General features: G+C 37.3%; 1 protein-coding gene across 2 annotated transcripts in view; it reads left to right on the forward strand.

Moving 5' to 3' along the window:
* LOC308649597 (E3 ubiquitin-protein ligase TRIM58-like) overlaps positions 1-8,451 on the forward strand; it is a 13,789-nt gene extending 5,338 nt beyond the window's left edge. Inside the window, exons 3-6 of one of the 2 annotated variants that reach the window (XM_081295260.1) lie at positions 522-752; positions 2,706-2,728; positions 2,822-2,922; positions 7,136-8,450. In XM_081295260.1, coding sequence (XP_081151386.1) covers positions 522-752; positions 2,706-2,728; positions 2,822-2,922; positions 7,136-7,722 — 942 coding nt within the window. In that variant the 3' untranslated portion in view covers positions 7,723-8,450. Of the gene's footprint in view, positions 1-521; positions 753-2,705; positions 2,729-2,821; positions 2,923-7,135 lie in introns of both variants that reach the window. The other variant, XM_081295261.1, reaches the window with a different exon arrangement.
* The last annotated feature ends 135,728 nt before the right edge of the window (positions 8,452-144,179 follow it).

Here is a 144,179-nt window from a genome sequence, read left to right on the forward strand (position 1 = left end):
GGCAGTTAGTTCTTCTGGGCTCTGCAGAGGACACGGCCTTGTGCTGGTTTCTTGCTTCTCCTGGGACAAGAGAACATCTGTGTGTTCTCCTGTCACGTTGTCCCTCACAGCCCAGGCCTTCTGCTCTTCCTGGCCACCCATCCAGCAGCAGAGCCAGCCCTCTGCTGTGGGGCCACACAGGCTCACGGAGGTGCCCAGATGATCCCCATGCTTCTCTTTCTGCTGCATTTGACTCGTGATATTGAAATCCACGTGTCGAAGGCCTTGCCTCCGGCCCTGCAGCACAAGGGGGCCCACAGCCACAGTCTTCCCAGACTCTGAGCTTGAAAACCCCACCGGCCACCTCTCCTGTTCCCAGCCTCCAGTTTCTGAGGTCCTCCCCAGAAGTGCAGAGTGTGTGGGGGGGTGGGTTCAGGGGTGGGAGGTGATGCGGGACGTCCCTTCTCTCTCTGCCCATCCCACACTTAAGGCAGGTCCCGCACACCTTGCCCCAGCCCTGATGGGGTCTCCTGTTGCTCCAGGAGAAGGTGGAGATGCAGAGGCAGCGCTTCAGGTTGGAGTTTGAGAAGCATCGCGGCTTTCTGGCCCTTGAAGAGCAGCTGCAGCTGCGGAGGCTGGAGGAGGAGGAGAGAGTCACCCTGCAGAGACTGCGGGACAGTAAGGACCAGCTGGCCCAGCACAGCAAGGCCCTCAAGGAGCTGGCAGAGGAGCTGGAGGAGAGGTGCCAGCGCCCAGCCCTGGGGCTGCTGGAGGTGAGGCGGCCTCAGGAGGCCAGGCCCACAGAGGCTGAGGGGATGGGGACAAGCCTTGGCATGGGACACGAAGGCACCCAGCTCTCTAGGACAGAGCTCAGCAGTGCTTCCTTAGAAGGCATCTTACGACCGAATACTGGGCCCTGAGTCAGGAGGCACCCAGAGGACCATTTAGCTCATGCAAAAGACAAAAACTTCAATAGGTGATGAGATAAAATTAATTATTTATGGAATCGTGAACAGCTGGGGCAAGGACAAGCTGCACCATTCTGGCTGAGAAACCGTCTTTTATCAAAGATGATATTGCTGATTTTCATGAATGTTCAACCCCCAAAGCCTCTGGCAGCCCATTTCATGGAAAATAGCCAGAAGTATGAGCAGTGCTTCACCTAGTCCAGCTTGAAATTCCTGTGTTAAGTCCTAAGGGGAGTGTATGGTGGGAGTGTATGGACTCCCATGCAGATTTCTCAATCTTTTGGGACTTCAGAGCAGCCTTTTAAAAGTTTTAATTGGAGACAGGGTCTCACTCAGAGGCCCAGGCTGGCCTTGAACCACCCCCTCCTGCCCCAGCCTCCCCAGGGTCTGGGGTCACAGACACAGCTGTTCCGCCCCACAGGTGTTGTTCACAGGGCCGCCTGCAAGAGAAAGTCATTCACCTGGTACTTTTCTCTGTACCTTGCCCCAGTGACAGACAAGGATTCTAACCTAAAAGAGAGTGCAGATCCCCACTGAGCAGCTGGCCCACAGTGTCCCAACTGACTAGCCTCTGGACACTGCAAGTTCCAGGCACATAAACCCAGTCGCTGTCCTGGGACATTTGCAAACACAGTTGTCAATATTGTGTCATCTGATGGGGAATCATTAAGTAACTGCATGAAACGCTTTTATCTACCAAGCACTTTATTTAATCTGCCCATTCTATCTTCATTCCCATTACTAATGTCTTGGCTGTGCTCATTTCCTAATGAGTAAACAGAGAGCCAGAAAGAAATTAATTTTTCAAGTATAGGTGGCAAGTAAGCACAGGAACGTTGGCATTTTCAAAAATAATATTCACTGCATTATCTCAGATAAATCTCATTTAAAATGAGTATTTCTTTGCACCATATAAATGTTAAAATGATTTATAGTACAAATCATAGTAAGAATAGACTCTTACATAATTTTTGTCTGTGTCCTCTCTCTTTCTTCTCTGATACCAATGATCTTCATTTTACCCCACTGGCCAAGACCCAGGCCGATCACGTCCATAAAGGACAAGTCAAATGGTTTCCCTGCATTCATGCCTTGTTGAAATTTGTCCGACTGTTGACCACTTTTAGGGAAGAAGACAAGTGTGTTGGAGGTGACCTTTTTGTTACCCGCTTTGAGATACACTGTTGCTGGATAGTAGTGACTTCCTTTCTTATCTCCTTAGACAGTTAGTAGCTTTGTCTGTTGGTTCAGAAAATTCGAATTTGAGGATGACTTTTTCTGGAGTACTGGGACAGAACACAGGGCCCTGTTCAAGTCAGGCAAGCCCTCGACCATGAGCGATATGCCCAGTCCCAGGATCTATGCCATACTTATATAAGTTCCTTGAGTAAATTCCGAAAACATGTAGGATTTTTACCCTAATCCCATCTGTATAAAGTGCAGAATGTAACTGTTAAAATAGCCCAACAACCAGAGCTATCAGTTGACAATCCATAGTTGATGGATAGGTTTCATGGGAATTAATATAAACTTTGTGTAGTCTGACTCAGTTCTAATTATATGCCTGATTTTTAAATTTGAGAGTCATGTGAGAATTCAATTGTAGCCTTTTTTGCCTTTAATTAACAGAGATTCACTGTCGCCTGCAGTCTTATGTTGCTTGTTAATTATTTCCAGTACATTTTAAAGACATTTTCGTGGTGTGTCCCCAGTCAACTGTGGGAAGCACTTACACCTGCTTGTGTCTCTTACTTCCAGGGTGTGCAAGGAGCCCTGAGCCGGTAAGTGTACTTTCCGCTCCAGTGAGGGAGCGGGGGAGGCGGAGAGGGCTGGTGTGGCCATGCTGACATTTCCGGGTTCTCTGCTCTTCTCAGAAGTAAGGCTGTCATGCCTCTGGAACCAGAAACCATCCCCATGGAGCTGAAGACCCCATGTCGCATCCCTGGCATGCGGGAAATGTTGAGGAGATTCCAAGGTGGGTGGAGCCCCCGAGCCTGGGAACTGATGCTGAGAGTGTGGGGCTTATTGCTGCCCTTACTGCCCTGGCCTTGGCCACAGCAGAGCAGCCACAGCAGAGCCTCAGGTCTCTGAGACTCACTGTGTGAGTGTGCTTTCATATGCGAGTGAGCTCTCAGGTTGTTGCCTTGTCGCGGCCTCTCACCTGGGGCCCAGCCTGGCAGACCTCCAGCTCCTTCCTGGGGCACAGTGCGTCAGCCCTGCCCAGCAGAATATGTGGGTGTCTCCCTCGAGGAGTCGGTCAGTTCTCTGGGGTTGCCCCGCTGGCTCCCACTCACTCTATTCTGACACTGTCCACCTGCAGACATCATCGAATCCCACAGGTTGAGGGCCTGGTCCCACAAGGCTGTGCCCTGCTTCAGGAGCAAGGAACAAGCAGGCTGTGGCTTGTGCCTCTGACCAGCCAACTGCAAAGCAGCTTTCCCGGGACCCGCTCTATGAGCGTGGTTTGTTTGCTAGAGCAGCCCCCAGAACTCAGACCCTACTCACACTTGGTCAGTTATTGTACAGGATGTTGCAGAGGATGGGGACCAGCAGCCGGGTGGAGGAAACCAACAGGGTTGGTGTGGGGAGGGGCAACACGCCCTCTCTGGGTGCTCCTTGCAGGATCTCCTTGTGTGCTGCCACTGGCAAGCTCCGTCTTTGGGTTTATGGAGGCTTCATTCAGCAGGCATGACCAAAGACACCACTGGCCACTGCTGGCCCCTGGAGCTTCAGCCCCCACTCTCTTCCCAGAGGTAGGGGGATGTTGGACTGAAGGTTCTATCCCTTTAATCCCAAGGGGATTCTCTGGAAACCAGTCCCCATCCTGAGGTCATCTAGGCCACCAAGCACCAGCCATCTCACTAGCATGCAAAAGAGTCCCTTGTCTCAGGACTTTTGGGAACTGGTGTGTCAGGACCTGGGACATAGACCAAAAATACACTGCACTCTCTCACCATGACTCATGCACTGCCCTTGGCCTTCCTGAGAATTTCAGTGTCAGGCTGTGAAGGGGTGGAGCAGTGCACCTGCCTGCAGGAAGGGGGAGGGGACATTTGTGCACAATCCGAGCGGATGCCAGTCAGGGACACCCAGAGGGTCTGCACGAAATGGCTTTGTTCACCCAATCATGTTGTTCTTTAAAATGGTGATGATTCAATATTTTTACTATTTCCTTTTAAAATTTACTTTGCACCACATAATACAAACTGTGGCTTCCCAGGGACAGTCTTGTCCTGTAATGAGAAAACCTACCTCAGTTGTAGCACCCAGTGACCCCCCTGTTTGGTGGATAGGTGAACATACACTAGCCATGTGACTTGGTGAGGGCCTTCGAAGCACACCCCCAGACTCTGTCATCTCCTATGCTTTTCCTTTTTACTGAATGAAATAGTTAGTGAATGAATCCAGCCCATGCTGCCTAGTTTATGCTGCCCTTTCTACTAGTGGAGTGAATCATTGAAGAACAAAAGCAAATCAAATGTGCTATGACCCATGATTCACGGTGCAAATACTGACTTCAGTCACTCAGGCACACGGCTGTGTGGAGAGGACACGGGCTTCTGTAGAGTGTGATGAGGGTGGCCAGAGGCTCCAAGTTTGAACTAGATGAGGGGAAACAGTGACGTCCACTAATTTCTACAATTGATGCATGTTAATAATTATAATAATAGAAAGAAAAAGCTGCCCGACAGGGAGAGGAGCAGAGCGTCAGGCAGCAGGAAGTGCGGCAGGTGTGCTGGGACTGTGAGGACAGGATGGTGAGGGCAGCCCAGGGGGAGGGCGAGGAGGACAAGGCAGCAGGGCTGGAGAGGTGGGCTTGCTTCTGTGAGCAGCACTCAGTGGGAGAGCACAGGGTGTTCCTGGGCAGGACTGGCCTTGTGTGCACATCATCCAGGTGCTTTATTGTGATGAATTAAAGATGCCAAGACAGCAGCTGGTGTCCTTTGTCACTGTTCATTGACAGCTGAGTGTAGGTGACCCCCAGTGTTGGTATGAAAGGTGCCAGATGGCCACATCCTTGGCCAGCCATGGAGGCGGAGCTGCCAGATCTGCTCCTGGATGAGCTGTGTTTTGTGGTGAGAGGAGAGTGAGGAGGACCCATGGTCTTGGACCCCAAGAACTGCCACACAAAACAGCTGGTTGTGCTGATGGCCATGCTGCAGGCAAAGCCCAAGAAGGGCGACTGGTTTGGGGGCAGGTTGGCAGATACTTAGCATCCAAAACTGGCCAGGGAGGCAGATGAATTCACAATAAGGACCTTCAGGGGAGAGGCCAGGTTGGCAACATGCACTGCAGTCCGTAGCAGAGGACTGGATTTGACTGGAGAGTTGAGTGAGCCAACCTAGAACCACAGGGCATGGACTGAGAAAGAAGTCCCCAACTTGGCACTGCAACTTTGACCTGGGGCAGTGACGGAGGAGAGGGGAGACCAAGATGGAGGGAAGCATGGGTGCTGGTGAGTCTGGAAAAGAGCAGGAGTCTCTCCAGGACAGTCAGGTCCTCATGGTGCCAACTGACACAGATGTCCCTTCACCACCCTGGTGGCTGCTGGGAAGGTATTACCCTTGACAGCTGGGTTTAGGAGAAAGGAGCAGAGAGAACTAGCCAAAGCTCTTTCACAGATTTCTTTGGCTAACAATGGAGCTGAGCATTGTGCATGTTAAATGAGCCCCACAGTCCCCCCCCCCCACACCGCAGCCACATTCCAGGCTGGTATTTGCTTCCTGTGGAGTTGGGAAATCAGGTACAGTCTTTGAATCTCCTCATCAATATTGTGAGGTGGTAGTAACCACATTAAGGAAGGCTTCCTAGCCGGGTTTGATGGCACATGCCTATAATCCCAGCAGCTGGGGAGGCTGAGGCAGGAGGATCATGAGTTCAAAGCCAGCTTCAGCAATGGCAAGGTGCTAAGCAACTCAGTGAGACCCTGTCTCTAAATAAAATACAAAATAGGACTGGGGATGTGACTGAGCAGTTGAGTGCCCTGAGTTCAAGCCCTGATACCAAAAAAAAAAAAAAAAAAAAAATTAAGAAGAAGGTGGCTTCCTGATTTAACATAGGTCATGAACACACAGAGCCTAGTGATGTGGCCAGTCAGGTTTAGATATCCATAGAAGTTCATGACGTGTGGCTTGAAGATGAATTGGACTAGTACGAGTAGTAACTGTTTTTGCCATGACCTTAAGGTCTATTAATGAATTTACTACCTTTGAGTGCTTATAAGGAAGTACTCTGGTTTTGATGTAGATGCGTTTGCCTACTATGTATGTGAATCAATCCTGCATCAGTCTTGCTGGGACTCCACAGTACATGTTAGATGGTCCTCCTGTTGTGGAATCAATGACTACAAACAGCCACTTTAGACCACACCCACTAGTAAGCTCACAGGTCCAAAGATCAGACTTGCAGGTGGGAGTAGCTGGCTCCTTTGCTTGGGTTAGGGTTTCTGAAGGCCAAAACCAAGGGACTGAGCCTCTCTGAGGAGTCTGGGGAAGGACTTTCCAGCTGGAGTTCCCTGCAGCTGCAAGGCCACGGTCCTTGTTTTTCCTGCAAGCCATTATTTGGGGCCAGTCTGCTTCAGAGTGCTCTCACCTTCCCCTCGTGACCCTTCCCACCTTCCACCCTGGCAAGGCTGTATCAGAGCAAAGTCTTAAGACTCTCTTCTGCCACCATCCTGATAGCTAGAGGACTTTCTAGTTTTAAAGGGCTTGTGGGATTAGATCAGACCCTCCCAGATAGCCTCTGTTGTCCTAGAATGTCATATAATCATGAAGGTAATAACACCAGGGTGTGGAGTCAGGGCATCTAGTGTACAATTCCCCCACCACAGTTACACCATTTTGAAAGTAGTGGATTTCATATTAATGAAATTATCCTATAGGTTTTGAGAAAAACAGTTTATAAATTTCATGCCAAGCTCAGATGATCCTAAGTGCACCCAAGAGCTCTGGGTGCAAATACAAAGTTGCCTTGGACTGGGCGTTTGGCTTCCCAGCAAGCTGACAGCGCTACTGTCCTAATGGCCTGGTTAAGGCCGCCCTGGGCGCCCCAGTAGATCAAAGACGTGCTCAGACCCTGGAGAAAGGCCTATTTCTTGGGGCAGTCTGAGAGAGGGCGTTGCGGATGCTCACCCCCCGGGGCATCTAGTCCTTCCCGTGCATTCACGTGTCCCATCACTCTGTGTGCAGTGGACGTGAAGCTGGACCCCTCCACGGCGCACCCCAGTCTCCTGCTGACAGCCGACCTGCGCAGCGTGCAGGACGGGGAGCTGTGGAGGGACGTGCCCCGCAACCCCGAGCGATTCGACACCTGGCCCTGCATCCTGGGCTTGCAGAGCTTCTCATCAGGGAGACACTACTGGGAGGTGGTGGTGGGAGTGCGGGCCGAGTGGGGCCTGGGCGTCTGTCAGGACTCAGTGCAGAGGAAGGGGGAAGCCACGCCGTCCCCGGAGAATGGCGTCTGGGCCCTGTGGCTGCTGCGCGGCTGCGAGTACATGGTGCTGGCCTCCCCGTCCGTGCCCCTGCTGCAGCTAGAGAGGCCGCGCCGCATCGGGGTCTTCCTGGACTACGAGGCCGGCGAGGTGTCCTTCTACAACATCACGGACGGGTCCTACATCTACAGCTTCAGCCAGGTGTCATCGGGTATCCTCCGGCCCTACTTCTTCGTCTGCGACGAGGCGCCGCTTATCTTGCCACCGATGGCAGAAGCAGAGGCAGAGAACTGGGCGTCCGGGGGCCACCCTGACCCTCCTCTCGTGGGCGACCTTCAGTCCTGAAGTGCTGTGCTCAGGGTCCTCCCGCAGCCAGTCCAAAGGCCCTGGAGAGCGGCGGAGGACCGACATACAGCTTCACCAAGTGCCCAGCTCAGGGCAGCCTCTTACTCGGGCCTGGGGAGGTTCCTTGAAATCCAAGCAGACAGGAGAAGCTGTGTATGCGGGAACGTTGGACCTGGAGGGTCTCCTCAAACTTTTCCCGAATGGCCCCCCACTTACTCGATGGCTTTTCTTTCAAATTAATAGTCTCGTATTAAAGAGTTCTGTATGGTCCTTATAATTTCCATTCTCTTCAGTATCTTCCCATCCCAAGCTGAATCTGGAGGCTGAGAGATGGAAATCCTGCAGGGGGCCCGAGCAGGCTGAGGCTGCTCCCTCCTGGACCCTCCCTCACCTTCCTGGCGGGCTCCTCCTCTGTCTCATTCCTTGCCCTCCCCCCCCTTTTTCTCTGGATACCTCTGGTTGTTTAAAGTTTCATTTCCTTTTACATCAACATATTCAAAATCATCCTTCACAAGTGTGTGTTTCCAGTCACAGTCTTCACTTGCTTTCTGTCTTTATTCTGGGAACAGTTTTTGAGGATCGTGAAATTCATTGCTCCAACCATAACATGGATTTCGATCTTCTCTCTTTATCTCTGCATATGTTTGTAAAAGTAGGAATGCCCTAGAAATTTGATTCAGCTGGTTTTCTTCAGGGTCAGGAGGGACTAAGGAAGGTTTGCACAAGCTTGCCAAAGGGCTGCGCCCATTCATGGGACCAGGGGATAGCTCTTTCCTCCTGCCTGCTCAAGGGACTGGTCCCAGGACCGCAGCAGGGGGTCCTTCACTTGGGGTCTCCTGTGCCTGGAACAATTTACTGCCCTCACAGTATTAGGGTAGGTATTTAAGGTCATGATTGATGTGACTAGTTTAAATTAACTGTGTTTTTTAAATAAAATGGTGATGTTGAAAATGAAATGATAAAAATAACTTATTTTTGAAGTATATTCTGTACCTTTCCAACAAAATCCTTTAAAAGTCATGGAAGACCCCCTATTCTGCCACCTTTGTCTTCATTTTTATCTAATATGTAATTGCTAAACAAATATTGTAATATTCTAATGCTAAATGCTTAAATGCTGAACAAATATAATTTATGAGAAAATTTAAGTAATGTTATCTTGATAATCTACCGAAAGTGTATTCTTCCTTTTTAACTCCATCTCAAAGTTCAAGATGCTTTTTTCTTCTGGGATATTTCTGCGACTGTCCTTCCCTGGCCTTGCAATCATGTGAATGACAACTTTCTTTTCAGATTCTTAATTGTCTGATGACAAGCAAATGCTTGCCCTCTCTGCCTCTCATTTGCAAACAGAAGAGGTAGAAAGATGTTGTAGAAACCAAGCTGTCTCTGATGTGCAAGCAGTGCAGGGGACAGTTCTGCAGTGCAGCCTTCTGCACCGGGATGACAAAGGCTCTCTGGGGTGAAACCTCCAGGGACCTGGCCATTCTCTGGGACAGGAAGCCTTCTCTGTGGGAAGTGGCAAGTCTACAAGCCTCTGCTCTCTCTACAGGGTGAAGGGAGCCTCAGGAACACCCCCTGCCTGCCCTGGAACCTGACAGCCTTGTCTCAACAGTGGCCTTGAGACTTGTCACCTCCTGGATTTTATTTTGATTTCTCTGGGCCACTAAATGTCAGTCCTTCTCAGCTCCAGTGTGCTAAGCTTCAGGGATCTCCACAGTTCCTATTGCAAACTCTTCTTCATTCCTTCCAATTCCTAAAAGGTTCCCACCATTCCCCTGGGATTCTGGCTCATTACCTGCCAGATCCTCTAAATCCATATCTAATTCCTGACCTTCTTCATTCTTTCTCCTGAGCCTTAGCTTTTCACAGTCAAGTGCCATCTGTCATCAAAATAGATATTCTAGGGGCTGGGGACATAGCTTGGTTGGTAGAATGCTTGCTTTGCATGCACAAGGCCCTGGGTTCAATCCCCAACACCAAAAAAAAAAAAAAAAAAAAAAGAAAAAAGAAAGAAAAAAAGATATTCTAAGCTCTATATGCCTAAATCTTAACCACAAATATCTCCAGGTCTCCCTGAATGATAAAAAGATATATTAAAGCCTCCCCTTCTGAAGGGAGGCCTGCTCATTTCTTTGTCAGGTAGCCCAAACACCTTAGTGACTCCTTTCTGCATTTCACTCCAGCTCCCCGTCCCTCAGCCGTAACACCCTGTTGGCTCCCATGGACCAGAGTCCAGTCAGCCCTTCCCCACCCCCATCCTGGTAGTCTGAGCTTCCCCTCCCTTGAGATCACTGGGTTCATCTCACAGTGGTCCCTTCACCTCTGAATGTAGCCCTCATTGCTCTTAGGTTTATTAAATTTTTTTTTTCCTCTCTTCTCCCCTCTCCCCCTCCCTAACAAGATTTGGAAGACAGTGTCATCTTTTCTTCCCCTAGTTAACTGCCCTGGAACACCTGCTACAGGAAGAGGGTGCCTGCTGAGGATCTGGGAAGTGAGGATCTCCAAAATGTGAATCCTAATAGGCCATCAGGGCAACTTGAAGGCCCCCTCCTGGAATGTAACCCTTGAAAAAAAAATTTTTATCTCCTTTGCTAGCAAAGCAATGAAGCTTCTCTTTCCTTTTCCTCAAAACCTTGGCCTTATTATCAAATTGGCATTGGAGAAAGGGACCGAGCTTTTGGTTACAAATCTTGGCACCCCAGATGGGACCCAAGAAGAAGCCCTGGCTTTGGGTTTCTTAGACAGTCCTGGCACCCCATGAACTGCATTTCTATGCTGAAGATATAGGATGAACTTTTGGAGAACTCCTGGAAAGTCAAGGGTGAGTGGGCCTCGGCTGGAACTGAACCAGAGGAGCTATTCCTGTAAGTAAAGGGAGGGACAGAGGGACTCCCAGCAGCTGCTGAAGCCCCTGAGCTCCGGGGGACTCCCGCCTTCCTTCCCTGCACTGTAAGGATCTCTCCATCTTGGTCTACTGAGAGAAAAAGGAACCTGAATGCAGTAAAGTTTCCGCACCTTGGCCACCTGGTAAGCTGCCCAGTGCACATTGAGACCTTTGATTCTACACTTCTGGTCCCCTTTGTGGGAGCATCTGGTTCCCCACCCCTATGGGAACATCTGAGGTGCCACTGATGTAGGAGTCACAGTTAAGCGGGAGTTGGGAACTTGGGGAGATTTTCCCACTATCTAGTCTGTTTTAAAGGTCCCCATCTGTCTGCCATGGTTTGGGGATCCTCTCTGTTTCTCTGTCATTATGTTTCTTTGTTGTATTGAAAGGGTAAAGATTCTAAGCTGGAAACCTTGAATTAAAATGTAAAAGATTAGGTACTATTAAGTCCCTCTGTTACACCCAGATTCCTGAGATAGTTAAGACAACGCCCTACTGGCCAAACTGCACAGGGCCCGAACCAATCAGTTTGAATGTGTACCCAGTTTAGAAGTGACCAATCACCCCTGCCCAGCCTGTTCCCGCCAATGAATGGACTAATCATGTATCAGACTTGTTGTTCAATTTTCCCGCGCCTCATGATGATTTGTTCTGATGTATGCAAAGCCCCCCACCCTCTCCAAAAAGTGTACTTAAGCTCTGCTTGACCTCTGCTCTGGGCTCTGGGCTGCTCTCCCTTCTTGAGTGAGCACGGAGCCCCAGTGCGCTGGAATGGATCCCCAATAAATCCCCCTTGCCATTGCATGAAGCTAGTCTCTTTCTCCGACGTTTCGCTGGACACTTACAGTATCTGTTTCTGCCCTTTAAGACACGGGCAATAAGGTGTTGATCCTATAGATTGTTTCTTGGGAAAGATCTTGACTAAATGGGCCACCTATAGATGTAAATGTGACTAAGAAAAAATGTGACAATCTGGTCTTTGAATGGTTTTCTAAATTATTGTGCAGTTGGGAGTTGGTCTGTCAGAGATAAAATAAGTATTCTGTATATACAGACATGTAGGCCATTACATAATAAGAAGTCTTAACAGTCAAAACTAAGTTGGATGCAAAAGGTGCTGCCCTAATGTGTGAGCAGCAGGACACCAAAGGAGGATTGAAAAAAAAAAAAAAAAAGTTTTTTCCTTTCAACCCAGTGCTGACAGTGTGAGCACCTTCTCAGCCTGGCCCCAGGCAACTGCAAATCATCCTGCTGTGGGTCGGGATCACCAGTTCTGGGATCAAAGAATAAATAAATAAATGAATACAACTCAAGAAAGCTGCCTGGTCTGTAGAGAAATGGGCGAACAGGATCTGCCCTCTACTCTGCTTTTTAGCCATTCTTTGCCCAAGGATAAAAGTTTGAGAACAGGGCTCAGTTTGCTGCCTCTGAAGACAAATGAAATGTATGCGGGCTGTAGGTCTCACCGATTTTCTTTCTGTGTTTTTGTCTCATGGGTTCAAAGGATGAAATCCATGGATGATGGCAGAGGATAAAAAATTTTTAAATTATTTTTGAGTGAGGAAAAAGAAATGAAATTCCCCGTCATGTGAGGAAGAAAGTGGCCGAAAGCTTATCCACTTGAGTACACTAGTCTGGGAAGTTAAGGCTGCTGGATAAAGGCTCTGATCAGAGTCCATGCTGAACAGACATTAAAAGCGTTTGAACAAATTGTTGGAATCTATGCTGTAGGATGTTGGGAAGGGATGAAAGTTATTGGCTTGGCTGTGACTTTCTATTTGGCTGAATGCCTTTAGCCCTGAAGTCTGAATTTTTTTTGCAACCTCTATTTGGGTCCACCCCCATTTCCATTTTCCTGCCACCCTGGGGACAAAGGAGTGGATTGGAATGCTGGACCTCACTGGGTTTACTTTACATTTGGAAAAATTAAACAAATAAATAAATAGCCTTATCTGGAGCCCATTACACTCATTGTCTTATGATTAACTAGCCTATCTTAATGGGGGGGGTAAAAAAAAAAAGCTGCCAGTCACTAGGAAAGGGGCAATGGTCTCCAGTACTCTTCAATAAAACAATAACCTGGGGAGAAGATAGTCTCCCCTTTCTAAGCTCTGAAAGCATGTCCTATTTGGCCAGAGGTCACTTCTGGGTGCAGCCCTACCTGTTGTCCAAAAAGCTAAAATCCAAGGGCCTAAGCACCTATGTCTCGGCACTGCTGATTTCTGCAGAGAGAGGTCCTAACAGTCTTTGTATGGTCAATGTGAACTTACAGAATTCCCTAGGTACATACATACATACATATGTAGAGAGAATCTCTGGGTACAATTGACAGTGGGGAACTCACTTAAAGTTGATGGCATTATGATGATGATAAGGGAGACTGGTCAAACAACAACAACCTGTGCTCCAACCTCTTGAGCACAAACTGGAAGGGAAAAAGATTAAAGCATAGTTTTTTGTTTTTAACTATTCCAGCCTGATCCCTCTCCTGGGATAAAATTTGTTATAAAAATTAAATGTACAGATAATATGCTCATGCAAAGAGTAACAACTTCATTTGCAAGTGCCTTCCTGCTCTGCTGGAAGTCTCCTAGAAAAGAAGGAGGCTTTTCAGACCAGAAGGACCCCAAGAAAGTGATCAATGTTTTCTCAACCACAATTTTATTTTAGGAGGAAATAACTTGCCCTTGAGTAGGAGGGTATAACCCCTTAAGAGATAGACATTAATGGGGATTCATCTTCTTCTGGATGGTTGTTGGAAATGTGACTTGAGTCAGCATTGCCAGATCTCCTACTCTGCCTATGCTGCCTGTTAAAAAACTCCACACTAATGAGTAACAGTTTGTGCAAGGCCTGAGCTCTAAAATATTAAAGTGCAATGCCCATTACTTTTAGGATTTTTCTTTGTTAGAGAAACAGATAACTTATAATTTTGGCCAGGCTTGATTTTTTTTTCATGAATAATCTGAATATATGTCCCTAGATATATGTATACATCTGAAACTAAATATGTTTGTCTGAGCCTTATTTAAATGTTCTGTAAAAGTTTATAAAATGAAAGTTCATATAGGTTTAACCAACAAGCGCTATCTTTTATATATTGCATCTGACATAAAAGAGCCACACTGCCAATTGAGAAACTGATATAAATCTGTCTGCTTTAACTAAGTCTAGTTCTGACCATTAACACTGTTCTCTAAATGCATAAGAGATTTAAGGCTATCCTTTGATTTTTGGTAGTGCTGCTAAACTCTGCAAACCTGTAAGGATCTATGAATTCTGAATTTTACTGTAAAAAAATTAAACCTGATTAATATAAGGACATCTGTGTAATCATAATGCTAACTACTAGTTCTTTGCATTTTAAGTATACTCATGTTCTTCTAATATACAATTTTTAAAATATAAAGCTTGGAAAAGCACTTTACCAAGCTAATGTTCTCCAAACTAAATTTGTCTGAAATGGTGATTTTAAACTTAAAGAAATAGAAATTTAATTAGAGATTTCTTTATGTCATTTAATGTTCTGTAACAGGACCTGTTATCAATAATATATATAATTTTGTTACTTTAAAAAATATATTTATTTATTTATTTTTAGTTTTTTTTTTCCAGGTGAACACAATATCTTTATTTTTATTTTTATGTGGTGCTGAAGGTCAAACTCCATGCCTCAGGCATGCCAGGTGAGCACTCTATGGCTGAGCTACAACCACAACCCTTATGTTACTTTTTATACTGGGGTAAATGTATTTTTAAAAGATAATAAGTGCCTGATCCTTTTAAAGGTTGATATTGTAAAACATGAAAACATTTTACCACTGTCCACAAAAAGGGTTAAAAGCTCTCTAAGCTTTTCTTTCATTCATATTTTCTTTCATTCATATTTCAGATATATGAAGAACCCCACCCTACCTTAGATAAGGCTCTGGCTCTCACTTCAGCCCTTGGCCAGCATAGGCTTCATAGGTGAAGGTTCAATACCTGGGAATCCAAAGGGAGTTTGAATTAAAGAGACAGATTCTAATTACCTTTAAACCAGCTCCAGGATGGCTTCCGGCACCCCAAGCCTCTAGCTACCTATTAGAGTAGTGAGCTTTACTGAAGAGGTGAGAGAGAGAGAGAGAGAGAGAGAGAGAGAGAGAGAGAGAGAGAGAAAACATGCTAGGGAGTGGACTTTTATTGGGGAACAAAAAATTCTGGGGAAAATCCCATCCAATGAAGATTAAGGGGGGCAGTGTCCCAAGGTCAGGTGAGACCTTGGGTCTTTAGGGGCTGTGGTCAGGCACGCCTCCACATGGACAAGCCCTCAACCTGAGAAGGGTGGGGAAAGCTCTGAACACAAAAATGTGTCTAAGTGCCTCTCACCCAGCCAGGGAGGATGGCCTCCCACATCCCACCTTATTCCATGTTAGAATGGCTCCAAAAGAAGCTAGACTTCTGTGTTCAAAAGATTGATTTTTGTTGTAAAGATTACTGTGATCTCAAACAGGGGATAGAATGTATAACTATGTAAAGGTTCAAGATTATAAGTCATTTTTCTTGATTCATAACTACTACACAAACTGAATATGTTTTTGCTCTGTTAATTTCATTTTTTTAAGAGAGAGAGAAAGAGAGAATTTTTAATATTTATTTTTTAGTTTTCAGTGGACACAACATCTTTATTTTATTTTTATGTGGTGCTGAGGATGGAACCCAGTGCCCTGCGCATGCCAGGCGAGTGCACTACCGCTTGAGCCACATCCCAGCCCTCCATTTTTTAATTTTCCTTGTAAACTTTATAAGTGTTGCCTGTTTGTGTTTTGCAGAGGTACTGCTTCTAAAAGAAAAAGGAAAAAACAAAAAAAAAAAAAAACCCTTGGGTTAATTTGGGAGAATATGCCATCACCTACAGGACAAATAGTATAAAATGCTGATTTGCAGTACTAATACTAACCCAATTAAGTGAAAGGGTTAACTGTAAACTTACAGATATTAATGCTATAACCTGTTACTCTCTCTTTAAGACTGGTGCAATTGGCTTGAAGGGTGTTTAAAACCAAAAATTTGGAGACCAAAGTCAAGGAAGTAAAAGGGCAAAGGAAAAAGCAGCCAATATTTGGCCCTTGCCCTCTAAGGTCAGCCAGCACACAGAGAATCATGGGACCCTCTAAGGGCTCTGAAACCCTGGTGAGTCACCTGATCTGCCATAAGGGAGATGGAGAGGACCCTAGAGAACAGAAAGCCAACTGGTGGTGCATATTCTGCAAAGAGGAGGGTCACTGGAGAGTGAAATGCATGAAGCTTCCAAGAGAAGCCACATGTGTGGTCATCAAGACCCTGACCTGACCCAGCCTGGCCCATGGCACCACTGATAGAGAAAATCTAAAGGAGCCAGGAGGCTTCAGCCATGTCCCCAAGAGTGATTGCTGATGAATCTCAGCTGACTCTTAAGAATAGATGGGAACAAGGTCAGTTTTGACCAAGTTGGTCTTGAACACCTGGCAGAGCACAGTCCTACAGGGACATTTACAAAAATACTATATATATATATATATATATATATATATATATATATATATATATATATATATATATTTAATACAACTTAAGATGTACACTTGTGTCAGTCCTAACCAAAATTAAGGAAAGCTGGAGGCTGTAAAGGAAGGGTACTTAGGAAAGTGCCTAATATTTAACCATCACGGAGGACTCCAGAGACACAGGCTGTCCTGCACTCCAGAGACTGGCTGAAATACCGATTGTTTTCATTGTACTTGTTTGCCAAAAAAAGTAAAGCTTTCTGTCATGTTTATTGTTGTCCTGGCATAAACCTTGCCTATGGATACCTTGTCCAGTCACCTGCCAGCTGCCACCATGGACCTCTGGACTGCTGTGCTGTTGAACACTCTTAACACTATGCCCCACCTCACAGAAAACAAGGACTTTGGTCATTTTCCCCCAACTTGGCCCTCCCTCAGCTCAAAGTAGCTTGGACATGTGGAAGTAGCCCCTTTTCCATAGAAATGGAAGGTAGAAATTGACAGTGGGGAAATGTAACAGTGGTCCCTTCACCTTCTGGATGTAGCCCACATTGCTCTCTCTCTTCTCCCCTCCCCCTCCCTAATAAGACTGGGGAGACAGTGTCATCTTTTTTCCCCAGTTAACTGCCCTGAACACACCCACTGGAGGCCTGCTGAGGATCTGGGAAGTGAGGATCTCCCAAATTAACATGTGAATCCTAACAGTTTCAGTCCTGGTGGTCCCTGTCCCTCCCATTCATTCTCAGCTCCAGTGGATGAACTGACCCTGACCCTTCCCAGACCGTGTGTGTGTGTGTGTGTGTGTGTGTGTGTGTGTGTGTGTGTGTGTGTTTGTGTTTGTATGGGGGAGGGGGCTGCTCCTTCCATTTAGAGACAAAGATCCCTGGTAGCCTCACTTCTTGCCCAGGGCCTTGCCCAACTCTTTCTGCTTCACAGTCCCCTTCCTTAGGCCTCTGGGACTCCCTTTCTTCCCCCCTTCGGGCTACTCTAATCCTGTTCCCGGGAAGCAGGAGGGAGCAGCTGCAGGAGGGAACAGCTGCAGGAGGGAGCAGCTGTGCTCACCCACAGCCCCTGGGCTCCCCTCCTGGAAGGCCCCAGGGCACTGGGGCTCTTTCCTTTCCAACAAACTGCACAAGTCAGCTTCTATTGTTCCCTTATATATTGTTTTAGAATTAATTTATTAGTTTATTCATTTGGCAGATGCAAGGACCAAGAGGGAGAGGTGTTCAATCTAGGGACAACATAAGTCTTGGACACATTCCCAGCGCCTCAAACATGTTTGAGTGGTCAGCACTGAATGCTCTTACTTGTTGAATGAATGAATAAATGTTTGACTTTGTGGAGAGCAGAATTAAATTATGGATCTGAAAATGTTTTGTGAAATGTAATAAGTCCTTATGATATCATTAGTAATAATAGTAACCACTGTCCAATAAAGGGTTTAAGTTATTTATTTATTTATTTATTTGTTTAATTTTTTTGTCAGTACTGGGGATTGAACCCAGTAGCTTCTTGGCACTGAACTACATGTCCATCCTTTTTTTAATTCTTATCTTTCAAGATAGGACCTTGCTAACATGCTGAGGCTGGCTTTGACCTTGAGAACCTCCTGTCCCAGCCTCCCAAGTTGCTGGGATCATAGGCCTGCCTCACAAGCTCAGTACCAGGGGCTCAATGGCAATGTCAGTGTTTAGGTACAGAGACAGTGTGACAGAGCCCTGCTGGAAAGTGCCTGAGTCCACCACACAGGAGCTCCGAATCCTAGGCAAGTCACGGAGCCTCCTGCAGTTCCAGCTCCCTGTGATTTCACAGAGACACCCTTGCATTAGGCACCCCTCATGCTCCATAGCCATCCCTCAAGAAGCTACTCTGGCTAGGAAGCTGGAGACCCGCTCTAAATGCCTATGGATTAAACCTTCATGGAGAGTGGGTTCCTAGGTCCTCTGTGGGACTCTTTCTGAATGTCAGGGCAGAGTGCTCGCTCCAGAAACAAAACTTCTGGGTCTTCCCTGCTCCCCACAGGCTCCCTCCACTGCCCTTCCCTTTCCTTGCTGTATGTTGAGCTTCTTCCTAGCTTACATCACTTTGGCTTTCTTCTCTCTGACAAATCCTTAAATGCAGCCCTAATAAATATCAAATTCCCTAAAAGACTTGGGTCCAATTCCCAGCTATAAAATACAATAAGACAAAATAAGATGAAAAAGATAAAATACGATAAAATACAATACAATAAAATGAATAAAATGAAATACAATACAATACAATAAACTAAAATACAATACACTAATATGCAATAAAAGGCAATACAAGGCAATGGAAGACAATGGAAGGCAAAGCAAGACAATACAAGACAACACAAGGCAATACAATGCAGTAAAATAAAATAAATAAAATACAGTAAAATTCAATACAATACAATAAAATGCAATACAATAAATGAAATAAAATAAAATACAAAAAAATACAATGAAATAAAATAAGATAAGATACAATTCAATATAATAAATTAATATACAATACAATACAATAAAGTAAAATACAATACAATAAAATGCAATACAAAGCAGTACAATGCAAAAAAATAAAATTAAATAAATAAAATAAGTAAAATAAAATACAATAAAATAAAGTAAAATACAATACAATAAAATGCAATAAAAGGCAATACAAGGCAATGGAAGGCGATGCAAAGCAATAAAATAAAAGGAAATAAAGTAAGATACAATAGAATACAATACAATAAAATAAAACACAATACCATAAAATGAAATAAAATAAATACAATACAACAAAGTATAATAAAGTAAAATACAATACAGAAAAATACAATACAATACAAGGCAATACAATGCAATAAAATTAAGTAAAATAAATAAAATAAAATAAAATATGATACAATACAATAAAGTAAAATACCATGAAATAATATAAAATACAATAAATAAATAAAAGACAATAAAATAAAATAAAATATAATGCAATAAAATAAAACACAATAAAGTAAAATAAAATAAAATAAGGTAAAATGCAATACAATAAAATTAAAAAATTAAAAAAACAAATAAACAAATTAAAAAATTAAAAAATAATATATAAAAATTTAAAAATTAAGAACTTTAAAAAATTTAAAAAATAAAAAGTAAAATAAAATAAAAAATAAGTAAAATAAATTTTAAAAATTAAAATAAGATAAATTAAAAATTAGAAAATGAAATGAAATGAAATACAAAATAAAATATAAAACAAAATAAGAAATTAAAACAAAACAAAATAAAATAAAATAAATAAAATAATAGAATAAAATAAAAAATAGTAAAGTAAAAAATAATACAATAAAATAAAATAATAAAATTTAAAAATTTAAAAAATTTAAAAATAATACAAATAAAATAAAAAAATAAAAAAAAAATTAAAAAAATGAAATGAAATGTAAAATATAAAACAAAACAATATAAAATAAACAATAAAATAAATAAAATAATACAAATAAAATAAAATAAAAAATACAAAAAATAAAATAAAATAATAAAATTTTAAAAATTAAAAATGAAATGAAATAAAATGAAATATAAAATAAAACATAAAACAATACAAAATAAAACAAAACAAAATAAAATAAAATAAAAATAATACAAATATAATAAAATAAAAAATAAAAAAATTCAAAAATTTAAAAATGAAATGAAATGAAATGAAATAAATAAATAAAAAATAAAATAAATAAAATAATAAAATTTTAAAAATACAAATAAAACAAAATAATAAAAAAAATTAAAATGAAAATAAATGAAATACAATGAAATGAAATATAAAATAAAATATAAAACAAAACAAAATAAAATAAATAAATATAAAATTAAAAACAAAATAAAATAATTAAATAAAACAATACAATACAATAAAAATAATACAAATAAAATAAAATAATAAAATAAAAACATAAAAAAATAAAATAATGAAATGAAATGAAATATAAAATAAAATATAAAACAAAACAAAACAAAATAAAATAAAATAAAAAATAATACGAATAAAATAAAATAGAATGAAATCCTCCATGTTAGATCCTGGCGCTCACTTTCCCTGTAGGGCTCCACAGCCAGGCCACAGTCTGTGTTCCCAGAAGCCTGGGTTCATCACTCACGTCACTAATTTGACAGGTAAGCTCTCTTCTCAGGTCCCTCTCTAGTGAACAGGTGGCAGGTCGGTGGAGAGAACTAGCTAAGCGGCCATTTCGGGGCAGTGGGGACGGCCTGAGAGAAGGCAGCTGGGCGGTGGTCCCCTGGGGCTGGTGGGACAAGAGGTGAACAGCCCCTCAGTCGCCGAGGAGGGACTGGTTTAAACTCCCAGCTCCCGGAGGGCAGAGGAGTCGGCGCCGCGGGACTGGTTACACCGCCCGCTCTGGGCACCAGCCTCCCACTGAAGGATTTCCACGGAAGACTCGGGCTTGCTGCTGGACCCCGCTGGGTCGGTCCTGTTGCCCAGGGGAGGCGGAGGGAGGCTGCTCGGTGCAGAGCCCAGCTCCGCCGACGCAAGCTGCTTGCTGCCCTCGTGGAGTGGTCTCTTCGCCCCTCTCCACCACCTCTACCAAAGTACCTGAGCAGCATTTTGATTGACCGCTTCGTCACCCAGGACATCAATTAGCTGGCTCTGTCTCTGACACTGCCTTGCTGATTGCAGGGTCTCAGTTTCTCTTCATTTGATTACTTTTAGCCTGTGACATCGTTTTTTGCCTCTACAAGAGCATCATCAACATGGGCACATTTGCGCAGTCTAAGGAATCAGTCACAAGGTGTTCGATGTCCTTCTGGTTAGTTTGAAATTAAAATATAAGCCGGCATAGGCTGACACCCCCCTTTCATATCCAAAAGTAAGAAGAAGTAAACGTAAGTGAAACAAGCTTTTTGTTCATCCGGGCACCTCTGGAGTTCTTTCAGTAGGTGGACAATGGGTGTTTTTCTTTTTCATAGATAAAATTGTTAGCCAGAAGATGTGAAAATACATTTGCCCTGTTTTTAATAGATCCAAAACTTTGGTTGCTTCTTGGCATGCAATACTTCTGGGGAGCGGGGGAGGGAAGTAAATGGCCCTGGGATTTATGTCCTCTGAGCAACCCTGGATGGAGAACTCCAGTTTTACTTGTGTGAGGTATTAATTCCTTCTGATCTTGAGGGACAAATTCTCATGGTCCTCATTTTTTGCCTGAACCCTATGGGAGGCTGGAACATTTGAGGTGATGCTTGCTGAGCCTGGTGGTTTCAGAAGTTTCCCAGAGCTTGGGGAGGCTGATGCACCTGGATCACCCTCAGGTCCCTCTGAGATATTTCCTCCGGGGAGCTGCATCGACCCGCAATTGCCATAAACCCCTCTGCACTCACGTGTGGCCCATTGGATAGAGGAAGGGGCTGAGCCTGAGGGCGCCCCCAGTTCCTCCCGTGCCTGGCACTGTGCATCAGGGGGGAGCAAATGGCCAGATGGCAACCGACCTTCTGCATCCTGATTGGCTGTGGCCCCTAGAAGTGCCCAGTGTGCAAGGAGAAATGGTGAGTGGGTTTCTAATTGAGAGGCTCATTTTGGAGATGTGCTCTTCCAGGTTGGTTTGCTGAAGAAAGAAGCTGAGCTGGGGTTTGGCTCAGCTGGGGTTTGCCCTGGGTTCCATCCCCGGTAATGGGAAAAAAAATCCCAAGGCTGCCTCAAAGGTGTGGAAGGAAAGAGAATGAAGAGCTTCCTCTTGAAGAGTTTATGGACTATGACAGACACACCAAAGACAGGTGCACATAGGAACATGCATATCCAACCCAAGTTACTTAAGTAGAAGAAGCAGTAAATTTTTCAACGTGAAATTATGTTAAAGGATTAGGAATAAAATTGCTTAGAAGGTAACTCGTGAAAAACATTTTTTTTTAACTGTTGGAACTGGAGTTTGTTGGGGAAAAAAGAACTGAGATTTGACAGGCAGAACTAAGAAAATGGAATCTCTGACATGAATGTTATTGAAAACAAAACAAAACAATGGAAAGGGCGTGGTCCTCAGGCTCCAGTGGGGTTGAGGAGCCTGCAGCCTGTGCCCGGGTGAGGGGGCCTGTGCCCTTCTCTGAAAACAAGATCTCACTCTCCATCATCTGTCATTGCATTCATAATTTCTGTCAATTTTGAGTTCTTTAATCTTCAATGCTACAAAGTAAAATTATTCTTAAAATTCAAACAAAAATAATTTAGTTTTAATTTCATTTTTTTTTTTAATTTTAAGATTAACTAGAAATACTCAACCACATAACTACCTCCTCGCTCCAGGAACTGAAAAGGGCACTTCTTGGACTTGTGGCTTGCGAATGGCCCTTTCTGAGACAGACAGTGAGTACTTCTGGGAAGTTTTCCCGCTGCGTGACCAGCCTGCAGCCCCCCGGGCCTCAGGACCAGCGAGTGGCCCGCAGGACCTAAGAGTGGCCTGGCCCCCAACCCTCGCCCACAGCGGAGCAAGTGCGTTCCTAACGCCAGGCCTCCTGCCTCAGGAGGCGCCCCACTCTCTGCGGGCTCAGCGGGGCGCTCTGTCTGGCAAACCCGTGTTTGCAGCCGGTTCTTGGCCTCTCCACTATCACCGTGGTGGGCACCTGGCGGGGAGCACTCACCAGTTTTCTGATATTCTACTTTATTTGGGTAGCCCTACACATTTCAAAATGTGAAAAAAATAAGAATCTTTAACTTACAAGACGTGCATTCAAGACCATATTCATGTATGTATAATATTTATTCATCCTATTCAATGTCAAATTTTCTAGAGGCTGTTCACAGTTCTTGGACATGTCCGCAAGTACCTCTAGAAAATGCTGCATTGAAAGAACACAGCATTGCATGTATGATATTCCTTCTCTAATGGCATAATCTGATTCCACTCATGAGGGAATATCATGTGATTCTGAACTAAAGGAAAATCTACAGAGGTACTGAAGTACACCATTAAAAAACTTATGTGCCATAAAGAGCCCAGAAAGACTAAAGAAATATCCCAGATTAAAGGAGGGGAAAGAAACAGGACGAATAAAGGATTCTGAAATTTTCCAAGACTGAATTTTATTTTGGTTATAAATAACATTGCTGAAATAATTGGCAAATTCTGAATCATATTTGTAGATTAGATATTTATAATGAACCATTTTAAAAATTTTGGTCTTTACACTGTATGTAAGGTAACTCCTTGCTTTTAGGAATACAAATATTCAGTAATGAAAAACAACATGCCTGCAACTTACAAATGGTTCAGAAAAAAGAAACTTTGTTATATACCTATAATTATATTTACTAGAAAGAGAGAAAGAAAAGAGATAAAGTAGAGAAAGAGAAGAGATAAAGAAGAGAAAGAGAAGATCAACATTTTATTAAAGTTGATAAAATGTTAACATTTGGGTTAACATTTCTCTGTACTTCAATATATTAAACTTTTATTAATCTAAAATTGTCAAAACACAATATTTCTGAAAGAAATATTTTTATAATAATATTAACAAACAACAGTATACTCAGTTAAATAAATCATGGATCTGTATAGGTACAAGTAAATGAATAAATTGAAAGTTGGATGAATAATATTTATATAGTCTCCAAGTACTTCCCCACAAAACTAAATAATTAAAGGGAAAATATGATATAACACAAGATATATCTAGGAGATAAGACCTTTAGTAATTAATGTTATTATCAGCAATGATGGAGAAATTAAAATATAGGTCTTCATCTTGGGATTTAAAGAGAATAATCACAGAATAACTTTTGTGATACTCTTGCCCAAAATATGTAACCTTGTCTGAATCATAAAGAAAAATCCATCTTAGGCACATTCTACAAGTATTATTCTTGAAAAGATTCAAGGCCATGAAAGTCAAGGAAAGATTAAGGAATGTTTGAATCTAAAGGTGTCTACAAAATACAATATTAAGTTCATTTCATGGATCTGAATGGAATTATTTTGTTATAAAGGACAACGTGAGCCAAGTTGCAAAACATGAAAAAAAAAATAGATTTCAGTTGTAGAAGGTATTTGATAGAATGTATTAGTATTTCCTTACAAACAAGAAAAAAAAACTTATTTAAATTTATATGATTGTAGTATAAAGCACTAAGTTATAATATTTCATGATGAGAAATACATTTGCTTAAGACATTTTGCCTTTTTTCTTTGTTTATTCTTTCTTGAAAAATAATAGTCTAGCTACAACTTCTAGCATAAAGTACATTTTTCCCACGGAATAATTTTAGAGTAAATGGCTGTCATATGCCATCATTCATGACTTCTTTAATATTACCTAAAAGTCAGAACATGCTGCATAACTGCAATGCAACCTTCATAATGAAAGAGTCATGTTCTGACTTTTAGGTAATATTAAAGAAGTCATGAATGATGGCATATGACAGCCATTTACTCTAAAATTATTCCGTGGGAAAAATGTACTTTATGCTAGAAGTTGTAGCTAGACTATTATTTTTCAAGAAAGAATAAACAAAGAAAAAAGGCAAAATGTCTTAAGCAAATGTATTTCTCATCATGAAATATTATAACTTAGTGCTTTATACTACAATCATATAAATTTAAATAAGTTTTTTTTTTCTTGTTTGTAAGGAATATAAGTTTGATGGCACTATAATTGTAATACATTAAAACATGTGATGTTTAGTTCTACCAAGGTAGTAGTATTGACTACATTGGGTAATGTTTAAATGCAACAATTTACATAGTTTGGATACATAGAACTCAATAAAAACTGGTATGCACTTGCACTTCAAATTTTGTTATAGATGCAAAGAAATAGTCTCATATTTTGAGAATTTTACACATGAATAATACAAACATATTTTCTTCAATAAAGTTTTTAAAATAACATGGCGATAGTTTGAAATATGCAATACTGTCGTTCATATCTATTTTTCTTTAAAAATATTGATGGTATCCTTTTGATGCTTCCACAAATAGATCTTGTCTTGGCTTTTTAGTAAATCTTATGGAAGAAACTCCCATTAGTCTAGATTCAAATTCTGTAGCAAATAGAGAGAAAAATAATTATATTTTTATCTCAAAGGTTTCATAAGCATCAATCAGTAAACAAAAAGTTGAAAAATTATCATTTTTCATAAAATGAATTTTTTTTACATTTGTACGACCACAATACAAAGTTACTAGGAAATAGTTTGCCCATAGTTTTGTGCAAAATTGTCACTGTGAATGAGTATCAGGGTTTCAGATTTTCCATCCCTCTTCATGAATATAACAATCATGTACTAAGGTACTATGGCAAGCACTGGGATGACAAGATGGAGATGATAAAGGCCACTCCTCAACAATCATAATTTTCATACAGATTAACAGGCACTATGACATGTATAGAACAAGGTACTACTGAACACAGAGAAGGGATTTCTGTTCCAATTTTGTGGCAGTGTTAGAAGTCCTTCCATGAAGGTGCTACATGAGTTGACACCTGAAGGATACAGGGAAATTATGACAGAGAGGGAAAGGATGCATAGAGTCAATGAGATATGAGAAAAAAACATTTGTGGAACTGTAAGTGGTCCTGTGTGACTAGAAGCTACAGCAAAGTGACAGTAGTGTGAGTGGGAAGAGATAAGATTGAACACCTTGACAAGAAACTCTTTGGTTTGGGTATTTTCACTTCTTGCTTAGAAATTTCAAACTTTTCTTGAGAGCAACAGGTAAACCAATGACAAAGTCATGAGCAGGGTGGTGTTTTAAATGCTTGACTAAGTTTTGCTAGACGAGTCTGGGCTAACTGCCATAAACCACAGAAAATGGGTGATGCCTTTCTTTTTTCAAGAATACTTTCAGTGTATAGGCTGACAGTTTCAAAGTAGGGCAAAAGTGTAAAAAGAGGCAGTTTCAAATCTAAGAACTCTGATTTGTTCATTTCTCAGATTTGGAAACAATATATAGCTCTTTCATTTTAATTGATTTTTACTCATAAGGGTAGGAGCAACATTTTTGGAACATGCAGTTCAATAGTTTATGTACTTGATTAAAAATATGTGGAAATACTTCCAACTATTTGTTAAGTGTGGCCATCTAGTTTTTTTTGTTTGTTTGTTTGTTTTTGTGCGTTTTTTTTTTTTTGTATAAAATCAATTATCTTGCTAATTCTACAAACAGGGTCTAAAGTAGATTAATGAACATAATAAGTACTATTTTGTGATAATAATGATGTGATGTTTAATGACTTTACATTTTTTTTACATGTGAAGGTAAATGATTTTGATAGATTTCTGGTCTTATCCTTCTTCTTCTTTTTTTTTTTTTTAAATCTATGTAAGCAGCAAAGAGGCATTTATTGAGAGCTAGCTTGGTCCTCTTCGCACACAGCAACTGGTGACACTGAAGGCCATCCTTCTTTTTTAAGTGAAAGTATTTTAAAATTCTTACTGTAGTATAACTATACACAGAAGTGGTATTAATTATGAACTATTAAAAGATGCACATAAAATAATTTGATCTCTCTTCCTCCCCAGTTCCATTTTCCTCTCCTGCCTTCACCTTTGGAGGCATTCTGCAGCGATTAAGGAGAGGTGCCTCTATCTTGATAGAGGAGTGCTTTGTAAAGCCTCTCATTAAGGTTAGCATGATTTGAAAAATTAATCCTCCACAGGGAAATCTACAGACTACCAGATTGAATTTCAAATAAACTAGCCTATAAGGAAGTAAATAACAAACATAACTTTCTCTACAAAAAAAATAGTTGATCCCCCTAAAATCTTCCTTTGCATTGTATCTGCATTTACACATTCATTCATGATTGTCTTGTAAAACAATTACATGATTTTTCTGGTAAGAACTGATTAGGATACCTTATATTTGCATTGTGCTTAATAAATCACAGAAATATTTAACTTTTATTCTCTTTTTGTACACAGTCATCCAATTTTATGACTCTGAAGCAATTCAGGCCCATTTCTCCCAAGTTTTCCAGAAAAAGTATGCATATAATCTAAGAAACAGTTAAAAAATACATATCACCTACTTTGACCTTTAATTTATGTATTCAATGTTCCCTTTTTAAGTATTCTACTGCAATGGTGTCTTATATAACTTAGATGAGCTGTTTCTTTATCAGGAGTCTGCTAGTATTACCCTCCTCTAGGCTCTTTTTGATTCCTATAATTTTTTTTTTTTTTAACTCAAAGCCAAACAAAAAGTGAGGCCTCTTTTTAACATAGGAGTTAAGATCATCAAAATACCATTGAAGCTCTAAAACAAGGTGTGATAAAATTGATATTTTAACAACAATGACTCATAATGAAAACAAGATGCTATCTTTTATTTATATGATTTTCTAAGAGATATCTCACTGTTGTAAGAGTCCCCCTAATAAAAAATGGTCAAACATTATAGAAATATCTTAAAATGGGTCCAACATAGTTGAACATTGTTTTTCTTATTAACTCTTAAATAGAGCTCATCATTTTTGGAATAATATTTAAATCTTGCAAAAAGTATTAGGAAATCACATGGTGGGACTGCAAGGTTCCTGTTATAACTCCAGGAAGATGGGATCAGTGCTCAATGTACATAAGATGAAAGAAAGATTATAATTGACTCTGTTTTATAGTGGTTGCTTTTCAAAGACTCTTGATATCACTGCCACCTTAGACTGCTTCCAGTCATCAAAATTCTTAGATACATAAAAATGGTCTTAGTATAGCACTGCTATACTGCCCATTAACCTGTATGAAAATTACTAGTATATGATTGTTGAGGAATAGCCTTTATCATCTCCATCTTGTCATCCCAGTGCTTGCCATAGTACCTTAGTAAATGATTATTGTATTCAAAAAGAGGGATGGAAAATCTGAAGCCCTAATACTCATTCACAGTGACAGCTCTGTATGAAACTATGGGCTCCTTGTTTTACAAATTTAAATAAATGCTTAATTAAACTAGTTTAAATATATTATAATAGCAGTAACAGTGAAGCAATAAACATATTTTACAAGAACTATGATAAAGATTATGTTAGTAAAAACAACTAAGGATATATTTTTATTAAAAAACTGTCAAAACAATTTAGGAAAAGCAGAAATCAAATAATTTTAGTGTCACAAGCTTATTTAATTTATAAAATTATTTAATAATCCTTTACATTAAAAACATCCATATTGGTGAAATTCTTGAGTATCAATCATGCACTTTTGATTGAGTGGAAACCTTGGGGTTGGTGCTGGATAAACAAAAGTGTTAAAAGCACTGACAAACTAAAATCACACAGAAGCGATGTCAATCACTTCAATATTTCTTTTCAATTATGGACAGTGATATTTATTTTAAAAATTAATTTAAGGAAAGTTCAAATTATAAGTTCAGTTAAATACAGTTAAGAATACAGTTAAGAAGTAACTGTCTAGTGGATCCAACATGGTGGCGGGCACGGAGAGATCAAGTCTCTGACCTCTTCAGCTGCGCGGGCATAGGGAGTTGTAAACTGTCTAAATGCTGTTTGCTCAGGATCACTAGGCAATGCTGAGCTGACGTGGATCTGGGGCGAACAGTCTGGGCCTCTCAGAACACACACCAAGCCCGGATCAGCTTAATTCAAGCTCCCGTTCACCTGCTTCTCACAGAAAAACTGCTGTGACTCAGCACTAAACGATCCCACTGGAACAACTGGTCGGCCCTTCTGATCATATGGAGGTTAATGCCAACAGAGCCTTCATAGGCAGTAGCCACAGGATTTAAATGGGGCTTGGGAGAGACAGTCAGGACCCACCTGTTGCATTGGTCACTGGCAAAGGGAATGAACTGTCGCCATTTGCATGGGATACCACCATGGCAGAGAACTGACGTCACCAGAATGTGGCAGAGGAGATAACTTCATTGAAACCAGTGGCGACAGGTGTGTAATCCCCTAGCCTTCCCTCTCCACATAGCGGGGAAACCTTAAGGGCCCCTCCCAGCTCTCCCATGAGCTCGATAACCAGACCAAGGGAATCAGGAGTGGCGTGGGACCTGCAGCGGGGAACTCCCAGCTACCACTCCCACCAGTGCTGACATCTGAAGTCTCTTGCACCAGCTACCGTGGCTGTGGCTACCAGAGGGCAAGCAAAATTCGCTGAAGGTTCTAAGCCTCAATCTCTACAAACTTAGGGTCTGAGGGAATGGCAAACAGGGAGAGTATGCCCAGACATTCATGAAAATAGGGCTCCTGGGAGCAGCAGACCTGGCATGTAGCAAGTATTGTGTTGAGCATCACCGGTGAGCAGGGCCTGGCTTGAGGAAAACTGGGGAAGTGACTAGACACAAGAGGAGGCCCTAGGCACTCAGGATTAGAGACCCGCCCAGTCTGGGAGGAGGAGCTGCTGCACAGTGATTGGTTTCTGCTTATTGAGAGGAGAAGCTTGGCCCGGTGGGCACAGCTCTACCTACTGGAAGAGAAGTTAATCAAACTCTAAGACTGCATTTATTAATTTTTTAAATTTGTTTTTTTTTTCATTTTCATTTTTTGGTTGTTTTTTAAATTTTTTTTAAAAAAAATTTTTGTTATTTTTTTAATTTTAATGTTAATTTTTTATTATTTTTTAAATTTTTTTCTTTTTTTCTTTTCTATTTTTTTTCTTTTGTCTTTTCATTTCTTTTCAACTTTCTTATTCCCCATTCCTTGAATTCTACCTGCTTACTCTCATTCTCTTTAGTGACTTCTTCCCTTCCCTTCTAATACCTTTCCTCCAAAGCATCAAATAAATTTATAGGAGTAAACAGTAACTCAGCAGTCAAACAGAACAAGAAGTAACATGAGCAGCATGAAAAAGCAAGGAAAAAAAGGAGTACAAACAATGCAGGACAGCCTAAATATTCAGGAGGACCTAGAGACATCAGAAAAATGGTCAAATAAAGAACTCAAGGAATACCTTAGACAGATGGAATGGAACCTTAAAGAGGATATGAGACAGCAAATTCAAACAGTGAAAGAACACATTGAAAATGAATTACATAAACAGATAAAAGAAGAAATTAAGCATCTTTATCAGGAGATAGAGATTATAAAAAAATCGAAAAATAATTCTAGAAATGAAGGAAACTATAAACCAAATTAAAAATTCAAATGAGAGTATCACTAACAGAGTGGAGCAAGTAGAAGCCAGAACGTCAGATAATGAAGACAAACTATATCATCTTGAAAAGAGTCTAGCCAACACAGAAAGTCTGGTAAAAAATCATGAGAAAAACATCCAAGAGATATGGGATGACATAAAAAAAGCAAACTTAAGAGTCATCAGGATAGAGGAAGGTATAGAGGTCTGAATCAAGGGAATGAGCAACCTGCTGAATGAAATAATTACAGAAAACTTTCCAGAAATAAAAAAGGAAATGGACATACAAATTGTAGATGCATACAGGACACCAAGCATACAAAATCACAGTAGACCAATGCCAAGACACATTGTTATGAAGATATCCAATATACAGAACAAAGAGAAAATATTAAAAGCTACAAGAGAAACTAGGCAGGTTACATTCAGGGGTAAACCAATAAGGTTAATAACGGATTTCTGATCACAGACTCTGAAAGCGAGAAGATCCTGGAACAACGTATTTCAAACACTGAAAGACAATGGATGCCAACCAAGAATTTTGTATCCAGCAAAATTAAGCTTCAGGTATGACAACAAAATAAAAATCTTTCATGATAAGCAAAAGTTAAAAGAATTTGCAGCCAGAAAACCAGCATTGCAAAGCATCTTGAGCAAAACACTACACGAGGAAGAAATGAAAAACAATAACCAAAACCAACAGTGGGAAGTGCCTCAGTAAAGTCAGAGGGTGGGGAGAAAGCTAATCATGGAGAAACAAACTAAATTTAAAAAAAAGATAAATAATCGAATATGGCTGGAAGTACAAACCATATATCAATAGTAACTCTAAACGTTAATGGTTTAAACTCTCCAATAAAGCGACATAGGCTGTTACCATGGATTAAAAAAACAAATCCAATAATATGCTCCCTCCAGAAGACATATCTGATTGGAAAAGACATACACAGGCAGAAGGTGAAAGGTTGGGAAAAATATACCACGCACACAGTCCTCGTAAGCAAGCAGGGGTGGCCATCCTCATATCGAATAAAATCGACTTCAAGACTAAGTTAATCAAAAGGGATAAGGAAGGACATTATATACTGTTAAAAGGAACCATTCACCAACAAGACATAACAATTATCAATATGTATGCACCAAATAATGGTGCTGCAACATTCATAAAACAAATTCTCCTGAAGTTCAAGAATCAAATAGACACAACACAATAATTATGGGTGACTTCAACACAGCTCTCTCACCATTGGACAGATCCTCCAAACAAAATTAAAGAAACTATAGAAATCAATATCACCCTCAATAACCTAGACTTAACTGACATATATAGAATATATCAACCATCATCAACTGGATATACTTTTTTCTCAGCAGCACATGGATCATTCTCAAAAATAGACCATATATTATGCCATAGGGCAACCCTCAGTAAATATAAAGGGGTGGAGATAATACCATGCATTTTATCTGATCATAATGTAATGAAACTGGAAATCAATGATAAAAGAAGGAAGGAAAAATCTTACATCATCTGGAAAATGCACAATATGTTACTGAATGATCAATGGGTTACAGAAGACATAAAGGAGGAAATCAAAAAATTCTTAGAGATAAATGAAAATACAGACACAACATATTGGAATCTATGGGACAAAATGAAAGCAGTTTTAAGAGGGAAATTCATTCCTCTGTACTACAGAGCAATAGTAACAAAAACAGCATGGTACTGGTACCAAAACAGCAGGTGGACAAATCGTACAGAATAGAGGACACAGAGACCAATCCACAAAATTACAACTTTCTTATATTTGATAAAGGGGCTAACAGCATGCAATGGAGGAAGGATAGCATCTTCAACAAATGGTGCTGGGAAAAATGGAAATCCATATGCAACAAAATGAAGCTGAACCCCTTTCTCTCGCCATGAACAAAAGTTAACTCAAAATGGATCAAAGAGCTTGATATAAAATCAGAGACTCTGAGCCTGATAGATAAAAAAGTTGGCTTCCATCTACATATAGTGGGGGTCGGGCTCCAAATTCCTTAATAGGACACCCTTTGCACAAGAGTTAATAACAAGAATAAACAATTGGGACTTACTCAAACTAAAAGTTTTTTCTCAGCAAGAGAAACAATAAGAGAGGTAAATAGGGAGCCTACATCCTGGGAACAAATTTTTACCCCTCACACTTCAGATAGAGCCCTAATATCCAGAATATACAAAGAACTCAAAAAATTAAACAATAAGATAACAAATAACCCAATCAACAAATGGGCCAATGACCTGAACAGACACTTCTCAGAGGAGGACATACAATCAATCAACAAGTACATGAAAAAATGCTCACCATCTCTAGCCGTCAGAGAAATGCAAATCAAAACCATCCTAAGATACCATCTTACTCCAGTAAAATTGGCAGCCATTATGAAGTCAAACAACAATAATTGCTGATGAGGATGTGGGGAAAAGGGTACACTTGTACATTGCTGGTGGGACTGCAAATTGTTGCGGCCAATTTGAAAAGCAGTATGGAGATTCCTGGGAAAGCTGGGAATGGAACTACCATTTGACCCAGCTATAAAAGAGTGTACTATAGGGATACTGCCACATCAATGATAATAGTAGCACAATTCACAATAGCTAGACTGTGGAACCAACCTAGATGCCCTTCAATAGATGAATGGATTAAAAAATGTGGCATTCATACACAATGGATTATTACTTTGCAATAAAAAATGACAAAATCATGGAATTTTCAGGGAAATGTATCTCATTAGAGCAGATTATGCTAAGTGAAGCTAGCCAATCCTTAAAAACACAAATGCCAAATGTCTTTTTAGATATAAGGAGAGCAACTAAGAACAGAGCAGGGAGGAAGAGCATGAGGAAAAGATTAACATTGAACAGAGAAGAGTGGGGGGAGGGAAAGGGAGAGAGAAGGGAAATTGTATGGAAATGGAAGGAGACCCTCAATGTTACACAAAATTACATATAAGAGGTTGTGAGGGGAAGGGGGGGAACCAAGGGAGAGAATTGATCAACAGCAGATGAGATAGAGAGGGAAGATGGGAGAGGAGTGGAGGGGGGATAGTAGGGGACAGGAAAGGTAGCAGAATACTGCAGTCACTAATATGGCATTATGTAAAAATATGAATGAGTAACCAGATTCTACAATTTGTATGGAGAAAAACTGAAAAATGGGAGTTCATAACCCACTTGAATCAAATGTATGAAAGATGATATGTCATGAGCTTTGTAATGTTTTGAACCACCAATAAAAAATAAATAAAAATAAATAAATTTGAGGTAAAAAAAAAAGAAAATGAGACCTCCAGTGATTTTTAAAAAAATATGTAAGATATTGTTTTTAATATAGTTTAACATGACCTTTACTTAACATTCATAACTTAACAACTCAGTATTTCACCAAAACAGAACAAGATTACCAGAAATCAAATCTTAAACCCCAAAGAGAAATATAATGTAACTAATCTCAGCAGTTACTTCTCAATGCTTTGACATGAAGCTACACAGTTTTGGTAGGATTCACTACATTTTCTCTTTGTATAAAATTTTTGTGAGGTAACCAATTATATGTAATCCAATGGTACATTGGGAAAGAACTTTTTCACAGAGGACAATATGCCATTTGGCACTGCTGTTTCTCCATCAGGAATCTGTTAGTATTATATTACCCTTCTGTAGGCTCTTTTTGATTCTTTGAGGATTACACAAGCCAATTATTTAGTATTTCAATCTTTTCCTAAATGACATGCATTTTTTTAAAAAAATCTCATTTGTCCTCATACTTTTCCTGCTGTACCTGAATCCTGCCATCCTCATAGTCTAGAAATGGAGATTCAGTTTCAAATTAATGAATCATAGATGAGTACAACTATCTTTGTACTGGATGAGTCTATATCCTTTTCATGATAGCAATTGAGTTATGAAGAATAGTCTGATCAAGATATTGTGGACATAATCAATAAATTACAGATTTAATCAACCATTGTTTTGCTGCAATTTATCACATTTGTCTCAATTTATGATCATGAGAATTAGATGCTTTTAAATAGTTGAGAGGTCATGAAGATAAATGAAATCTAGACAGCTATTTTTTATTTAAATCAATTTGACATGAATACAATTAAATCTACCAACTAGAAATATATAACATTTAGTGAAGGAAATATATAATGAAATAGAGCATCTGCATTTCAGTTCGGCTGGGAAATCTGTAATGAAATGTTCATTGCAATTAGGTATAAGCATTTCCATTTATCTATTTTCTCATGGTATTAAAGTATGGCAATAGGAAGACATGGGGATGGTGTGTATTCCAGTGGTAGATCCTGTGATTACCATGTGCAAAGCTTTGGAGTTTCAATTATCAGCAACAAATATAAATATTGTTTCAACATTATTGAGAATATATTATGAATGTCAGCATATATAGCTACTAAAAATCTATAATTCAACCTCTTAAAACTTTACAATTCTTTACTCAAAATGAAGCATCTACTAGGTCCAAGGTTTTCAATATTTTTTCTTTCTTAAATTTTAAAATCAGTTCTATGTAACTCTAAGTCTTCTATGTTTAATTGGCTTATAACTGTACACATTTATGAGGTAGAGTGTTATTTCAAAATGGGCACACACTGTATAACAATCAAATCAGGGAAATTGGAAGACTTATCACTTCAATGAGGTCTAAGTTGTATTTGCTGGAAATCAGTTATGTTTCTGTGTTGAGACAGAAAATGTGTTTATAATATTTGAATTTTTACATTCACCTAGATGCAACATTTAGCCATACACAAATATCACTTTGAGTGCTCCTTCAAAGACAATTCAAATAGTTTACTTGCTTGATACTTACTTCATTTTCTGCTTTCTCTTTTCATACTGCTATCTTTTTGTGAAAGACTATTTTCATGGATTAACCTCATATTTCTGCTCTCCAGAAAGAGACGGTATCTTTCATTCTCAGCTTGCAATCGTCTTATAGTGTCATAAGATTTGTTTTGGTTATGAGTGAATGTATCGATTTGATTTTCAACTTTGTTTTTAATGTCATGAAATTCCTGTTGAAGCTGTGTAATTTCACTTTGGAGTCTACATATTCTCCTCTCTCTGATAGATTCCTGCTTTCCGATGTGTTCTTTCATTTCCCTTTGTTCATTTTCATATGTATGTCTTTTTTCTTGTTCTGAAACCAAAGTCCTTACTCTGAGATTATCACTTTTCTGACCAATCTCATTTTCTAGGTCACTGGTTGTCATTTCCAACTGTGAAACCTGTTCAGAAGGAAGATCAGGATACCAGTTATGATATGAGATTTGCACACATTAATAAATGATAGAACTAGGGTCAGCACTTAGAATATGTATGTTTATCAATAAACACAGTTCTGGAAATCAGGGTGGGGCCAAAAATACAGGCAAGTAGTGATATTTTTTTAATACCTTTATCTATCTATTTGTTTACTTATGTGGTGCTGAGGAGCAAACCTAGGGCCTCACCTGTGCTAGGTGAGCACTCTATTTCTGAGCCACAACCCCAGCCCCAAGATGTGAGATTTTATCCAAGCCTTCCACCTCTGCTTCTAGTGCCCATTCACCATTCTGTCCTGTGAATGTATAAACATCAGAGAAGGCTTGTGTTGCAAGATACTAATGGCAAAAAAAAAAAAAAAAATAAGTTGCTGCTCAGTATTATTTATGTCTCCTTAGTGAAGTTTGAAACATAGTAAGTGTGAAATAGAGAAAATAAACTGACACAGTTTATTCTTATACCAGTAAGTTATCACTGTGTACATATCATGGTATATCATTATTTACCAAAGTGTTCTATATAAAATAGGAGATTACTTGATGCAAAGTATTTCTCTTGTCAAAAGTGAGGAAATGATATCCAAAAACCAGGATCTCTGCTAGCCACACTTTTCCTTCTTACTTAAAAGTGGTATAGTAAAAAGCACATCTTCACATTAACACACCAAGGGAGAAAAATCACTTCCCCAAACCAGAAGATCTATTGTTAGAATCGAGGTTTTTGAGATCCTAGAAAAATCATCAAATCCTGTGAAAAATATTAAATAAGTCTTTTCTCTGAAACAGGACACTGTGAAAACCACCACTGGAGTGCTGCAGACAAACGGAATTAAATAATAACATTACTTAATCCAGTGGGACAAAAATGCCCATACCCTCACTCCCTAAATATGCACCTTATGGTTATACATTTATGTTTTTCATAATGGATACAGTTACTACACACACACACACACACACACACACACCCTTGAAAACAACAGAGAAAAACAATTGATTTTAGTTTTGGCCATATTTATCACTTTTTGTTTCCAAAGATGTTTTGCTGGAATCCCATCTTGTAAATTCGGGCAAACTGTTCTAAAGAAAGTTACCTATAGGTGTCATTTTGTTCTGATGAGACCTAGAGATTTTTCAGTAGGTTTTGTCCTTATCTCAGTAGGGAGTAGAAAGTCTAAAAGCTTAATTAACAGTGGTATCTTCAAAATAAATAACCATTCAAAAGAAGTAGATTATTAAAGCACATAAATCTTTATCACACATGAATTACTCAAATTTAAACTGCATAAATGACAGAAAAAAAAATCCTCAAAGAGTAAAGATATTTATTAAATACAGGTATAAATGCAATTGTGAACTTTTTTTTAAACAAAATATTTAACTAGTTTCAAATCTATTTACTCTCTACCTTAACATTTAAAAAAATCTCTTTATTATCTTAGTTTACTTTTTCTTTTAATTTGTCCTTATTTTGTTCAAAAAACAAAGAATCATTTATTCTATTCTCCTCTTTTTTAAAAAAAAACTTTATTTTTTTTGTAGTTGTAGATGGAAATAATGCCTTTATTTTTTCTGTTTATTTATTTATTTTATTTATTTTTTTTTTTTGTGGTGCTGAGGATTGAACCCAGTACCTCACACATGATAGGCAAGCGCTCTGACACTGAGCTATAGCCAAAGCCCCTCCTTTTTTAAGGCACATCTGCAGTAAAATTGATAATCATGTCAGTGATTAAACTCAACTCTTTCACTCAGGAAACAAATATGGAGCATCTACTAGATACCAAGATTTGCAATAATTAATCTTGCAACAAATGTCATCAATTAATTTTAGGGTGAGATAAAATTTTGTTTTAAACCAAAATAATAGTGTCACACTCCACATACCAATGATTTGTGAGAATATACACTGCATGTACAATGGAGATCCTGGAAGATTATTTATTCTGTATTGTGGTAGATGTCTGAAGTTTGTGCAAGTACACACTTATGATGATTGTATGTTGGTACAATTGCCAAACAGCATATTTTTCAGATAATATACCCTTCATGAAGTGAAACATGGCTGGATATAGTATGTTAAAGGGATAGTATAAATAAGTTTGTTGAAATAAAATAAAAAATTTAAAATGTACTGAAAGTTCATTTACCTGATTAAATTCATCTGCTGTAATATTTAATTCTGTATCAAATTTTCTGACAGATGTTTCAGGTTTCTTTTTAATTTCTTTATTATCTTCATTTGTTATTTCTTTTAACTTGTCCCTATTTGGTTCAAGAAATAGAGAATCATTTCTTGTATTCTCTTCCTTTTTTAAAGGCACATCTGCAGTAAAATATATTTATCTTAAAACTGATTTTTCCTGAGAAAAAATAACTTTATTCTACCTTTTATGTTTCTCTTATGGTAGCACTTACCTTGTTAATCATTCTGTATTTTGTAAACAAGTCAAAATCCCCTTTGGAACAAGACTAAATCTAATATTTAATCCAATAATTAAGAGTATGGGTCTTTTTGACAAAGACATAAGAAGAAATTTTACTTATAAACCAGAGTTAATTTGAATAAAATAATCAGTAATCACTTTCCATTTCATTTTTAAATAAATTTTAATATTAAAACTGTAGCTGAGGGTCTAGTTCAGTACTAGCATATTTACTTAGTTGAACTAACACCTGGGTTTGATCCTATATATCAGAAGAAAAAGTATAAATGTTTTAAAATGTTTTTGAACATTGAAAAATGCCCATTTTATTATCTTTGGGAGAATTATAAGTAACATAAACTTTCTTGAGAGGAATTTAGAAATCTATCAAATACCTTTTTAAAACGTACCTCTAATCAAATAATTCTACATTGAAAATGTGTTCAGAGTATATTAAACAAATAGAGAAAATTGGTTTTCTAAATTTCATTCCTTGAAACATTGATTGTACTCCAAAAGGCAAAAATATAGATATAAAACCACCGAAATTTCTATTTGTTATATAAATAGATTCCTATTCAGGTGTGGTGGTACATGCCTTTAATCTCAGTAACTAGGGCAGGAGTATCTGAAGATCAATGCTGACTTCAGCAACTTAACAAGGACCTAAGAAACTAGCTACCATACCTCACAATTTGAAGTTCTTGTTTCCATGCTACATTTTCCTTTTTAAGCTCTGATGTTACTCTTTTTTCTTCAATATATTTCTTTTCAAGTTCATAAAGGTCATTTTCCAGTTTTTCAATTTTTTTTAGTAAACACTGTGAGCAGTAACTTTTTTTATGTTTTATTATGTGATGTGAAGAACCTGCATTCAAATGTTTTAATTGGATAACAGAATTTGTATCAGGAAAAGAACAAAATAGAAATAATAAGTGAGTAATTTTCATAAGTGAATGACTGTATATTTTCACATGCAGTATTCATACACTATACAAATGTAGAGTACCTAAAACATGTGTGTACTATGTTCTATGGGATAAAACCTCTTTTGTTGTTTAGCTTAAAGTCTAGTGGATGTGCTCCACTGTGCCCAATAAATCTTGTCTTCTTTAGGAAGTATTTCTGATTATCCAAACAGAGTCTTTTGCTTGACAAGTATTTCTTTGTGGAGAAAGTGAATGTCACCAGGTTGAATGCAAATAAATATCTCAAAGATTCATCCACAAATCCACCTACTCAGTATAAATGTACCAAGTCTTAGAAACAAACTTTTAAAATAGATAAAAATCAGAAATTCACATTGCTCACTATTTTTTACCTCAAAAAAAAATTTTTTATGCAACTCCTGTTCATCATTAATGGCTTCCAAAGTGAGTGATAATTTTTACACTTTTATCTGTGACCACCCTGTTCCTTATCTGAAATGTTTTATCTGAAATTGTGACAATATTATTTGCTACTCTAAAGACACAGTGTGCTTCATGCACTTACAGTTGATTTGCACTCTAGTTATCACAGTAAAATTGTTTCTTTACTCAAGCCAACATTAGTACTTTATCAATTTTTTCCACTATATCCCTTTAACTTAAACAGTAAATTATTTATTTAGTTGACAGTCCCTTTTGCTTGTGAAGAGGAGATAATCTTTCCAGTCATCTCTGTGAAAATAGTGTCTATTTATTTGACTCATTAATTATTTTTCAGTTTCTGGTAAGTGCTAATATAGATAAATGGTATCAGAGATAATGTCTAGCAATAATGCCTGAGCAGGGATATAAAAACTGATATTATCAGCCAGCTTAAGGGAAAGGATAAGAGCTTGATAAGCAGTAGCAACTGAGGAAGATGACTATTACATGGGATCTGTATTTGTCTAAATATGTAGGGATCCATGAAGAGTAATACCAGAGGAAAGGGTAGAGGGAGAAAAGAGAAAGATAGTTAGGCAAAAATCATATTATGAAAGATTTATAAGTAAATGTAAAATGTTTTGATATTCTTGTTCTAAAGAATGATTCATGTCATATTTGCATTGGAAATAGAATGTGGGCAGGTGAACATGAGGTGCATAAGAATGAATGGAGAACAATAGTTAGAAGGCATCAGTGCAAAATAAAGATGAGACAGGCCTGAATGGAGGGAATGTTTCTGAGATTTGGGATACAATATTTTCACTAACTCAGTAAAGAATAAAGTGTTATTAAATTTAAGAAGTAAAAGAAAAATTCTGAGTCTCTGTGAAGTGAGACTCTGTCCAAAACAAAAACAGAAGGTGTCAAAGATGTAAAATTAAGCACCTGAACTCTTTAAGTTGCTTGTCTGTATCATGTGATTTTTTTTTAATTAACATCTTCCTATTTCAAGTGAAAGAATTTGTGTATTTTCTCTGAACTATTCAAATAAAAAGATTTTACAGGATCATCAACTTTAAAGAGAAGGCTGGCAGCCAGTCTCAATTGTAGAGTAACTTCTCAGCATATTAAAAGGCCTTGTTTCAATTATTCCCTCCATGGAAAACAAAACAAAACAAAACAAAACAACAACAACAAAAACTGTTACCTAAAGTACAGCATATGTTCATTGCAATTACTCAATAATTTGGATCATGTACTGGAAATAAACTAATAAATTATTTAAAGATATGTCTCTCTTATATTTCCTAAACTGAACCCTACCCTCCTGGCTCAAGTAAATTTGTGCCTCAATCTTTTAGGAAGATGGGAATATAGTTTTGCCCCACTGCCTATCTTTGCCATAAGAATTTTAAAACTATATTATTTTAAAAAGATTACATTCTGATAATTTACCTTTGAGAATCCATAAATGGTGAAGGGATTACATTAAGGAACTTGAGACATAGTAAAATTTGAGAAACAGTTCAAATTGTAAAAATCTTTTTCATATGCAGGAATATATCATTTAAGAAAACTTGAATACCAATATTGAGATTGATATTTTTGAGGATAAATCCTCTCATTAAATTTCAGAAAAAAATAGGAACAGAAAAATTGCCAGCATTTCCAATGGTTTCCAGGTAACTTTACAGAAAAATTGTACTGCAAAATTTACCTGATTTCTGTGTCCTTCTTTCTTGCTTCTGTTTTGACTTATATAGAAGAGAATCTTTGATTATGATGGCAGGCTTCATGTTCTTAGAGACAAAGACATCATATAAATAGTGTGTATTTAATCCAGTACCCAGTTAATACAATGAAATAATCATAGAAGATCAATTACCTTGCCAGAAGCATGTGTGTTCTGAGATACTGAAAAGGAAAGAAAATATATTCTCAAAAACCCCCCTGAATATAAAGAGAACTACCCTCATAATCTTACACAATGAATATGAACCCAAGTCCCAATGGTTATGTATCATAAACATGATTTTAACTTTGGGGTGTCTGCTTGTTTGGGACTTTTTTTGAATACAGCCACATGTCTAAAATATGCTAAATCAAAATTGGGAATATAGCTTTTGTAAAACTTGCAATTAATGTTCCAATTTTGAGGTCATATTTGCCATGACCATAAATACATAATCAAAGGGTATATGTACCAATGAAAAGATACAGAATGCTGGTGAGCACAGTGATCTGTATTCAGAGGAAAATAGAAGGATCTGAAAATTTCAACATGAAAGCTGAAGGAAAAACACAGCTACACATATCTTCCACGAAACTGATCAGAATTACAAGTACAGAACCTCTTTTCATTTGCCCTACAATTTAGTAAGTCCAAATTTGTGATGGGATTCTAGGAGAAGGTTTACTTAATTTCTCCTCAGAGAGTTTTTTGAACTAATTAGCTCAGACATATGCTTTTAGAAAAGCAGCTAATACACATGTCCTTGTTTTTCATACTCATGTGGAGCACTAGTGATTTTTTTCCCCTGTAGCCTCTGATTTAACCAATGTCATTTTTCTTTTTCCATTCTTGCACAAAGATACATGCCCCACAAAGAAAAAATGTAGGATAAGGCATAAAGAATTGAGATATGGCAATCCAATAAAAGAGATCTAAAAACTGCCAGAATTATCAGACATTAATAAACCTTTGCATTTTAGTCATTGGAATATAACTAAGATGAACAGTTCTGTTAGTCAAAGAATAAAGTTCATGAAAACTATGAGTTACAAATGAATCTGATGTGGTATATCTTGACAGATTATCAAGTTGTTTAAAAAAGGGGCTGGCTGATCAAAAAATTAGGTATCTATCAATGAGAAATTTGCTTAGTAGTAAAGTGAATTAATGGCATGCTCAAGTTTCATTCCAAATCATCAATAAAATAAAAATGGTAAAATAATGATAATAATAATAATTAAGTAAATAGCTGTCTTGAAAACAAACAATGTTTCAGGAATGCTAAAATTCTCATATGAATGACTCAAATGGATGCCACATACATCATGGAAGCTGGTAGGAGTGGAGAAGAGAAATTTAATTTGAGGTTGATACACTGAAAAGAGATGAATTGCATTATCCCAGTATTCTCATTGTTTTATCCAAAATTACCTAGATAATTCTTTGGTTTCTCTCTAATATTGCCTCCCACTAAGCTTTAATCAAGAAACCTCTAGAGCTGGAGATTTGATTATTTCCATTCTTATTTACTTTCCATGTATTACTCCATCATGTTGTCTTGAGAAATTTCCATAATTATGCCTGATATTCATGACATAAACTGTTTTTTCTTTCACTGGGGCTGCCTCATACATTTTACAGCTTCCAAACTAGGTAATAAGCATGTGACTTATAAATTATTCCTTTTTCTGTCTACTCCATCAATTCCTTGACTTAAAGAGGCCACTTTTGCATCACATTGTAATCAACAGCTTTGTTTATTCCACCCACAATTGAGTTTGTGGTAAGATCTTGAGAAGAAAACAGGTGCCAGAGATGATTTATTTTCTAGAGATGGAAATAATGGAGACTTCAAAAGAGAGGTTATGTGCCAGAGGCTAGAAATGCTGAGCATGAAATGCTGTACATAGAGAAACAGGGTTTAAAAGGGAACATGAATGAATGAATGAATGAATGAATGAATGAATGAATAAATAGAACATGTTTTTATGGAGATATAGTGATTTGTAAGAGAAGAATCAGAGGACATTGCAATCAGAGAAGGGAATCAATATACACAGTGAGGAAAATTTTGTATTATGAACGATTCCTAGGAAAGTTAAGGTGCTTGGACATCCATGATCTAAAGAGGGCTGATAGTCATATGCACAGTATATGCATAAATAACAGGACCATCCTCAGTGCTCTAGCAGGTTAACATGAAGGACCTGTGCACGAATGGAGATACATAATGAGAAGGCCACAGTGCACTGGAAGTTGATGCCAGCGTGAATGGAGGGAATGTTTCTGGAAATACAGAGGATAGAACAATTTAATTGAACTGTGTAAAATGAAGACTAATTACAGAAACAAAGAAAGAAGCTGGGCCACAGGAATGTGTGATTCTGCTCCTGACTATAACTCCAGGATTCAAATAATATGTGTAGTAAATGCAGCTACTGTGAATGTTGCTTTCCTTTATCATGTAGTTTCTTCATGGCAATATCTTTCTATGTTGAGGAAACTACTTCAACAGGAGGGTGGGAAATTTTGTGAACCTTGAAAATACAATTATTTTATCCATTTTATTATAAGTATGCTTCCCATCAGAGAATCAGAGTCATCTATGGGAGAGCTTCAGTGGGAGATGAAAATAATGCTCTCCAGCCAATAATGGATTCATTTTACAAGAAAGGAGTAAAATAAATTCATATGATCATACATTGTATCATTTCTTGCTACAGACTGACCACATCATTGGTGAATGTCAAAAACCATAAAACAAATCACAGATACAATGGAATAAGTTCATATAAAAGGAGTCATAATAGAGTTTACATTATCTTGTAGATGAGTTTCTTTCTGTTTCACAAACTGTTCTTGACCTCCTGGGTTCAATCTCATACCATATCCTCATTCTTCTAGGTTTCTCAACTGTAGCAGTGCCCCAACATAAGCTTTTTTAAAATTAGGGTGAAAGAAAATCAGCCTCATAATCCAACTAACTACTATAATGGATCCAATGTGGAAACATAATTTTAGAGACATCTATTATAAGTTATTTTTAAGTATAATTTTCTCGTGATTTTATAGAAATATTTTGAAAAGCGATGTAAGCATCAACATCCACATATTGCTGCAAATGCTTCCTACACACTGTGGGAAAATAACGCACATGAGGTGTGAAGATTTGCTATCATTTCAAAGTTTCTCTATATGTTTTCCAGAGAGGTCATACCACAAAAGTTACCTGTTTTGACTTTGCATGTTACTATCTTCAATTTTGGTCTTTGTTGAAGCAAATCCTCTTTCATAGGCTTGATGTTCTTGGAGAGAAGATATTATATAAACATTTTAAATTTCATCCCATCCAGCATGCACTTAATAATTTAAAATAAACAGAAGATGAATTACCTTGAAGGAAGCACATGAATCCTGACATCCTGAAAAGAGATTGAGATGTATGCTCAACAAAACCTGAATATCTAAAAACTACAATCATGGTTCTACTGAATGAATATGGGACCCTAGTTCTGCTAGTTAGCATTGATTAAGACTATTTTAGGTTTAAGTATCTTCTTTCATTTGGGGACTTCATGTTGAGTGAGAAATCAGCATTAGGAATATAGGATTAGGAAAATTTTCAGTTGAGTTTTCCAACAGCAAAGTCATTTTTGCAATGACCGTTAATAGAAACACATTGGGATATATACCAATGTCAAGATAAAGAATGCTGGAGAGCACAGTGATCTGTTTTCAGAGGAGGAAAGATTGACCCTGAGAAGTTCAATGTTGAAGCAGAATTAAAAAGGTGGCAGCAAATATCTTGGGTAAATCCTATCAGAATTATTTAACCCATTTTATTATAAGTATGCTTTCTGTCCCTCATTTGCCTTATAATTAATATACCCAAATTTGTGATAAGATTTCAGAGGAGGGTACACTTGTTTGCTCATCATAGAGAGTTCTCTGGGTCAGTTAGCTCTGACACATGTGTTTAGAGTCACAGTTAAGGGTCTTTGCTCATATTCATGTAAAAAACTGGTGTGATCTTCTTTTCCCAGAAACTCTGGTTTAACCAATACCAACTTTCTTTTGGCACTCTTGTGCAAAGATAGTGGTCCCACATCTATGCAATAAATCTATGGTAAAGCATAAAGAGCTCAGACAAGGCAATCCAAAAGGAAAAGTATTCTGAATTCTTGCAGAATTATCACATACCAATAATCTAATGTGTTTCAAAAAAGTTGGTAAATACATGGAGAGTAACAATGTTGGTGTTTGAGGAGCAAACTTTATAAAGTTTTCTGGTTAAAAAACGAGTCTGGTGAGGCTTATGTAGACAGATTTTGAAGTAATTGAACGAAAGTCCCAGATGATCACAACATTTGCTATCTAGACTTCAGAATTTATCTCAATACTATGATGTACTACTGGCATGTCCAGGAACTTTGTTTCTCACAAAATTCCAGTAAAATAATGAAATACATACATTAAGGATGGTAATAGGAATAGTATGATTGGAATTATCAGCTTCTTTATAGCAATGAATGCTTCAAAAATGCATGGATCCTCATCTGAAGGACACAAATGGATGCCTCAAGCACTGTGATGCCTCTTGGATATAGAAGCAGGAAATGGGTGGCTGTAGATTATCCTAATTCTGCCAGTTGCCACTGGTTCTTACAATCTCTGCACAAGACTTCAACTTGAAGAAAGGAAAGCTAAGAGAGCTGACTGGAATTCTCCTATTTACTCATTTTTTTTTCCTTTTAAATTGTATGTTTTCTCCCTCACTTTCTCTTCCCTTTAACCTTTCCAAAGAAACTCATAAAAGTGGGAGCTTGTCTTTTTCCATTTCCATCCTTCATATGGATCTTTGCCACTCTTGTTGCCTGCCAATGTGACAGAGTTATCTTAGAAATATCATTTCTTCCTCTTAGTCCTTTGTGTTCTTCCCACATCTCAAGAGACATGCTCAGAATGAAAGTGAGATTGATGCTTGCACTTAATCTGGTTGTGTCTTGAAGTGCAGGAAGCAGCTGTGGTTCTTGCATATTTCCCCAAAGGATACCCAATGAACAGCTCAAAATCATGTTGTCTACAGACCAGGATCATTGGAGTCAGCTTAGAATGTAATGGACATGTAGAGGCAAAGACCTGATGAGTCAGAACAAGAGTTTGAACATGATCTTTAAGGGATGATTCCTTAAAGTTCCAGAGTTCCAGTATGAAATTTGTCAGCTTCTATTCTTCTATGGCAATTTGAATGTAGCTTTGGATTCCTCCCAAAAATGTTCCATCAAACTAAAGTTTGGAAAGATCTGTAATCTCTCCACTGTTAATTTTAGATACCTGTAGTTTTGGAAAATGCTCAATTACTTCCTTCTACTTTTACATGTGCTTTTTCTGCCCTGTAATTTGCCTTAGGGTGTAGCAACAAGTTTCAAGTCATTTCATTATATACATGCCTAATCATTTAGGGTAACTGAACTTAGTTCTGTGGAAACAGATCTTCAGTCCTCAATTTATTCCTAATCGTGTATAAGTGAGGAAGGGTGGGGAAGTTTTATTCTCTCTTTCATAAAACTTTTAAACTGGAAACACGTAAATATTTTCCAGATTTTGAAAATCCTTTTCTTTTTCTTTGAACAGAAATATAGTTTAATGAGTTAATATAATGTATTCCCTCTTTTTTTCCTAAGAAATTTTGTTTTTTCTTTTTTTAATGGTTTTATTAAATGGCAGTGGAATGCATCACAATTCATATTACACATACAGAGCACAATTTTTCGTATCTATGTTTGTATACAAAGTATATTCACACCAATTCATGTCTTAATACATGTACTTTGGATATAGTGATGTTCATCACATTCCACCATCATTTCTAACACCCTGTCCCTTCCCTTCCTCTCCCACCCCTCTGCCTATCAGTAGTTCTTGTATTTCTCTCAGGCTACCCCTCCCTACTCCAGTATGAATCAGCCTCCTTACATCAGAGAAAACATTCAGCATTTGTTTCTTTGGGATTGGCTAACTTTACTTAGCATTGTTTTCTCCAACACCATCCATTCAACTGCAAATGCCATGATTTTATTCTCTTTTATTGCTAAGTAATATTCCATTGTGTATTTATGCCACATTTTTTTATCCAATCACCTACTGAAGGGCATCTAGGTTGATTCTACAGTTAAGCTATTGTGAATTGTGCTGCTATAAACATTGATGTGGCTGTATCCCAGCAGTATGCTGTTTTAAGTGTTTGTTTATTGACCAAGGAGAGGGATAGCAGGTCAAATGGTGGTTCTATTCCCAGTTTTCCATGGATTCTCTCTACTGCTTTCCATATTGGCTGTACCAATTTGCAGTCCCACCAGCAATATATGAGTGTACCTTTTCCCCCCACATCATCGCCAACACTATTGTTGTTTATCTTTATAATAGCTGCCATTCTGACAGGAGTGAGATGGAATCTTAAGAGTAGGTTTGATTTGCATTTCTCTAATTGCTAGAGATAATGAACAATTTTTATATATTTGTTGATTGATTTTACATCCTCTTTTGAGATATGTCTGTTTAGGTCCTTGACCCATTTATTGATTAGGTTACCTAGAAAACCCTCTTCTGTTCCATTCTCATCTGTAGGTGGAATTTCCCACCCTCTCCTGACTACCACTGATTCTTTTCTATTTGTTTTTGAATGTGTGTACTCACTGCCTTTGTCAGTCTTCATTCCCTCTTCTTCCATCCTTTTCCTTATTTCAAATTTACCTGTGAGAGAAGCATGTGTCAAATGCAACTAACAATACAATTTCTTTAGCAAATACACTAAATTCAACCTGTGGCTGAAACCCAATGAGATACACTAGTTCTTACATTTGTTTGTCCCTACTAGTTATTTAATAGGCACATTCCTTGAAGAAGTACTGTATACCAGTGCTCCTATTTTTTGGCCATTCTCTTTCCAATACAGTTTGTATCCTGTGTTTCTTACCTTCTCCATGTCCATTTATTGTCTTTGTGCTTGGATCGAACTTACTGGATACACCAGCAGCACACTCCTCTCGAAGTTGCTCAGAATCACTCTGGTAAAAATAATGACAATAATGAGTTTTATATAGATTTCTGCTCCTCTCTTTGAAAATCATTCTATTTATAGTTATGATGTCACTGCAATTGCAGATTAGACCATTACATTTTCTGCATTGATATTTCCACATGAGACACAATTTCACATGCAGTCTAGGTGAAACTAAATTCTGCTCTTTATCTGGCTACTGATGGGGAAAATCAGGAAGAAAGAAAGAGGAAATTTGTTCCCTTACAACAAACTAACTGATATGCATATATCCAAAACAACTAACACCAGTGCTTAATTAGTAAACTCTGCATTCTCCCACAAAATAAATATAAAATTTGTTTAAAGTGTTTTCTTGAATTAGATTTGATGTTATAGAGATACAACATTTTGAACAATGAAAGGCCAATTGTTTGTTTGCTTAAATATGATACTTGATATGATAAGAGACTTTCAAATGGGTCATCTTGAATAGGAAGAAAATATTCTTGCACTTGTTTCATTTGAGTCTCCAGAGCCTTCCAAATATGCATCTCATTGAGCAAAATATTCACATAGTCAAAATTTCATTTTAAAAGAACAGTGATTCAGTAAGAAGATGTGTCTGTATTTTATGCACACCAATGAGCACACTCTATTTTTTTTTTTAGCAAATGAACACATTTCATTGCAGAAAAAACTAAAAGGAATTTCAAAGAAGTAAGACAGTAGCACAGCATCATGCAATGTTTCTTGACTAACTACTCTCAGAGTTTGGACCCAGAGGTATAAGATACAGGTGTATGGCTGCATAATGAATAAGTCAGGCTGTGTGCAAACACTGGAAAGCCACGACAGAGAACCAGTGACCACTTGAAACATAGAAATCATGGCTTTTAAAACAAAATATGCATTCCTAGAAGAAATAGTCTGCAGCTGTGCCAGTGAAACTAGCAGAGTGTAAGCAGAAGCTCCTCCTCTCCTATTTTGTCTCTCTTTAGTCCCATCACTTTCACTCAACTTCCTTTTAAAAATACATTCCAAAATTGTATTATGACCAAGGCATCTTTTTTTTTTTTTTTTTTTGGTGGTTAACCTTGTTATTTCCTACTCCATCTCTTCATTTAGCTATGTTCTAGAGATAATTTAAAACATACATTTCATGTACAGTTAATACATGTTTGTTTGTTTGTTTTTTTTTTAATGCTGTGATGGTTGTTGGAATTTACTCTCTCCTGACAGGAACAAACCATAAACTTTACAAGAATCAAATAGACATAGAAGCCACTGGGTAGAAAAAGTCTGGTATCTGGGAATTTCCATCAGCAATCTTGCTGGTTTGAGACTGCCCCCTATGTGTGACTTCTTACACAGCTCCATCAGGTTCAGCACTGCACTGGAGATGGGTTGACCAGGTGAAGCCACACAGCCACACAGCCAGATTTGGGTGTGGCCACTATGCTAATCAACCTCTTTGCTGCAAGACACCTACCACACCAAAAAGAACATTCCTCCTGTTTCCATGTGCAGTGGTGCATGCCTGTAATTCCAGTGGCACAGGAGGCTGAGCAGGGGGATCATGAGTGCAAAGCCACTCTCAGCAAAGAGTGAGGTGCTAAGCAACTCAGTGAGACCCTGTCTCTAAATCAAATAGAAAATAGGGTGGGGGATGTGGCTTAGTGGTCTTTCGGCCCTGAGTTCAATCCCTAGTTCTCTCTCTCTCTCTCTCTCTCTCTCTCTCTCTCTCTCTCTCTCCTTCTCCCTTAATTGAAGAACTGGAGACATTTTCTAGTTGCTCAGCTGCAGCTCCACTGAAATTGGGGATCCATTTAAGAGCCTGCTTCACCTTTCAAACTTAATTTCTGGCTCCAGCTCTTATTTCTTTACTATTTATTTCAGACCTTCTTTTTCTCAGATGGCTTTTACCCTCTGAGCAGAAACTACCCTTGCAGTGAGATGGAGGCTCTGTGATACTCTCCCCTTACAGTGATACTTGTAAGTGTAAGTAGCATGTAAAATATGCTCATTTTTCAGCTGTGATACTTAGATATAAATCTGGCCCAGGAAACATCCCAAAGAGAAACTTGCACACTAAAAGTACCCACATGAGACTGTGGAGTAGAAATCCATTCAAACACTTGGGAATTAACCACCTACTAACACAGACAACAGGAAACTAGAGGAAAAAGTTACCTCCAAACTTTCATGATTTCCCCCAAATTGCATACAATGAATTAGGTCTAACAACTAGATAGATAAGGTAAATATGATTAATAGTTGCATTGAGTTCTTGAAGGATAAGGACATGAAATAGATAGATATTGTTTGCATAAACAGAAAAGTTCCCATCCTGAATTATTCTGATTCCATTAATAGGTAGTTTTGTGTCTCATTTGAGTCTGGTATCTGTCTCAGTAAAGACACTGGAATCCATGGAGAATGACATCTCTAACCTTGGCATGGATGACAGCTAATGTAAAATTAAATGTTTTCACATTAAATGGGAATGAAGCTGTTTTTACATGAATGGTTTCAGTGGTCATTCCATTTATGCATGTTTCTAGATTCAACTGATTATTCAAAATTCTCCAATTTATTAATCACCAGTTAAGGATGTCACACAGATGAAAATGCAAATGTTTTTGGAAAATATTAATGCAATTGCTTGCATAAAGTTTGTCTGGCATCCACCTTGATTGCTAAAGCTATTTTGATATTGATGACCAGTTAACTTCTCTGTACTTAAATATTCAATTACTATGTTTGGATTCCCAAAGAGTATTGTAGTAAGTCACTTCAATTGGCCTAGTTTAATGTCTGGAAGCAAGAAAAAAAATGATCAGGAATTAAATTGACATATGTGCCTACCTTTTGCTGGTTATATGCAGTATCATCCATATCATGAAGCCTCTTATGTTCTACGTTGGATGATCTGCCCACATGTGACTCTGCTGACAAATGCACAGATAAACTACTTAAAAAATTCATGTGAAAGACAAATTATCTAAATAAAAAGGAAGAGTACTAATAATCATATAATTTTATTTGCCCAGTTATATTTTTATTGAAGTTTTACTTTAGGAGAATGTATGTCATGTGTGAAACTTTTATTGCTGTTTGTGTGTGGGCCTGTGTATTTTACCCAGAAAATTATGTATCCTTGGCAAATACTATAATGCTTACTTTAGATCCCAAGTCTTTATATTAGGAGACAGGGTGTCTGTAAAATCCATGGTTTGCTGGAAACCCTGCAGGAGTTTGCCTCAGCCTATCAAGTACCTGCAATTATGGATGTATGCCTCTGAACCCCATGCATACTGACATCATTGAAGAATACTTTTACTGGTCCAATACCTCAGAAAACCACTTAGGGAGACAATAGGTATTCACCATGTATGATACCTATAATAACTCACAACTTGATCCATTCAACTTGAATAAAATTTTACAGGAAAAAAAAACAAATTTCCATGTAAACAAAAGTCATCACACTGTTTTCTCTTTGCTCAATTATTAAATTTTAAAACTCTATTGTACTTCATTGTGTCCCAAATAAATGATCACATTTACACCTTAATAAAATGAATTCCATATTATTTTTCTATTTTACTTTCCCTTTCTTTTCATATTTTTTCTCTTAAAATTGTGTCTGTCTTGCAAAACATCCATGATTATAGATTATACCTGTTATTCCCAACATAAACTTGGGACTACCTAGGACATATTTCAGTTTTTGTATGGGATAATAAACACGTGAGCTGTAAAGTATTCATTTTCCTAGCCAGTTCATCAGTTATTGGATATGAGGGGACTGCTTTTATATCATGTTACTCTCAACAGTTTTATTTATTTCCACCTGTAATTGAATTTGTGGTAAGAGCTAGAGGAGAAAACAGGGGCAAGGGATAAAGACTTCTAGAGATAGAGATGAATGGAGACTTCAAAAGTGAGGTTATCTGCCAGAGGGAGGAAAAGCTGAGATAATTAAAGGCTGTACATAGACACAGGGTTTAAATGGAACATGCTTGTCTGACTATATAGGGATTGGCAAGGAGAATGGTCAGAGGATATTGCAGGCAGAGACAGGGATCAAATACACAGTGAGGAAAAATTTGTATTATGAAAGATTCCTGAAAAAGTTAAGATGCTTGGACATCCATGTTTTAAAGAGGGCTGATGGTCATATATGCAGTATATGCATAAATAGCAGAACCAACCTCAATGCAACATGCAGGTGAGTGAATGGAGATGAATAATGGCATGTGAGTGAATGGAGATGAATAATGAGAAGGCAGTAGTTTACTAGGAAATTGATGCAGGCCTGACTGGATGGCATTTTTCTCAAAATATAGAAAGTAGAAAAATTTCAGTGAGATGTATAGAATCATTTTTAATTAAATGAACAAAGAAAGAAGAGATTCTGTTACTCATGTTTACAAATGAGATGCATAATACAGTGCAGGAACTGTGAATGTTGCTTCCATTTAGCATGTAGTTTCTCCTGAAGCAATGTCTTCCTGTTTTGAGAGAACTCATTTAGGAGCTTGGTGTAAAATTTTCTGAAATCTGATTTACAAACCCACATGACCATTATAAATGTCTGTGGGAGAGGATCAGTGAGAGATCAACTGCCCAGCATGGAAAAGAATCCAGTTCAGTGCCAAGCATTGAGAAGAATATAACAAACCATATCATAGGAATATGGGCAATCTCTTGCTGCTATGTGCAAGTTTATTTTTGATTTAGATCATTTAGTCCAAATTCCTGGAAAGAAGTTTCTCCAGCAATAATGGATTCATTTTATAGGAAAGGAGTAAAATAAATTACATATGATCATACATTGCATCCTTTCTTGCTATAGACTGATCACATCAGTGGTGAAGGGCATGAACAAAAGTAAAGCATGAAACATGTAATTAGTCCAAATATGAGTTGTCATAGTAGAGTTGACATTCTCTTTTCCATGGATTTGTTCTGTGTCACAGACTGATACTGACCTCCTGGATTCAGAAGAAACAATTGAAAAAAAAATTGAGAAAACAAAAAGTCAGTTGTTTGAAAACATAAATAAAATTGACAGACCCTTAGCTATGCTAATGAAGAGAAGGAGAGAAAAAACTCAAATTATCAGCACATGTGATGAAAAGGGTAATATCACAACAGACACTACAGAAATACAAAGATAATTAGAAATTATTTTGTAAATGTATACTCCAATAAAATAGAAGACATTGAATGCATTGTCAAATTTCTTAAGTTATATGATTTGTCCAGATTGAATCAGGAAGATAAAGACAAGTTAAACAGAACAATATCAAGTGAGGAAATAGAAGATGCCATCAGAAGATTACCAAGCAAGAAAAGCCCAGGACCACAGGGATACACAGCAAAGTTCTACAAGATCGTTAAAGAAGAATGAATACCAATGCTCTTAAATTTATTTCAGAAAATAGAAAAAGAGGCAGCACTTCCAAACTCATTCTATGAGGCCAATATCACCCTGATTCTAAAACCAGGCAAAGATACATCAAAGAAAAAAAACTTTAGACCAATATCTCTAATAAATATGGATGCAAAAATTCTCAATAAAATCCTGGCAAATTGAATACAAAAATATATCAAAAAAATCCTGCACCATGATAAAGTGGGATTCATCCAGGGATGCAAGGTTGGTTCAACATATAGAAATCAATAAATAATAAATAAATCAATAGACTCAAAGATAAGAAGCATATGATCATCTCAATAGATGCAGAAAAAACATTTGACAAAATACAGGACCTCTTTATGTTCAAAACACTAGAAAACTCTGGGTATAATGGAAACCTATCTCAACATCATAAAGGCTATTTATTCTAAGTCTCAGGCCAACATCATTCTAAATGGAGAAAAATTAAAGGCATTCCCTCTGAAAACTAGAATAAGACAGGTATGCCCTCTTTCACCATTTCTATTTAAATAGTTCTTGAAACACTGGCCAGAGCAATCAGACAGATGAAAGAAATTAAAGGGATATGTATACTTAGATGACCCAAAAAACTCCACAGAAAACTTCTAGAACTAGTAAATGAATTCAGCAAAGTAGCAGGATATAAACTCAACACCCCAAAATCAAAGGCATTTCTGTGTATCACTTAGAAATCCTCTGAGAAGGAAATGAGGAAAATGACTCCATTTACAATAACCTCAAAAAAAAAAAGATACTTGGGAATCAATTTAATGAAAGAGGTGAAAGATCTATACAATGAAAACTACAGAACCCTAAAGAAAGAGATCAAAAAAGACCTTAGAAGATGGAAAGATATACCTTGGCTTCGATAGGCAGAATTAATATTATCAAAATGACCATACTATCTAAAACAAATACCATATCTTCATTCTCTCAGGCATATCAGTTCTACTTCTGCCCCTTTAAGCTCTTTTGAAATTTAGAGAGGAAAGAAAATCAGCCTCACATTCCAACTAACCACTGTAATGACTCCAATCTGGGACACATAATTTTAGCACTTTTAAATATATTTTCCTCATGAATTTACAAAAGTATTTTGAAAAATGGATGCAAGCATCAACATCCACATGTTGTGGCAATCCTCCCAACACATTGTGGAATATCTATATATATCATGTGTGATTAGTTTGTTATCCTTTCAAAAGTTTCAATATATGTTTTCTAGAGAAGTTGTACCAAAAAAGTTACCTAATTTGAAGTTCCATGTTTCCATCGTCAATTTTGCTCTTATTGGAAGAGAATCTTCTATTTTGTTCATATGCTTGATGAGCATGGAGAAAAGATATGATATATATATTTTAGATTTGATCCCATCCAGCATGCATTTAATAATGTAACATAAATATAGAAGATGAATTTTACCTTGAAGTATTCACATAAACCCCGATGAACTGAAAAGAGATTGAGATATATGCTCAAATAAGTCTGAATATGCAAAGGGGAAGGAAGGGAGGATATGTGGAGGCAGGAAAGATGGTGGAATAGATGGACATCATTACCCTAGGTACTGTATATATGGTGTGACACTACACTGTGTATAACCATAGAAATGTGAAGTTGTGCTGCAACTGCATAGAATGCATAAAAATGTATTCTGCTATCATGTATATGCCTAATTAAAATTAATTACTTTCAAAAAATCTGAATATAACAAAACTATTCTCATTACACACTAAATGAATATGGACCCTAGTCCTGGTAGTTAGCATTGGTGAAGACTACTTTAGCTTTAGGAATCCTCTTTCATTTGGGGGATTTATGTTGAGCAATGACAGAAGACTCAAATGTACTAAATCAGAATCAGGAATATAAGTTTCAGAAAATTTGCAGTTAAGTTTCCAGGGGTAAAATCACTTTTGCAATGGCCCTTAATAGAATGCTGGAGATGCAGTATGCTGGAGAGCATAGTGATCTGTTTTCAAAAGAGGAAAAAAAGATTCTGAGAAGTGCAATAAGGAAACTGAGTTTAAAATGTGACAGGACATATCTCCAGTGAATCCTATCAGAATCATGTAATACACTTTAGTATAAGTATGCTTCCTGTTCCCTCATCTGCCTCATAATTATCAAATCCAATGTTGCTATGATTTTTGGGGGGGAAGGTATAAATGTGTGCACATCAGAGAGAGTTTTCTGAACCAATTAGCCCAGATATGTGTGTTTAGAATAAAAGGTAATACACATATTGCACATATTCATGTGAAAACTGGTGTACCTTCTTTTCCCAGAATCCCTTGTTTAATCAATAATTACTTTCTTTTTTTGCCCTCTCCTGGGAAGACAGTGGTTCCTCATTCATGAAAAAAAAATATATACAGTAAAGCTACAGTGTTCAGACTAGACAATATGAGGCACTTTTCCAAAAATAAAAGTGTTCTGAAAGTTTGTAGAATTATCAGATATCAATAGACTAGTGTGTTTCAAAGAAATTGGTTGAGGGCTGGGATTGTGGCTCAGTGGTAGAGCACTCACCTAGCATGGGCGGGACCCAGGTTCGATCCTCAGCACCACACAAAAATAAAGGCATTGTGTTGTGTCCATCTAGTAAAAAAAAAAAAAAGATTCTCTCTCTCTCTCTCTCTCTCTCTCTCTCTCTCTCTCTCTCTCTCAAAAAAAAAAACAAATTGGTTGATACACAAAGAGTACTATATTGGTGTTTGAGGAGCAAACTTCATAAAAGATTTCTGATTAAAAAATGAGTCTGATGTGGCTGATCTTGACAGCTTTTCAAGTAATTGCACGAAAGTCCCAGATGAGCACAACATTTGCTTTTTAGAGTTCAGAATATATCTCAGCAATATGGTGCATTCCTGGCATGTCCAGGGACATGGTTTCTCATAAATCACCAATAAAATTATGAAATCAAGAATATTAAGGATGATAATAAGAATAACAAGTATGGAAATATTAGTGTCCTTTAAAGCAATGAATGCTTCAAAAATGCAACACGGCTCATCTGAATGACACATATGGATTCTTTACACACGGTGATGCCACTGGATACAGATGGGAGAAATGGGTAGCTGCAGGTTACTCAGATTCTTCCAGTTGTAACTTATTCTTATCATCACTGCTTGGGATATTGAGTTGAAACAGACAAACTGAAAAGAACTGATGAGAATTCTCTCACATTCCTCATACTTCCTTGCTAAATTCTATGTTACCTTCATCACATTCCCATCCCTTTAGCTTTTCCAAAGGAACCCACGGAAGTGGGAGCTTGTCTCCTTACATTTTCCATTTTATGTGTGGCTCTTTGCCATGCCTTGTGGCCTGTCAATGATACAGATTTATCTTAGAAATATCTACTCTTCACCTTAGTCTTTGGGTCCCTCCCATATCTAAAGAGACATGCTCAGAATGAAAAGCAAGATTTGTGCTTGCACTTGATCTTGGTTGTGTCTTGAAATGTAGGAACTGATAGTGTTTCTTGCACAGTTCCCAAAAGGATATCCAATGCACAGCTCCAATTCATTTTTTCTACAGATCAGGATCATTTGAATCACCTTAGACTATAATGAACATATAGAAGCTACGACCTGCTCAGTCAGAACAAGATCTTGAACATGGTCGCCAAGAGATGATTCCTAACAGTTGCAGAGTGTCAGTGTGAAATTTGTCCTCTTCTAATTCCTCTAGGTTAATTTGAATGTATCTCTGGATTCTTCCCTCAAAATAAAGTTTATAAGAATCTTTAAGCTTTCCAAAGTTAATTTTAGATACCTGTGGATTTGGAAAGTGCTCAATAATAATTACTAGTCCTTTCAACTAATCAATTTGCTGTTTCTGCTCTAAAATTTTGCCCTAATGAGTAGCAACATGTTGCATGTCATTAACTTGTACACCTGCCTAATCATTTAGGGTAAGTGAACTTATCTCTGTGAGAATAGGTCTTCACTGCTCAATTCATTCCCAACTGTGAGTAAGTCAGGAAGGGTGTAAAAATTGTACCCTCTCCATCATTCAACTTTGGAACAGGAAACTCACAAATTCTTCTCAAACCTTAAAAACCCTGTTCTTTTCCCTTCTTACATGTTGTTGGAATTTCCTACGCTCTCCTGAGTACCACTGGTTCTTTTTTGTTTTTATTCTTTTTGACAATGTGTACTCACTACCTTCATCAGTCTTCATTCCCTCTTTTTAATGTCCTTTTCCTTATTTAAATTTACCTGTGATAAAAGCATGTCTCAACTGCAACTCACAGTTCAGTACCTTTAGCTATCCACCCAATTTAACCTGTGGCTGAAACCTAATGAGATACTCTACTTCTTACCTTTTTTTTCTTAATCTTTACTACTTATTTAATAGGCACATGTCTTGCACAATTAGTATATACCAGCGCTCATATTTCTTGGCCAGTTTTCTTTCCAATGTACTTTGTATCCTATGTGGTTCTTACCTTGTCTAAGTTCACGTATTCCCTTTTTTGTGCTTGCATTGATCTCAACAGATTGAGAAGCAGCACACATCTCCTGATATTGCTCAGAATCACTCTGGTAATGACAAAAATGAGTTACATATAGATATTATCATCACTCTTTGTACATCCCCATATTTACAGTTGTGCAATCTTTGGAGTTGGAGATTAGATCACTACATTTAGTGAAATAATATTTACTTATAAGACTCGATCTTATGCACTCCAGATGAAGCTGAGCTCTTCTCTTCATCTAGCTACCCATGGGGCAAAACCAAGAAAAAATGAAAGAGGAAATGTGTTCTCTGACAACAAGCACTGATATACATATATTCAAAGCATCTCACATCAGTGCTTAACTAGCAACGTGTGTATTCCTCCAACAAAACTCTTTTGAGACTGGAACTTGATGTTATATAGATTTGACATTTTAAACATAGGAGGGTAAAATTTTTTAAATTTCTTTTTTGCTTGTGTTTGGACATGATTCACTTATTTGATTGATTGATTTTTATGTGATGCTGAATCAAACCCAGGTTTCACACATGTGAGGCAAACACTCATCCCTGAGCCACAACCTTAGCCTGGGAGAGTTAAATATTTAATGTTAAAATATGATATTTGATGTGATAGAGATTTTAAATGTATCACAGCAAGTAGGAAGAAAATACTCTTGGAATTGTTTAATTTGATTTACCAGAGTCTTCTAAAAATTAATATATTTCAGCGAAGTACTTACTTCATCAAAATTTGAGTTTCAAGGAAGAGAAATTTGGAACAAAAATGTGTCCACAATTAATGTGGACAAAGAAAAACACTGCATTTGGGTAGAGTATGGAAACATCTTCACTGAAGAAAGTCTTGGGATTCCATGGAAGGAAGGCTCTATTTAATGATGAGTATTTTCAGAGATTGGAGCCAGAAAAACTGGTGTATGGCTGCATAATGAATAAGTCAGGCTGTTTGGAAATGCTAGAAAGCCATGACAAGAACCAGTGACCAGATGAAGCACAGAATCCATGGCTTTTAAAAAAAATGCATTCATTGAAGGAATAGACTGCAGCATTGCCAGGAAAAGCTAGCAGAGTGCAAGTAATAAATCTCTCCTCTCAAAGGCTGAGGAGAATCTCACTAACACAAGTAAAAAATGGGAAAAGCAAGAGATACACAGTTCTTAAATCATTAATTACAAAATGCCCACTAGAAGTCAAGGAAATATCATTCAAAACTGCATTGGCATTTCATATGCCCCCAGTCAGAATGACATATTTCAAGTATTCATATAATAAGTGCAGTGCAGGATGTGGCAGGAAAACTAATCGTAGACTGCCAGACTGAAAATTAAGACCTCCACACTGCAAAGCATTATGGAGATTCCTTTAGATTCTAGGAATATGGTCCAGCTTTCCCACTCCTTCCAATTAACCCCAATGTATGAATCAGAATGCACATGTGATATATGAACTTCAATATTTTATAGTACAAGTCACATTTATAGAATTATGGAACTAACTGATACCCATCAACAAAAGAATGGATTAAAGAAAACACACGGAATATTCAGCACTGATTTTCAGCAAATTAGTTATTCTTGATAAACCACTATGGCAAAATGATTTCACATATTATGTATTTAAATACTGCCTTAAATGTCTTTCAAACATATAAAAGTTAGAGCAGCAAAGTCTTATTAATTGTGTAAAAATTATTTTAGAGAGAAAATAAGAAACTAATAGAGATTCCTCTGAACACAAACACAACATTTTCAGCAGAGGAGAGACTTGGATTTTTGCATGGATATCAAGCAAATTTCAAAATACTGCCCAAAATCCTGGGCAGAGTTAGACTGTGAGTGCAGGATCCTTTTATCCCTGGTTACCTCACAGAGGCTTTTTTCCTGGGATAACTGAAACAACATACATTCCTATTTCAACTTCTAAAATCAGATCAAACCATGGTACAAAACAATGGTTGGGAGGCACCCAAAGGAAGAATTAGGGTGGGTTCTAATCTGAGACCAGAATCCAAGACCAGATCTGCTGAGAGGCTTCAGTAGCTGGATCTTGGACCCGTGGTCTGCCAAAGATTAAAAAGTCATGGTACTTTCATTGAAATATGTTGTTTGAAGGTCTCTGATAGCAAGTGCCAGGGCAATGGCTGGTAGGAAACTGGATGCATGCAGAAAACACACATGACGATCCACACCAGGGATGGTAAACAAACTCAGCTGAGAGGCATTTAGAAATTTGTTGGCTTTTCCAACACACTGGCTTTTGTAGACACCCTTCTGGTGATTACAATGAAATTCTCAGAGTAAACACCTTGGAGAAGAGTTTCATTGTGTAGTAACTCTGTTTGCTGGATCAGAAACCACTGCAGGTATTGCAACTCCTGAATGCATAGCCAACTCTCCTTGCAGAAAGGTGAAAGTTTACCCTGATCCATTGATGTCAGGATAGTGATAATCAGGAATGGGATGGAAACTCTCATCAGGAATACATGTGTTTTGCCTGTTGGACAGTTATTTGAGTAGAGGTCCATAGAACACTACCTCTTTAAATGGTTGGTGAGAACAATGACAGTGAAGGAGACTATTTGAGAAATCAAGTGTTGGAAGTGCTGGGAATTGTTAGGTACAATGGCATTTTCCTACAGTTCCCAGAAGAAATTGCAGATTCTCCAAGCAGGTCATGACTGCCATGCTCCAATAGCTTGTAAGAAAACCCCTCAGATATATGGACTCTTGCCCACCTCTACATCACTGATTATAGGAGCCCATCTTTAGAGTCTGCATTGCTCACTAGAGTGTTTGTCAGTAAGTATCCATGTTAGATGGGCCCACATCCCTGTGTACATAAACAAGTACTAAGGGTGAGGATTTTCTCCAAATTGTGAATTTCTCTCATTTCTCTGGGTGAGGTGGGGGCCATTTAGTATCTGAGGTCAGCTTATTCATGGCAATAGCAGGTTAGGACATTTGCAGCTAAAGCAAACAAAGAAAGAGGGTTTCTAAAATTAGAAGTCCTGCACAGAAATATCTCCTAACATTAGTATAAGGGAAATCTTAAGCTTTTTTAATTGGTGTTCTTGATGTGTTTTTGTCTGTTATTGGAATGGGGTTTTCACATTATTTCATTTTTCACCTACAATCTTATTTTTTTTTTTGAGAATTTCATTGCTCTGTGTGTGTGTGTATGTGTGTGTGTTTGTGGGTTTGTGTGTTCACTATGAAGTGACCAGTTTACCTATCATTTTAAATTTTTTCTTTCCAATTTGAGTTCATTTCCCCTCATCTCCTCTTTGGCCTTCTTTATTCCCACCTCTTTCCTTCTATTTTAAAACAAGCCCTAATAATTATATTAAAACCAAGGCCTCTTTTGATTTTCCAGGTAAACATTGATATTTCCTTTTTCATCTCTTCTTTTTGTAGTGTTATATTCTATTACAGGTGACAAGTGTTTTGCTATAAACCGTGATCATTTGTGTAGTTCATTCTGTGACCTCAGAGAAATATTGGTGAGTGAAATTGGCATGTGCAACATGCTGGTGTTCACTCCTGATACTCAGATATAAACCATACCCAGGACACAACCAAAGACAAATCTGTACACTACAAGGACCCTTGTGTAATAGTGTAAGAGAACCCATGCAAACGCATGCGAATCCTTTACATACTAACACAGATCATATGAGATCAGGAGGCATATTCTCATATTATCTATGTTAGATCATATGAGATCTAAATTTCATAATTTAGATTATTTCATAATTTAGATCTTCAAAATTTCATAATTTCCCCAAAATGATATCCAAAATCTTTAGTCTAACCTCACATAAAGAGGTAAGGTAAATATGTTTCATAATTTTATTGATTTCTCACAGATAATGGATCGGAAATATATATTATTTGCACATTAGCAGAAAAGTACCCATCCTGGAGTGTTTTGATACAACATGAAATTTTGTGCCTGATTTGAGCCTGCTCCCTCCCTCCATGCAGATGCTGAAATCCATGGAAAATGAAATCTTTAACTTTGGCACAGATGACAGGTAATGTGAAATTAAATGTTGATCCCTTGGGAATGAAGTTGTTTTTACATGAATGGGTTCAGTGGTTATCGCATTTATGTATGTTCATGATTTCAGCTGCTTATTTCTAAGTCTCTGACTTATTGCTTCCAATTTATGGATGTCACACAGAGGAAAACACAAACATTCTCAAAAATATAGGCACAATGCTAACACAAAGCATATGTGTAATCCACTTTGATCTCTAAAATTAATTTTTATTATTATATATTAATTAATATAACATTTCATGTCTTAACATCTTTTTTTTAAGAAGAGAGAGAGAGAGAGAGAGAGAGAGAGAGAGAGAGAATTTTTAATATTTATTTTTTAGTTTTCGGTGGACATAACATCTTTGTTTGTATGTGGTGCTGAGGATCGAACCCAGGCCGCACGCATGCCAGGCGAGCGCGCTACCACTTGAGCCACATCCCCAGCCCCAATGTCTTAACATCTTTATACTTAAATATTAAATTATGATGTTTGAATTCCCAAAGAATGTTCTATGAGTTCAATTCACTTGGCCGAATTGACCTTCTATAAAGAAGAAAAATAAAAGTAATTGTGAATTTGACATGTGCATACCTGTAGCTGACTGTATTTAGTGTCTTCAAGACTCTGTTGGTCTTCTCGTGACAACTTGCCCAAATGGGACTCTGTTGACAAATGTACAGATTTACTTAAACTACTTCAAAATAATGTGAATGTCAATTAATCCAAGTAAAAATGAACAGTAGTAATAATCCTATAATTTTAATTTCTTCAAGTACCGTTTCCATCAAGCTAAATTTAAGGTGAATATATCTTATTTTTGGAATGTTTATTGCTGTTTGCATGTGGGCCTGAGTATTTTATACAGGGACATGTATGTCCTTAGTAGAACTATGGCGTTCATATCAAATTCCCTGTCTTAATATTTAGAGACAGGGCATCTGTAAATACTAATGTTGGCTTGAAACCTGACAGGGATTTATCATCAGCCTTTCAAGTACCTGCAATTACACATGTATCCCTCTGAAGCCAGTAAATACTGACATCAATTAGTAGTAATTTTAGTGATCAATGCATCAGAACACCTACAATTGGGGTGTCACCATATACAATGCTAAAATAATTTTCCGGTTGATCTATTTTTGGTGAAACTGAATTTTACAAAAAAAGATTTATATTTCTATGGAAAAAGGAGGCATCAGAGTTTTTACTGTTTCTTCTTTCAAATATCATAGAAAAAATCCATTGTTCATCATTTGTCATGTCCCCCCAAACTGATTACATTTACACATTGATCAGCAAATTCCATGTTGTTTTTTAATTTACTTCCCCCCCCCCCCTTTTTTTTTTTGGTTGTTGCTATTGTTCATTCTTTACATTAGGAATCACTCTGCCTTGAGAAATATCCATGATTATGCCTGTTGTTCATTGCATAAACTGCCCCCCCAATGGGGTTACTTCATTTCTGAAATGTGTATTAAACATGTTACCTGTAAAGTCCTGTTTTTCCTATCTAGTCTATCAGTTCTTAGACTTGAGGGGACTATTTTTACATCAAGTTGTAGTCAACAGTATTTTTTGTTTATTCCACCCACAATTGTGTTTGTGGTAAGATCTTGAGGAGAAAATAGGAAATATATATTATTTGTACATTAGCAGAAAAGTACCCATGGTTTCTTTTCTGGAGATGGAGATGAGCAGAGACATCAAAAGTGAGGTTATGTCCAGAGGGTGGAAATGCTGGGCATGAAAGGCTGTACATTGAGAAATAGGGCTTAAAAGGGAACATGTTTTTATGGAGATATAGTGATTTGTAAGAGGAATTTCAGAGGACATTGCAGGCAGAGAGAGGGACCAATATACACAGTGAGGAAAATTTGTATTATGAAAGATTCCTAGGACAGTTAAGGTGCTTGGACATCCATGATCTAAAGAGGGCTGATAGTCATATGTGCAGTATATGCATAAATAACAGGACCATCCTCAGTGCTCTAGCAGGTTAACATGAAAAACCTGTGCACAAATGGAGATACATAATGAGAAGGCCACAGTGCACTGGAAGTTGATGCCAGAGTAAATGGAGGGAATGTTTCTGGAAATACAGAGGATAGAACAATTTAATTGAACTGTGTAAAATGAAGACTACATACAGAAACAAAGAAAGAAGCTGGGCCACAGGAATGTGTGATTCTGATCCTGACTATAACTCAAGGATTCAAATAACGTGTGTAGTAAGTGCAGCTACTGTAAATGTTGCTTTCCTTTATCATGTAGTTTCTTCATGGCAATATCTTTCTATGTTGAGGAAACTACTTCAACAGGAGGGTGGGAAATTTTGTGAACCTTGAAAATACAATTATTTTATCCATTTTATTATAAGTATGCTTCCCATCAGAGAATCAGAGTCATCTATGGGAGAGCTTCAGTGGGAGATGAAAATAATGCTCTCTAGCCAATAATGGATTCATTTTACAAGAAAGGAGTAAAATAAATTCATATGATCATACATTGTATCATTTCTTGCTACAGACTGACCACATCATTGGTGAATGTCAAAAACCATAAAACAAATCACAGATACAATGGAATAAGTTCATATAAAAGGAGTCATAATAGAGTTTACATTATCTTGTAGATGAGTTTCTTTCTGTTTCACAAACTGTTCTTGACCTCCTGGGTTCAATCCCATACCATATCCTCATTCTCCTAGGTTTCTCAACTGTAGCAGTGCCCCAACATAAGCTTTTTTAAAATTAGGGTGAAAGAAAATCAGTCTCATAATCCAACTAACTACTATAATGGATCCAATGTGGAAACATAATTTTAGAGACATCTATTATAAGTTATTTTTAAGTATAATTTTCTCGTGATTTTATAGAAATATTTTGAAAAGCGATGTAAGCATCAACATCCACATATTGCTGCAAATGCTTCCTACACACTGTGGGAAAATAACGCACATGAGGTGTGAAGATTTGCTATCATTTCAAAGTTTCTCTATATGTTTTCCAGAGAGGTCATACCACAAAAGTTACCTGTTTTGACTTTGCATGTTACTATCTTCAATTTTGGTCTTTGTTGAAGCAAATCCTCTTTCATAGGCTTGATGTTCTTGGAGAGAAGATATTATATAAACATTTTAAATTTCATCCCATCCAGCATGCACTTAATAATTTAAAATAAACAGAAGATGAATTACCTTGAAGGAAGCACATGAATCCTGACATCCTGAAAAGAGATTGAGATGTATGCTCAACAAAACCTGAATATCTAAAAACTACAATCATGGTTCTACTGAATGAATATGGGACCCTAGTTCTGCTAGTTAGCATTGATTAAGACTATTTTAGGTTTAAGTATCTTCTTTCATTTGGGGACTTCATGTTGAGTGAGAAATCAGCATTAGGAATATAGGATTAGGAAAATTTTCAGTTGAGTTTTCCAACAGCAAAGTCATTTTTGCAATGACCGTTAATAGAAACACATTGGGATATATACCAATGTCAAGATAAAGAATGCTGGAGAGCACAGTGATCTGTTTTCAGAGGAGGAAAGATTGACCCTGAGAAGTTCAATGTTGAAGCAGAATTAAAAAGGTGGCAGCAAATATCTTGGGTAAATCCTATCAGAATTATTTAACCCATTTTATTATAAGTATGCTTTCTGTCCCTCATTTGCCTTATAATTAATATACCCAAATCTGTGATAAGATTTCAGAGGAGGGTACACTTGTTTGCTCATCATAGAGAGTTCTCTGGGTCAGTTAGCTCTGACACATGTGTTTAGAGTCACAGTTAAGGGTCTTTGCTCATATTCATGTAAAAAACTGGTGTGATCTTCTTTTCCCAGAAACTCTGGTTTAACCAATACCAACTTTCTTTTGGCACTCTTGTGCAAAGATAGTGGTCCCACATCTATGCAATAAATCTATGGTAAAGCATAAAGAGCTCAGACAAGGCAATCCAAAAGGAAAAGTATTCTGAATTCTTGCAGAATTATCACATACCAATAATCTAATGCGTTTCAAAAAAGTTGGTAAATACATGGAGAGTAACAATGTTGGTGTTTGAGGAGCAAACTTTATAAAGTTTTCTGGTTAAAAAACGAGTCTGGTGAGGCTTATGTAGACAGATTTTGAAGTAATTGCACAAAAGTCCCAGATGATCACAACATTTGCTTTCTAGACTTCAGAATTTATCTCAATACTATGATGTACTCCTGGCACGTCCAGGAACTTTGTTTCTCACAAAATTCCAGTAAAATAATGAAATACATACATTAAGGATGGTAATAGGAATAGTATGATTGGAATTATCAGCTTCTTTATAGCAATGAATGCTTCAAAAATGCATGGATCCTCATCTGAAGGACACAAATGGATGCCTCAAGCACTGTGATGCCTCTTGGATATAGAAGCAGGAAATGGGTGGCTGTAGATTATCCTAATTCTGCCAGTTGCCACTGGTTCTTACAATCTCTGCACCAGACTTCAACTTGAAGAAAGGAAAGCTAAGAGAGCTGACTGGAATTCTCCTATTTACTCATTTTTTTTCCTTTTAAATTGTATGTTTTCTCCCTCACTTTCTCTTCCTTTCAACCTTTCCAAAGAAACTCATAAAAGTGGGAGCTTGTCTTTTTCCATTTCCATCCTTCATATGGATCTTTGCCACTCTTGTTGCCTGCCAATGTGACAGAGTTATCTTAGAAATATCATTTCTTCCTCTTAGTCCTTTGTGTTCTTCCCACATCTCAAGAGACATGCTCAGAATGAAAGTGAGATTGATGCTTGCACTTAATCTGGTTGTGTCTTGAAGTGCAGGAAGCAGCTGTGGTTCTTGCATATTTCCCCAAAGGATACCCAATGAACAGCTCAAAATCATGTTGTCTACAGACTAGGATCATTGGAGTCAGCTTAGAATGTAATGGACATGTAGAGGCAAAGACCTGATGAGTCAGAACAAGAGTTTGAACATGATCTTTAAGGGATGATTCCTTAAAGTTCCAGAGTTCCAGTATGAAATTTGTCAGCTTCTATTACTCTATGGCAATTTGAATGTACCTTTGGATTCCTCCCAAAAATGTTCCATCAAACTAAAGTTTGGAAAGATCTGTAATCTCTCCACTGTTAATTTTAGATACCTGTAGTTTTGGAAAATGCTCAATTACCACTCATATTTCCTTCTACTTTTACATGTGCTTTTTCTGCCCTATAATTTCCCTTAGGGTGTAGCAACAAGTTCCAAGTCATTTCATTATATACATGCCTAATCATTTAGGGTAACTGAACTTAGTTCTGTGGAAACAGATCTTCAGTCCTCAATTTATTCCTAATCGTGTATAAGTGAGGAAGGGTGGGGAAGTTTTATTCTCTCTTTCATTCAACTTTTATACTGGAAGCACATAAATATTTTCCAGATTTTGAAAATCCTTTTCTTTTTCTTTGAACAGTAATATAGTTTAATGAGTTAATATAATGTATTCCCTCTTCTTTTTTCTAAGAAATTTTGTTTTTTCTTTTTTTAATGGTTTTATTAAATGGCAGTGGAATGCATCACAATTCATATTACACATACAGAGCACAATTTTTCGTATCTATGTTTGTATACAAAGTATATTCACACCAATTCATGTCTTAATACATGTACTTTGGATATAGTGATGTTCATCACATTCCACCATCATTTCTAACACCCTGTCCCTTCCCTTCCTCTCCCACCCCTCTGCCTATCAGTAGTTCTTGTATTTCTCTCAGGCTACCCCTCCCTACTCCAGTATGAATCAGCCTCCTTACATCAGAGAAAACATTCAGCATTTGTTTCTTTGGGATTGGCTAACTTTACTTAGCATTGTTTTCTCCAACACCATCCATTTAACTGCAAATGCCATGATTTTATTCTCTTTTATTGCTAAGTAATATTCCATTGTGTATTTATGCCACATTTTTATCCAATCACCTACTGAAGGGCATCTAGGTTGATTCTACAGTTAAGCTATTGTGAATTGTGCTGCTATAAACATTGATGTGGCTGTATCCCAGCAGTATGCTGTTTTAAGTGTTTGTCTATTGACCAAGGAGAGGGATAGCAGGTCAAATGGTGGTTCTATTCCCAGTTTTCCATGGATTCTCTCTACTGCTTTCCATATTGGCTGTACCAATTTACAGTCCCACCAGCAATATATGAGTGTACCTTTTTCTCCCACATCATCACCAACACTATTGTTGTTTATCTTTATAATAGCTGCCATTCTGACAGGAGTGAGATGGAATCTTAAGAGTAGGTTTGATTTGCATTTCTCTAATTGCTAGAGATAATGAACAATTTTTATATATTTGTTGATTGATTTTACATCCTCTTTTGAGATATGTCTGTTTAGGTCCTTGACCCATTTATTGATTAGGTTACCTAGAAAACCCTCTTCTGTTCCATTCTCATCTGTAGGTGGAATTTCCCACCCTCTCCTGACTACCACTGATTCTTTTCTATTTGTTTTTGAATGTGTGTACTCACTGCCTTTGTCAGTCTTCATTCCCTCTTCTTCCATCCTTTTCCTTATTTCAAATTTACCTGTGAGAGAAGCATGTGTCAAATGCAACTAACAATACAATTTCTTTAGCAAATACACTAAATTCAACCTGTGGCTGAAACCCAATGAGATACACTAGTTCTTACATTTGTTTGTCCCTACTAGTTATTTAATAGGCACATTCCTTGAAGAAGTACTGTATACCAGTGCTCCTATTTTTTGGCCATTCTCTTTCCAATACAGTTTGTATCCTGTGTTTCTTACCTTCTCCATGTCCATTTATTGTCTTTGTGCTTGGATCGAACTTACTGGATACACCAGCAGCACACTCCTCTCGAAGTTGCTCAGAATCACTCTGGTAAAAATAATGACAATAATGAGTTTTATATAGATTTCTGCTCCTCTCTTTGAAAATCATTCTATTTATAGTTATGATGTCACTGCAATTGCAGATTAGACCATTACATTTTCTGCATTGATATTTCCACATGAGACACAATTTCACATGCAGTCTAGGTGAAACTAAATTCTGCTCTTTATCTGGCTACTGATGGGGAAAATCAGGAAGAAAGAAAGAGGAAATTTGTTCCCTTACAACAAACTAACTGATATGCATATATCCAAAACAACTAACACCAGTGCTTAATTAGTAAACTCTGCATTCTCCCACAAAATAAATATAAAATTTGTTTAAAGTGTTTTCTTGAATTAGATTTGATGTTATAGAGATACAACATTTTGAACAATGAAAGGCCAATTGTTTGTTTGCTTAAATATGATACTTGATATGATAAGAGACTTTCAAATGGGTCATCTTGAATAGGAAGAAAATATTCTTGCACTTGTTTCATTTGAGTCTCCAGAGCCTTCCAAATATGCATCTCATTGAGCAAAATATTCACATAGTCAAAATTTCATTTTAAAAGAACAGCAATTCAGTACGAAAATGTGTCTGTATTTTATGCACACCAATGAGCCCACTCTATTTGTTTAGAGAATGAAAACTCTTCATTGCAGAAAGAACTAAAAGGAATTTCAAAGAAGTAAGACAGTAGCACAGCATCACGCTGTGTTTCCTGTCTAATTACTTTCAGAGTTTGGACCCAGAGAAACTGGTGTACAGCTGCATAATAATGAATAAATCAGGCTGTGTGGAATCAATGGAAAGCCACGACAGAGAACTAGTGACCACATGAAACACAGAAATCATGGCTTTTAAAACAAAATATGCATTCCTAGAAGAAATAGACTGCAGCTGTGCCAGCAAAACTAGCATAGGGCAAGCAACAAATCTCCCCTCTGGAGGGCAGAGGAGAATCTCACCAATCCAATTTAAAAAATGGCAAAAAGCAAGAGATAGACATATTTCAAATCAGGAACTACAACTTGCCCATAGCCATATAAACATTAGTCACCATCACTAGCACCCAAGGAAATAGCATTCAAAACAGCATTGACATTTCAGATGTCCCCAGTCAGAATGACATTTATCAAGTTCTCAAATAATAAGTGAAGTGCAGGGAGTGGGAGAAAAGTATAATCTTACACATCCAGACTGAAAATTAAGATTTTCACACTGAAAAGCAATATGTAGAATCCTCTGGATTCTAGGAATATAACTGCCATATGACCCAGTTTTTCCACTTCTTGTTTTGAAAGTCAATGTACCAAAACCAGCATGTACATGTGACTTTTAAATGTCAACCTTTTAGCACTGTAATCACAATTATAAAGTTATGGAACTATAATATCCATAAAGGAGAAAATGTATATAAAAAACATACTTGTCACTGATTTTGAGCAGATTAGTTTTTTATAAATCCCAATATTTAAAATAAATAAATAAATAAATCCCAATATTTTATATGAATTCAGTGCCCTAAATGTTCTAACATAAAAGTTGCAACAGCAAAATCTCCTTAATTATACAAAGGAAAATACTTTAGTGAAAAAAGGAAACTAATGTATAATCCTCTCAATTCAAATACAACATTTTAAGCAAAGAAGATATTTGAATTTTCTCAGAGATATCAACCAGAATTCAAAGTACTGCCAAATTGCATAGGCAGAATGGCACTGCAAGATTTCAGAAAAAAAAACCTTCATTCTTATTTTAACTTTTATAAGATGGAACTCTTTCATAAACTGTGGTTATTGAGGCACCCACAACAAGTATTAAGGTAGGTGTAAAAGAGAACTGAGACAGATCTGCTGATGGCTCTGGGCAGTTAGACTTTGGTCCTGTGGTCTGCCTAAGGATGAAGAGTTCTTGGCATTTTCATTAAACGATGTTGTTTGAAGATTTGTGAAAGCAAGTGCCAAGGTTATTTCTGGTAGAAAAATTGTCCCCCTACAGAACAACACACTTGTGCAGACACACATGTGCAGATAGGGTCAAGCCAGTCAGCTGGCTTGAGAGGCATTTCAAGTTCTTGTCTGTTACCACCATGCTTATACTTGTAGACACCCTGCTGGGTATTACAATAAAATCCTGAGAGCAGACACCTTTGACAAGGATCCCCTTGTAGCAATTCTGTGGGTGAGATCAGAAACCACTGCTGTTCTTGAACTTCCCAGATGCATAGCCAACTCTCCACACAGAATGGTGGAGGTTCACCCTCATCATATGTTCTCAGGATAGTGATAGTCAGAAATGGGCTGAAAATTCTCATCAGCAATACATGTGTAATGCTTGTTGTACAGTTACATGAGTAGAAGTCCACAGAGCACTGCCTCTTTAAATAAGTATTTAGAATAATGATAGTGAAGGAGAGTGCTTTTTGAGAATTCAAGTGACAGAAGAATCCAGCAGTGCTGGGGCATTGTTAGGTGCAATGATATTTTCCTTCAGTTTCTAAAAGATTCTGCAAGCAGACCATGACTGCCATGCTCCAATAGTTTGCCAGGAAACTACTCAGAGACATGGAATCTTGCCCATCTCTAGACCACTGGCTACAGGAATCCATCAGGTGGTCTGCATTACATACTAGTCCCTAGGCTCCATGAACCAGAGTGTTTGTCAGGAAGTTCCCAAATTAGATAGACCCACTTGTCTGAGTCATAAACAAGTACTGAGGGTAAGGGTTTTCTTGAAATTGCTAAATTTCCTCAGTATTCTCTGGGTGTGGTGAGAGACGAAGGAGCAGAGGGCCTCAGCTTATTCAAACAAATATCAGGTTAGGCCTTTTGCAGCTAGAGCAAATAAAGATAGTGTTGGATAATATTTGTTTCCCAGAAACCCCCAAAGTTATTTGTGGCCATATTTAGAAATCCTGGACAAAAATATCTTCTTTTCTATTGTGTTAACATTGGGGAGTTTCAAACTCTTGCTGTTATTGTTCATTATTTTTTGGTCTGCTATTTGTATTGGTTTTCCATGTTATTTCATTTTTCTCTCTCTTTTTTTTAATGAGAGTTTCATTCTATTTTGAAGGGGTTGGTACCCAGAGACAATTTTTATTCTCACTATAAATCCTTTCATTTCTAATTTTTATTGCATTTTCTCTTCTTCTCCTATTCTGTCTCTCTTTAGTCCCATCACTTTCACTCTACTTCATATTAAAAATATATTCCAATAATTGTATTATAACCAAGGCAGGTGTTTTTGGAGGTCAACCTTGTTATTTTCTACTTCATTTCTTTATTTATTGCTGTTCTAGAGATAATTTAAAACATACATTTTGTGTACAGTGAATACATGTTTTTCTTTATGCTGTGATGGTTGTTGGAGTTTACTCTCTTCTGACTTTATGAGAATCAAATAGACATAGAAGCCATTGGGTAGAAGAAGTCTGGTATCTGGGAATTTCCATCAGCAATCTTGCTGGTTTGAGAGACTGGCCCCTACATGTGACTTCTTACACAGCTCCATCAGGTTCAGCACTGCCCTGGAGATGGGTTGACCAGGTGAAGCCACACAGCCACACAGCCAGAGTTGGGTGTGGCCACTATGCTAATCAACCTCTTTGCTGCAAGACACCTACCACACCAAAAAGAACATTCCTCCTGTTTCCATGTGCAGTGGTGCATGCCTGTAATTCCAGTAGCACAGGAGGCTGAGCAGGAGGATCATGAGTGCAAAGCCAGTCTCAGCAAAGAGTGAGGTGCTAAGCAAATCAGTGAGACCCTGTCTCTAAATCAAATAGAAAATAGGGTGGGGGATGTGGCTTAGTGGTCTTGTGGCCCTGAGTTCAATCCCTAGTACACACACACACACACACACACACACACATTTCCTTTTTCTGAAAACTTATCCCTGCCTTTGATACACTCTCCCTTAAATGAAGAACTGGAGACATTTTCTAGTTGCTCAGCTGCAGCTCCACTGAAATTGGGGACCCATTTAAGAGCTCTGCTTCTCCTTTCAAACTTAATTTCTATCTCTGGCTCTTATTTCTTTACTATTTATTTCAGACCTTCTTTTTCTCAGATGGCTTACACCTTATGAGCAGGGTGGTGGTGGCCTCATGATACTCTCCCCTTACAGTGATACTTGTGAGTGAAAGTAGTGCATAAAATATGCTCATTTTCAGCTGTGATACTCAGAAATAAATATTGCCCAGGAAACATCCCAAAGAGAAACTTGCACACTACAAGTACCCACATGAGTCTGTGGAATAGAAATCCATTCAAGTACATGGAAATGAACCACCTACTAACACAGACAACAGGAAAACAGAGGAAAAGACCTCCAAAATTTCATGATTTCCCCAAAATTGCATCCAAAGAATTAGGTCTAACCACAACTAAATAGATAAGGTAAATATAATTAATAGTTCCATTGATTTCTTTAAAAAAATTTTTTAGTTGGAGCTGACCAGTTAATTTCTCTGTACTTAAATATTTAATAATTACTATGTTTGGATTCCCAAAGAGTATTGTAGTAGGTCATTTCAATTGGCCTAGTTTAATGTCTGGAAGCAAAAAAAAAAAAAAAAAGAAGAAATGACCAGGAATTTAAATCGACACATGTGCCTACCTTTTGCTGGCGATGTACAGTATCATCGATATCATGAAAAGTCTTCTGTTCTGCCTCGGATGATCTGTCCAAATATGGCTCTGTTGACAAATGCACAGATAAACTACTTAAAAAATTCATGCGAAAGACAAATTATCCAAATAAAAAGGAAGAGTACTAATAATCATATAATTTTATTTGCCCAGTTATATTTTTATTGAAGTTTTACTTTAGGAGAATGTATGTCATGTGTGAAATTTTTATTGCTGTTTGTGTGTGGGCCTGTGTATTTTACCCCAAAACATGTGTATTCTTGGCAAATACTATAATGCTTACTTTATATCTCAAGTCTTATATTGGGACACAGAGTGTCTGTAATGTCCAAGGTTTACTGGAAACCCTGCAGGGGCCTGCCTCAGTCTCTCAAGTACCTGCAATTATGGATGTATGCCCCTGAACCCCATTTATACTGACATCATTGAAGAGTAATTTTACTGGTCCAATAACTAAGAAAACCACTGGGGAAGACACTAGGTATTCACCATGTATGATGCCTATAATAACTCACAACTTGATCCATTCAACTTGAATAAAAATTTTATAGGAAAAAATTAAATTTCCATGTAAACAAAAATCATCACACTGTTTACTCTTTGCTCAATTTTTAAATTTTAAAAATCCTTTGTACTTAATTGTGTCCCAGATAAATGATCACATTTACACCTTAATAAAATGAATTCCATATTATTTTTCTTTTTAATTTCCCTTTCTTTTCATATTTTTTCTATTAAAATTGCATCTGTCATGCAAAACGTCCATGATTGTACATCTTATTCCTGGCATAAACTGTTTTTGCTTTTCCTTGGGACTACTTTAGACATATTACAACTTTTTTATGGGTAATAAACACGTGATCTGTAAAGTATTCAGTTTCCTAGCCAGTTCATCAGTTACTGAACTTGAGGGAACTGCATTTATATCATGTTACTGTTAACAGGTTTATTTATTTCTACCTATAGTTGAATTTGTGATAAGAGCTAGAGGTGAAACTAGGGACCAGGGGTAAATACTTTTCTAGAGATAAAGATGAAAGGAGACTTCAAAAGTGAGGATATTTGCTAGATGGAGGAAATGCTGAAAGAATGGAAGGCTATACATTGACACAAGGTTTAAATGGGACATGCTTGTCTGACTATATAGGGATCGGCAAGGAGAATGGCCAGAGGATATTGCAGGCAGAGAGAGGGATAAAATATGCAGTGAGGAAAAATTTGTATTATGAAAGATTCCTGGGGAAGTTAAGATGCTTGGACGTCCTTGTATTAAAGTGGGCCGATGGTCATATATGCGGTATATGCATAAATAGCAGAACCAACTTCAATGCAATATGCAGGTGACCTTGAGTGGCATGTGCATGAAATGGAGATGAATAATGAGAAGGCAACAGTGCACTAGAAAATTGATGCATCCTGATTGGATGGCATTTTTCTCAAAATATAGAGAGTAGAAAAATTTCAGTGAGATGTATAGAATCAATTTTAATTAAATGAACAAAGACAGAAGGTGGGTCTGAGAAATTGAGATTCTGTTATTCATGTTCACAAATGAGATGCTTATACAGTGCAGGAACTGTGAATGTTGCTTTCATTTAGCATGTAGTTTCTCCTGTAGCAAAATCTTCCTGTGTTGAGAGAACTCATTTAAAAGCTTGGTGTGAAATTTTCTAAAATTGTATTTACAAATCCCACAGAACTATCAGAAAAGTCTGTGGGAGAGGATCAATGGGAGATCAACGGCCCAGCATGCAAAAGAATCCAGTTCAATGCCAAGCATTGAGAACAACATAAACAAACCATGTCGTAGGAATATGAGCAATCTCTTATTGCTATGTGCAAGTTTATTTTTGATTTAGATCATTTAGTCCAAATTCCTGAAAAGAAGTTTCTCCAGCAATAATGGATTCATTTTATAGGAAAGAAGTAAAATAAATTACATATGATCATACATTGCATCCTTTCTTGCTATAGACTGATCATATCAATGGTGAAGGGCATGAACAAAAGTAAAGCATAAAACAAAACACAAGGTCATGGAATTAGTCCATACACAAGTTGTCATAGTAGAGTTGACATTCTCTTTTCAATGGGTTTCTCCTATGTCACAGGCTGATACTGACCTCCTAGATTCAAGCAAAAACCATATCTTCATTCTCTCAGGCATCTCAGTTCTAGCTCTGCCCCTTTAAGTTCTTTTTAAATTTAGGGAAGAAAGAAAATCAGCCTCATGTTTCAACTAAGCACTAAAATGACTCTAGTCTGGGAAACATAATTTTAGAGATAAGTATGATATAAGCACTTGTTAATATATTTTCCTCATGAATTTACAAAAATATTTTGAAAAATGGATCAAGCATCAACATCCACATGTTGTGGCAATAATCACAACCCATTATGGAATATATATATCATGTGTGAATAGTTTGTTATCCTTTAAAAGGTTTCTTTATATGGTTTCTAGAAAAATTGTACCACAAAAGTTACCTATATTGAAGTTCCATGTTTCCATCGTCAATTTTACCCCCTTTTCTTTGATTTTGTTCATAGGCTTGATGTTCTTGGATAAAAGATAGAATATATATTTTAGATTTGATCCCATCCAGCATGCACTTAATAATGTAAAATAAACATAGAAGATGAATTTTACCTTGAAGGAATCACATAAATCCCGACGAACTGAAAAGAGATTGAGATGATGCTCAAATAAATCTGAATATGCAAAGGGGAGGGGGGAGGGTATGTGGGGGCAGGAAAGATGGTGGAATAGATGGACATCATTACCCTAGGTACTGTATATATATGGTGACACTACACTGTGTACAACCATAGAAATGTGAAGCTGTGCTGCAATTGCGGAGAATGCATCAAAATGCATTCTGCTGTCATGTATATACCTAATTAAAATTAATTAATTAAAAAAATCTGAATATAACAAAACTATTCTCATTTCACACTAAATGAATATGGACCCTAGTCCTGGTAGTTAGCATTGGTGAAGACTATTTTAGCTTTAGGAATCCTCTTTCATATGGGGGATTTATGTTGAGCAATGACAGAAGACTCAAATGTACTAAATCAGAATCAGGAATATAGGTCTCAGAAAACTTGCAGTTAAGTTTCCAGTAGTAAAATCACTTTTGCAACAGTCTTTAATAGAATGCTAAAGATGCAGAATGCTGAAGAGCACAATGATCTGTTTTCAGAAGAGGAAAAAAGGACCCTGAGAAGTGCAATAAGGAAACTGTGTTTAAAATGTGGCAGGACATATCTCGAGTGAACCCTATCAGAATCATTTAATCCATTTTATTATAAGTATGCTTCCTGTCCCTCATTTGCCTCATAATTAACAAATCCATTTTTGTGATGAGTTTTCAGGAGAAGGTATACTTATGTGCACATCAGAGAGAGTTTTCTGAGCTAATTAGCCCAGATATGTGTTTTTAGAATAAAAAGTAATACACATATTGCTCAAACTTATGTGAAAAACTGATTCTTTTCCCAGAATCCCTTGTTTAATCAATAATTACTTTCCTTTTGCACTCTCCTGGGAAGACAGTGGTTCCTCATCCATTGAAAAAAAATATACAGTAAAGCTAAAGTGTGCAGACTAGGAAATACTAGGCATTTTTCCAAAAAGAAAAGTGTTCTGAAAGGTTTCAGAATTATCAGATATCAATAGACTAGTGTGTTTCAAAGAAATTTGTTGATACAAAAAGGGTATTGTATTGGTGTTGGAGGAGAAAACTTCATAAAAGTTTTCTGGTCAAAAAATGAGTCTGGTGTGGCTTATCTTGACAGCTTTTCAAGTAATTACACATAAGTTCCACATGATCACAACATTTACTTTCTAGAGTTCAGAATTTACCTCAGCAATATGGTACATTCCTGGAATGTCCAGGGACAAGGTTTCTCACAAAGCACCAATAAAATAATGAAATCAACAATATTAAGGATGATAATGAGAATAGTAAGTATGGAAATATTGGCGTCCTTTAAAGCAATGAATGCTTCAAAAATGCAACAGTGCTCATATGAATGACACATGGATGCCTCACACACTGTGATGCCTCTGGATGTAGATGGGGGAAATGGGTAGCTGCAGGTTACTCCGATTCTTCTAGTTGTAACTGATTCCTATCATGGCTGCTTGGGATTTTGAGTTGAAACAGACAAACTGAAAAGAACTGATGATAATTCTCTCCTGCTCCTCATATTTCCTTGCTAAATTCTATGTTACCTTCCTCACATTCCCATCCCTTTAGCTTTTCCAAAGAAACCCATGGAAGTGGGAGCTTGTCTCCTTACATTTTCCATTTTATGTGTGGCTCTTTGCCACACCTTGCTGCCTGTCAATGTGACAGATTTATCTTAGAAATATCTTCTCTTCACCTTAGTCTTTGGGTCCCTCCCACATCTCAAGAGACATGCTCAGAGTGAAAAGCAAGATTTGTGCTTGCACTTGAGCTGGTTGTGTCCTGAAATGTAGGAACTGATAGTGTTTCTTGCACAGTTCCCAAAAGGATATCCAATGCACAGCTCCAAATCATTTTTTTCTACAGACCAGGATCATTTGAATCACCATAGACTATAATGAACATATAGAAGCTACGCCCTGCTCAGTCAGAACAAGATTTTGAACATGGTCACTAAGAGATGATTCCTAAAAGTTGCAGAGTGACAGTGTGAAATTTGTCAGCTTCTAATTCCTCTAGGTTAATTTGAATGTAGCTCTGGATTCCTCCCTCAAAATAAAGTTTACAAGAATCTGTAAGCTTTCCAAAGTTAATTTTGGATACCTGTGGATTTGGAAAATGCCCAATAACAATTCCTAATTTTTTCAACTAATCCATTTGCTGTTTCTGCCCTAAAATTTTGCCCTAGTGAGTAGCAACATGTTGCATGTCATTAACTTGTACACCTGCCTAATCATTAGGGTAAGTGAACTTTGCTCTGTGGAAACAGGTCTTCACTTCTCAATTCATTCCCAACTGTGAGTAAGTCAGAAGAGTGGAAAAGTTAAATCCTCTCCATCATTCAGCTTTGGAACTGGAAACACACAAATTCTTTCCACATTTTGAAAACCCTGTTCTTTTCCCTTCTCACATGTTGTTGGGATTTCCTACCCTCTCCTGAGTACCACTGGTTCTTTTTTACTTTTATTCTTTTTGATGATGTGTACTCACTACCTTCATCAGTCTTAATTCCCTCTTTTTTATGACCTTTTCCTTATTTAAATTTCCCTGTGATAAAAGCATGTCTCAATGCAACTCACAGTTCAGTACCTTTATCTATACATCCAATTTAACCTGTGGCTGAAACCTAATGAGATACTCCACTTCTTACATTTTTTTCTTAAACTTTACTACTTATTTAATATGCACATGTCTTGCACAATTAGTATTTACCAGTGCTCATATTTCTTGGCCATATTCTTTCCAATGTATTCAATCTTCTATGTGGTTCTTACCTTTTCCAAGTTCACTTATTCCCTTTTTTGTGCTTGCATTGATCTCAACAGATTCAGAAGCAGCACACATCTCCTGATGTTGCTTAGAATCACTCTGGTAATAATAATGACAAAAATGAGTTACATATAGATAATATCATCACTCTTTGCACATCCCCATATTTACATTTGTACAGTCTTTGAATTGATGATTAGACCATTACACTTAGTGAAACAATATTTCCTTATGAGGCATGATCTTATGCAGCCCCAATGAAGCTGAGCTCTTGTCTTCATCTAGTTACCCACAGGATAAAACTAGGAAAAATGAAAGAGGAAATGTGTTCTCTGACAACAATCACTGATACGCATATATTCAAAACATCTCACATCAGTGCTTAACTAGCAATGTGTGCATTCTCCCAACAAAACTAAGAACACAGTAGAAAACAATCAAAAAAAACTCTTTTGAGGCTGCAACTTGATGTTATATAGATTTGAAATTTTAGACATAGGAGGGTTAAATTTAATTTTTTTTTAAATTTTGCTTGTGGTTGGGCATGATTCATTCATTTGATTGATTTATTTTTATGTGATGCTGAATCAAATCCTGGGTTTCACACATGCAAGGCAAACAGTCTTATCACTAAGCCACAACTGCAGCCTGGGAGGGTTAAATACTTAATGTCAAAATGTGATATTTCATGTGATAGAGACTTTCAAATGTGTCACGTCAAGTAGGAAGAAAATATGCTTGGAATTGTTTGATTTGAGTCATAGAATCTTCCAAAAATTAATATGTTTCAGCAAAGTATTTACTTCATGAAAATTTCATTTTCAAGGAAGAGAAATTTGGCATGAAAATATGTCTACAATAAATGTGGACAAAAGAAAACACTGCATTTGGGTAGAGTATGCAAACATCTTCACTGAAGAAAGTCTTGGAATTCCATGGAAGGAAGGCATTATTTAATGACTGAGTATTTTCAGAGATTTGAGCCAGAAAAACTGTTGTATGGCTGCATAATGAATAAGTCAGGCTGTGTGGAAATGCTGGAAAGCCAAAACAGAGAACCAGTGATGAGATGAAATACAGAATCCATGGATTTTTTTTTAAAAGAAATGCATTAATTGAAGAAATACACTGCAGAATTGCCAGGAAAAAGTAGCAGAGCACAAGTAATGATTCTCTCCTTTTGAAGGCTGAGGAGAATCTCACTAACCCAATTAAAAAATGGGAAAAGCAAGAGATACACAGTTCTTAAATCGGGAATTACAAAATGCCCACTAGAATTCAAGGAAATTCCATTCCAAAATTCATTGGCATTTCACATGCCCCCAGTCAGAATGACATTTTTCAAGTATTCAAATAATAAGTGCAGTTCAGGATGTGGCAGGAAAGTCCAATCCTAGACTGCCAGACTGAAAATTAAGACCTTCACATTGGAAAGCATTATGAAGATTCCTTTAGATTCTAGGAATACAATCCAGCTTTCCCACTCCTTCCAATTAATCCCAATGTATGAATCAGAATGCACACGTGATATATGAACTTCAATTTTAGCATTGCAAGTCACGTCTATAGAGTTATAGAACTAATTGATACCCACCAACAAAGAATGGATTACAGAAAACACATGGAATATTCAGCACTGATTTTTTAATATTTATTTTTGGTAGTTGTACACAATAACTTTTATTTATTTATTTATTTTTATCTGGTGTTGAGGATTGAACCCAGGGCCTTGCACTTGTGAGGTGAGTGCTCTACCACTGAGCCATAACCCCAGCCTCTTTAGCACTGATTTTTAGCAATTTAGTTATTCTTGATAAATCATTATGGCAAAATGATTCCTCATATAGTGCATTAAAATACTGCCTTAAATCTTTCAAACATATAAAAGTTATAGCTGCAAGATCTTCTTAAATGTATAAAAATTATTTTAGAGAGAAAATAGGAAGCTAATATAGATTCCTTTCAACTCAAATACAACATTTTGAGCAAAGGAGAGACTTGGATTTTTGCATGGTTTTCAAACAAAGTTAAAAATACTGCCCAAAATCCTAGGCAGAATTAGACGGTGAGTGCAGGATCTTTTTCACGCTGGTTACCTCACAGAGGTTTTTTTCCTGGGATAACTGAAAAAACATACATTCCTATTTCAATTTCTATCAGATGAAACCATGGCACAAAACAATGGTTAGGAGGCACCCAAAAGAAGAATTAAAATTGGTTTTAAAAAGAATCTGAGACCAGATCTGCTGAGACCTCTGCATAGCTGCAGCTTGGACCTGTGGTCTGACAAAGATTAAAAAGTCATGGTACTTTCATTGAAATGTGTTGTTTGAAGCTCTAAGAATGCTGCCTTCTAAAAGCACAAATCAACAGCCACACCAGGGATGGTAAACAATCTCAGCTGAGAGGCATTTGGAGATTTGTTCATATTTCCAACATACTGGTGCTTCTAGAAAGTCTCCTGGGGATTACAGTAAAATACTCAGGGCACACACCCTGGAGAAGAGTCCCATTGTAGTGACCCTGTGTGCTGGATGAGAAACCACTGCAGGTATTGCAACTTCAAAACACAGAATCTAGTCTCCTTACAGAATGGTAGAAGTTTACCCTGATCAAATGGTGTCAGGATAGTGATAATTACAGTGGGATGGAATCTCTCACCAGGAATACATGTGTTGTGCCTGTTGGATAGTTATTTTGAGTAGAGGTCCACAGAACACTATCTCTTGAAATGGTTGTTTAGAATAATGACAGTGAAGGAGAAGTGCTTTTTGAAAATTCAAGTGACAGAAGAATACAGCAGTGCTGGGGCATTATAAGGTGTAATGGTGTTTGCCTTCAGTTCCCCAAAGAAATCACAGATTCTGCAAGCAGGTCATGATTGCTGTGCTGCAAGAGGTTTTAAGAAAACCCCTCAGAGATATGGACTCTTGCCCACCTCTACATCACTGACTATAGGAGTCCATCCTTGGAGTCTGCGTTACTGAGTAGTTCCCAGGGTTCAAGGACCAGAGTGTTTGTCAGTTTCCATGTTAGATGGGTCCACAGCCCTGTGTATATGAACAAGTACTAAGGGTGAGGATTTTCTTCAAATTGTAGAGTTCCCTCATTTCTCTGGGTGAGGTGGGGGACCAACAAGCCTATGAGCTCAGCTTATTCATGCCAATAGCAGGTTAGGCCTCTTGGGGCTAGAGCAAAAAAATGAAAGAGCTGGATTATTTTTGTTTCCCAGAAACCTGCCAAAGTAGTTTTCTAAAATTAGAAATCCTGGAAAAACTATCTTCTATAATGTTAGTATAAGGGAAATCTGAAGCTTTTGCTGTTGTTGTTCTTGATGTGTTTTTGTCTGCTATTGGTATAGAGTTTTCACCTTATTTCGTTTTTCACCTTCAATCTTATTTTTTTTCTTAAAATTTCATTCCATTACTTTTTGTGTGTTATGTGTGTGTGTGTGTGTGTGTGTGTGTGTGTGTGTGTGTTTAGGCAGGGGGCTGTGCATTCACTATGAAGTGGCCAGTTTAGTTCTCATTTTAATTTTTCTTTTGAGAGAGAGAGAGAGAGAGAGAGAGAGAGAGAGAGAGAGAGAGAGTTTTAATATTTATTTTTTAGTTTTTGGTGGACACAACATCTGTTTGTATGTGGTGCTGAGGATCGAACCTGGGCCACACACATTCCAGGCAAGCGTGCTACCGCTTGAGCCACATCCCCAGCCCAACTTTCCTTCATTTTTAACAGAAGTCCTAATAATTGTATTATAGCCAAGGCCCTTTTGATTTGCCAGGTAAACATTGTTATTTCCTACTTTATCTCTTCCTTTTGTGGTGTTCTAGAGATGATTTTAAAAATACATTATATTTACAGTTGTGTTTTTCTATAAACTGTAATCATTGTTGGGAGTTTATTGTCTACTCTCACAGAAATACTTTTGAGTGAAACTGGCATGTGGAAAATGCTGGTTTTCAAACCTGATACTCAGATATAATTTCTGCTAAGGACACATCCCAAAGAGAATCTTGAACACTACAAGGACCCTCGTGTAATAGTGAATGAGAACCCATGCAAATGCATGTAAGTCCTTTACATAGTAACACAGATCATATGAGAACAGGAGGCAAACAACCCTTCAGAATTTCATAATTTCCCAAAAAATAGCATCCAAAATTTTTGGTCTAACCTCACATAAAGAGGTAAACATTTTCATAATTTTATTGATTTCTTGCAGACAATGGATAGGAAACAAGTATTGTTTGTACATTAGCAGAACAATACCCATCCTGGGTTGTTCTCATTCCATAAGGAGAGAGTTTTGTTTCTGATTGGAGCCTGTTCCCTTCCTCAATGGAGACACTGGAAACCTTGGCATAGATGACAGGTAATGTTAAATTAAATGTTGAGCCTTTGGGAATGAAGCTGTTTTTCCATGAATGGATTCAGTGAATCATTACCTTTCATGTGTTCCTAGTTTCAACTGGTTATTTCTAAGCCTCCAAGTTATCACTCTCCACTTATGGATGGTGCACAGATGCAAACACAAACATTCTTCAAAAATATAGAAACAATGCTAACATAAAGCTTACCTGTAATCACCTTGATTTCTAAAGCTATTTTTATATTAATAATCTGTTAACATCTTTACACTTAAATATTAAATTGTGATGTTTGGATCCCCAAAGAGTGTTCTATGAGTTCAATTCACTTGGCCTAATTGATCTTCTGAGAATGAGAAGAATAGAAGTAATTGGGAATTTTACAAATGTGCATACCTGTTTTTTGCTGTGCCCAGGGCCTTCAAGTCTCTGTTGTTCTAATTGAGACGACTTGCTCAAATGGGACTCTGCTGACAAATGCACAGATCTATTAAACTACTTAGAAAATAATGTAAATGGCAATTAATCCAAGTAAAAAGGAACAGTAGTAATAATCCTATCATTTTACTTTCCTCAAAATACAGTTTCAATCAAGCTTAATTTTAGGTGAATATATCTCATGTTTGAAATTTTTATTTTGTTGCATGTAGACCTGGGTATTTTATCCAGGAACATGTATGTCCTTGGCAAGAACTATTGCATTTATATCAAATTCCCTGTCTTAATATTTGGAGACAGGGTGTCTGTAAGTACCAAAGTTTGCTTGAAACCTGACAGGGATCTGTCCTCAGCCTTTTAAGTACCTGCAATTATAGACGTGTCCCTCTGAAGCTAGTACATATTGATATCAATTAGTAGTAATTTTAGTGACCAATGCATGAGAGCACCAATTGGGGTGATACCCTGTGTCACTATGTACAATGCTAAAATAACTCACAGATTGATCTACTTTAGGTGAAAGTGAATTTCACAGAGAAAAAAAAAATATTTCTATGGAAATAGGAGGCATCAGAATTTTTACTATCTCTTCTTTTACACATTACATTTAAAGATGTCCATTGTACATCATTTGTAATATCTTGCAAAAGTGATCACATTTACATCTTTATCAACAAATTTCATAGTTTTTAAAAATTTGTTTTGTTTCTTTTCTTTTTTACTATTAGGAATCAGTCTGACTTGTGAAGCATCTATGATTATTGCTGTTATTCCTGATGTAAAGTCTTTTTTCTTTTGCTGGGATTTCAACAGACATTTTATAGCTTCCAAACTGGGTAATAAACATGTGACATGTAAAGAATTCATTTTCCTGTCTACTTCCTCATTTCCTGGACTTGAGTGGACTACTTTTATATTATGTAGCAGTCAACATTTTTATTAATTTCCACCACAGTTGAGTTTGTGATAAGAGCCTTAGAAAACAGGTGCTAGTGATGATTTATATTCTAGAGATGGAGATAGTGGAGACTTCAGAAGTGAGATTACCCACCAGAGGCTAGAAATACTCAGAGCTGAAAGGCTGTACATAGAGACAAGGTTTAAATAGTAACATGTTTTATGATGATTTAGGGATTGGTGAGAGAAGAGCAAGAGGACAGTGCAGGCAGATAGAGGGAAAAAGATAGAGACTGAGGCAAAATTTACATTATAAAAGATTCCTAGGAAAGTTAAGATGCTTGGACATTCATGTTCTAAAGAAGGATAATGGTCATATGTGCAGTGTATGCATAAATAACAGGACCATCCTCAGTGCTATGAGCAGGTGATGATGAAGAAGGACCTGTGCATGAATGGAGATGAATAATGAGATGGCAATAACTGCATTAGCAAGTTGATGCCAGCTGAATGGAGGGAATATTTCCAGAAATACAGAGGATAGAAAATTGTCGGTGACCTTTTTAGAATGAAGACTAATGACATGAACAAAGAAAAAAGGTAGGCCACAAGAATGTATGGTTTTGTACCTCACTGTTACAAAGATTTCAAATAAGAAGTGCAGTAAAGTACAGCTAATGTGAACGTTGCTTTTCTTTACCAAGTAGTTTTTCTTATGGTAACATCTTCCTATGTTCAGGAAACTCCTTTAGGAAGAAGGTGGGCAATTTTCTGAATCTTGGATATATGAAACACACCAGAAAATGAGAGAGGTCTGTGGGGGAGGTTCAGTGGGAGATCACTGCTTAGCATGTAAAAGGATCCTGTTCAGTTCCCAGCACTGAGAAGAATAGGAACAAACAAACGATGTCAAAGAAATGTGAGCAAATGTTTCTTTGGTATATGCAAGTATATATTTGATTTACAACTCTTACTCAAAATTTCTGGAAAACTGTACTCCAACAAATGGACATCTATGTGCAAAAAAGGGCCAATAAAATCAGTAAAATGAATTAAATATGTGTGTTGAATAAAGCCACAAGACTCAAAGTACTAAAATAAAATCAGGAATATGGGCTCAGTAATATTTACACAGTTGAGTTTTAAAGGAAAAATCATTTTTGGAATGACCAATTATAGAAAGACATAGGTATATATACCAGTGTCAAGATGCAGAATGATCTGTAGTCAGAGGAGGAAAGAAGAAGCCTGAGAAATTCAGTGTCAAAGCTGAGTTATAAATGTGGCAGTGCAAATCTTTAGTGAATCTTATCAGAATAATTTAATACATTTTATTGTGTTTTCTAATCCTCATTTGCATTATAATTAATAATTCCAAAATTGTTATGAAATTTCCACACAAGATATAATTGTTTGTTCATCATGGAGAGTTTTCTGAGCTAATTAGCTCAGATATATGTGCTGAGAGCATCAGCTAACACCATCTCAACGTTTGTTCATACCCATGTGGGAAACTGGTGTGTCATCTTTTCCTTTATCCACTCGTTTAACCACCATCAGTTTTACATTTTCTCTCTTGTGTGAAGAAACTGATGTAACATCTATGAAAAAAAAAGATGTATGATAAGGCTCAAAGGATTCAGACAAGGCCAACCCAAAGAAAAATTGTTTTGAAAACTTGAAGAGTTATCAGATATCAATAAACCATTGTGTTTTCAAGAAATTGGTAAATACATTAAGAGTAATAGTGTTAGTGTTTGAGGAGTAAACTGAATAAAAGTTTCTGGTTAAAATTTGAGTCTGGTGTGGCATATATAGACAGCTTTTTAAGGAATTGCACACAAGTCCCAGATCATCCCAACATCTATCTTCTTTCTAGAGTTCAGAATTTTTCTCAGTAGTACGGTGCATTCCTGGCATGTCCTGGAACATGGTTTCTCACAAAAATCAATAAAATAATGATAAAAGCAAAATATTAAGGATGTTAATAAGAAATGTATAGATGATAATGTTAGACTTCTTTAAAGTAAAGAATCCTTAAAAAATGCAATGTTGCTAATCTGAATGACACATACAAATACCTCACACAATGTGGCGCCTACTAAATAAGAAGGGGAGAAATTGGTAGCTGTAGGGTACCCTGATTCTTCCAGCAGCTACTCGTTCTTATCATCTTAGCACCAGATTTTGACTTGAAAGCAGACAAACTGAAGAGAGCTGACTAGAATTCTCTCCATTTACTTTTATTTTCTACCTAAATGCTATTTCATCCCTCACTTTCCCTTTAGTTTTTCCAAAAAATCCATAAAGTGGGAGCTTCCCTTTTTTCATTTTACACCCTTTATATGGATCTTTGCCACTATTTGTTGCCTGCCAAAGTAACAGATTTATCTTAGAAATATCATGTCTTCATCTTAGTCCTATGTCCTTTGCACATCTCAAGAGACATGCTCAGAATGAAAGCAAGATTTATGATTGCACTTGATCTGCTTATGTCCTCAAACTGTAGGAATCAATAGCAGTTCTTGCATATTTCCCAAAAGGAGATACAATGCACAGATCCAAATCATGTTGTTTATACATCAGAATCATTGGAATCACCTTAGATTCTAATGGACAATTAGAAGCAAGAGTTTCAAGATGGTGCCCAAAGGATGATTCCTTATAGTTGCAGAGTTCCAGTGTGAAATTTGTCATCTTCAAATTCATCTAAGTTGATTTCAATGTATCTGTGGATTCTCCCTAAAATGTCCCCACAAATTGAAATTCATAAAGATGTGTAATATCTTCATTGATAATTTTTCATTATTAATTTTAGAGTAACTCTAGATATCTGTGGATTTTGGACATGCTTAATTACCATTCATACTTCTTTCTACTTTTACATTCGGTGTTTCTGCACTATCATTTTGCCCTAGGCTATATCAACATATTGTATGTCATTAAATCATTTGGGGTAACTGAACTTAGCTCTGTGGCAACAGGTCTTCACTCCTCAATTTATTCCCAACTGTGAATAAGTCAAAAAGGATGGGAAAGTTTTACTTTCCCCTTCACTCAACTTTGGGAATGGAAACATGCAAATTCTTCCCACATTTTGAAAACCCTGTTCTTTTCCCTTTTTAAGTGTTGTTGAAATTTCCTACCCTATCCTGACTACCATTTACTCTTTCTATTTTTTTTACTATATGTACTTACTGCCTTTCTCAGTCTTCACTCCCCCTTCTTCTGTTGTTTTCCTTATTTCAGATTTACCTGTTTAATATGGTATTATGTAAAAATGTGGATGTGTAACTGATGTAATTCTGCAACTTGTATTTGGGGTAAAAAATGGGAGTTCATAACCCACTTGAATCAAATGTATGGAAGATGATATGTCATGAGTTATGTAATGTTTTGAACAACCAATAAAAAATTTTTTAAAAAATGCAATTCACAATGCAATTCCTTAAGCAATACATTCAATTCAACCTGTGGCTGAAAAGTAATGAAATACACCATTTCTTATATTTATTTAACCCTACTATTTATTTTAATAGACATATTTCTTGAACAAATACTATATACCAGTGCTCATATTTTTTGACAATGCCCTTTACAATGTATTTTGTATTCTATATGGTTCTTACCTTGTCCATGTCCATTTATTGTCTTTGTGCTTGGTTCAAACATCCTGGACCCACAAACAGCACACACCTTTTGATGTTTCTCAGAATCACTCTGGTAAAAATAATGACAATAATAAGTTTCATTTAGCTTTCTGCATCCCTCTCTGACCATCGTTATATTTATAGTTAGGAAGACATTGAAATTGCAGATTACACCATTACATTTTCTGCAACAATATTTCCATGTGAGACACAATTTCACATGCTGTCCTGATAAAGCTGAGCTCCTTTCTTCATCTGGCTACTGATGGGGAACATCAGGAAGAATGAAAGAGGAAATGTATTCTCTTACACCAAACTCACTGATATGCATATACCCAAAACAACTAACATCAGTGTTTAATTAGTAAGCTCTGCATTCTTACTCAAATCTAAAAAGAGTTGAAAAATTACTTAAAATGCTTTTGTGAATTAGATTTCATGTTTTACAGATTCAATATTTCTAACAATGAAGGGCCAATTGTTTTATTGATTTATATGATACTTGTTATGATAAGACCCTTCCAATGGGTCACCTCCAGTAGGAAGAAAATACTCTTGGACTTGTTTCATTTGAGTCTCCAGAGACTTCCAAATATTTACCTCATTGAGTACTAAAAGAAGAGTCAATAAGAGAATGTATCTATTTTGTATTCTAACTTGTTACATATGACAGCAGAATGATTACAATTCATATTACACATAAAGAGCAAAATTTTTCATATCCCTGGTTGTATATATAGTGCATATTTTATGTGAACAAAGAAACACACTCAATTTGGTTAGAGTATGCAATACTTTTCATTGAAGAAGGAACTAAAAGGAATTTCAAAACAGTAAGGCAGTAGCATAGCATCACACTGAGTTTCTTGACTGACTACTTTCAAAGTTTCGAACCAGAAAAACCGATGAATCTGTATAATGAATAAGATAGCCTGTGTGGAAATACTGGGGACTCTCAACAGGAATCAGTGACCAGATGAACACACATGTGCCTACACACCATGTAGGGTCAAGCCACTCAGCTGACAGGCATTTCAAGTTCTTGTCCATATTATCACCACACTGATATTGTAGACACCATCCTGGAAATTACAATAAAATCCTGAGTGCAAACACCTTTGAGAAGTGTTCCATTGTAATACCTCTGTGGGCAACACAGAAATCATGGCTTTTAAAACAAGAGGTGCATTCATAGAAGAAATAGATGGCAACAGTGCCAGGGAAAACTAGTGATGTGCAAGCAATGAATTCCCCCTCTAGAGGGTTGAGGAGAGTCTCACAAACCCAATTAGGCAATGGCAAAAAGCAAGAAACAGGATGTTCTCAAATCAGGAATTACAAATTGTTCACAGATATATCACATTTGGTCAACATCGTGCCATGACTTTATTATCTTTTATTGCTGAGTAAAATTGCATTGTGTATATATGCCACATTTTTTTTCCATTCATCTACTAAGGTCATCTAGATTGGCTTCACAATTTAGCTATTGTGAATTGTGCTGCTATAGGAGGGGGAGTAAGGGAGGAATAGATGAACTCTAGATAAGGCAGAGGGATGAGAGGGAAAAGAAGGGTGCAGGGAGTTAGTAAGGATGGTGGACAGTGATAGACATCATTATCCAAAGTACATGTATGAAGACATGTATGAATTGGTGTCAACATACATTATATACAACCAGAAATATGAAAAATTGTGCTGTACATGTGTATTAACAGTTTTAATGCATCCCACTGTAATTCATTTTTTAATCAATGAAAAAGAAATATCATTTAAATCTGAATTGATATTTCAGATGTCCCCAGTAAGAATGACATTTATCAAGTAGTCAAAAAATACATGCAGTGCAGGATGTAGCAGGTAAGTCCAATCCTATACTGCCAGACTGAAAATTAAGACTTCCACACTAGAAAGCATTTTGGAGATTTCTCAGGATTCTAAGAATACGACTGCCATATGACCCAACTTTTCTACTTTTCGATCAGAACCCCAGTGTACCAAAACCAGAATGCACATGTGATTTATGAATGTTGCTGTTTTAGCACTGCAAGTCAAGATTATAAAGTTATGGAACTAACTCTGATACCCACCAACAGTAAAATGTATTAAAAAAAAAACCAAAAAGATACTTAGCACTGAATAAGTAGCAATGAATCAGTAGCAATATACTTATTCATTGTACCCCACTATGTCAAAATGAATCCCAACTCTTTATATGAATTCAGCACCCTAAAATATTCTAATATTCAAAAGGCACAACAGCAAAATCTCCTCAAGTATATAAAGAAAAATATTTTAGTAAAAATAGGAAATTAATGTAGATTCCTCTCAGTTCAAATACAACATTCTCAGCAAAGGAGGGAGGTGAATTTTTTAAGGTGAATCAACCAGTATTCAAAATAATGCCAAATATTCTAAGCAATATTCAAGAGCCTCTTTGCCCAATGCACATTATCCATACTTTTTTCACAGATTTCAGAAAAAAATTTCATTCCTATTTTTTAATAAGATGGACCTCTGTCACAGACAGTGGTTAATGGAGGTACTCACAACAAGTATTAGGGTGGTATAAAACTGAAACTGAGACATAGATCTGTTGATAGCTCTGGGTGGCTACATTTTAGTTCTGTGGTCCACCTAAAGATTAAAAGTTCATGTTGTTTGATTTTCTGTGACAGCAAGTGCCAAGGTAAAACAAGATACATGTGCATACACACCATGTAGGGTCAAGCCACTCAGCTGAGAGGCATTATTATTGCCATACTGATATTGTAGACACCATCCAGGGAATTACAATACAATCCTGAGGGCAGACTCCTTTAAGAAGTGTTCCATTGTAGTAACTCTGTGGTCAAGATCTGAAACCACTGCATGTTTGAACTTCCCAGATGCATAGCCAACTCTCCACACAGAATGGTGGAAGTTCACCCTCTTCATATGTTCTCAGGATAGTGAGAGGAATGGGCTGAAAATTCTCATCAGGAATACATGTGTTGTGTCTGTTGGACAGTTAGGTGAATAGCGTTTCATAGAGCACTGCCTCTTTAAATAGGTGGTTTAGAATAACGATTTTGAAGGAGAGTGCTTTTTGAGAATTCAAGTGACAGAAGAATCCAGCAGTGCTGGGGCATTGTCAGGTGCAATGGTATGTTCCTTCAGTTCCCAAAAGATTCTGCAAGCAGGCTATGACTGCCATGCTCCAATAAGTTGCCAGAAAACCCCTCAGAGACATGGAATCTTGCCCACGTCTAGACCACTGACTTCAGAAATCCATCAGGTGGTCTGCATTACATACTGGTCCCTAGGCTCCATGAACCAGAGTGTGTGTCAGGAAGTTTCCACATTAGATAGACCCACATGTCTGAGTAGATTAACAAGTAATGATGGTGAGATTCTCCTTGAAATTGCTAAGTTCCCTCAGCATTCTCTGTATGTGGTGAGAGACAAAGGAGCAGAGAAGCTCAGCTTATTTATGCAAATAACAGGTTAGGCCTTTTGGAGCTAGAACAAATAAAGTGTTGAATAATATTTGTTTCCCAGAAACCCCCAAAGTTATGTGTGAGTAAACTTAGAAATCCTGGACAGAAATATCTTCTTTTCTACTATGTTAATATTAGAGAATCTCAAGCTTTTGCTATTATTTTTTGATATTTTTGTTTGATAATTTTTATGAGTTTTCCATGTTATTTATTTTTCACTTTCTATTTATTTGAGAGTTTTATTCCATTCATTTATTTTGTTTTGTTGTTAGCCAGAGACAATTTTAATTCTCATTTTAAATATTTTCATTTCTCATTTTTATTGCATTTTTTCCTTTTCTCCTATTCTGACTCTGCTTATTCTCACCACTTTCCCTCTACTTACTTTTTTGAAATATGCTCCAATAATTAGATTATAACCAGGACATAATTTTTTTTTGCAGGTAAACCTTTTTATTTCCTACTCCATCTCTTCATTTTGTGCTGTTCTGGAGATCATTTAAAACATAATATTTTATGTACAGTGGATACATATTTTGGTTTATGCTGTGATCATTATTGGAGTTTATTCTCTCCTAACAGGAGCCAATGTGAACTTGGTGTGAAGCAAATTGACCTACAAAGCTGTGTCAGGTTCAGCATTGCACTGGAGATGGGTGGACCCGCTGGAGCCACACAGCTACACAGCCTTTCAGAGTTGGGTGTGGCCTGTTAAGATGCCAAATCAACTTCATTGCTGCAAGAATCCTAACACACCAAAAAGCAATATTTCTCCTGCTAAAAACTTATCTCTGCCTTTGATCTACTCTCCCTTAAAGAAACAACTTGATCCTTTTTCTAGTTGTTCGGTTCCAGCTTTTACTGGGATTGGGGAGCATTTCAGGAGCTCTGCTTTCCTTTTCAAACTTAATTTCTGGTTCTGTCTCTTATTTATTTACTAATTATTTGAGACTTTCTTTTTCCCAGGTGGCTTACACCTTCTGAGCAGGAAACTACCCTGGCAGGGTGATGGTGGCTCTGTGATATTCTCCCCTTACAGAGATACTTGTGAGTGAAAGTAACATGTTAAACATGCTCATTTTTCAGATGTGATCCTCATCTATAAACCTTGTCCAGGAAACATCCCAAAGAGAAACTTGCACACTACAAGTACCCACAAGACACTATGGAACAGAAATCCATTCCAATGCATGGAAATCTACCATCTATTAACACAGATAACATGAGAACAGAGGAAAAATACACCTCCAAAATTTCATAATTTCTCAATAATTATATCCTAAATACATTAGGTCCAACAACAACTAGATACTAAGAAAAAAATATGTTTAATAAGTGAATTGATTTCTTGAAGGGAAAGGACATAAAATCAATAGAAATTGTATGTATATTAACAGAAAAGTACCCATCCTGAATCATTCTAATTCAATTAACAGGCAGTTTTGTGTCTCATCTGAGTCTGGTATCTTCCTCAGTAAAGACACAGGAATCCACGGAGAATGACATCTTTAACCTTGGCATGGGTGACAGCTAATGTGAAATTAAACACTGAGCCTTTGGGAATAAAGCTATTTATGCATGTTCCTAGTTTCACCTGATATGTGATATTTATAAGTCTCCAATTTATCATTCACCACTTAAGGCTGTCACACAGATGAAAATGCAAACGTTATTGGAAAATATTAGTGCAATTGCTTGCATAAAGTTTACCTGGCATCCACCTTGTTTGATAAAGCTATTTTGATATTGATGACCAGTTAACTTATCTGTACTTAAATATTTAATTACTATGTTTGGATTTTCAAAGAGTATTGTAGTAGGTCATTTCAATTGGCATCTGGAAGCAAGAAAAAAAATGACCAGGAATTTAAATTGACACATATGCCTACCTTTTGCTGGTGATGTGCAGTATCATCCATATCATGAAGCCTCTTCTGTTCTGCCTCAGATGATCTGTACAAATTTGACTCTGCTGACAAATGCACAGATAAACTTAAAGTACTTAAAAAATCATGCAAAAGACAAATTATCCAAATTATAAAAAGGAAGAGTAATAATAATCATATAATTTTATTTGTCCAGTTATATTTTTATTGAAGTTTTACTTTAGAAGAATATATATCATGTGTAAAATTTGTATTGCTGTTTGTGTGTGGGCCTATGTATTTTACCCCAAAACATGTGTATCCTTGGAAAATACTATAATGCTTACTTCAGATCCCAAGTCTTTATACTGGGAGACAGGGTGTTTTTCAATTCCAGGGTTTTCTGGAAACCTGAGAGGCTGCCTCAGCCTCTCAAGTACCTGCAATTATGGATGTGTTATTTCTGAACCCCATGTATACTGACATCATTGAAGAGTGATTTTACTGGTCCAATACTTCAGAAAACCATGTGGGGAGACACTAAGTATCCACCATGTATGATGCCTATAATAACTCACAACTTGATCCATTCAAGTTGAATGAAAATTTCACAGTAAAAATTTAAGTTTCTATGTACACTATAATCATCACACTTTTACTATCTCTTCCTCAATTATTAAATTTTAAAAATCCATTGTACTTCATTGTGTTCCAAATAAATGATTGCATTTACACCTTAATAGAATGAATTCCATATTATTTTTCTTTTTAGGTTCCATTTCTTCTCATATATTTTTTTCAATCAAAATTGCCTCTGTCTTGCAAAACATTCATGATTATGCCTGTTATTCCTGACATAAAATGGTTTTCTTTCCTTGGGACTACCTCAGACAGATTACAACTTTTGTGCTGAGTAATAAACATATGAGCTGTAAAATATTCATTTTCCTACCCAGTTCATCAGTTACTGGACTTGAGAGGACTGCTTTTATATCATAATACTGTCAAAAGCTTTATTTATTTCCACCTGTAATTGAATTTGTGGTAAGAACTAGAGGAGAAAATAGGGGCCAGGGTTGATGTCTTTTCTAGAGATAGAGATTAATGGAGACTTCAAAAGTGAGGTTATCTGCCAGAGGGAGGAAATGCTGAGGGCATGTGAGACTGTACATACACACAGGGCTTAAATGGAACATGCCTGACTGACTATAGGGATTGGCAAGGAGAACTGCCAAAGAACATCTCAGGCAGAGAGAGGGATCAAAATACATAGTGAAGAAAAATTTGTATTAAGAAAGATTCTTAAGAAATGTAAGATGCTTGGAAATCCATGTTTTAGAGAGGTATTATGGTCATATATGCACTATATGCATAAATAGCAAAAACAACCTCAATGTGATAAGCATGTGACCATGGGTGGCATGTGCATGAATGGAGATGAATAATGAGAAGGCAGTAGTGCACTAGAAAATTGATGCAGGCCTAACTGGATGGAATTTTTCCAAAAATACAGAGGGTATAAAATTTTCAGTGAGATTTATGGAACCCCTTTTAATTAAATGAACAAAGAAAGAAAGTGTCTCAGTATGCTTTGAGATCCTGACTGTAACACAAGGTTTCAAATGAGATGTGTAATAACTGTGAATGTTATTTTCCTGTACCATGCAGTTTATTCTGTAAAAATATCTTCCTGTGTTGAAGGAACTCGTTTAGGTGCTTGGTGCACAATTTTCTGAAACCTGGATTTAGAAAACTCACTAGAGAATTAGAGAGGTCTGTGGGAGAGGTTCAGTGAGACAGCAACTGCTTAGCATGCAAAAAGATCTCTTTTAGTGGCCACTATTGAGGTAAAATGAAGAAATAAAACATGTCATAGAATGATTAGCAAACACTTCATTGGTATGTGCAAGCATATTCTTGATTTACAACTCAGTCAAAATTTCTAGAAAATAGCCAATAAATAACACATTCATTTTATATAAAAGCAGTAAAATGAATTACATGTGTGTTGAGTAAAGTCACAAGACTCAAAGTATTAAAACAAAACCAGGAATGTGGGTTCAGTAATATTTGCAGTTAAGTTCCAAAGGAAAAATCATTTTTGAAATGATCAATTATACAATTATTTCTAGATGCAGAATGAACTGTATTTAAAGGAGGAAAGAAGACCCCTGAGAAATTCAATGTCAAAGCTGTTAAAATGTGGCAGTACACATCTTTAGTGAATCTTAGCAGAATCTATTAATCCATTTTATTATAAGTACTTTTCCAATCCCTTATTTGCCTTAGAATTGACAAATCTAAAGTAGTGATTTAATTCCTGGGGAATATATAATTGTTTGCTCATCATGGAGAGTTTTCTGATGTATGTGTTTAGAGAAAGTCAGCTAACACCATCTGGTGTTTATCCATACCCATGTGGGAAACTGGTATGTCTTCTTTTCCTGTATCAGGTGGCTCAACCAATACCAATTTTATTTTTCCTCTGTTGTATGAAGAAAGTGATCTAACATCTATGAAAAAAAAAGATATATGATAGACTAGTCCATCAAAAAATTGTTATGAAATCTTGCAGAAATTGCAGATATCAATAAACTATTATGCTTTGAAGAAATTGGTAAATAAGAGTAATGGTGGTTTTTTTTTAAACAAATGTAGATTATCATCATTTATTTTATTTTTTTTAAAGAGAGAGTGAAAGAGGAGAGAGAGTGAGAGAGAGAATTTTTTTTTAATATTTATTTTTTAGTTCTCGGCGGACACAACATCTTTGTTGGTATGTGGTGCTGAGGATCGAACCCGGGCCGCACACATGCCAGGCGAGCGCGCTACCGCTTGAGCCACATCCCCAGCCCTGGTGTTGGTTTTTGAGGAGTAAACTGCATAAAGATTTCTGGTTCCAGTTTGAGTCTGATGTGGCATATCTACAAGGCTTTTAAAGTATTTTCAAAAAAGTCCCAGTTCAGAACAACATTTGTCCTCTAGAGTTCAGAAGGTATATCAACAGTACTGTGGATTCCTGGAATGTAAGCAAATTGGTTTCCCAACAAAACACCAAAAAAATAATGGCTTAAACAAAATATATTAATGATTAGTATAGTATGAATGAAAATATTAGCTTTCTTTAAAACAATTAATTCTTCAAAAATGCAATATTGCTATTCTGAATGACACATATGGATGCCTCATACGTTGTGGAGCCTGCTACATATGGAGGAGAGAAATTGGCAGCTGTAGGTTGCCCTTATTCTTCCAGGCCCCACTAGTTCAAATCATCTCTCCATCAGATTTTGATATGAAATGAGACAAACTGTAAAGACCTGAAGAGTAATCTCTCCATTTACTCATATTTCCTAGCTAAATTTTATGATTCCTCCTTCATTTTTCCTTCCCTTTAGCTTTTCAAAAAGAACCCTAGAGTGGAGGCTTGTTTCTTTCCATTTTACATTCTTTGAATGGATTTTTGCCACTTTCTTTCCTGGCAATGTAACAAATTTATCATAGAAATATAATTTCTTCATCTTAGTCTTTTGAGTCCCTCTCAGTTCTCAAGATACATGTTTAGAATTAACTCAGTATTTATCCTTGCAATTGATCTGCTTGTGACCTAAACTGCAGGAATCCATAGCTGTTCTTGCATATTTCTCAAAAGGACATGCATTCCCTGTCTGAAAAAGATGTTGCCTGAGGACCAGGATCTTTGGAATCACTATAGAATGTAATGGACATGGAGAGGGAAAGACTTGCTCAGTCTGAATGAGATTTTGGACATGATCCCCAAGAGATGATTCCTTACATTTTCAGAGTTCCAGTGTAAAATTTGTCAGCTTCCAATTCCTCTGAGTGAATTTGAATATATCTCTGGATTTTATCTTAGGATGTCCCTTCCAAGATATGTTTAGAAGAATCTGTAATCTTTCTTGAACATTAATTTTAGATACCTGTGGGTTTGGGGAATGCTCCGCAACTATTTGTACTTCTTTTGCCTTTTTCATTTGTTGTTTCTTCCCCGTGTTTTTGTCCTAGGATGTAGCAAAATGTTGTCACTAAATTTTGTACATGCCTAATCATTTATGGTAAATAAACTTAGCTTTGTGGCATCAAGTGTTTACTCCTCAATTCATTTCCAAGTGTGAATAAGTCATGAAGGTTCAGAAAGATGTACTCTCCCCTTCATTCATCTTTGTAATTTGAAACTCACAAATTCTTCCCACATTTTTAAAACCCTGCTCTTTACCCTTCTCATATGTGGCTTGAATTTCCCACCCTCTCCTTGGTTAAACTTATTTTTTTTTCTTTTTGACTGTATGTACTCACTGTCTTTCTTAGTCTTCATTATATCTTATTCTTTATTTTTCCTTATTTCAGATTTACCTGTGATAGAAGCATGTCTTAAATGCAACTCACAATTGTATTCATTTAGCAATATTCCCAATTTAACCTGTGAATGAAACCTAATATGATGCCACTTCTTATCTTCCTTTTTCCTTGCTAGCTATTTAATAGACATATTCTTTGAACAGTTACTCTATGCTAGTGCTCATATTTTTTGGGAATACTCTCTCTATTATATTTTGTATCCTATGTGTATCTTACCTTTTACATATCCTTTTATTCTTTTTTTTCTGGTTGAATGGAATGCACCAAATAGACAACAAGTACACTCCTCATTATCTTGCTCAGAATCACTCTGTTAAAAATAATGGCAGTAATGAGTTACATATAGATTTCATATCACTCTTTAGACACCACCATGTTTATAGATATGAAGTCATTGCAATTGGAGATAAGACCATTACTTTGTGCAACAGTACTTTCCAAATGAGACACTATCTTATGCATTCCAGATGAAGCTGAGATGCTTTCTTCATCTGGATTCTGCTGGGGTAATACCAGGAAGAATTAAGAGAGAATGTTTTCCCTGATAACAAACACTGATATGCATATATCTAAAACAATTTAAATCAGTGCTTAACTAGCAAACATACTCAGCAATACTACAAACACAACAGAAAATTTATTTAATACTCTCTTGAGAAATGGACTTAATATTATACAGATTCAACATTTTAAATAATAAAGGGCCATTATTTAGTGTTAAAATTGATGTGTTAAGAGATTTTCAAATCTGTCACTTTGTGTGGAAATAAAACACACTTGGACTTGTTTGAGTCACCAGAGCTTGGAAAACATGAATGCCATTTAGAAAAATATATATAGTCAAAAATTTATTTTAAAAGGAGAGAAATTCAGAATGAAAATGTATCTATATTTTATGTAAACAAATGGGCACACTCAATTTGGTTAGAGTATGCAACACTTTCCATTTAAGAATAACTAAAAGGAATTCCAAGAAAGGAAAACACTAGCAAAGTATCATGCTGTGTTTACTGTCTGAATATTTTCAAAGATTGGATCCAGGAAAATGGTTATATGGCTGCATAATAAAAAAGACAGGCTGTGGGGAAACACTGGAATGCCATGACCCAGACCCAGTCAACAGATAAAACACAGAATCATGGCTCTTAAAAATCGAAATTCATTTGTAGAAGGAATAGGCTGCAGCTGTGCCAGGGAAAACAAACTGGATAGAAGAGAGGAATCTTGCCTCTGGTGAGCAGCAGAGAATCTCACCCACCCAATTAGGAAATGACAAAAAGCAAGAGATGGTTCTCAAATCAGGAATTACAAATTGCCCACAGACATACCACATTTGGTCAACATCTAGCACTCAAGGAAATACCATTCAAAATGGCATTAACATTTCAGATTTCCCCGGTCAGAATGACATTTATCAAGTAGTTAAATAATAAGTGCAGTGCAGGATGTGGCAGGAAACTACAATCTTACACTATCATACTTAAAATTAAGACTTCCACGCTGGAAAACTGTATGGAGATTCCTTTGGATACTAGGAATATGACTGCCACATGACCCAGATTTCCCACTCCTTGATCTGAATCCCAATGTATAGAAAATCAGTATGCACATGTTACATATGAACTTTGATGTTTTAGCACTACAAGTCAAAATTATAAAGTTATAGGACTAACTCTGATACCCATCAATAGAGAATGGAAAACAAAACATGTGGAGATACTTGGCACTGAGTTTGAGCAAATTAGTTCTTCATGATACACCATTGTGTCAGAATGAATACCCAATGGTATATGAAATCACTGTGTGTAGTGATTTTATAGTATATGAAATTTTAGAATATAAAATATAAAGTTGTAACAGAAAAATCTCCTTAATTTTATAAAGGAAAATATTTTAGAGCAAAATTAGGAAACTAATGTAGATACCTTTCAATTCAAATATAACTTTTTCAGCAAAGGAGAGATTGGATTTTTGCATAGATATAAAGCTGAATTTGAATTACTGCCAAATCTCCCTGGCAGAGTTAGAGTATGAAAGCATGATTCTCTTTTTGCTGACTACATTATACATATTTTCTTCTTGGAATACAAGAAAAATATATATATATATATTCATATTTTGGCAAAAACAGTGGTTATGGAGGCACCCATAACAAGAATTAGGGACATGTAAAAGAGAAACTGAGATATAGATATGCTGAAAGCTTTGGGCAGCTAGAATTTGGTCCTCTGGTCTGCCTAAAGAATAAAAGATTATGACACTTTCTTTGAAACATATTGTTTGAAGTTGTGTGACATCATGTGCCAAAGTTATGTTTGGCAGAAAAATGTTCTCCTGCAGAACAACAAACTTGAGCAGACATGCCAGGTATGGTTAAGACACTCAGTTGAGAAGCATTTGGAGTCCTTATCCACATTTCCACCACACTGGAGCTTTAGAACTCTCCTGGGGATTAAATAAAATCCTGAGGTCAAACACCATTGAGAAAGGTTCCTACAATGTATATCTGTGGGAGAGATCTAAACCACTGCATGTCTAAACTTCTCAGTTGCATAGTCAACTATCTTCACAAAATGGTGAAGGTTATCCATGATTATATTATCTCAGGATAGTAAATAGTAATAGAAATGTGCTGAAAACTTTCATCAGGAATTTATGTTATGCCTGCTGGACAGTTAGCAGCAGTATGGAGGTCTAAAGAACATTAACTCTTTAAATGGTAGTTTAGAAAAATAATAGTGAGGGTAAAGTGCTTTTTTTTGAGAATTCAAGTGACAAAATATTCAAGGAGTGTTGGGCATTGTCAGATGCAATGGTATTTTCCTTCAGTTCCCAAAAGAAATCACAGGTTCTGTAAGGAGGCCATGACTTCCATGCTCCAATAGGTTGCCAGGAAACCCCTCAGAGACATGGAATCTTGCCCACCTTTAGACCACTGACTGCAGGAATCCATCAGGTGGTCTGCATTACATACTAGTCCCCAGGCTCCATGAACCAGAGTATGTGTCAGGAAGTTCCCACATTAGATAGACCCATATGTCTGAGTACATGAACATGTACTGAGGGTGAGGGGTTCCTTCAAATTGAAAAGTTCCCTCAGCATTCTCTGTGTGTGGTGGGGGACAAAGGAGCAGAGGAGCTCTGCTTATTCATGCAAAATAACAGGTTAGGCCTTTGGGGGCTATAGAGCAAATAAAGAAATATCTGGGTAATATTCGTTTCCCAGAAACCCCCCAAAGTTATGTGTGTCTAAAATTAGAAATCCTAAATAAAATATCTTCTTTCTACTATCTTAACATTAGGAAGTCTCAAGCTTTCGCTATTGTTGTTCTTGATATATTTTTGTCCATTATTTGTATGGGTTTTCCATGATAGTTAATTTTTCACATTCTGTCTAATTTTTTGAGAGTTCTACTCCATTCTCTTTTCCTCACCCCTGCTGCCCCCACCCCCTCCCTGGTCACTATTGAGAGATCTTTTTTACTCTCATTTAAAATCCTTTCTTTTACCATTTTATTGCATTTCCTCCTTATCACCTCTTCTGCCTATCTTTAGTCCCACCGCTTTCACTCTTCTTTTTTTAAAGGTGTCCTAATAATTGTATTATAAACAAGGCATCTTTTGTGGCCAGAAAAATATTGTTATTTCCTTCTCCTTTTCTTAATTTTGTGCTGTTATAGAGATCATTGAAATACCTATTTTATATACAGTTGATAAATGTTTTGCTTTAAACTCTGATCATGGTTGGAGTTTATTATCTCCTCTAACAGAGATTCTGGAGAATAAAAATTGCATGAATAACATGCTAATTTTCACACATGGTACTCAGATATAAATTGTGCCCAGGACACATTCTAAAGGGAAACCTGCACACTACAAATACCCTCACAAGAAGTGTAAGAGAAGTCCATTAAAAGCATGCAAATCCACCACCTACTAACACAGACAACAAGAGAAACAGAGGCAAAAAGACATGTCCAAAATTTCATGATTTTCCAGTAATTGCAGCCAATGTCCTAGGTCTAACAACAACAAAGTAGATAAGATAAATATATTTAATAAGTGCATTGATTTCTTGCAGGAAAAGATATAAAATAGTTATTGCTTGTACATTAACAGAAAAGTACCCATTCTTGAATTGTTTTGATTCTGTTAACAGTCAATACTTTTAACCTCAGCATGGATAACAGGTAATGGGAAATTAAATGTCAAGGCTTTGGGAATGAAATTATTTTATATGAATAGGTGTCACAGTCTGGCTGGGCACAAATCACAGGCACTTGAAGATTCAAGCAGGAATGAACTTTATTTTTAGAACCCCTGCCGCAGGCCCCCTACCCAACTCTCCAGGAACTCAACCCATGAACTCCACCCATGCAAACTCTCTAGGAACTCTAAGAGAGCCCAACCAGAACTCAACCAACCCACGCAAACTCTCTAGGAACTCTGCAAGAGCTCAATAATAGCGGGTACCGAGGCAGCAGGAACCACTCCTTCTGGCAAAATGCCAGGCACCATCTTGACCTGGCTGTGGCTCTCAACATCAATTGTAATGGTAAGGCAGGAGGCTGATGCCTTGAGGCAGCTCATCATATGATGGGTAAGGACCATACATAGTATTGGACAACCTAAGACAGACATGGTCCCTAAGCCACATACTTTTAGTTTAATTAAACAAATGTGGGGAGATGTTGAGAGCCACGGCCAGGTCAAGATGGTGCCTGGCATTTTGCCAGAAGGAGCCGGTTCCTGCTGCCTCGGTGCCTGCTATTTTTGAGCTCTCCGGAGTTCCTAGAGAGTCCGCGTGGGTGGAGTTTCCGGGTTGAGTTCGGTTGATTGCTCCAGAGGTTCCTGAAGTTCTGTGGAGCTCTTGGAGAGTTCCCGAAGAGTTCGTATGGGCGGCATGCAGCGTGGGATCTAAAAATAAAGTTTGTTCCTGCTTGAATCTTCAAGTGGCTCATGTTTTGTGCCCAGCCAGACGGTGGCAAATAGGTTCAGTGGTCATTGCAATTATGTATATTCCTAGTTTCAACTGGCTATTCCTAAGTCTCCAATTTATCAATAACCATTTAAGGATGTTACACAGAATAAAATGCAAACATTATTCAAAAATATTAGTGTAGTTGCTATCATAAAGTTTATCTGTAATCCACTTTGATTTCTAATGTTACTTTCATGTTCAGGACAAGTTAAATTCTCTATACTTAAATATTAAATTACTGGGTTTGGATTCCAAAGCAGTATTTTACAGGGTCACTTCATTTGGCCTGATTTACCTTCTGGAAGCAAGAAAATGAGAAGTAATCAGGCATTAAATTGATACACATGCATACCTCTTGCTGGCTATGTCCAGTACCATCAGGCCTCTTCTGTTTTGCCTCTGATGATATGTCCAAATGTGACTCTGCTGAAAAATGCACAGATTTACTTAAATTACTTAAAAATTAATGTGAAAAACATTAAAAGGAAGAGTAGTAATAATCATACAATTTTATTTTGTCAATTATAGTTTTAAATTGAGTTTAATTTTAGGTGAATATATCTACTGTTTGAAATTGCTGGATTTTTTTGTAGGCCTGTGTATTCTACACAGGGACATGTGTATTCTTGGCAAATACTATAGCTCTTACTTCAAATTCCATGTCTTTATATTTGGAGACAGGTTGTCTGTGAAGTCCCTGGTTTGCTGGTAACCTGACAAGGGCCTCCCTCTGCCTCTCAAGTACCTGCAAATCCAGATGTGCCCCTCTGAACCCAGTACATACTGACATAACTTAGGAGTAGTTTTACTAATCCAATACTCCAGAACACCATTTGGAGAGACATTAGGTGTCACCATGTATAATCCCTATAATATGTCACATGTGGATCCACACAAGGTGAAAATTTCACAGAATAAAATTTGCATTTCCTTGGAACAAGAAGCATCACATGGTTTACTATTTCTCTGTTCAAATATTAAGCTTTAAAAACCCATTGTACTTCATTGTTGGTGTTCCATATAATCACATTTACATTTACATCTTGATACAATGAAGTCCATGTTGTTTCTTTTTCATTCTCCTTTTCATTTCTTCTTCTTTCTTTTTATATTAGGAATCTTTGTCTTTTGAAAATTCCATGATTATGCCTGTTATTCTTGACATAATCTGGTTTTTCTTTCCAGGGGGCTACCTGAGACATTTTTCAGCTTCCCAACTCCATAATAAGCATTTAACCATCAAATTATTCCTCTTTTGTCTAGTCCATCAGTTCCTGGACTTGAAGGAACTGCTTTTACACCATGTTGCTCTGAACAATTTTATTTATTTTTACATGTATTTAATTTTGTGGTAAAATCTAGAGGAGATAACAGGTGCCAGGGATGAAAACTTTTCTTGAGGTAGTGATGCATGGAAACTTCAAAAGTGAGGTGATCATCCAGAGGCAGGAAATGCTGAAAGCATGAAAGGCTGTACATAAGATAGGGTTTAAATGGAACATATTTGCCTGACATTATAGTGATTGGAAGGAGACCTGCCAGAGGACATTGCAGACATAGAGTGGGATCAACATAGAGAGTGAGGCAGAATTTGTACTATGAAAGATTCCTAGGAAAGCTAAGATGCTTGGACATCCATGTTCTAAAGAGGGCTGATGGTAATATGTGCAGTATATACAAAAATATCAGGACTAACCTCAATGCTATGAGCAGGCAAACATGAGGGGCATGTGTATGAATGGAGATGAGTGATGAGAATGTAGCATTGCATGAGATTGTTGATGCAGGCCTGACTGAAAGGAATGTTTCCAGAAATAACAGAGGATAGAAAATTTTCAGTGACCTGTGTTGAATGAAGTTTAATCAAATGAATGGGCCACAGGAATGTGAGATTCTGCTCCTGACTGTAACTCACTCAAGGTTTCAAATGAGGTGTGTAATAAAATGTGTAATAAAATGCAGCAACTGTGATTGTTGCTTTCCTTTACCATGTAATTTCTCCTATTGCAATATCTTCCTATGTTGAGGGAACTCATTTAGAAAATTGGTCAGAAATTTTCTGAAATTTGGATATACAAAACCCACTAGAGAATCAGAGAGGTTTGTAGTAGAGACTCAGTCAGACAGCAACTTCTTCGCATATAAAAGCATGCCATTCAGTGCCCACAAGTGAGAAGAAAATAAACAATAAAAACATCATAAAAATATGAGCAATCACTTCATTGGTAGGTGCAAGCATATTCTTGATTTACAACTCTTAGTCAAAATTTCTGGAAAGACTGTTCTCTAGCAAATAATGGATTCATTTTACAGAAAAGGACTAAAATAAATTACATATGTGTTGAGTAAAACCACAAGAATCAGATGTACTAAATCAAAATCAGTAATATAGTTTTTGCAAAATTTGCAGTTAATTTTCCAAAGGAAAAATCATTTTTGCAATGGCCAATAATACAAAGACATTGGTATACATACAAATGTCAAGATGCAGAATGCTGGAAAGAACAGTGATGTGTTGTCAGAGTAGGAAAGAAAGACCCTGCATAGTTCAATGTCAAAACTGAATTAAAAATGTGGCATCACATATTTTGAGTGAATCCTATCAGAATCATTTATTCCATTTTAATATAAGTACATTTCCTGTCCCTTATTTGCCTTATAATTAGCAATTCCAACTTTTATGATTTTCCAGGAGAAAGTATACTTGTTTGCCCATCAGAGTGACTTTTCTAAGCTGATTAGCTTAGATATAATATTTAGAATAACAGCTAGTGTTTGTTCATACCCATGTGGAAAAATGGTGCATTTCCTTTTCGTGTATCCTCCAGTTTAAACAACATCAAATTGCTTTTTTCTGTCTTCTGTGAAGATAGTCGTTCCATATCTATGAAAAAAAAATGTATGACAAAGAATAAGGAGTTCAGATAAGGCAATCCAAAAGACAATGTTTTTTGAAGCTTAAAGAATTAACCAATATCAATAAAATGTTGTGTTTCAAAGAACTTTTAAAATGCACTAAAACTAACAGTGTTGGTGTTTCAGGGTAAACTCCATAAATACTTCTGCTTTAAAAAAATGAATCTGATGTGGCAAGTCTAGACAGCTTTTCAAGTATTTTCACGAAAGGGCTGGTTGAACAAAATATTTGCTATCTAGAATTTTTCTCAGGAGTACTGTACTTTCCTGACACATTCAGGAACATATTTTCACTGCAACACACCAATAAAATAATGAGAAATACAATAATATTAATAAAAATCTTAATCAATGAAACCATAGAATATTAGCTGTCCTTAACAACCAATGTGTCAAAAATGCTAGGTTGCTCATCTGAGTGACTGCTAAGGATATCTTCTACATTATGGTGCCTACTAGATATAGAGGAAAGAAATTTGTAGCTGCAGGTTGCTCTGATTCTTCCAGTCTCTACTGCTTCCAATCATCTCTGGACCAGGACCAGTCTCACTTTGATTTGAGGCAGATAAACGTAAAAGAGCTGAATAGCATTTTGTCCATTTTCTCATTTTTCCTAGCTAACTTATTCAGTTCCTACATTATTTTCCTTCCCCATTGGCTTTTCAAAGACACCCCCAGAGGGGGCTTGATTCTTTCCATTTTACATTCTTGTTTTGATTAATTTTCACACCTTGCCTGCCAATGTAGCAACTTTATCTTAGATATATAATTTCTTTTTTTTAAATTAATTATTTTATTTATATATGACAGCAGAATTCATTACTATTCATATTACACATGTAGAGCAAAATTTTTCATAACTCTGATTGTATACAAAGTATATTCACACCAAGTCGTGTCTTCATACACGTACTTTGGATAATTATGTCCATCACATTCCACTATCATTTCTAACCCCATGCCCCCTATCTTCCCCTCCTATCCCTCTGCCCTATCTAGAGTTTTTCTATTCCTCCCATGCTCCCTGCCCCACTATGAATCAGCCTCTTTAAGATATATAATTTCTTCATCTTTGTCTTTTGATTCAGTCCCAATTACCAAGAGACATGCTTAGAATAAGCAAAATTTATGCTTGCACTTGATCATTTTCTGTCCTGAATTGTCGGAACCAATAGCTGTTTTTTTTTTAAATCCCCCCCCCCAAATCCATTCCCTGGCTCCAAATACTGTCTGTGACAGGAATATTTGGAATAACCTTAAAATGTAATGGATATGTAGAAGCAAAGACCTACTCAGTCAAAATGTTTTGAACATGGTCCCCAAGAGATGTTTCCTTACAGTTTAGGAGTTCCAGTTTGAACACTGTCAGTTCCAATTATTCTATATTAATTTGAATGTACCTCTCATTTCTTCCCTATGTTTTCCCCTCAAATAAAATGTAAAAGTAACTATAATCTTTCCAAAGTAAATTTTATATATCTTTGGATTTGGAGATTGCTCCATAACTATTCCTACTTCTATTATTCCATTTGCTATTTGTTCCCTGAATTTTGTCCTAGGGAGTAGCAACATGTTGCATATCATTAAATTGTATATATGCCTAATCATTCATGGTCAGTGAACTGAGCTTTGTGGGATCAGATCTTCATTTCTTAATTCATTTCCAACTGTGAATAAGTCAGAAAAGTTGGGAAAGCTTTACATTAACTACCCTTCATTCATCTTTGGAACTTGAAACTCACAAGTTCTTCCCACATTTTCAAAAACCTGTTCTTTTCCCTTCTCAAATATGGCTTGAATTTCTTACCCTCCACTGAATTCAACTATTTTTTCCCCTTCTTTGACTCCCTGTTTTTATTATCATCCTCAATCTTCATTGCCTCCTCTTCTCTCCTTTTCCTTATTTCCAACTTTTCTGGGAGTGAAGCATGTTTCAAATGCAGCTCATATTTCAGTTCCTTTAACAGTACACCCAATTTAACCTGTGGCTAAAACCTAATAATTATTCCACTATTTTTCTATTTGATAGGTACATTCTTTGAAAAACTTACAATATTCTAGTGTTCAGGATTTAAGGCACATTCACTTTAAAACATTTTAATCCCATATGATTTTTATATTCTACATGTCTATTACCTTCTTTCTTTGCTCTTTGAGGAAACTCATCAGATATACAAGAAGCAGAAACCTCTGGATGTTGCTCAGAGTGACTCTGATAAAAATAATGGCAATAATCAGTTGCATAGAGATTTTATTATCACTCTTTAGACATCACCATATTTCTAGTGATGAAATCAATGGAATTGGAAATTAGACCATTACATTTTGTGCACCATATTTTCTTAAGGGACACTATCTTATATACTGCAGATGAAGCTGAGCTCCTCCCTTTATCCGGCTACTCTTTGGTAAACTAAGATGGATGAAATAGGAAATGTATTCCCTGACAACAAACTCACTGATGTGGATATATCCAAAACAACTCACATCAATGTTTAACTAGCTTATTATGCATGCCCCAGAAAATCTATGAACACAATAGGAAACTTATTTAAATCTCTTGAGAAAAGTATTTTATGTTATACAGCATTCAACATTTTAAACATTAGAAGGCCAAAATTTTAGAGTTAAGTATGTTACTTCATGTTTAATCTTGTCACTTTGTGTAAGAATAACATTGCACTTGCTCCATTTAAATTAACTGAGTCTGAGTTTTACACATTTAAAAAGGTACTTAGCACAGAAAATGTGTCTACTTTCAACTGGACATTATATATATATATATATATATATATATATATATATATATATATATATATATATATATGTATATATATATCTCCAGATGGGAAGAAAACTCATAGCCCAACTCAATTACTGAAACGGATTCATGGATTCATGTGAAGGTACTTCAATATAAAATTTCAGAAACATGGGGAAATATATGAAAATTTTTCATAAGACAACTAAAATCAGGTAAAATGAAACAGTATTTAAAATATAAATTCTGTCTGATCAGCAGTATCATAAACTAGACAGAATTCAATAGTATATTTGTTCAATATTATGAAATAATTTTTTTCATGTGGAATTTGATATCCATAAAAATTATTCAGTGAATGTTAAGTATAAAGTAAATTTATTCTCTGGCGTCTCAGCAAACTGATCTGATCTGGGTCTTTGTTAACATGTTTTAAAGCATTACAAAAGGAAAGAGGCTTGATTTTAGGCAATGAATCCAGCACAAATAGTAATAAGCACACACACACACACACACACACACACACACACACACACACACACACATGCCTCACATGTAACGTGTATAGGAAACCATGAAGACATAAAGGTGATTCCCATAATCAAAACAGAAAGAAACCCTAGCTCTATAGTGGAGAATAAGAAGAGGAGGGATATCTCCAATGAGGAAAATAAGGTATTTAATTATGTGAAAGAATTAAAAATGTAGAAAATTTTGGTGAGAAATATGCTACAATGCTTTTCCATAAATTCAGTGAAATTATGCAAATGAAAAATACAATCATCTATTTGTGTAAAACATAAACTTGAACCAAAATTGAAATACAACTAAAGTGTACTGCTTGTCTCAGTAGAGAACAATATTTTCATACTAAGAATAAGTGATTTAAACATACATTTTAAGATCACGATGTTGAATAGAAGCAGGAATGTGAGTTATTTTTTCTCATCTAACATAATGTATATTTGATAATATTTATTATTTCATCAAAATTTAGGAATTTTTATTTTTATTTCATCATTTTAGATAGAAACATTTTTATTTTGGTGGTAACTTACTTTTTTAAAATTGAGGTTTATTATGTAAATTAAAGGTGTACAACTTAATGATTCAATGTATATATACTTTATGATATAATCATTACAAATAAGCTAAGTCATATAACATAATCTTGAACAGTTATCACTTTCTTCCTTTTATTTGTTGTAAGAACAATGACAATAGACCTATTAGCAAATTTTAAATACACAATAATCAAGTACATTTTATAAGATATCCTTATCATACATTAAGAAGCTAGGGATTCATTATTCTGAAAAACAAAACTTTGTACTCCTTGATCAACATCTCATTTTCCCCTATTCCTAACCTATAGCAACCTTCATTCTACACTCTACTTCTGTATATTGGATTTTTTTAATATTCCACATATAAGTAAGATCATGCAATTAAAAAAAAAAGAAGACTCAATTTGGATACAGTATGCAACACTTTTCATTGAAGACAGAACTAAAAAGAATTCCAAGGGACAATGGTAGAAGCACAGGATCATATGCTTCTTACTGACTGCAAATTATTGGAGATAGGAGTCAGATGATTTGGTGTGTGACTGCATGATGAAAAGGATGGGCTATGGAAAAACACAGGAAAGCCACTATGGAGAGCCTGTGACCAGATGAAATCAGAAACAGTGTCTTTTAAAAGAATAAATGCATTTATATAAGAAAAAAAAAAGCTGTAGAAATGCCAGGGGAAAACTAGCTGGGTGGATAAGTGGAATTTTCCCTTTGGTACCTGAGGAAAACTTCACCAATCCAATTAGGAAATGGAGAAATGAGTAGATAGAGTGCTCCCAAAAATAAGAAATACAAATTGCTTACAACCATATGAAAAAGTTTTTTTTTTTTTTTTAACATTTCCAGCTTTCAGGGCAATACCATTCAAAACTTCGTTGACATTTTAGCTGACCCTGTCAAATAACATTCATCAAGTATTCAAATAATAAGTGCTGGTGAACATGTGAAGGAAAAGTAAATAATATACCATGAGACTAAAATTTAGCATTTCTATTCTGCAAAGCAGTATGAATATTGCTCAGAATACTAGAAAAATGATACCATATGGCCCAGATTTCCCAGTCCATGCTTTTTTCCCCAATGTACTTAAATATTTATGCACATGTGACCTATGAACTTCAATGTTTATAGTGGTACAAGTCACAACCAGAAAGTTATGGAACTAACCCAGACACTCTCCAATAGAAGAAAAGATCAAAATTTGGGGTAATACTTGGCACTTAACTTGAACAAGTTAGATTTTCATGATACACCATTTTGTCAAAAAATCCGCATATCATGGATGAAAACAGTTCCCTAAAATTTCTATAATATGAAAGTTGTAACATCAAAATCTTTCTAAATTTATAAAAGTATGATATTTTGTAGTAAAAACATGAAACTTATATAAATTCCTCTCAATTCAAATACAACATTTTATGCAAAGTAAAGCCTTGGATTTTTCCAAAACGAAAATTCAGTGTACTAAAAAAAAAATTGTCTGTGCAGGAGCACCTTCACTAATGTTAATTTATGTAGGCTTTCTTCCTAGGATATAAAAAAATACACTAATTTTTACTCTTAACTTTTGTAAGACTGAACTGTGCCATAAAACAGTTGCATAAAGCATAAAGCAAAAAGCACTTGCAATAAGAATCATGGTGGGTATAGTAGAGAGAGTCAGATGTAGATGTGTGGAGCTAGAGCATGGTCTTAGGTTATATCTAAATAATAGAAGCATATGGCACATTGATTGAAACACATTCATGGTGTTTTTATTTCTGTGACAACACCAGGGATAAGTCTGGTAGAAAACTGGCTGCATGCAGAACAACACACATGAGCAGATATAACAGGTCAAGAAACCATGCTGAGAGTCATTTGGAGATATTGCTCCCATTATACCATACTAGTGTTGAGGGGCAGCATCCTGAAAATTACAATATACAACTCGGACAAAATCCTTTTAACAAGGGTACAATTTTAGCAATACTCAGTGAAAGGTCACAAACCATGCATGTTATACACCTCCAAGATATGCAGCCAGACCTCCTAACAAAATGTTGGAGGGTTCCTCAATCATATAGCCTCAAGATAATGATTGATTTCAATGTTTTCAAAGCTCTCATCAGGAAGATGAGTGTTGGTCCTATTGAACAAACTATAAAGGTCCACAGGCTCACTGCCTCATTCAAATGGGTGCTTTGGAAATAATCATAGTGAGGGAGAAGTGCTGTTGGAAAATTTAAGGGACAGATGATTCCAGAAGTGCTGGGGCAGGATCAGATGGAATGATATTTTCAGGAAGTTATCTGAAGAAGTCACAGATTTTGAAACCAAGCCATGTCTCTCATGCTCCAAGAGATTGTAGGAAAAGGCCTCAGTGACTTGGAATCATGCCCAGTACAAGACCACTGAGTACAGAATTCCATAATTGGGGTCTGCACTACAGATTAGTCTCCTTCAACCACAGGGTTTATCAGGCAATTTCTACATTATATAGACTCATGTCTCTGAGTACACAAACTAATACTGAGAGTGCATTTCCTCTGCAACTTTTAAAGTTTGCTCAGCATTCTCTGGGAGATATGGAGGAGCAAGGAGCAGAAGCCTTTTGGAGCTAGAGCAGGTAAGGAAACTGATGGGCAATATTTACATCCTTCAAACCACAAAAAGCTTTAGCTTTCCAAAATTAGAAATTCTGGACAGAAGTATCTCCATTTTAGTTACATTAGTTTCAGGGAATTGTGAAGATTTCCATGGTTTTATTTGTGACTTTTTTTTTTTTTTGGTCTGTTATTTCTTTGGGTTTGCCAAATTATTTCTTTTTCATAATATATCTGATTTTCCAAGATATTTTCATTTGTTTCTTGATTTATTTCCTTGATTACATTTTTATTCTCATTTTAAATTCTTTCCTATTCTCAATTGAATTTCATTGCCATCTTCTCTTTAGTCTGTCTCTGTATACTATAACCACTTTCATTGTCTGTTCTTTTTAAAACCAATCATGATACATTTATTGTCACTAAGGCTTTGTTTTTTCCAGCCAGGTGCACATTGTTATATCCTATGAACTTTAGTTCATTTCTTGGTATTATAGAAACCAGATATAAAATATATCTTATTTTTATGTTATGTATGTTTTGCTTTAAGCTATGATTGTTCTCAGAGATTCCTCTTTCTCCTTGATGAGTTGCTCATCTGGAACTTGATGCTGAGAATGATGGCCTGACCAAACACACCCCAAAGAAAAACCTGCACACTGAAAGGACACACACATAACATTGGAACTAAAATGATTGCAAAATCGCCTCCTACTACTGTAGACAACAGGGAAAAAAAGGGACATTAAGATACCACCAACATTTCAAAAGTTCCCAATAACTGCATCCAAGATGCGTATCCTTGGCAAGAACTTTAGCACTTCCTTTTTACTAATGTTCACTTCAGAGGTAGGATAAAAATGTTTAGTGATTTTCTTGATTTCTTGCATGAAAAGTAAATTAACTAGAAAGTTTCTCTTTGTACACTAAGAGAAAGGATACATCCTGAAAGGATTTTGATTCCTTTAACAGACTGTTCAGTTTCTCATTTAAGCTTATTTCCTGCCTCAACCTACATAGTGGAGTAAAGGGAGAATGGAATCTTTAACACCGGCATGGATTAGTGGTAATGGGAAACTAAAATTTTGAGCCTTTGGGAAAGATGATGTTTTAACAGAAATGTTTTCACTGGCCATTACAATTAAGTATTTTCTGACTTTTGACTGGGTCTTTCAGAGTTTCAAATTTATTCTTTATGATGTGAGGAGGTCACATAGAAGACAACTGATACAATATTCAAAAATTTCCTCTATTGCTAAAATGAAGGTTACTTCAAAGCTTCCACTTCCATAATTTCTAAAGCTATTTTCATGTTTGTTTCTTGTTACATACTTTAGATTTAAATATTGAATTAGGATATTTGATTTCCAAGTAAATATTGTTTGAGCTCATTTTGTTCAGCACACTGTCCTGAACAAAAGGGACAAACACCAGGAATTCAAATTGACACTTTTACATACCTGTTGATGACTATTTTCTGTGACATCAAGCCACTCCTTCTCTTCAGATGATGACTTGTCCCAATGTGACTCTGGGAATGAATGCATAGATGTACTTAAATTACTTAAAAGAGTTAGACTGAGTGAAAATATAGCCAACTACAAAAGTAATAATCATAAAATTTTATTTTCACAATGATACTTTTAAGTTAAATTTAATTTTAGGTGAACGTTTATGTTGTTTGAATTTTTTTGATTGTTATGTGGGCCTGGAGGTTGTACACAGAGCCATGTGCATCCTTGGCAACAACTGTAGCACTATGTTCAAATCTGAGGCCTTAAATGTTTTTGGGGACAGAGTATCTACATATACCCTGGCTCATTGGAAACCTTCCTGCCTCAGCCTCCCACTAAGTTGAAATGCACTAAGTTGAAATACCCAGGGCATATTGAGAGATTTAGGGAATAGTCTTACTAATCCAACTTCAGAGACACTAGTGGTCACCATGTTCAATAAACATGATATCTTAAAGATTCAGCCATTAAAAAATGATATTTTACAGAAAAAATATTGAAATAACAACAGACAGAAGAAACTTCACACTGTTTACTATGTCTTTTTCATAATAGTAATTTATAATGAATCACTGCACATGATGTTTGGTTTCTGCAAAAAAAAAAAAAAAAAGAGAGAAAGGAGAAGAGAAAAAAAGAGGTCACTGTCATACCTTTGCCAGTGAACCCCATATTCCTTTCCTTTCTATTTCCTGCATTTCTTCTGTTAGGAATCACTATGTTTTTGGAAGCATTCCTCATGGTGCCTGTCAATCCTGAAATAAACTGTTTTTGCTTTTCTGGTGTTAGCTACCTCAGACCATGACCCACTATTGTACTGGTTAACAACCAGTTGGCCTGTAAATTATTCCTTCTCTGTCTAGTTCTCTAGGTCCTGGACTTCAGGGTCTCCTTTTCAACCCACTGGTTTGAACACCCATAATAAAGTGTCAGGTAAGTGTCTGAGGCAATAACACTTGGCGTGGATGGTGTCTTTTCTAGAGGTAAGGATGAATGGAGACTTGAGGAGTGAGGCCATCTGCCAGAGGAAGAGAATGGTGGAAACGTGGAAAGCTATAGTATGACATAGAGACAAGGGTTAAGGGGGATGGCATATGTCTGATGATATAGGGATTGGTGAAAACTGCCAGAAGTTCATGTACTAGAAAAACAGGCTAAAGATAGATTTAGGAAGACTAGCATTGTGAAAGATGCCTCAAAATGTTAAGGTGCTTGGACATACACATACCAAAGAATATCATCTATGCCATGGGCACATATAAATCTGGAACCATCTCAATTCTGTGGGCATGTGAACTTGAGGGGCATGTTCATGATTGGAAATGAATAATGAGAATGCGAAGTACACTATGAGGTTGATGCAGGCCTGAATGGAAGGAACATTTCCAAAAGGATCTGGGTTCTGTTTTTACCATACAGATGAAACAAGCAAACGACAAGTCAAAGAACAATGAGCAAAAATTCCATTGGGATATGCAGGTATGGATTGAATACTCTGAGTTAAAATTTCAGGGAAGAGTGTTCATCAGCAAATGTTCACTTTAGAAGCAAGGGGTAAACTAAAGTATATATGATCATACATCTTATTATTTCTTGCTACACACTGACCACAAGAGTTGTCAAAGTCAGGGCATAAGTGGCATAAAAACAACTTTGATACACATAAGACATGTGATGTCATACTAGATGTCAGGGTAGAGTGCACATTGTCTTATAAATGAGATTTTCCTGTATTTCACAGACTGGTTTTGACATCTTGGCTTCAAGAAAACTAGAATTCCTCATAATATCAGGATTCTGGATTTCAGTCCTGCTCCCCTGGACCTATGTGAAAAGAAATCAGCCCTACAATCCAACTTTAAAACATCATTTCCTCAGGCATTTACAGAAATATTTTGAAATGTGGATGCAGCACCAACACAGACCAGATGGGGCAACTCCTTCCAACACATGGCAGAAAATGGATATATTCGGAGTGAGAAGATTGCTATCATTTCCAAGGTTTAAACATAGGCAGTTTTATAGAAGCTGTACTGCAACAGTTACCTGACTCCAGTGTTTTTGTTCCATTCTTCCATTTTGGTTTTTTTGGATCTTTATCTTTGCTTTTGATGGTCAGCTTGATGTGCATGGAGACAAGATATTATGTAAGTATTTTACAGTACATCCAGCATACTGTTAATAATATCACATAAATATAGAAGATGAATTACCTTGTAGGAAGCATGTACGTCCTTAGAGCCTGAAAAGCAAGTGAAATATATAATCAATAAAACCTGAATACTAAGAAAAACACATTCATCATTCTATGAAATAAGTAGAGAGCTCAGTCTGAGTGATAACAATTTTCCTTTGCATTGATACAGACTACATTCACTTGGGGGTTTTGTGTTTGTGGATTTTGTTGAGTACAATCACAAGACTGAAATGTAGTAAATCAATATGGAGAAAATATCTTTAGTAATTAAAACTTGTAGTTAAGTTTCAAATAATAAGAACACATTTGAAATCATCATAAATATTTAGGCAAGGTACATATACAAATGTGAAGATGCAGAATCTGGAGACCACAGTGATCTGTATTCAGAGAAGCAAAGAGAAACCTGAGAAGTTCAATGTCAAAGCTGAAGTAGTTAGATGGCAGCACATATGTCAAGTGACCTATGAATTCTTTAATCCATTTTATTATAACTGAGTATCCTCTACCTCATTTGTGTTATTATTAAAAAGTTTTCATCCAAGATCTGCGGAAATGTACACTTTATTTCTCATCAAACTGTTTTTTTTTCTGAATTAATTGGACTAGATATATGCATTTGGAATAACAGGTAATACATATATGTGTGTTTTTTCATACCCATCTGGGAGCATGGCACATCTTCTAATCCTGCTTCCTTTGTTTTAGTCGATATCATGATTTCCTTTTCACCCTTGTACAGAGATACAGATCCTGCATCTGAAAAAAAATGAGAAAGCATAACAAATTCAGATATGGCTATCCACAGCAAACTGTGATCCAAAAGCAGGCAGAATTGACAGATAGGAATGAAGTATTGTGTTTCCAAGTCTTTCATATAAACATGTTAGAAACAGTCTTGGTATATGAGAAATAAATTCCATAAAGAATTCAGGTTAAAAAAATGAGTCTGACATAAAACACCAGACATGATATCACATATTTTCTGAAAGTGCTGGCTCATCAGAAAATGAGGCATCTAGAGATCAGAATTAAGCACAGGAATAGAGTGCATTCTTGCAGCACCAGGGACATGGTTTCATTCCAAAGCTCCAATATAATAATAATAATAATAATCCAGAATAATAAAAATAACTATCTTCCAATAAACAAAAGGTACAAAACACTAAGTCACTAATCTAAATCACTCTTATAAATGTCACACACATGGTGTGTGGCCTGGTAGGTGTGCAGGATAGATTTCTTTGAGCAGGTTGCCCAGATTTTTCCAGTCCCTACAGGTTTAAATCATCTCTGGACCAGGAATCATCTCACCTTTGGCTTGAAAGCAGGTATACTGAAAAATGCTGAATTGCATTCTCTTTTTCACCTCCACAATTACCTGGCTAACTTCTTTATTTTCTCTCTCATTTTGCCTTCCTTCTAGCTTTTTCAAAAACAAAACCCTCTAGAGTAGAGGACTTCATTATTTCCATTTCACATTCTTTGTACAGGTTATTCCAACTACTTCCTGTCTGCCAATGTAGCAAATTTATCTTCGAAATATGATTTCTAATTTGCAGATAAATGGATGAAGTTAGAGAAGACAATGCTAAGTTAGCCAATCCCAAAAAACCAAATGCTGAATGTTCTTTGTGATATAAGGAGGCTGATTCATAGTGGGGTACAGAGGGGGAGCATGGGAGGAATAGATTAACTAGGGCAGAGGGGTGGAGTGGAAGGGGGGCATGGGGTTAGAAATGATGGTGAGATGTGATTGACATCATTATCTAAAGTACATGTATGAAGACACGAATCGTTGTGAACATACTTTGTAAGCAAAAAGAGTTTTGAAAAATTGTGTTCTACATGTGTAATATAAATGGTAATGAATTTTGGTGTCATATATAAATTTAAAAAATTAATTAAAAAAAGGACTATACTTTGAAAATATACATGGAAACTAATATAAATATACAGGATCTGACACAGGGAACAGTAAAATGTAAGTCCTATGAATATATATTTTGTGTATAAGGGGACAAATTAATAATTCCTATATGAGATATATTTTGATATGTAAGCAAACTTAACATCCAAAATAAAAAAATGGCAAAATACAGTCTAAAATTTATTTTGTGTACATAGATTTTAATTACAGTAATTATAGATACAGAATTTTGGAAAGGGTAATATCAAATATTTTTAGTGAGCCCTAGCTCACTAAAAATAAAACTAAGAAAACTAAGATTAATATGTGGAAATATTCATAAGAATGTACTTGTGACCTAAATACACATATCTTCATACATGTATATGAACGGAGTGACTCTACTTTGTGTACAAACAGAGATATAAAAAAATTGTGCTCTATATATATACTATGAATTGTAATGCATCCTGTCATATGCAATAATTTAAAATATTAAAAAGAGAAAAAAGAAATATGATTTTTAAATTTTTGTCTTTTGTGTTATCCCCACTACATAAGAAATATGATCAGAATTATAGCAATATTTATGATGGCACTTGATCTTCTTCTTTCCCAATGTGTAGGATCTACTAGTGTTTTTTTTTTTTTTTTTTAATTTCCCAAAAGGACATTCTTTTCCTGGCTACAAAAATGCCAGGATCATTGAAATCACCTTCGAATCTAAAGGAAATGTACAAGCAAAGACGTTCTAAGTCATAATGACATCTGAACATGGCCTCAACTGATGATTCACTACAGTTTGAGAGTTCCAATGTAAACATTGCTGGAATCAAATACCACTAACTTAACTTGAATGTAGCTCTGGGTTTCTCCCTAGTGGTACCCATTAAACGAAAGTTTATAAAAAGCTATAACTTTCCAAATTTAGATATAGGTGAATTTGGGGACCACTCTGTAACCATTTCTATTTCTTTCCACTTTCCTAATTGGTGTTTCTACCCTATACATTCTTTGTACAGATACCAACACATTATGTGTCATTAGATTTTTTACATGAATAATCTTTTGTGATAAACAAACATAACAATCTGGGAGTCCTTCTTTATTCCTCAATTTAATTCCATTACAACTGTGACTAAATAAGGAAGGTTGGAAAATTTTTACTTTACACCTCATTCAGCTTTGAACCTGGAAACTCAAAAATGCTTCCCATATTTTGAAAACACTGCACTTCCCCCCCCACTTATGTAACTGAGGGTGCTTCTTTCCACTGAGTACAACTGCTACCTCTTCCTTGACTCCCTGTAATTAATGCCTGTCTCAGTGTTCATACCTTCTTTTTCTGTTTCATTTTGACTTTACTTTGATCGAATCATGTATCAAAATGCAACTCCTAATTCAGTTTCTTTAGCAATGTGCCCAGTTTAACCTGTAACACAAACCTAATACCATATGACTCATTATATTTCTTTGTCCTTACTAGGTAACACATACTCTTTTTTAAACAATTAAAATATACTAGTGCTCATGTTTTAAGGCAATAGGCTCAGCAATGAATTCTGCATTATTCATGACACTTACCTTCTCTATGTTCATTGATTCTATTCTCTGATTGTGAAGAGGACACAATAGATATGCTAGAAGTACAAATCTCTGAAGGTTTCTCACAGACACTCTGGGGAAAATAATGCCAATAATGAGTTGCATAAAGATTTCATCATTACATTAATCTCATCACTATATGTCTATTTAAAAATCATCAGAATTGGAAATAAGATGAGTGCAGTTTGAACAAGATTATATTGCATAAGTTTTACTGTCTTAGGCACCTTAGATAAAGTGAGCTCTTATGTAATCTACTGATTGGATAAAGCCAGACTGAGGGACATAGGAACTGTGTTCTCACAGAATATACACACTGACAGACATATACCCCCCAAAACGAGCATCAGTATATAACCAGTCAACTTTGCACTGATCAGCAGTTCTAAAAATGCTTTGAAACACTTTTAAGAATGGCACTTGGTGTTCCATAGCAATTGAAATTTGAATGGCCAATTTTTTATTCTGAAAGAATGATACTTGGTAAGATGAGAGTCTCAATCTGTCAACTTGTGTAGGAATGATAAACTGTTGTACTTGCTTTATTTATTCATCAGAGACTTCGAAAATTTAATGAATTTCAGCAAAATATTTCCCAAGTCAAAACTTATTTTAAAAAAGTAAAATATAGTGAGGAAATGTGTCTGTATGTAACACGAACATAAGAGCACACACACTTGGGTAAAGTATGCAACACTTTAATTGGAGAAGAAACTAAGAATGCGAGCAGTGCAGCCCCGGTTCCATCCTCAGCATCACATACAAACAAAGAAGTTGTGTCCACCGAAAACTAACAAATAAATATGAAAAAATTCTCTCTCTCTCTCTCTCTCTCTCTCTCTCTCTCTCTCTCTCTCTCTCTCATCTCTTTAAAAAAAAACACCACTGAGTAAGGAATTCCATAATTGGGGTCTGCATTACAGATTAGTCCCCAGCCTTCATGGACCACTGTGTTCATCAGGCAATTTCTACATCAATAGACCCATGTCTCTGAGTACAAAATCCAATACTGAGAGTAATTTCCTTTGTAACTTTCAAAATTCCCTCAGCATTATCTGGGAGGTGTTGGGGAGCAAGGAGCAGAGGAGATCCACTTGAACACACCAATGTCAGGGAAGGCCTTTTTGAACTAGAGCAGATAAAGAAACTGATGGACAATATTTGCATCCTCCAAACCATAAAAAGCTTTAGCTTTCCAAAATTAGAAATCCTGGACAGAAGTGTCTCCATTTAGTTATATTAGTTTAAGGCAATTGCGAAGATTTTCATGATTTTGTTTGTGCCTTTTTTTCCACTATATATGATTTTCTAAGATATGTTTTTCAGTTTTCATTTTATTTCCTTTATTACATTTTTATTCTTATTTTATATTCTTTCCTATTCTCATTAATATTGAATTTCATCCTCATTTCCTCTTCAATCTCTGCTTACTATAACCGCTTTCATTATCTGTTCTTTTTAAAATTTATCATGATAATTTTATTGTCACTAATGACTTTTTTCTAGTCTTATGAGTATTATTATTTCCTAAGAACTTCGATTAATTATTAAGTATTATAGAAACCACATAAAATATACAGTTCATTTCTATGCATGTTTTGCTTCAAGCTATGATGGTTCCTAGAGGGTCATCTTTCTCCTTGATGAGATACTGGTGAGTCAATATTGTATGTTAAATATGCTCATTTGGGAATTTGATTCTGAACAGGATGGCCTGACCCAAACACATCCCAAAGAAAAATCTGTACACTAATAGGACACATACATAACAGTTGAACTAAAATGCTTGCAAATTCTCCTCCTAAAATATAGGCCATTAAGATACCACAAAAATTTTGCAAGTTCCCAGTAACTGCATCCAAGTTCTTTTTACTAATGTCCACTTCAGAGGTGGAATAAAAATGTTTAGTAATTTTCTTGATTTGTTGCATGAAATGTAAAGGAACTAAAAGTTTTTGTTTGTACTCTAACAGGATTGATGGATACATCCTGAAAGGACCTGATTCTAGAATAGGCTGTTTGGTTTCTCCTTTAAGTCTATTTCCTGCCTCAGCCTACATACTGGAGTGTGTAGGGAGATTGGAGTCTTTAATACCAGCATGGATTACTGGTAATGGGAAACTAAAATTTTGAGCCTTAGGGAATGATGATCTTTAACATGAATGTGTTCACTGGCCATTTCAATGATGTACTCTCCAACTTTCAACTGGATCTTTCTGAGTCTTAGATTTAATCCTCATTATATGAGGAGGTCACACAGAAGAAAATTGAAACAATACTCAAAAAAATCTCCCCACATTACTAAGATGAAGGTTACTTTGAAGCTTCTGCTTACATGATTTCTAAAGCTATTTTTCATGTTCATGTTGTGTTACATTTTTAGACTTAAATATTAAATTATGATCTTGATTTCTAAGTATGTGTTGCGTGATGTCATTTTGTTTGGCATAATTTCCCTTGCCATCAAAGAAGAGAAATAGACCATGAATTTAAATTGACACATTTACTTACCTGTCCATGGCTTTTTTCCATGCCATCAACCCTCTCCTTCAATTCCTCTGATGACATATGGCAATGTGAATCTGGGGATAAATGCATAGATGTACTTAAACTACTTAAAAGAGTTAGACTGAGTGAAAATCTAGCCAACTAAAAACATAATTGTAATAATCATACAATTTGATTTTCACAATGATACGTTTTAGTTAAGTTTAATTTTAGGTGAATGTTTCTGCTGTTGGAAATTTTTGGATTCTTGTGTGAGCTTGGTGGCTGTACCCAGAGCCATGTGTATCCTTGGCAAGAACGCAAGAACTTACTTCAAATAAAAGGCCTTTATTTTTATTTATTTATTTATTTTTGAAGACAGAGTGTCTGAATATTCCCTGGCTTACTGGGAACCTGACATCAGCCTGCCTCAGTCTCTAACTAAGCTGAAATTACAGAGGAGTCCCTCTTCACCCAGGGTGTATTGAGTGATTTAGCAGGGATTTTTAGTAATCTAATGTTTCAACAAAACAAGAGTTCACCATATTCAATGCACATGATATCTCAAAGATCCAACCACTCAAAGAAAAATGATATTTTGCAGAAAAAATATGGCTAAAATTACAATGGAAAGAAGAAACTTCACACTGTTTACTATGTCTTTTTCCTAATAGTAATTTTTAATGAAACACTGCATGTATCTTTGGTGTCAACAAAAACGTATGTGTGTATATGATCACTGTGATACCTTTGACAGTGAACCACATATTCCTTTCCGTTCCTTTTCCTGCATTTCTTCTGTTAGGATTCACTCTGTTTTTGGAAGCAGTACTCATGGTGCCTATTATTCCTGACATAAACTGTTTTTGCTTCTCTGGCATTAGCTACCTCAGACAGTGACCTGCTATTGTACTGAGTAATAGTCAGTTGGCCTGTAAGTTATTCGTCCTCCATCTAGTTCACTAGGTCCTGGACTTCAGGAGATGCTTTGACAGCACACTGGTTTGAACACCCCATAACTGAGTGTCAGGTAAGTGTCTGAGGCAATAACACTTGGCGTGGATGGTGTCTTTTCTAGAGGTAGGGATGAACGGAGACTTGAGTAATGAGGCCATCAGCCAGAGGCAGAGAATGGTGACAATGTGGAAGGCTATAGCATGACATAGAGACAAGGGTTAAGGGGGATGGTATATGTCTGATGATACAGGGATTGGTGAAAACTGCCAGAAGATCATGCCGATAGAAACGGGCTAAACATACAGTTAGGAAGAATTTGCATTGTGAAAGATGCCTCAAAATGTTGAGACGGTTGAACATACACATAGCAAATACTTTCATCTACGCCATGTATCCATATATAGCTGGAACTATCTCAAATCTGTGGGCACTTGAGCTTGAGGGGCATGATCATGAATACAGATGAATAAAGAGAATTCAAAAGTGCACTGTGAGGTTCATGCAGGCCTGAATGAAGGAATGTCTTCCAAAGGATCTGGGTTCTGTTTTTACCATACAGAGGTGACAAACAACAAGTCAAAGAATAATGAGCAAAGACTCCATTGGGATGTGGAAGAATTTATGGATTGATTACTCTGAGATAAAATTTCAGAAAAGAGTGTTCACCAGCAAATATTCACTTTAGAAGCAAGGGATAAACTAAAGTATATATCATCATACATTTTATTATGTCTTGCCTCAAACTGACCACAAGAGTTGTCAAAGTCAGTACCTAAGTAGCATAAAAACAAGTTTGATGCATTTGGTTGATACACTAGATGTCAGGGTAGAGCGCACATTGTCTTTTAAATTAGATTTTCCTGTATTTCACAGGCCGGCTTGACATCTTGGCTTCAAGAAAAATACAAGTCCTCATAATCTCAGGATTCTGGATTTCAGTCCTGCTCCCCTGGACCTATTTTTTAAATTGGGGTGGGAAGAAAAATCAGCCTCACAATCCAACTGACAGGTGTCATGACTCCGATTTGGGAAGTTTAATTGTAGAAACACCTAGGATATAGGTTATTTTAAATCATCTTTTCCTCATAGACTTACAGAAATATTTTGAAATGTGAATGCATCACCAACACAGACCTGATGGGGCAAATCCTCCCAACACATGGCACAAATGGATATATCAGGAGTGAAAAATTTGCTATCATTTCAAAGGTTTAATCATAGGTGGTTTCATAGAAGTTGTACTGCAAAAGTTACCTGATTTCTGTTTCTTTTCTCGCTTCCACCACTTTTGTTTTTTGAGAGCTGCATCTTTGCTTTTAATGGTAGGCTTGATGTGCTTGAACACAAGATAACACGTAAATATTTTACAGTGCATACAGCATGCATTTAATAATATAACATAAACATAGAAGATGATTTACCTTGTATGAAACATGTACATTTTTAGATACTGAAAAGGAAATGAAATACATAATCAATAAAACCTGAATATATATAAAAAAACACACTCATATTCCTACTAAGTGAGAACAGACCTCAGTCCAAGTGATAACGATTTTTGTTAGCATTGATAAAGATTACATTAGCTTTGCAGTTTTAAGTTTGGGGATTTTTGTTGATCACAAGACTGAAATGTTCTAAATGAATATTGACAATATATCTTTAGTAAATAAGTCTTGCAGTTAAGTTTCAAATGGTAAGAACACCTTTGTGATCATTATAAATAATTTGACAAGGGTACATATAGAAATGTGAAGAGGCAGAATGCTGGAGACCACAGAGATCTGTATTCAGAGAAGGAAAGAGGAATCCAGAGAATTTCAATGTCAAAGCTGAAGTAGTCAGATGGCAGCACATATGTCAAGTGACCTATGAATTGTTTAATCCATTTTATTATACCTAAGTATCCTGTACCTCAAGATCCAGGACGAGGTATATTTTATTTCTTTTCAGTTTTTTTTTTTTCTGAACTAATTGGATCAGATATATGCATTTAGAATAACAGCTAATATGAACATGATTGTTTTTTCATACCCATCTGGGACCCTGGCACATCTTCTAATCCTGCTTCCTCTGTTTTAGTGGATATTATGTTTCCCTTTTCACCGTTGTACAAAGATACAGGTTCTGCATCTTAAAAAATACGAGAAAGCATAAAGAATTTAGATATGGTCACCCACAGCAATCTGTGATCTGAAAGCAGGCAGAATTGACAGGACTCAAAAGACTGTCATATAAACACATTAGTAACAGTCTTAATATTTGAGGAATATATTCCATAAGGAATTCTAGTTTAAAAATGAGTCTGCCGTAACACATACAGTAATGATTTCACATATTTTTTTGAATGTGCTGGCCGATCAGAAAATTAGTTATCAGAATTTAGCACAGGAGTAGAACACATTCCTGTAGCACAAAGGGACATGGTTTCATTCCGAAGAACCAAAATTATAATAATAATGATAATAATTATAATAATATAATAATAATCATCAAAAATAAAACAAACTTTGAAAAAAACAAATTTTCCAAAACACTTGGTCACTGATCTAAATCACTCTTAGGATGCCACACACATGGTGGGGCCTGGTGGGTGTGCAGGACAGATTTGTACAGGTTGCCCTGATTCTTCCAGTCCCTCCTTGTTTCAATCATCTGGGAACCAGGGATCATCCTACTTTTGGTTTGAAGCCAGGCAAACAGAAAAATGCTGAATTGCATTTTCTCATTTTCCCCTCCAAAATTTCCTTGCTAACTTCTTTATTTTCTTCCTCATTTTGCCTCTCTCCTAGTTTTTCATAAAACCCTCTAGAGCAGGAGAATTTTCTCTTTCCATTTTCTATTTTTTTTATGGCTTATTCAAACTCCTTCCTGCCTGGCAATGTAGCAAATTTATCTTAGAAATGTAATTTTAAACTTTTGTCTTTTGTGTTATCCTCACTACCTAAGAAATATGCACATAATTATTGCATTATTTATTCTGGCACTTTATCTTCTCCTGTCTTGGTTTGTAGGGTCTACTGGTGTTTTGTTGTTTTTGTTGTTGTTGTTGTTGTTGTTGTTGTTGTTGTTGTTTTTGTCCAACAGGGACATTGTTTGCCTGGCTGCAAAAAATGCTGTGGGCATACGAGGATCATTGGAATCACCTTAGAATCTAAAGGATATGTAGAAGGAAAGAACTTCTGAGTCACAATGAGCTTCTGATCATGGTCCCAACAGATGATTCTTTACAGTTTGAGAGATCTGGTATAAATTTTGTTGGAATCCATTGCCTCTACCTTAACTTGAATGTAGCTCTGGGTTTCTCCCTAGGATGTTACCCTCAAATGAAAGTTCAGTCAAGCTATTATCTTTCCAAATTTAGTTTTAGATATCTGTGAATTTGGGGACCACTCTGTAACCATTTCTATTTCTTTCCACTTTCCTAATTGGTGTTTCTACCCTATACATCTTTTTGTACAGATTAGCAACACATTTGGTGTCATTAGATTTTATACATGAAGAATCTTTTGTGATAAACAAACATGACAAGGTGGGAATTCCTTCTTCGCTCCTCAATTTTATTCCACTCCAACTGTTTCTAAGTCAGGAATGTTGGAAAATTTTTACTTTACACTTCATTCAGCTTTGGACCTGGAAACTCAAAAATGCTTCCCCTATTTTGAAAATGCTGCTCTTTTCCCACCTCTTATGTAACTGAGGGTCCTTCCTTCCACTGAGTACAACTGCTACCTCTTCCTTCATTGACTCCCTGTAATTAATGCCTGTCTCAGTGTTCATATCCTCTTCTTCTCTTTCATTTCTATTTTACTTTGATTGAAGCATGTCTCAAAATGCAACTCATAGTTCAGATTTTTTTAGCAATATCCCCAGTTTAACCTGTGACAGAAACCTAATACATTATCACTCATTATATTTCTTTTTCCTTACTAGATAATACGTACACTCTTGGAACAATTACAATATTTTAGTGCTCTTGTTTTAAAGCAATATGCTCACCAATGTCTTTTGCGTTTTTTGTCATTCTTACCTTCTCCATGTTCGTTTGTTCTATTCTTTGCTTGTGTATAGGATCCACCAGATACACTGGAAGCACAAACTTCTGTAGATTGCTTACAGACACTCTGGGGAAAGTAATACCATTAATAAGTTGCATAAAGTTTTTGTGATCACATATCACTTATCACCATATATATATTTGTGAAATCATCAGCATTAGAAATTAGATGAGTGCATTTTGAACAAGAATATATTATTCAAGTTTCACTGTCCTAGGCAGTTCAGACTAACTGAGCTGATATATCATTCTGGCTAATGATTGGATAAAGCCAAGATGAGGGACATAGGAACTGGGTTCCTTCAGAATATACACACTGACAAGCATATACCCCCAAACAACTAGCATCAGTATATAATCAGTCAACTTTGCACTGCCCAGCAGTTCTAAAAATGCTTTGAAACACTTTTAAGAATGGCGCTTGGTGTTCCATAGCATTTTAAATTTGAATGGCCAATTTTTTTTATTCTGAAAGAATGATACTTGGTAAGATGAGAGTTTCAAATCTGTCACCTTGTGTAGGAATGATAAACTGTTGTACTTGCTTCATTTATTCATCAGAGACTTTGAAAACTTAATGCCTTTCAGCAAAATATTTCCCAAGTCAAAACTTATTTTAAAAAAGTAAAATATACTGAGGAAGTGTGTCTCTATGTAACATGAACATAAGAGCACACACACTTGGGTAAAGTATGCAACACTTTCATTGAAGACGTAACTAAGAGGCATTTCAAAAGAGAAAGGTGACTCCCATCTCTGAAAAGCTGACTATTTGCAGAGGTGGGAGTCATTTGAACTGGTGCATTGCTGCTTGAAGACAAAGACAGGCTGTGGGAAATCACAGGAGTGGCACAATGGAGAGCCTGTGACCAGATGAAACCAGAAATATGAGATACTCAAAGAGGAAATGCATTCGTGGAAGAAGTAGAGTAAAGCCAGAGTAGGGAAAACTAGCTTGCTATGAGAGAGGAATATGCTGACTGGTGAGCTGAGGAGAATCTCACCCATCCAATTAGGAAATGGAGAAATGCAAGAGATAGACGTTCTCAAATCCACAAACACAACTTCATTATAAATACATAAAACACATCTATCATTCAGGGAAATACCATCCCAAACTCCATTGATATTTCAGCTCATGCCATCCAGAGAGGCATTCATCAAGACTTTAAATAATAAGTGCTGGAGAGGATGTGGGTAAGAGTGTACAACTGTACACTGTTGGACTGAAAATCAGGACTTCCCATCTGAAAAGCAGTATGGAGAGTCATCAGAAGATAAGGAATATGAACATCCTGTGCCCAGGGTTCCCAATCCTTGCTCTTATACCCAATTTACAATAATCCTGTATACACATGAGACACTGGAACTTCAATGTTTACAGTGGTTTCTATCACAATTAGAAAGATATGAAATGAGCCCAGATGCACCTTAACACAAAAATGGATAAATAAACACCTAGAAACTTGGCACTGAATTTGAGCTAACTAGTTTTTCATCATACACCGTCATGTCAAAATGAGTCCTCATATAGCATATAAAAACACTGCCCTGAACATTTCTAAAATATAAAACCTGGAACATCAAAATCCCTTAAGTTTATACAAGGATGATATTTTAAAGCAAACAAGTAGGAAACTTATTATTCTAAGGCCAAAACGAACCTTTTCAGCAAAGGAAAGACTTCATTTTCCCCACAATGTCAAGGAATGTTTAATGTAATCCAAACCTTCCAGGCAGAATCTGAGCATGTGTTTAGGAGCCTCTCCACTCCTGTTACATTATCGTGCCTTTCTTCCTGGGATATCCAAAAAATATTACCCAGTTTCTTCCTAACATTTGAAAGACTGAACTTCTCATAAAAATGTGGTATGGAGGTACCCATAACCAGAATCAAGGTGGGAGCAGGAGAGAAACCCAGACATAGAGCTGCTGAGAGAGCTGGGCACTTAGAGCATGGACCTGTAGTCTATGTTAAGAATACTAGTTCATGGCACTGTCATGCATCATGGTGCTTGCAGCTCTGTGACAGCAAGGGCCAAGGCTAAATCTGATAGACAAAGGGCAGCCCGCAGTACCATAAACATGAAATGAATACTAGGCATGGTCAACCCACTCTACTGAGAATAATTTAGAATACCTATACCCCTATTAACATTACACAGGCAGTCAAAGGCCCCCTCTTAAGAATTTCAATATTGTCCTGAGTACATGGGCTCTCAGTGGTGTCTCAGCAGGAAACACTGCATCCCTTACACCTCCATGATTCAGTAGCCAGGTATCCTCCCACAATTTTAGATGGTTACTCATCGTATGGGCTCAGGATAGTGAGTGACAGGCATGTGCAGAAAGCTCTCATCAGGAAGAGGTGTGTTGCTGCTGTGGACATTCTGTACAGTTGAGGTTCACAGAGGTACTGTCTCTTTCAAACTGGTGCTTTGGGAATAATGAACGTGAGCAAGAACTGCTAGTTGAGAATTCAAGGGACAGAAGATTCCATAAGTGCTGGGGCAGGATCAGGTAGAATGGTATTTTCACTGAGGTCTCAGAAGAAGTCACAGATTCTGAAACCAGACCTGGTCTCCCATGCTCCAAGAGATTATAGGAAAAGGCCTCAGTGACTTGGAATCATGCACAGTAAAGACCACTGAGTTGGGCTGGGGATGTGGCTCAAGCGGTGTGCGCTCGCCTGGAATGTGTGCGGCACCGGTTCCATCCTCAGCACCACATACAAACAAAGATGTTGTGTCCACCGAAAACTAACAAATAAATATGAAAAAATTCTCTCTCTCTCTCTCTCTCTCTCTCTCTCTCTCTCTCTCTCTCTCTCTCTCTCATCTCTTTTAAAAAAAGACCACTGAGTAAGGAATTCCATAATTGGGGTCTGCATTACAGATTAGTCCCCAGCCTTCATGGACCACTGTGTTCATCAGGCAATTTCTACATCAATAGACCCATGTCTCTGAGTACAAAATCCAATACTGAGAGTAATTTCCTTTGTAACTTTCAAAATTCCCTCAGCATTATCTGGGAGGTGTTGGGGAGCAAGGAGCAGAGGAGATCCACTTGAACACACCAATGTCAGGGAAGGCCTTTTTGAACTAGAGCAGATAAAGAAACTGATGGACAATATTTGCATCCTCCAAACCATAAAAAGCTTTAGCTTTCCAAAATTAGAAATCCTGGACAGAAGTGTCTCCATTTAGTTATATTAGTTTAAGGCAATTGCGAAGATTTTCATGATTTTGTTTGTGCCTTTTTTTCCACTATATATGATTTTCTAAGATATGTTTTTCAGTTTTCATTTTATTTCCTTTATTACATTTTTATTCTTATTTTATATTCTGTCGCGACCCCCTTGCCCGCAAGGAAGACGCAACACCGGGAATCTTCTTACAGCTGTTTATTCAGGCTCTCGAGAGTTCTTCTAATCTCCGAGTTCTTCTAATCTCCCAGAAGTCCCTCCCAGCCTTAATAAAGTATCCAAACACCCAATGCGAAGCTGCCACGTGGAGCTTTCTCGTAGGGTGTCAAAGAACCATGTGCCAACTCTCCCAAAGAAGGAGTTGTTTATCACAGACCACCACAAGGCCAGCGCCATCTTGTAATGGCGACCACAGTCCGCAGAAGCGGCTCGCCACAGTTCCCCCTTTCGTTTACTAAAAACAAAACAGGCAAGAGTAGAGGTGAATCGCCATTACTCATACGAAGCCTTCAACCAGGAACCTCATCAGACCCAAGCAGGTCAGGACGTTCCCACATGACCGTTATTGGCTGAATATGAAAACAGACACCACAAAGCTGTTAAGGCCCTGTGAGCTGGCCTCCTTGACGTGCATACAAATCAGGGCTGGATCCAAGCCCTGGGGGCCGGGGGGAATCCACTGCCAGCAGTTTTTTCCTTCTGTTTATAGCACGTCAAAGGGAATCAAGTAGCCCCTGTCTTAGGTCGTTCACTGCCCTTACATTGCTTACCCGTCTTTGGGGAGGCCCCATTCCCCTGTCTTAGGTTGCAGTGCAAGCGTGAAAGTTGCCCGTCTCTGGGTACTACAAGATCAGCTCGTTGTTGCCAAGGCGTTTAATGGTATCTACTCAGCCAGTCATGATTAGGTCTCTGAGGCTGAACTGTGGCTGTATAGAAATACAACGACAAACAAGTTGGCAACACCCTAAAAGAAAGGCACGGGTCATAGAGCGATAGAAAAGTACTAGCGTGGAAACCCATCTGTGTGCAATGGCAGTAAAGCCGGCAGAGTGCAAGGGCTTTCCAACACTAGGAGAATAACAAGGAAGGACATGTCGTTCCCAGTGCAATGTCCGTAAAACTTGGGGTGCAACGACCATGTCAAAGGTTTACTGTTTAATTTGTGCAAGCCAAACTTGAGGTGAGTTGCCAGTTTCCAAAGCTGCAAGTGCTTGTATAATCATAGCTTTATCGCGAGCATTGCGGGCCTTAAGGCGGCAGAGAAACCACAAGCAGAGAACCATACCGAAGCAACACATTGCGCCAAAAATGCCTACCCCCACCCACTCTTTAAAAAAGGAAAAGGCAGAAGATATCCAATCAGTGAATTGACCCAACGTTATGGGATCAACGTGGGTACTATTCAAGACAGCTATCTGGGTTAGTTGAGACTGGATCATGTCTTCCGCTGTCATGGACCAATTTCCGGCCAAGTATTCTCCGATGATACGGGAGGCATTCCTGGAATCATTAAATCTGACAGAGGTTATGCATAAATGTGCACGTTGATCAACACAGCCCAAAAGCACCAAATCAGCCAATTCTTCTACCTGAGCTTGGAGTAAATCTATTCTTTGGTTGGCAGCTAAGATCCCTGACAAAATATGTTGATTAATTGCATTTTGGGACTCAAGTATCATAGAAGTTTGTTGAACAACTTGATTAACGGAGGCAGCAGTCTGCACTTGATTGGCCATGGCCACTCCGGCCGCGACCGCTGCAGCAGCAGATACCGCCACGGCTGTCACTATAGCAGCTGTGATTCCAAAATCCCTGCGGACTCTAAGTAGCTCAACAATGGGGAATTTATCAGGGTCCGCAATAACTGGGATTGGAACAAAGGTTGGAATTTTCATAACCACTGCTACAGCCGAAGAACCATCCCAACATTCAGATAAGAAACAATTAACATTAAAACAATCCAGCATTTCTGACGAGGTGTCATTAGCCAAAAGGAGTAAGAACGGAGATTGAACACAAACCGCTGCAGGGGGCAATGTGGCATTATCCAACAGAGAGTTGAACGAAACAGATGTGAGTCTACTACCTCGCTCACTCTCGTAAACAGTGCCAAAAACATTAGCCAACCAACTTTTGGCTCCCAGCAATTGAGCCAGTGCAGAAATATCAGCTGAAGCCCCCTTTGTGTTGGAAATCAGCCATTGAAACCAGGACCAACCCACTCCTGTAGAGGAGTTGGCACTGTTGCTAAAGTCATAAACATACCTCTTAAGAGAGGGGGAAAGGGAGAAACCTTTAGCAACTTGACGTTTCTCCCAAGAATAATCCTGACAAGGCGTGAATGTTGGGGGGAAACCAAGATTAGGGGTACAGTAAGGAGAAGCCTTAAAATGAGTGGCATAAGGAAGTCCACTAGAATATGGGGGCATTGGAATTAGTACCTCGGAGATACTAGCCAAGGTAGTTGTGGTTAAAGCAGAGCTATTTACGGAGGTTCCTGAGCCTGATTGTTCCCCTGAGACTACTTGGCCCAATACAGTACTGAGAATGCTCCCTGAGACTTGACTGGACTGCAATGGATTGTCCCAGTTAGTCAAATTCTTGGTCTTAAGACGGATACAATGAGCGTTCCCAAGGCTAAGACAAAACACTCCTGTGAGATTAACTTGAGATTGATTGTAAATGCGTTCCACGTCCCCTCTAGGAGAGGCACAGGGCGCAGACATCTCACACGAGGTAGAGAAAAGAGTGGGAAGGACACTGGAATTACCGTGAACCGGCATCGGCATTGGCCAAGCCCGTGCCACCGCCCACCATTGCATTGGTGTCGTCTGTGTCATCGGCATCAGCACCAGAGCCAGAGCACTCAGCAGAATGAAGATCCTCATCACGGGATTGCTGTGGTAATTCTTGTTGCTGAGTAGCTGGTGTCAGGACTCTTCTTGTCAGGCGTTCAGGGACCCACAATGGTTCCGTGCGATCCTGGGGAAAAACACATACGGATCCTCGTGCCCATGTCAGCACGGGGTCGGGGCCGTTCCATTGGCCCGTAAGAACATCTTTCCACTTAACATAGCCAATCACAGAGGGCTGAGGGAACACATGTCTATCGGCCGCAGAGCGACCATGAATATCCAAATTCAAAAAATTAATAGTAAAGAGAGCTAAGGACAAGCATTCTTTAGGAGTATGTCCAGCTCCTATTCCCCCTTTTTGTTTTTGTAAAGTTTCCTTTAAGGTGCGATGAGCACGCTCAACAATGCCTTGTCCTTGAGGATTGTAAGGCAGACCATGAGTAAGTTGCACTCCCATAGTAGAACAAAAGGACGTGAATTGTCTGCCAGTATAAGCAGGTCCATTGTCAGTCTTAAGGGACGTGGGTGCACCCCACGCCGCCCAGGCTTTCAGGCAATGAGTGATGACATTACGTGTCTTTTTTCTTGATAACGCAGAAGCATGAATAACTCCAGAGTACGTATCAACAGAAACATGGACATACTTGAGGTTACCAAAGTCAGGTATATGTGTCACATCCATTTGTCAGACAACCAGTGGCTTTAACCCCCGTGGGTTCACTTCATAAGTAGGGGGATGAAGAAATGTGACACAATGGGGACAGTGCAATACTATCTGCCGAGCATCTGCTCTAGAAATGGAAAAACGCCTGCGCAGTGTTAAAGCATTAACATGGAAATTTTGGTGAAACAATTTAGCCTCTTCTAAGGAGGAAGCCAAACAGATCAACTGACCTCGAGTGGCTGAGTCCGCACAGGCATTACCCTGTGATAATGGACCAGGGAGAGAGGTGTGAGCCCGGATGTGCATTGGATAAAAGGGAGCAGTGCGGCTACAGATAAGCTGTCGAAGCTGATTAAAGTAAGCAGATACATTACGGGCATCACTAATAGCTCCCACAGCCTCTAGGATTTTTAGTGCTTGCACCACATAGATGGAGTCCGAAATGAGATTAAAAGGAAAAGAACACTGTTTAAACACCTCAATAACAATTTGTAGTTCTACCCATTGTGGATTTCCAGGAGCAAATTGATGCTGGACAGGGGGAGAATCATTAATGACATAAGCTCCCATTCCAGACTTGGAACCATCAGTAAAAATATTAACAGCCCCCGGAATTGGACTGGATGAAGTTACTTTAGGGAAAATAATAGGATGTTCCTTAACAAAATGGAGTAACGGATGAGAAGGGTAATGATTATCAATATCCCCTTGAAACGAACAACATAGAATAGCCCAGTTATCTCGAGTAGCACACAAAACATTAAGTTGAGCTTTAGTATAGGGTATAATAAGAGAAGAAGGTGATTGTCCGAAAAATTGAATGCTTTGTTGAATCCCTTTAAGTGCTAATGCTGCAACAGCATCAGGATAATATTCTAAGGATTTTCCTGGGGATACATGTGGGTGTATCCATAGCAAAGGTCCATCTTGCCATAGTACTCCAGTAGGCTGCCGCATAGTGGCAAGCACACATAATTGAAAAGGTTTATCACTCTGGAGCCTGCATAAAGTGGCATGTTGTATAGCTTCTTCTACTGTCATAAGGGCCGCTCTAGCCTCTTTGGTGAGGCTACGAGGGGAAGTAAGATCTGGATCACCTTTAAGAGTAGCATACAAAGGCTGTAGTACAACATTAGAAATATGTAAATATCCTCGTATCCAATTAATATCTCCCAGCAGTTTCTGAAAATCATTTAGAGTTTGAAGATCCTGAGTTCGTATGGTGATTTTTTGTGGTTGTAATTTGTCATACCCAATTGTTGCTCCCAAATACTTAATAGAATCTCCTGTTTGAACCTTTTCAGGTGCTATATGCAGCCCACATTGTGCTAACAACGTCACGAGGTTGTCATAGGCCTCATGAACTGTTTGTTCTGATTTAGCAGCCAATAATACATCATCCATATAATGAATGATCTTGATGGAGGAGTACTTTTGTCTGAGGGGCACAAGTGTCTTCCCTACATACATCTGACACATTGTGGGACTATTAGCCATTCCCTGCGGCAACACTATCCACTCAAACCTTTGATCTGGTTCCTCGTGGTTACACGAGGGAAGGGTAAAGGCAAAACGCTGCGAGTCTTTAGGATGTAAAGGAATAGAAAAGAAACAGTCTTTAATGTCAATAACAATAATGTGCCAGCCTTGAGGAACAGAAGAGAGCAGAGGCAGCCCTCTCTGAATGGGCCCCATAGGTTGCATTTGAGCATTAACCGCTCGTAGATCATGCAGTAGGCGCCACTTCCCTGATTTTTTCCTAATGACAAATATGGGAGTATTCCATGGAGAAGTAGAGGGTTGGATGTGACCCAAGTCAAGTTGTTCTTTAACTAGAGCATGGGCTGCTGCCAGTTTAACCGAGGGAAGAGGCCACTGAGGCACCCAAACAGGCTCCTCGGTGAGCCATGTTATGGGTATTTGAGCCTCAGCGGCCCCTAGGAAAAACCCAGACCAAATCTGTCAAGCTTTTGATGACCTTGTACAGGATGCTTACGTCCCTGTAAATGTTTTCCTAGTCCTAAACCTGGCCTATACCCCATATTGTGCATAATTTGTTGGGACACTGGGGAATAGTCATTACTAAGAGTGAACCCCATGTCTTTCATCAGGTCACGGCCCCATAAAGAGATAGGTAAATTAAGTACATAAGGCTGAAAAGTACCATGATGTCCTTCCGGGTCCTTCCAGGAAAGATGTCTACAGCTAACCTGAGGAGCCTGGGCATATCCAAGTCCTCTCAGAGATTGATCAGAAGTCTGCGCTGGCCATCCCTTAGACCAGTCCTTAAGTGCAATGATGCTACGATCTGTACCTGTATCAAGTAAGCCCACAATTGATTTACCTTCTATGCTTAATTCCAAAGTAGGGCGATTACTCATATCTAGTGACAAATAAGCACAATTCCCTCCGGTGGTACCAATCTCATTCCCTGTCCGTGACTTTGAGTCTGCAGGGAAATGATCATGTAAACTAGGCAAAACCAGTAATTGAGCAATCCGATCTCCTGGGGAGATGGACACAATGCCTTTTGGAGCTTCCACCATAACCTTTACTATCCCTACAGTATCAGGACTTATGACTCCAGGGAAAACATGAAGACCTTGCAAAATGGAAGATGCACGTCCAATTAGCAAACCTACAGTGCCAGGTGGTAGAGGCCCTTTGAACTCAGTTTCCACCAATTGGACTCCCATCTTAGGTGTTAACACGAGTCTGGAGGTGGAACAGAGGTCCAATCCCGCGGCACCTGTAGTGGCTCTCCGCGTTTCATGGGATGGCGTAGAGATGGCCATGTCTCGGGTTCGGGTGTGACATTCTCCACTGCCCCATATATTTGCGGGCCCTGGGGTCGGGGGCCCCGTCGGCCGTTTTTTGGCCCAGCTGAAATAAGCTGTCCATGGATGTCCCTCACTGATGTACACTCTTTTGCCCAATGCTTCCCCCTTTTGCACCTTGGACACAATCCCGGTGATCGAAGGCCAGTGGAAGGGCCACCGTGAGGAGGTCCAGTAAAATTGACATTTTTGGGACACTCACGTCTGATATGACTGGGTTGACCACAATGGAAGCATGTTCTGGCGGCAGGATTGCCCCCTTTTGCAATCCGAAGGACAGCAGCTGCAAGACCTGCATTAGTTAAAGGCCCTCCAATCTCTCTACACACTTTCATCCATACTTCTATGCCTTTGTTCTTATAAGGAGCGATTGCTGCTTTACATTCCTTGGTGCATTGCTCAAAGACCAATTGCTTAACAAGGGGCATGGCTCTATCAGGATCCCCAAAAATCTTTCCAGCAGCATCCACCATCCTTGCTACGAAATCTGAAAAGGGTTCTGTAGGGCCTTGTAAAATCTTGGTCAAATTACCAGACACTTCTCCTCTATTTGGAAGTGACTTCCATGCCCGAATGCAAATGTTATTAATTTGATCATATACCTCAGGAGGGAATCCTGTCTGTTGATTAGCAAATCTACCTTGCCCCAAAAGCATGTCCTTATCCCAATGAGGATGTCCTGCTGCATGGTTTTGGGCGGCCTGCTCTATTGCGCCCTCTAGCATAAATGCTCTCCAGTCCAAATACTTGCCCGGAGAAACACAAGCCCGAACAAGGCTAGCCCAATCAGAGGGAGTCATACAGAATCTAGACAGACTCTCCACCTGAGTTAATGTGAAGGCGGCATCCACCCCATAAGTGCGTACAGACTCTGCCAGGGTCTTCACAATTTTGAAATCTAAAGGCTCCTGAAATCTTCCCCTATTTTCATCCTGAAAAACTGGATAAGCAAGACCCATCTCAGCGTTAACAGCCTTCCATGTTTGAGCATGGAAAGCCCTCCCCGAAACACCCCCACCATACGGCGGTGGGTCCGGAGGATCACATTTCTTGAGCCCCGGTCTATCTTCGTTCCCTTCTCCAGCAGCTAAACTCCCTAGCTGGCGAGACAGCCTCCCAAGCTCCTCCTCCTCATCCTCCTCTTCTTCTGACCCGCTTCCACATGGGGGTGTGCGCAGCGCACTGAGATCTGGATACAAGCGTCTCCTCCCCTGCTTCTCGCTCCGCACGCTCCCATCCTCCCGAGATACCTCACCTTTTGTCAGAGATAATCGTCTCCTCCCCTGTTTCACGCTCCGCACACTCCCATCCTCCTGAGATATCGCACTGCCTGCTGTCTCCGATTTCTCCTCATGTAACTTTTCTAAAACCTCCTGTCCTTCAGCAAGTGCGTCATGACATCTGCCATCTGTGAGGCAACTACGGACTATCTTCCAAAGGGGAATCACCCCACCCTCCAATATGCCCTGCTCACAAGCAAAGTCAAGATCCTTGCCCAATTTATCCCAACAAGGCATAGTAAGGCTGCCCGAATATGCAAACCACGGTGCAGCAACATCTACTTTCTGCAAAAATCTCTGTAAGATACTATGTTTCACTTTCAGGCCTTTGGAACGTAACAGGCCGTCTAGTGCCAGAAGAAGCGGGCTTGAAGATGTGACACCCATGACACAGCAACAGAACAGATACAGAGGACAAAACGAAAGTACACAGAAACAAAAGAAAAGTACACAGTGCAGCTGCAATAAAATATGAGGCTCTCTCTGTCTTTGTAGAGGAGCTGATTCCGCTTTGGTCGCGGGTCCCACTAACCGGGACTATCAGGTCCCGCCCACCGGGACTGTCGTGTCCCACCCACGGGGACTGTCGGGTCCCACCCACGGGGACTGTGGGGTCCCACTTACCGGGACTGTTCAGTGCACCACCTCTGACGACTTGCAAGTTTTGATTTTCCCGGGTTTCGGCACCACTTGTCGCGACCCCCTTGCCCGCAAGGAAGACGCAACACCGGGAATCTTCTTACAGCTGTTTATTCAGGCTCTCGAGAGTTCTTCTAATCTCCGAGTTCTTCTAATCTCCCAGAAGTCCCTCCCAGCCTTAATAAAGTATCCAAACACCCAATGCGAAGCTGCCACGTGGAGCTTTCTCGTAGGGTGTCAAAGAACCATGTGCCAACTCTCCCAAAGAAGGAGTTGTTTATCACAGACCACCACAAGGCCAGCGCCATCTTGTAATGGCGACCACAGTCCGCAGAAGCGGCTCGCCACAATATTCTTTCCTATTCTCATTAATATTGAATTTCATCCTCATTTCCTCTTCAATCTCTGCTTACTATAACCGCTTTCATTATCTGTTCTTTTTAAAATTTATCATGATAATTTTATTGTCACTAATGACTTTTTTCTAGTCTTATGAGTATTATTATTTCCTAAGAACTTCGATTAATTATTAAGTATTATAGAAACCACATAAAATATACAGTTCATTTCTATGCATGTTTTGCTTCAAGCTATGATGGTTCCTAGAGGGTCATCTTTCTCCTTGATGAGATACTGGTGAGTCAATATTGTATGTTAAATATGCTCATTTGGGAATTTGATTCTGAACAGGATGGCCTGACCCAAACACATCCCAAAGAAAAATCTGTACACTAATAGGACACATACATAACAGTTGAACTAAAATGCTTGCAAATTCTCCTCCTAAAATATAGGCCATTAAGATACCACAAAAATTTTGCAAGTTCCCAGTAACTGCATCCAAGTTCTTTTTACTAATGTCCACTTCAGAGGTGGAATAAAAATGTTTAGTAATTTTCTTGATTTGTTGCATGAAATGTAAAGGAACTAAAAGTTTTTGTTTGTACTCTAACAGGATTGATGGATACATCCTGAAAGGACCTGATTCTAGAATAGGCTGTTTGGTTTCTCCTTTAAGTCTATTTCCTGCCTCAGCCTACATACTGGAGTGTGTAGGGAGATTGGAGTCTTTAATACCAGCATGGATTACTGGTAATGGGAAACTAAAATTTTGAGCCTTAGGGAATGATGATCTTTAACATGAATGTGTTCACTGGCCATTTCAATGATGTACTCTCCAACTTTCAACTGGATCTTTCTGAGTCTTAGATTTAATCCTCATTATATGAGGAGGTCACACAGAAGAAAATTGAAACAATACTCAAAAAAATCTCCCCACATTACTAAGATGAAGGTTACTTTGAAGCTTCTGCTTACATGATTTCTAAAGCTATTTTTCATGTTCATGTTGTGTTACATTTTTAGACTTAAATATTAAATTATGATCTTGATTTCTAAGTATGTGTTGCGTGATGTCATTTTGTTTGGCATAATTTCCCTTGCCATCAAAGAAGAGAAATAGACCATGAATTTAAATTGACACATTTACTTACCTGTCCATGGCTTTTTTCCATGCCATCAACCCTCTCCTTCAATTCCTCTGATGACATATGGCAATGTGAATCTGGGGATAAATGCATAGATGTACTTAAACTACTTAAAAGAGTTAGACTGAGTGAAAATCTAGCCAACTAAAAACATAATTGTAATAATCATACAATTTGATTTTCACAATGATACGTTTTAGTTAAGTTTAATTTTAGGTGAATGTTTCTGCTGTTGGAAATTTTTGGATTCTTGTGTGAGCTTGGTGGCTGTACCCAGAGCCATGTGTATCCTTGGCAAGAACGCAAGAACTTACTTCAAATAAAAGGCCTTTATTTTTATTTATTTATTTATTTTTGAAGACAGAGTGTCTGAATATTCCCTGGCTTACTGGGAACCTGACATCAGCCTGCCTCAGTCTCTAACTAAGCTGAAATTACAGAGGAGTCCCTCTTCACCCAGGGTGTATTGAGTGATTTAGCAGGGATTTTTAGTAATCTAATGTTTCAACAAAACAAGAGTTCACCATATTCAATGCACATGATATCTCAAAGATCCAACCACTCAAAGAAAAATGATATTTTGCAGAAAAAATATGGCTAAAATTACAATGGAAAGAAGAAACTTCACACTGTTTACTATGTCTTTTTCCTAATAGTAATTTTTAATGAAACACTGCATGTATCTTTGGTGTCAACAAAAACGTATGTGTGTATATGATCACTGTGATACCTTTGACAGTGAACCACATATTCCTTTCCGTTCCTTTTCCTGCATTTCTTCTGTTAGGATTCACTCTGTTTTTGGAAGCAGTACTCATGGTGCCTATTATTCCTGACATAAACTGTTTTTGCTTCTCTGGCATTAGCTACCTCAGACAGTGACCTGCTATTGTACTGAGTAATAGTCAGTTGGCCTGTAAGTTATTCGTCCTCCATCTAGTTCACTAGGTCCTGGACTTCAGGAGATGCTTTGACAGCACACTGGTTTGAACACCCCATAACTGAGTGTCAGGTAAGTGTCTGAGGCAATAACACTTGGCGTGGATGGTGTCTTTTCTAGAGGTAGGGATGAACGGAGACTTGAGTAATGAGGCCATCAGCCAGAGGCAGAGAATGGTGACAATGTGGAAGGCTATAGCATGACATAGAGACAAGGGTTAAGGGGGATGGTATATGTCTGATGATACAGGGATTGGTGAAAACTGCCAGAAGATCATGCCGATAGAAACGGGCTAAACATACAGTTAGGAAGAATTTGCATTGTGAAAGATGCCTCAAAATGTTGAGACGGTTGAACATACACATAGCAAATACTTTCATCTACGCCATGTATCCATATATAGCTGGAACTATCTCAAATCTGTGGGCACTTGAGCTTGAGGGGCATGATCATGAATACAGATGAATAAAGAGAATTCAAAAGTGCACTGTGAGGTTCATGCAGGCCTGAATGAAGGAATGTCTTCCAAAGGATCTGGGTTCTGTTTTTACCATACAGAGGTGACAAACAACAAGTCAAAGAATAATGAGCAAAGACTCCATTGGGATGTGGAAGAATTTATGGATTGATTACTCTGAGATAAAATTTCAGAAAAGAGTGTTCACCAGCAAATGTTCACTTTAGAAGCAAGGGATAAACTAAAGTATATATCATCATACATTTTATTATGTCTTGCCTCAAACTGACCACAAGAGTTGTCAAAGTCAGTACCTAAGTAGCATAAAAACAAGTTTGATGCATTTGGTTGATACACTAGATGTCAGGGTAGAGCGCACATTGTCTTTTAAATTAGATTTTCCTGTATTTCACAGGCCGGCTTGACATCTTGGCTTCAAGAAAAATACAAGTCCTCATAATCTCAGGATTCTGGATTTCAGTCCTGCTCCCCTGGACCTATTTTTTAAATTGGGGTGGGAAGAAAAATCAGCCTCACAATCCAACTGACAGGTGTCATGACTCCGATTTGGGAAGTTTAATTGTAGAAACACCTAGGATATAGGTTATTTTAAATCATCTTTTCCTCATAGACTTACAGAAATATTTTGAAATGTGAATGCATCACCAACACAGACCTGATGGGGCAAATCCTCCCAACACATGGCACAAATGGATATATCAGGAGTGAAAAATTTGCTATCATTTCCAAGGTTTAATCATAGGTGGTTTCATAGAAGTTGTACTGCAAAAGTTACCTGATTTCTGTTTCTTTTCTCGCTTCCACCACTTTTGTTTTTTGAGAGCTGCATCTTTGCTTTTAATGGTAGGCTTGATGTGCTTGAACACAAGATAACACGTAAATATTTTACAGTGCATACAGCATGCATTTAATAATATAACATAAACATAGAAGATGATTTACCTTGTATGAAACATGTACATTTTTAGATACTGAAAAGGAAATGAAATACATAATCAATAAAACCTGAATATATATAAAAAAACACACTCATATTCCTACTAAGTGAGAACAGACCTCAGTCCAAGTGATAACGATTTTTGTTAGCATTGATAAAGATTACATTAGCTTTGCAGTTTTAAGTTTGGGGATTTTTGTTGATCACAAGACTGAAATGTTCTAAATGAATATTGACAATATATCTTTAGTAAATAAGTCTTGCAGTTAAGTTTCAAATGGTAAGAACACCTTTGTGATCATTATAAATAACTCGACAAGGGTACATATAGAAATGTGAAGAGGCAGAATGCTGGAGACCACAGAGATCTGTATTCAGAGAAGGAAAGAGGAATCCAGAGAATTTCAATGTCAAAGCTGAAGTAGTCAGATGGCAGCACATATGTCAAGTGACCTATGAATTGTTTAATCCATTTTATTATACCTAAGTATCCTGTACCTCAAGATCCAGGACGAGGTATATTTTATTTCTTTTCAGTTTTTTTTTTCTGAACTAATTGGATCAGATATATGCATTTAGAATAACAGCTAATATGAACATGATTGTTTTTTCATACCCATCTGGGACCCTGGCACATCTTCTAATCCTGCTTCCTCTGTTTTAGTGGATATTATGTTTCCCTTTTCACCGTTGTACAAAGATACAGGTTCTGCATCTTAAAAAATACGAGAAAGCATAAAGAATTTAGATATGGTCACCCACAGCAATCTGTGATCTGAAAGCAGGCAGAATTGACAGGACTCAAAAGACTGTCATATAAACACATTAGTAACAGTCTTAATATTTGAGGAATAAATTCCATAAGGAATTCTAGTTTCAAAATGAATCTGCCATAACAGATACAGTCATGATTTCACATATTTTTTTGAATGTGCTGGCCGATCAGAAAATTAGTTATCAGAATTTATCAGAGGAGTGGAACGCATTCCTTTAGCACAAAGGGACATGGTTTCATTCGGAAGAACCAAATTAATAATAATAATAATAATAATAATAATAAATAATAATAATAAATAAATAAAACTATCTTTAAAAAAATCAAATTTTCAAAAACACTTGGTCAGTGTTCCAAATCACTCTTAGGATACCACACACATGTTGGGGCCTGGTGGGTGTGCAGGACAGATTTGTACATGTTGCCCTGATTCTTCCAGTCCCTCCTTGTTTCAATCATCTGGGGACCAGGAATCATCCCACTTTTGGTTTGAAGCCAGGCAAACTGAAAAATGCTGAATTGCATTTTCTCATTTTCCCCTCCAAAATTTCCTTGCTAACTTCTTTATTTTCTTCCTCATTTTGCCTCTCTCCTAGTTTTTCATAAAACCCTCTAGAGCAGGAGACTTTTCTCTTTCCATTTTCTATTTTTTTTATGGCTTATTCAAACTCCTTTCTGCCTGGCAATGTAGCAAATTTATCTTAGAAATGTAATTTTAAACTTTTGTCTTTTGTGTTATCCCCACTACCTAAGAAATACACATGTAATTATTGCAATATTTATTCTGGCACTTGATCTTCTCCTATCTTAGTTTGTAGGGTTTACTGTTTTTTTTTTTTTTTGTTTGTTTGTTTGTTTGTCCCACAGGGAC

The sequence above is a fragment of the Spermophilus citellus genome (assembly GCF_964194105.1).
Source record: "Spermophilus citellus genome assembly, chromosome: 1".
NCBI classification, from domain to species: domain Eukaryota; kingdom Metazoa; phylum Chordata; class Mammalia; order Rodentia; family Sciuridae; genus Spermophilus; species Spermophilus citellus.